We start from the raw sequence: 120,023 nt of genomic DNA, 5'->3' as shown, positions 1-120,023 counted from the left end.
ATTGCTACCTATCTACTGACTTATGCTAAATACCTCTACTTCTCCCCATCAATAGCCAGATCTTGCAGGGGAACCTATAAGAATTTTCAGCAGCCCTATTTATATACTACCATTGGAGAGTCTAGATAGGGCCTCTTCTCCCTTGAAAAGAGGAGACTGAGAGGGAACTTGATCGAAACGTTCAAAATACTGAAGGGAATAGACTTAGTAGATAAAGGCAGACTGTTCACCCTCTCCAAGGTAGGGAGAACGAGAGGGCACTCTCTAAAGTTGAAAGGGGATAGATTCTGTACAAACGCACGGAAATTATTCTTCACCCAGAAAGTGGTGGAAAATTGGAACACTCTTCTGGAGTCTGTCATAGGGGAAAACACCCTCCAGGGATTCAAGACAAAGTTAGACAAGTTCCTGCTGAACTGGAACGTACGCAGGTGAGGCTGGACTCATGTAGAGCACTGGTCTTTGACCTGAGGGCCGCCGCGTGAGCGGACTGCTGGGCAGGATGGACCACTGGTCTGACCCAGCAGCGGCAATTTTTATGTTCTTAGCCATATCTGTAAAGTGGCTGCCTCTATACAGAAACGAGAGGCTGCCGAAAGGTTCTCAGCCCAACCAACCAACTTCCTGCGTTCTGAGCGTTACTTTGCCACTGTAGCTGAAAAGAGTGTTATCTTATTTTGTTAAGTGCCCGTTTGCAGAAACAAAATTCTATGTATTTTGGACATTGCTTCAGATCATTAATTGAGCCATATCCACGTCATTCTCTTCTTGGCTGGGCTGAGACCATTTCAGCAGAAATAAAACTAAAGGGCCCTTTTACTAAAGCTTAGAGTGTGCTAACAGAATCCCATAGGGAGAAAATGAGTTTCTTAGCATTGATTAACCCCCTCCTTTACAAAGCTGCGCTAGTGTTTTTAGTGCCGGCTGCAGCGGTGACAGCTAAGACATTCATAGGAATTCTATGAGCGTTGGAGCTGTTACCATGGTGGCCGGCGCTAAAAACACTAGCGCAGCTTTGTAAAGGAGGGGGTTAATGCATACTGATTCTGTTAGCAAGTGCTAAGTTTTAATAAAATTGCCCCATAGTGACTCCCTTTAAGAGAACAAAAGAATAACCTTACTGGGTCAGCCCAATGGTCCAACAAGCCCAGTAGCCCGTTCTCACGGCGGCCAATCCAGGTCACTAGTACCTGGCCAAAACCCAACGAGTAGCAACAGTCCATGCTACCGATCCAGGGCAAGCAGAGACTTCCCCCATGTCTTAATAACAGACTATGGACTTTTCCTCCAGGAATTTGTCCAAACCTTTCTTAAAACCAGTTACACTATCTGCTTTTACCACAACCTCTAGCAACGTGTTCCAGAGCTTAACTATTCTCTGAGTGAAAAATTAGTTCCTCCAATTGGTTTTAACAGTATTTCTCTGCAATTTCATCGAGTGTCCCCCTAGTCTTTGTAATTTTTGACAGAGTGGAAAAATCTATCCACTTATCCCTGTTCATTGCCTCAAACAAGGCAAGAAGCATCGAAACCTAGACACCACTGCTGGGCTAAAGATAAGTGCACTGGCTTAAACCAATCTAATCATTCAAGGTATTATACATTAGAACAGTGTATTTCACCATAGTCTAACTGACTCGTTCAACTGCCTGCTTTTAAATAATGTCTAACTGACTGGAGGTTTTTCTAGCCGATGAGGTTATTTGCTCTTTCAAGTTGGGTGAGGGTTTCCTTTCCAACGGGGATCTGATGCTTTTACTCCATTACAAACCCTCTGCTCACTCCACACATAACACATACAGCAATTGGCTATGGTTTATAAATAGTGGGGTTCCACAAGAGTCTGTGCTGGGACTGCTGCTTTTTAACATATTTATCAATGATCTAGAAATGGGAATAACTAGCGAGATAATTAAATTTGCCGATGACACACAGTTGTTCAAAGTTGTTAAATTGCAAGAGGACCTTGTGAGACTGGAAGACTGGGCAACAAAATGGCAGATGACTTTTAATGTGAGCAAGTGCAAAGTGATGCATGTGAGAAAGAGGAACCCGAACTATAGTTATGTGATGCTGGGTTCTGTGTTAGGAGTCACTGCCCAGGAAAAGGATCTAGGTGTCATTGTTGAGGATACGTTGAAACCCTCAGCTCAATGTGTGGTGGCTGCTAAGAAAGCAAATAAAATCGTAGGAATTATCAGGAAAATAATGGAAAACAAAGATGAAAATGTTATAATACTTTTTATTGCTCTATGGTATAGCCGCACCGAAGGGAGACAAAATGATAAAAGGGATGGGATGACTTCCTTATGAGGAATAGCTAAAGCAGGTGAGGCTTTTCAGCTTGGAGAAGAGATGGCTCAGGGGTGATATGATAGAGGCCTATAAAAAAATAAGTGGAGTGGAAAAGTAGATATGAATCGCTTGTTCCCTCTTTCCAAAAATACTAGGACTTGGGGACATGCGATGAAGCTACTAAGTAGTAGATTTAAAACAAACTGGAGAAAATATTTCTAAACACAACGTGTAATTAAATTTTGGAATTCGTTGCCAGAGAATGTGGTGAAATCAGTTAGTTTAGCGGGGTTTAAAAAAGGTGTGGATAATTTCCTAAATGAGAAGTTCAGAGGCCATTATTGAGATGGCTTGGGGAAATCCACTGCTTATTCCTAGGATAAACAGCATAGAATCTGTTTTTCTACTTGGGATCTAGCTAGGTGCTTGGGACCTGGGTTGGCCACTACTTGAAACAGGATACTGGGCTTGATGGACCTTCGGTCTGTCTCAGTATGGCAGCTCTTATGTTCTTATATTCTTATGTGGTGCTTTACAAATTGGTAGGGTTGACATAACTACAGGCCAACATTTTTCACAGTTATATCTTTGTGCTCTGAATATCCAGGAATATTCTTGGCATTCTGCCACATTGGTTCGCATGACAGCTGCTGTAAGACAATGTTGTGGATTTACCTTGACATGCATGAGAGGAGGAGGTGGCTGCAGAGGATTAGAAGGCACTTAAGATTGCAGGAAGCCCAGTCACAGCCCCTGGCCTAACACAGGAGATATAGGTGTGTGTAGGGTCCATAGGTGAATTTTCTGCAGCTTACAGAGAATGAGGTTTTTCAGATAACCTGTTTTAATAAGGCCACCGTTGCCGCCCTTTATGAGCTGCTAAAAGAGCATTTTGAAGCTCTGCCTTGCCTATGCATGTGAAGGTCAATGCTATACTCGCTTTCCTTTCTACTGGCAGTTTCCAGTATGTTGTTGGGATAACCATTGGCATCACACAATCTGACACCAGTCATTGCACCGAGTCCTTCCTGCGAACTCTGCTCCGAAGGATGCAGGATTTTCTCATCTTTTTCCATAGCCAAGAGCAGAGAGAGAGAGCAAACTATGAGGGAGTTTTATGGAATTGCTGAGTTTCCTTCAATGTTGGGAGCCCTAAACTGCACACCTTACTTTAAGGCGGTGATTCACTAGGGTTACCAGACATCAGGATTTGCCCAAACATGTTTTCCTTTTCGAGGGCTTGGCCGGGGGTCTGGACAGCTTTTCAAAACCCTGCACTTTGTCCGGGTTTTGAAAAGCTTTCCTGGTAGCAGCAACGTCGGGACGGCATCTGCTCATGCGTGTGACATCACACCTGCACATGCGCAGATGCCCTCCCGACAAGCAACTAGGTTGAGGGGGCGGGGCTGGAGGCGGAACGGGGCATGATTTGGCTGGAATGGGGGCGGGCCCGGGGGCGGTGCCATAGATCCGGATTTTCATTCCCAAACATCTGGTAACCCTACACCAGCCTGCTGTGGGGGAAACCCCAGCCAGTCAGGTTTTCAGGATATCTACAATGAATATTCAGTATGCCAATTTGCATGTACCACCTCCTTGGTGTGTCAGTTGATCTCATGAATATTCATTGTAGATATCCTGAAGATCTGATGGGCTGGGATTCCCCCAGGACAGGCTTGAGAACTCCTGCTCCAAAGCCACCTGGATAGGATTTGAGAGCTTATAGAAACTGCAAGCACTTGCCACTCCATGAACGTGCAGGAAGTGTGCAATGTGAGGCCTCCTCTGGGTCCTGTCGTGATGCCTATCTGCTGTCACAGTCAAGGATGGCTGGACTACTAGGGAATGTTTGGCTGTTCAGTAAGAGCAACAAATGAATATATATATATGTACTCCTCTACCAGAGATATTTATCATATCCCCTCTCTCCCGTCTTTCTTCCAGAACAGTGGCTTTGCGAGGGTGAGTGGCGCCCGGGGAGGTGGGTGCCATCCCCAAACCCTCCCTCCGGTCCCCCCCTGCCGCACACGTGCTCCCCTGTCCCTTCCCCCATGCCTCTTTAATTTTCCCAGGGCAAGCAGTGTGCTGTCTAACTCCTACTATACAGATACAGCTCTTTGCAGTGTTCGGGTCTTTGTGCTGAAAGCAAGGACTCCTCTAAGTTATACTGGGCACTGTAAGAAGTTCCTGGAGGAGAGTGTGGTGCAGTGGTTAGAGCTACCGCCTCAGCACATTAGGTACATTAGATAGTTGTGAGCCCACCCGGGAGAGATAGAGGAATAATGCTTGAAGTACTCATATGTGGTTGTGTAACTACAAGAAGGCGGTATACAAGTCCCAAAATTCAAATTCAACTCAATTCATTCCTGTTCAGCCAACCCCTAATTCTGTAATATTGATGTCACCAGCCAGATTCTGAATTGATTGAACAGTTCTTTAATAAATGAAGCAAACAACTTACAGTCAGAGGGTAGTTCAATGCAGTTCAAGCCTGTTACATGTCTTCTCACTCTGGGAGTGTCCACCCTGTGGAGATGACACCGTTCTCCAGACTTAGAAAATAACCTAAGCTGTGTTAGAGCGTTAGAATTGAAGGGGTGAAAAACCTGGTGGGAGAACACCACCACCCTCAGGCTCTCATCCAGGCATTTGCTCAGCAATATGGCCTCTGCTCTCCTCAGACTGGAGGAGGCGGGCTCATGCTCTGTTATTGGACCGGCTGTCCCGTTGTCCCGACCCACCACTTTGGGACACCGAAATGTCCCATTTTCAGGGACAGCGTCGCGAAGCTGTGGGCTGGGACAACAGGACAGGCCCGGAACTTCCTCTCCGACGTCAGGAAGAAGGCTTCTGGGTGGCAAGAAGAAGGTGCAGCGATGGCGGGTGGACAGGGGTTTGAATCAGCGCTGGAAGAAGGGAAGAAGGGAGGCTGTCAGGTAGTGGTGGCGGCGGTCCGGGGGGGGGGTTTGAATCGGGTGCTGGAGGGAGGCAGGCGCAGCAGGGATGAAGGTAGGCAGGCAGGCTTTGGTGGCTTTGGCAGGGAGGGAGAGAGGTAGGCAGGCAGGCTTTGGTCAGGCAGGTTGGCTTCGAGGGAGGGGGTGGGACAAAAGCTGGAAGGCAGTGAGGGGGACATAGGAAGGAGGCACTGAGGACACTAAGGACATAGGAAGGGGCACCAAGGACATGGGAAGGAGGCAATGGGAGCACTAAGGACATAGGAAGGAAGGAGGGAAGGAATAGAAAAGGATAATTGTTGGGCCTGAGTGCAGAAAGAAAGAAAGGATGCACAGTCAGAAGGAAACGCAACCAGAGTCTCATGAAATCATTAGACAGCAAAGGTAGGAAAAATGATTTTATTTTCAGTTTAGTGATCAAAATGTGTCAGTTTTGAGAATTTATTTCTGCTGTCTATATTTTGCACTATATTTATCTATTTTTCAATAGTTACTGAGGTGACATTGCATATTTTAAAGTCATCTGCCTTGACATCTTTGAAGCCCCCCAAATATAAATGATAATTAACATTTTCTCTGCATATAGTGAGCTTTGTAATTTTTAAAAAATTTTATGGTTACCATTATGAATTAATAAGATATTATGTGTACATGAAAAATGAATGGAAGAAATTAGAGGCGGGTTTGGGGCGGGGTTGACAATTTATAGATGTCTTGTTCTGATGAAAAAAATAAATGGTCACATTACCCATGAGCCCAACTTGTGTCAGCTTTCCCTCTGATGTCACTTCCTAGGCGAGGGACCCGGAAGTGATGTCAGAGAGAGCCGACACCGACGTGGGTAGCAAGTTTGTGATACTGCTCACACTGAGAAAATTAAAAAGGTATGAGGGAAGGGAAGGGGTGCACGTGCACAGCAGGGGGATCGGAAAGGAGCAGGGGGGCAGAGAGGAGGACGGGTGTTGACACCCCCCCCACCAAGTAGCATTTCAATTCAAAAGCAAATTAAAATGCTACTTATTTAAAGATGCTTTCAACCTACAGTAATAGGAGAAGTTTTTTCTTCTTCCTTCTCCTATCTTTCCTCTTTTCCTCTACCATGTTTTTTTTTTACCTTTACCCCCTCTTCTACGAAACTGTGATAGCAGTTTTTAGCGTGGTGAGCCACGCTGAATGGCCCTTGCTGCTCCCAATGCTCATAGAGTTCCTATGAGCATCAGGAGCAGTGAGGGCCATGCAGTGAAATAGAAGAAGGGGTTAGTATTTTCCTTTCCTTTTATGAAAATGTATTTCTCCCCCCTTTCCTCTTGGTTCTTGTAGATTGTTTTATTTTTAACCTGTGATGTTGTCTGTGAGTTTTGTCTATATTATATTTCCCTATTTTTATTTTTTGTACATCGCTTAGGAAATGGATAAGCGATTTATCAAATTTTAAGAAAAACTTGAAACCACTCCCCCCCTTCGTATGCCACTGTTCCAGATTATACATATTAAACTCTCAGTCTGTCCTTGTACAATTTATGACAAAGACCGCTAACCAATTTTGAAGCAGCCCTCTGCACCAATTCTATATTATTTTTATCTTTTTGAAAGTATGGTCTCCAAAATTGTATACAGTATTCCAAATGGGGCCTCAGCAGAGACTTATACAACAGCATTATCACCTCCCTTTTCCTACCTTTGTAAAATTGGGAAACTGGGCATCATGCAATGTGGATGTCTACCCTAAATGCCAATTTTCAGATGCCCAAAACAAGAAAAGAACTTCTAAAATAATCCCCATAGTGTACCAGATTGCTGGAGACATTCCTAAAAGAGGTAATCACACATATTCAATACATACATGCAAAGTTCCCCCTAGGTCCTTCTTATTTAGGATCAGGGACTGCAGTATGAGGAAGCAGCTGTGGTATCATTGCCCTGCTGACAACTATACATGGCTACAAGTTGCATTAACCTAGTGGCTCTTTAGCCACTTGAGTGCAGCTCTGCCAGTAGCCAAAATTTTCCTGCACAGAAGGGCCCTGACACAGCAGCTGTTCTCACAAGTTGCTGGCGGCTGCCCCAAAGTTTTTCCTCTGCTGCAACTTCCCGTTTCTGATGGAGCAGCCGCTGGCAGTTTGTTAGAAAGGCTGCTATCAGGGCCGGATTAAAGGATAAGGTCCAAAATGATCAGAGGGGCCCGCCGGTACGGTGCTTTAGGGCCGTTTGGGCATCTCCCTCACCCTCCCTGGATTCGCAGCAGAGTCATCGCCCCACTCCCCCAGTGTCATCGTCCCGGCCCCTCCCCCTGCATCATCACCCCAGGCCCTCCCTGTCGACCCTCCCACCGTGAGAAGACCGACAAACCTCCCTCCAGCACTCGTCGGCAGCCGCAGCACTCTAAACAGGCTGCTTCGCAGTTCGCGGCCTTCTGCTAGTGATTCCCTCTGCTGCGTCACTGATGACATCACGGGAATCACTTGTAGAAGGCCGCAAACTGCGAAGCAGCCTGTTTAGAGTGCTGTGGCTTCTGATGAGTGCTGGAGAGAGGTTTGTCAGTCGTCTTGCGGTGGGTCAGCGGGGTTCGCATGGGAGGGAGAGCTAAATGTTCCTTTTCAGAGGGGCCCCGGCTACAGGGAGAGAAGCGGTCTGCCCTGGATGCTCCAAGGCCTGGTATCTTTAACTTCTTTGGGCAGCAACAGCGTTTACAATTAGCTGCTGTTGCTGGCTTTGGACCTTCCTCTCTGCTGAGTCCTGCCTACTTCCTGTTTCCATGAAGGCAGGACCCAACAGAGAAGAAGGCCCGAAGCCGGCAACAGCAGCAAATTGTGAAAGCTGCTGCTGCCTGAAGAAGTTCATGATGCCAGGCCATGGAGCACCCGCTTAGGGGCTGCACTGCCGACCAGGGACAGGGTGACAGAAGGAGGAAAGGGAGCAGAGGGGGAGAGAATTGCTGCACCCAACTGGAGGGAAAGGAAGGAATGAAAGGAGATGCCAGGACTTGGAGGGAAGGGAGGGAGGAAGAGATGCCAGGTCATGGAGGGAAGAGAGGGAGGAAGAGATACCAGGGCATGGAGGGAAGAGAGGGAGGAAGAGATACCAGGGCATGGAGGGAAGAGATGCCAGGGCATGGAGGGAAGAAAGGGAGGGAGTAAGAGATGCCAGGGCATGGAGGGAAGAAAGGGAGGGAGTAAGAGATGCCAGGGCATGGGGGAAGAGAGGGAGGGAGATATGCCAAGACATGGAGGGAAGGAGGAAGGTATGTCAGACCAAGGGAAAAGGAAGGAGGAGATGTCAGAGCATGGATGGGGGGGAGAGATGAAAAGAAAGGAGAGAGATGTCAGGGAAGGGAAGGAGACAGATGCCAGACTGTGGGGTGGGAAGGAAAGGAGAAGAGAGAGATGCCAGAGCATAGGGGAGGGGGTGGTGACAGAGAAAAATGGAGAGGTGGCAGAGCTGAAATGAATCATGTACAAAGGAGAGAAGGGGCACAAGATAGACAGTTTATGGAAGGAGCATATGGAACGAGGAGAGGGTGGACAGTGGATGGCAGGGGCCGAGAGAGAGAGGGCAGACATGGAAGGGGCAGATGCTGCATGGAAGACAGAGAGAGGACAGATGCTGGCTAGAAAGAAGTGAGTGAAGACAAGATGATTAAAGCAGAAACGACAAAAGATAGAAAAAGATTTTTTGTCAATAAATAAAATTATTATTATGATATCTGGTTTTATTTAATGTTAGTAGTTAGTTTAAACCAACTCCTAAAAACATGGTTCTTGAAAATAAATTTGGCTCTCAAAAGAAATCTTAATCGTTGTACTGCTGATCTTTGGCTCATTTGACTAATGAGTTTGCCTACCACTGACCTAGGGCAGGGGTAGGCAATTCCGGTCCTCGAGAGCTGGAGCCAGGTCAGGTTTTCAGAATATCCACAATAAATATGCTTGAGATAGATTTGCATCTCAAGGAGGCAGTGCATGCAAATCCATCTCATACATATTCATTGTGGATATCCTGAAAACCTGACCTAGATCCGGCTCTCGAGGACCAGAATTGCCTATCCCTGACGGGGGGTCACAGAGATCCAAGACTGAAGGATGGATTGGATCCTGCAAACTTAGTTGTTGAATGTGATACAGGTTAAGCAACCTATAAGGTAGGGATTAAGCACACAATCTATGTGCTGCATCTCCAAGGCATTGCTCATTATATAGAGTGAAAGGATGCTTGCACAAGGGGGTGTGAGCTTAATTAGCAACCTGACATAGCAACCGGAGGTGTGTTAGTTTCCATAGTCATAACACTTGCCGCAATGATCATTTCAAAAGCCACATGACACAGTTTTTGACACTGATAACACAATTAGTGCTGTCATAACTTCAAAAATTGCATTCCACCGCTACTGCCTGGGCTTTGCTCTGTGCACATATCCACTTTCTGCCATATGCCACATTCGCAGTAATGATACCTGTCAAAGCCCTGATTCTGTTATTACTAAACAGATAACTATTTTCTCTCAGTCTAGGGATGTAATTGCGGACCTTATGCCATTCTCATCCATTCAGACCCCTTCTCAGAGGAACATTTCATACTATGGATATATAGACTACCATTCAGAAAGGACCTGGATATGAAACTCTCCTTTTGTGGAGCATTAGCAAAATGGTGGTTTTAATCATAGTTCAACTTCCATGATCATCCCCATGACAAGCTATTACAGCATGCATTCCATGACAAGTGCCTGAATGTACCTCAGTGAGCCATTGTTAATATTCTGTAGCAAAGGCATTCATTAAGCATATACATTTTGGACATCTTTCATAGCATAGTATGCCACAAGTCCCTTCTAATGCATGCAAGTCTATACAGACCTATCATTTCTACAGGGACACCATTAATTGCTACGTCAGTAATGCTAGGTTGTTAGATGACACTTATGTGGTCATATCAGGAATTGTAAGATTGACAAAGTAATTTTGCAAACACCCTCTTCAGGGTATGGAAAAATGGGCATGGAAAAATGGCACGAGGCGAGATTGCAAACAAAATATGTATTATACAGGGTAAAATCATGAACAAATGTAAAACATAAAATCAAGGCACCTTGCTTAGATAAAAAAATGCATGAGCATGCTGTGAAATTTAACAGTTGCCATACCATGAGATCTGACATTCTACAGTGCAACCACGCTATAGAATTCTGTGATTAAGGGCCTCTTTTATGAAGCCGAATGGCGAAAGCCGCTGCAGTAACTGCCCTGAAGCCTATAGGTATTTAAAAGGCTTTGAGGCTTTTGCCGCTCGGCGATAGCCATCAAACCCACTTTCACTGATTACATTGGAGGAGCTAAGAAGAAGTTTGAATATGTTTTCCTTAATTATTTAGGAGTTTTGCTGCCTAAGTGATATTGATTTTTTTTTTTAACTGAAGAGCTCATTGACAGCATACCTATGTCATAGAGAAAGAGAACCATCAGCATAATCGTAAGATCAAGTAAAAATACTGTACCTTCAAGACTTTGCAGTTGCCATGAAGTTTAACTCAAAGTGTTGCCAATAACTACGGCATATGGGGACAGACTTAAAGATCTCAATCTGTATACTTTGGAGGAAAGGCGGGAGAGGGGAGATATGATAGAGACGTTTAAATACCTATGTGATGTAAACGCGCATGAGTCGAGTCTCTTTCATTTGAAGGGAAGCTCTGGAATGAAAGGGCATAGGATGAAGAGTTGATAGGCTCAGGAGTAATCTAAGGAAATACTTTTTTTCTTTTTTAAATTGACTATTTATCACAATTTTTTAAGGCAATTACAAATGGTTTGTCAATGAAAAATACAATGTTGAGAAAAACAATGATTGAGTAGACAGACAGTCTAACATAGCAAGTAAAACAGCAGAAGCAACGATTATCAAATATCAATATTCAAAAAACATACACCATGAATTGCGGTGGGTGGGGTAAATTTCCCAAACTTTTATATGTACCATCAGGCCTATATACTGCGTCAGGGTATGTATTGGATCCTTCCTGAGCTCATGGAACATCTCCCTGATTGGCTTTACTTAGAATGGCAACTCATGTCTCCAATGCCAGATACGTTAAGGACAATAGTATTTTATTTGACACCTGGAAACTTTGAAATTTATTAACAACTTAACAGATGTTCCAGTAGAGCAGTCTATGTGTCAATGCTTATGGCTAAGCTCCAAGATTCAAATTGGCGAGTCTGGGATCTTCTGGAAGCACTGGATGAAGGCAGGTATACGTATTCTAGATGATGTTTTATCAGATGGGAAAATGTTTGATTTTTCACGACTGCAACAATCATTTGGCATAGCAAAGTCTCAAGTTTGTAAATGGTTGCAGTTGAAGCAAGCCATTCAGAAGGGGTTCCCTGATTGGTGAAATCTAAAACATCAGTATAGCTTGCTGGTCCTGTGCTTCCTGATGGATTTCTTAGGACATCAGTGGTATAAATTAACATCTGGTTATATGAAACTAAGCAAGTAGGCAAAGAACATTAGATCACATTAATTTGGAAGAAACTATTTCGTGGGTTCTCTGAGGAAGTCTGGTCTGGCAAAATGTGTCAGAACCTGGAAGAATCAGCCCTTTAAGATGAGTACATAGCAGTTTTTGCACCATTTAATATTTTGAATAATTAGAGTGTTCACCAATATAAAATGCGAAGTGCAATGATTGAACCCTGAAGACATTGCTTTCGGGGGTTTCACCCCGTTGTGATCATCTTCGTGTTACCACTGTGTGTGGTTCTGAGCACTGCTAACGTGTTTTCACATTTAGTATATAAGAATAAGAAACCAAAAACTAGTCTTAGAGACATTTGGAGCATTGAGATAAAGCAGCAGATTTCTGCATCTCAATGGTCACGAATTTGGACTTGGAGGATGAGATATACGGCGTCAGCATCTATGAGACAAACTTGTTTTTTGTTTTTTTTTTGTTACATAGAAGTTTTTGGAGTAGATAGTTCTAGGTCAAATAGATTCTGGCACTGTCATCTCGATATAGGGACAATGGATCATCTGCTCTTTTTTTTGTCCCTTGATACTTAACTTTTGGCGATCCATTTGGAGTCAAGTCAGTAGAATACTGGAAAATCCAGTGGCATTGACATATGATACTGTGCTATTTGGCACGTTAATGAAGGCTAAAAGCCCAATAACTTCCCATAACAACAAACTTCTCTTTATCATGACAGGAGTTTCCATACAACTTATTTTGAAGAACTGGAAAAACTGGGACTGATTAAATTATAATTTCTGGTGGGAATCTTTATGCCACATTTTTAAACTGGAACGTATAATTGCCATACAACTGGGACATTATAGGAAATTTAAGGAGGTTTGGGAACCATTGACAAAATTCCATAAGGAGTGATTACTGATTTTGCCCTTTGATTATACATGTCCAGGGTGGGGAAATACCTTTAATTTAATTTATTGTTGATTGCAATTTTTGTGTGTATAAAAGGGGGGGGGGAAGACATGTATTTGTTATGAAATATAATTTGATAGAATTTAAGTGCTGTTTAAAGTGTAAAATGTTTGTATAATATGTTGCACTTATTGTTAGCTTTAAAATGAATAAAGATATATATATATATATATGTTTAAGCCCGTTACATTAACAGGTGCTAGAATATATGTCTGTCTGTCTGTCTTTCTTTCTGTCTGTGCTTCTCCCTGCCCCTGTCTCTTTCTTTCTTTCTCTATCCCTCCCACTGTCTGTCTTTCTTTCTGTCTGTCTCTCTCCCTCTGGCCCCCTGTTTGTCTGTCTTTCTTTCTGTCTGTCTCTCTCCCTGTCCACTGTCTTTCTATCTCTCTGTGGCCCCTTGCCTGCCTGCCTTTCTTTGTCTTTCTCTATGGCCCCTTCTTTATCCTCCCCAAAGCAATCCAAGAATGCTCCCTGGCCCCCCAGCACACCCCTCCCACCAAAGCAAAGCACGTTTGCTCCCTGGCCTCCTTTGTCTCCCCCCATTCCTGTGCAGCAGCATCATTTCCTCCAACTCCACTTCCTTGTAAAGCAACATTTACCTACCCCCACCCCACTTCCCTGTGCAGCAGCATACCCTTCCCCTTTATTAAAGGTATAGGCACACTCCTTCTTGCCTCATTCAACCTGTTCAGCCTCAGCATGCTCGTTCTTGTCAGCAGTGTGCACAAAAGACTTAGCCAGCTCTCTATTTTGTACATCGGGCGCCATGGGAGGTGATCGGGGCTGTTGGAAGTAGAGCGGCATGCAGGGCTACTTTTGGGATCGGCCGTTTTTGCAGTGTCGGATCCTTTGCTTTGGCTGGCCGACTTAGGCCTGTGCGTGTCGTCGGCCTGGAGGAGCTGGTCGGGGCGGTGCTCCCATGCGCAGTGGGTGAACGGACGTTTTTCGAGCGTGGGTTCTAAGGAAGGATGGCAGCGGTGGCGGCAAACTTACAGGAAGGGAGGGAATACTATACACTGCAACTTACTTGGTTTTATCCTTCAGACGGCAAGAGCCGCCATGGCCGACAGGCTCCGCACCACCGCGCGCATGCACACTCCTACCTGCGGGTCCCTACAGCTCACGGAAAATGGGAGCACGCAGGTGGGACTGCGCATGCGCGCTTAGGGCTTTATTATATTAGATTTTTTTTTTTTTTAAGGCTGCTTTTATAGCACTGGTAAAAACGGCCTTATCATATGAGAAAGACCCATGTAAGGGCTTAGTAAAAGTGTCCCTGGGTGCATGTGATTAAACTCTGCACAACCACAATGTAAGGTTGACAACTTTTTTGTTTGCAGAGCAGACGAGCTGCATCCAGTACATAGACCTGTGCTGAAACAGATGAAGCCAATTAGTAATTAGAGTCTTGGCTATTAATCATATATCTAAGGCCGTACGTAAATACACATGGCCATGAGCAGCACAAATTATACCTTATGGAGAATAGGGATCATCAGACTGCCAGACGGGTAGCTTAACCCTAACTGGCTGCAATCCTCATTAATCCTGATTATTCTCTATAGTGATATTCTTCTCATTTTCATATTAATGCTTTATAGATTGCTCATAATAAATTAGATAGCTAAAGACTTATCAACCCAACGTGAACCCCGTTTCAATACTTTCATCAGGGGAGAGGTGCAACGATATAGTACACCAACGTTTGCACTTCATGCCGACAAAATGACAACACGCAGCGCTGCTAAATATTTATGAAACAGATGAAGGACATTTCTGTAACTGGGCATCTACAGTTATATGCCCCTTAGGTGCATTAAATTATAGAATGTACGTAAGTGTTGTTCGGTCATGGTGTGTGTAAGTGGCTTAGCATACTGTATAAATGCAAAGGGGGGGGGGGTGCATATGTGGGAGCAGCATGGACAATGGTGGTGGAGGGGCTACTTACAGACTCCTGTATATAATGGGTGCCCCTGCCACATTTATTTATTTATTTAATTTTCTATGCTGTTCTCCAAGGGGAGCTCAGAACAGTTTACATGAATTTATTCAGGGACTCAAGCATTTTTCCCTGTCTGTCCCAGTGGGCTCTATCTAATTTACCTGGCGGAGCTTAAAGAATGGTCTGAAATTTGGCAGCTAAAATTTAATGCTAAGAAATACAAGGTCATGCATTTGGGCTGCAAAAACCAGAGGGAACGGTACAGTTTAGGGGGTGAAGAACTTATATGCACGACGGAAGAGCGGGACTTGGGTGTGATTGTATGTGATGATCTTAAGGTGGCCAAACAGGTTGAAAAGGTGACGACGAAAGCTAGAAGGATGCTAGAGTGCATAGGGAGAGGTACTGCCAGTAGGAAAAAGAGGGTACTGATGCCCCGGTATAAGACTCTGGCAAGACCTCATTTAGAATATTGTGTACGATTCTGGAGGCCGCAACTTCAAAAAGATATAAAAAGGATGGAGTCGGTCCAGAAGAAGGCAACTAAAATGGTCTGTGGTCTTCGTAATAAGACGTAGGGGGACAGACTTAAAGATCTCAATGTGTATACTTTGGAGGAAAGGCGGGAGAGGGGAGATAGGATAGTTGTTGAAATACCTACATAATATCAATGTGCATGAGTTCTTTCATTTGAAAGAAAACTGCAATGAGAGGGCATAGGATGAAGTTAAGAGACGATAGGCTCCGGAGTAATCTGAGGAAATACCTTTTTACAGAAAGGGTGGAACAGTCTCCCGGAAGAAGTGGTGGAGATGGAGAATGTGTCTGAATTCAAAAGGGTCTGGGACAGGCATGTGGGATCTCTCAGAGAAAAAGATAATGGTTACTATGGATGGGCAGACTAGATGGGCCATTTGGCCTTTATCTACTGTCATGTTTCTATGTTTCAATGGCGGGATTAGGTGACTTGCCCATGGTCACAAGGAGCAGGGTGGGTTTGAACCCACAACCTCAGGGTGCTGAGGCTATAGCTTTAACCATTGTGCCATTCTAGAAATCAAATTGAATAGAAGTGAGCCAAGTATAGGACAGTGAAGCCATTGTGACATCACTGATGAGGTTGTCTCTTAGGCATTGGTGGAATGAGGCATTATGATGTCACAGTGGTTATCAAAAGCTGAAACTTTTCACAGTTTTTATTTATTCGGTTTTCTATACCGTTCTCCCAGGGGAGCTCAGAATGGTTTTGACATGAATTTATTCAGGTACTCAAGCATTTTTCCCTGTCTGTCCTGGTGGGCTCACAATCTATCTAATGCACCTAGGGCAATGGGTGAGGGGGGATTAGGTGACTTACCCAGGGTCACAAGGAGCAGCATGGGTTTGAACCCACAACCTCAAGATGCTGAGGCTGTAGCTTTAACGACTGCACCGCACTCTCCTTGCTGCATGTAGATAGGATGTACAGCTGGTATATCTATAGGCATGTAAATGTAAGGCATGCCAATACCTACCTAGCCCTCTCCTCATATGAGCGTCAGATCAGTTATCGCTGCTGCTGACGCTAAAACCTGCGCTATGTGTTAGTAAAGGAGGGGGTAATGTTAGTACTTTATCATGAAATCTGGGTGACCTGATGCTATTATATAATAGGCGTTCACCTTGGGGCATAAGGGCATTTAAATGGAGGTGTCCAGCTTCAGAACTGTCTCCTAAATGCTACTTTTGGCCTACTTATCACTTTCCCTTTATCTTTTCTGTGATTTAAATTGGGGGGAAATAATATACAATAGGCATATTAACATAACATGTTATATACAAAACAGAATAATAATAATTTTATTTTTATATACCGTCTAACCAGCAGTTCATAGCGGTTTACACAGTAGGTACTCAACATACAATAAAATAATAACATCATACATAATAAAATCCTAAGTAACTAATACAATCATTAAAACTAATAAATAAGGATAACACAATATAAACTAAAATTAAGTATCGATCAAAAGATTAAAGGTACATTATAACTACATAATTCCATTTCATCAAGCAATCAAATTATAAACCTTAAATATAAACCAGAAATTAAAGCAGCCTATATACATCATCAAAGGTAGTTTAAAAAAAAAAAAATCAAAGTTTTCAAAACCTTGAGGAAGCCAAAATAACTAGTTAACCCACTAGTAATAGGCAAAAAATTTGATAAAGACGATCCCACATAAGAAAAGGATCTGTTTCCTGTACACATTAATGTCACTGATTTTAAAAGACTGGAGCTGCAACCAACAACGCTGAGAGGAACCCAAAAATCTATTTAATCAATTTGTTAGAGATATTTTGTACTGACAATAGACACCTTGGTTTACTTAATTCATGAGTCAAATATGATGCATTGTTCAGATTTATGCTAATTAACATTGAATAATACAACAGGCGACGGTAGTAGCCACAGCAGCAGCTCTCTCTGTCTCTGGCATGCAGCTTTCAGGATATCACCGGCTGGGATCTTTTTTTTATGTTCTTTTTTAATCCATTGATATCAAATACTTAAGCTGCCAATCTAAACCGATCATTTAGACAATCAGTGTGGGTGGGGATCATGGATGGCCCTTGCTGTTACTGCCAAAAACAAAGCTCATGCAAAGAAAAAAAGGATGGACTGGGAAAACAAATTGATCGGAAGGGAAACAAGTATCGTTCGATCTAAACATGAGAATAGAAACTAATGATTAGAAATCTTAGTTTCATTGTAATGGTACTTGTATGTAATATTGGGATGGAGGGGAGGATTTTCTATTTAATAAGAATAGTTTAAATATTAGGTTTATTACATAATATTCAAAATATTATAGAATATTAATTTGTAATGAAATGTTATACTTAAAGTGTTATATGAGAATTAATCAAGTGTGTATTTATAAGTTCATATGAGTTTGTCTGCTACACTTCTTGTAATGTGCCAAAATGAATAAAGAATTTAAAACAGAAATCTTAGCACCCCCAACAAACTCCTCAGTTTAACATTGTACCTTCATTACTTCAGGAGCTAGAAATCCAAAATGCTCCCCTGAAGTTAAAACTAGGGGAGCTGTCAGCTATTTGAAGCAATTAGCCATTGCACCATATCACTATGAGGCTGTCAGGAAGTGGGCAGGCGGGTCTCCTTTAAGGCTGAGAGATTTGCTGAAGTCATCTGTCCTCTGTGCCGTGTACCACAGAATAGGAAATTCCAGAAATGAAAGATTGCTTTTGGGAGCAAAAATCTTTTCATTCTGACAGGACGCTGCTAGTTGGTTTAAAAAAAAAAAAAAAAATACACAGAATGAGGGAGGGGGAGGGGTGTACGTTTTGGAATTGGTTTAGGGCAGTGGTTCCCAACCCTGTCCTGGAGGACCACCGGGCCACTCGGGTTTTCAGGCTAGCCCTAATGAATATGCATGAGAGAGATTTGCATAGAATGGAGGTGCCAGGCATGCAAATCAGCTCCATGCATATTCATTAGGGCTATCCTGAAAACCCGACTGGCCTGGTGGTCCTCCAGGGCAGGGTTGGGAACCAGTGGTTTAGGGGGTATGTTTTGATTGTTCTTGAAGGTATTTATTGATTGATTAATAGGTGGAAGGATGGGGGAAATAATTTTCTTTTTTAATAAAATTTTGCAAGTTTAATGTGCTTTAATTTTAATAGTCTATGTAAGTGTATTAATTATTCTGTACATCTGTAGTTTAAAAATTGAATAAAGAATTAAAAAAAAAAAAATACACAGAATGCAAATCAAGCAGACAACCTAAATATAAACAGCTAGTATCCTAACCCAAAGCAAGGTTCAATTTAACATGCTCTTAGGAAAAAAAAACACCAAACCCAAGTACTGTATGTTAAACACACACAGAAAAACTAGTGTTATAGTTTTTCACTATAGTCCCATAATTATGTTTGAAGCATTGGGGTTTTTTTTTTGGTTTTTTTTCCTCCTGACCTTGTGTTTCCAAGGACTTAAATGGGGAGCTGCTTGTCTTAAGGGGGGAAACCATTGTGTGCACTGGACTACGTCAATCCCTTCTTAATGCACAAACCGTCGCTTGTGGCTTTTCCTTTCTCTGGCGCTACTGACACATTGGGAGAAATGAAAAGGAAGATGTGGAGAGAGCGATTACAGTTCACGGCGGATGGAGGGGGAGGGGGAGTTGGAGGCGCAGAAGAGTGTTAAGCATCAGTGGCGGACAGAGGAGAGAGAGACAGGTTTCGAGAGGAAAGCTGCAGCCTCCAACCTCTCCGCCAGACACGACAAACCCACGGCAGAGCTGAGGATCGGATTTTTTTTTTTGCCTGGAGGATCGGGGGGGGGGGGGGGTTGGTGGGGGGCGTGCAAACCCCGGGATGAACTGGGCGATCGCGCGCGCCCGGCCCCTCTGAAAGAGCCTCGTGGGCGATCGCGAGGGGGCATGCCCGGCCTCGCGCCCAGGTGAGCCAGCCATGGAGAGCCGGCGCCTGACCACCGCCGCCAGCCTGGCGCTGGGCCTCTGCTCGCTGCTGCTGCTCAGCACCGCGATCTTCACCGACCACTGGTACGCCACGGACACCCGGCGGCACAAGGAGCTGTGCGAGAGCCAGGGCAACGCGGACCCCACCGACCAGAAGAACCGCCTGATGCCCCTCTACCAGCTGCCCCTGCGCGGCCGGGCCGGCGGGCTGGGCTTCCTGTCGCCGGCGCCGGCGGGGGGCGTGCGGGAGCCCGAGGAGCTGCTGGAGAACTGGAGGTCGCTGCTGGGGCTGGGGGTGCTCGAGTCCGACTGCGGCCGCCCCCTCTTCTCCACCTACTCGGGCCTCTGGAGGAGATGCTACCTGATGGGGCTGGACAAGGACATTGACCACCTCATCCGGAAAGGTGGGTGCGGGGCGAGCGCAGCCACCCGAAGGGAAAATGGGGGAGGGGCTGCTCTTCTAGACTGTATATTGGTTTTGCACTCAAGGTTTCTTGGACTGGGGGGGGGGTCTGTTTCATTGCCTAATTACAAGGAGGTATTCCAAATGCTATATAGTACATTTTTGAAATGTCAGATCCTCCCGTTCAGGAGGAGGAACCCTGGCCAGTACCAATAGAAATGTATCACTTCAGAGAGGTTCTAGCACCTGCCATCTACATACATAATGGGTCTTTTTCTTTCTCCTGGGTTTTTTTTTTTTAACATGGGGAGAAGCTACTGTTTCCCTGACCTTGTTATCCCTCCCCCCTGTGCCTAACCATTAAATACCTCTTTTCCAGTTACTAACCTTATTAACCCTATATTTTCCCCAAAATGAAAATGTTGGACAATCAAAGACTAGAAATTGTATTAAACAGGACTCAACTCCATTTATTGTGAACCATTAACACCTGAGCTGAAATAATGATAATTGAAAAATATGTTACGGAACTTGAGCAAACAGTCTGTCACCTGCCGTGACTGCCAGGTAGCTTTGCCACTCCCGCGTGGTGTCCGCTTGATGCCCCACCATTCTAGCTGCGGCTTAAGTATCCTCCTTGCTATTAAGTTGGATCAGGTGACCTTGAAATTACATTTCTAGTTTTCACTGCCAGGAGAAAATGAAGGAGTGCACTTGTTAGCGTTCAAAATTTGCCCAAATAGCTCGGGTGGCTGCTCTGGCATCATAACGCCAAGAACAGTATCACAAATGAAAACAATAGCAATTATAACAAACGGAATTAACAGAGCTAAGGAAAAAGGGGGAAGGGGCAGGAATGCCACCTCTGAGGAACTAGGGAATGACCTCAGACCTCGGGGATTGGCTTTTGTGTGGCTTCTGGTAACTCCTCCTTACCAGTGTGCTGCCCAATCAGAGCACCAAAAACCCAGGGAAGAGTTAAAGTTAAAAAAATGCTGTCCAGCTGTGTGCTCTCTTCTCTCCCAGCAGCCGCTTCCTCTCATTCCATCCCCATAGCCTGTCAGCAGCAAAATGACCTCTCGAGTGAGGACGCAGAGCTGCCCCTGTTAAGGAGTATGCTTGGGACTGGGCCCTTTCCCGTGATTCTTCTATTGGTTCAACAGTGGGCTAGGCACATTCTGACAGTGATGTGCTTCAGTGTGGGGTTGTGCTTAGAGAATGACACAGGGACAAATTTCTCCCCGTAGGAACTCAATTTCCCTGTCCCGTCCACTTGAGTTTTGTTGCTGTCCCTGTCTCTGCCCTATTCCTGTAAACTCTACCTTGACTGCACAAGCCTCGAACACTTATGATTTTAAAAGTGTTTGAGGCGAAAGGGGCAAGGACAGGCAAAGAACTCATGGGGATGGGAAAATGAGTTCCCTTGGGGACAGGGAAAAATGTATCCCTGCATCATTCTCCAGTTGTGCTAAACAGTGACAACCTTTAATGTTAAAGAAGCAAGCTAGGGCCAGGTCTGCTTGAGGAGTCCAAGCAGTTCATAGACAAGTCGGCGAAAGACAAAGGCGTGCGCCGGCAACTGAGCGCAAGACGGAGGCGTGCGCCGAAGAAAATTACAGTTTTTAGGGGCTCCGATGGGGGGTTTTGTTGGGGAGCCCCCCCAGTTTACTTAATAGAGATCGCGCCGGCGTTGTGGGGGGTTTGGGGGGGTTGTAACCCTCCACATTTTACTGTAAACTTAACTTTTTCCCTAAAAACAGGGAAAAAGTGACGTTTTCAGTAAAATGTGGGGGGTTACAACCCCCCACACCCCCCACAACGCTCCCACAACACGGCGCGATCCCCCCACCCCCGTCGGAGACGTAAAAACAGTAATTTTGTCCCGGCGCGATTTTGACCTGACACCGTCCAAGCAGTCTCACTTTTTCAGAGGGTTGCTTGAAGTAACATAACATAACATAACATAGTGAATGACGGCAGATGAGCTTTACAGAATACATGGGTCCCTTTGACCTATAGGCAAGGTCTTAAACACTCATGTACTGGAACATCTTTTTTTTGTTTATTCTTTAAAAAGTATCACAGACAACCAAGCCTCCAGTTTGCTCCCAGACCACCAGTATGTACTGGAATCCCCTAAGGTAGGACAACTAATGCCTTACTATGTATGATCATTGCAAAATAAATATAAACTGAAGAATGTATATTTTTGTGCTTTCCAATCCCTCATCAGCCATTAAGCTATAAAGATGCAGGAAAAAAAGTCATGCATTAACCATAAAAAGGGAATTTTTTAGGAGTACATTTTGAATGGCTGTATTTCAGTCCCTCTAGCAGGGGTGTCCAACCTTTTGGCTTCCCTGGGCCACATTGGCCGAAAAAAATGTTTCTGGGGCCGCACAAATGCGCAAATGCTGCAGCAAGACAGAGGAGGGAGCCGGCAAGATGGTAAACACCCAGGGGCAGCAGAGGAAAACACTGCATCGCCCTCGACCGGGGCTACACAAAATCCTTCACGGGGCCACAGGTTGGACACCCCTGCTCTAAGGTATCTAATTTGGCATCTGAAATTAATTTCAACATGAAATTAAAGCAAGAAATGCTATGTCCCATTTTATGTGCCAACAGGAATGCCAGTTAAAATGTGTTATGATGCATAGCATTGCCCTATTTAGACTAAGGGGGTCTGTGAAAGAGCAAGGGGTTATCTTCCGCTAATGCTACCATTTCACCTCTCTACAGCAGGGGCTGGCAGCCCGAGACTGAGCGGACTACATGTCCCAGACTGCACTGTGTTTTCTAGCTCAATGCTGAGCTACCTTAACCCTGCTGAGTCAGGGAGCGGGGTTCAGCAGGGAGGTGTTTATCTGCAGAGGGAAATCATTGGGGAGAGCAAGCTTCCAAATTTAGAGGCTGATACAAGCCTCTCCAGGAGAGTCCGCTAGCTGTGGGTTAAGGGGAACACTAGGAATTTAAGTCTGGAAAGGACTGTTTGAAGGAGCTGACATTGTGAGACTGTGTTGATACTTGGTTGGCTGAGGTAAGCCCAACTTATTATTTTGAGAACTATGGAATGTGTTCGTGGGTCTGGCTGGGACTGTTTATTTGAATAAGAGAAACTATCAAGCTGCAGTAGGGGTTTAAAGCGTATAATATCGCGCGTTAAACCGCCTGCCGCACTAGCCGCTAACGCCTGCATTGAGCAGGCGTTAGTTTTTTAGCCAGCTGCGGGAGTTAGCGCGTGATGAAATGTCCGACATGCTAACCCCACTAGCGCGGCTTGATAAAAGGACCCCTATGTCCCCAAAGCCTGTGAGAGAACAGGCTCAAAAGAGTGTGTAAATAAAAACTTTTCCTTATACTTTCCATGAGTGACTATGCTGTTTTGAATATATGTGTGCAGGGCTCCAGGAAGGTCTGGACTGCTACATTATGTAGGCACCACTGGGAGTTGTACAGTCTCTGACACAGAGAGACTGGCCCAAGTACAATTAGAGGCTGGAGACCTCAGTACAGAAAGTTCTGCTTTTTGTTTCTGATCCACAAAGGAGACCAGCTCCATGGAAGAGAGGTCCCCATGAGAGAAAAAAGTCTCTGAGGACCAAAGGAGTCCCGGGGAGGGAGAGGTTTCCCCTTTTCTAGCTGTAGGCTGAGGGAGCCTTGGAAAGGTTTGGGACGTATGCAAGAACCTTCAGGGGTAACTGGTCTCTATTGAAACAGGGTAAGCCAAACCCATAAGGAAAATAAATGTGGAAGTGACTTAAAGCTATGAAAACTAAGCAGTTGTTTGTGCCTTTCCTGAGTCTGCGAGGAAACAGACCCAGGTCTCCAGAAAAATAAAAGCTTTCTGGCTTTTGCACCTTTTTGTAGTGGTGGTTTGTGCTGTTTTGAGTGCATGTGGGCAGTGCTCTGGGTGTCTGGACCGGACGCTGCCACAGAGTCCTTTTACTAAGGTATGCTACTGGAATTAACATGCACTAATGATCAGTACCTGCAACGTGCTAAGAAGCCCATGTAATTCTTAGCATTTAGCAGACACTTTAAAAAAAAAATTATTTATAACAAATAACAGTACATAGAAACAGCAGTACATCACAACAGTAATATATGCAGAACTCCATGTCACCCCCTCCCGCAATGCCCCCCCCCCATCCCCCAGCAGACGCTTATTAATAGCACACACTAAATCCATTAGCACATCTTAATAAAAGGATCCCTCAATCTGAAAAATCTGTATATGTTTTACTACTTGGGATCTAGCTAGGTACTTGGGACTTAGGTTAGCCATTGTTGGAAACAGGATATTGGGCTTGATGAACCTTTGGCCTGTCCCAGTATGGCAGTTCTTATGTTCTTTATTCCTTTGGCTGTATATAGTTGACCAATTATTTCTAGATATTTAAAGAGGTCATTTTAGAAGCATCTACACATGGAAATAGGAGTATTTATACAGGCAGATTGCAGACAGTAATTTTAGAAAGCCCTTATTAATATGTCTGAATCCTCTGGGGTGCAGAGGTTTCAAGAGAGTGTGGTATGGGCTGGCTTAAAATTTATAGATGTGTTCCCCAACTGACATTGAGAGTACACAAACATTTAAACAATTTTCAGTGTTTGGTTTTGTACTTCTTCAAAGATGTGAACAGATTCCAGGGGGCATGCAATGACGCTACAAAGTAGTAGATGTAACACAAAATGACAAAAAATATTTCTTCACTCAACGTGTAATTAAACTCTGGAATTAATTGCCAGAGAATGTGGTGAAATCAGTTATCTTAGCAGGGTTTAAAAAAGGGTTTGGATAATTTCCTAAAAGACAAGTCCATGAGCCATTATTAAGATGAATTTGAGAAAGCCCGGTGATTATTTCTAGGATAGGCAGCATAAAATCTGTTTTGCACTTTGCAATCTTGCTAGGTGTTCATTTTTAATTTGATTTCATTTTTGTTATTTTGTTTTTCCCTTTTGGTCTTCTTTTTTGTACTGTTAGTATGTAAGAAATTGTTCATACAGGTGCTTTAGTCAGATTGTGAGACTATGGACCGTTGGGGATATTTTTCTAAGCACCTAATATTTGATTGCTTTATTGTTTGTGAACCGCTGTGAACTTCAAAGAGGTATTGGCAGTATACAAATAAAAATTGTATAGTATTGTACAATACTCCCCCGAAATTCGCAGGGGTTCCATTCCAGGAACCCCCCGCAAATTTCAAAAACCTGCAAATGCAGGTTTTCGCCTTTCAAAAGGCAGGGGAGGCAGGAGAGGGTAGCTGGAGCTGGAGTGAAGAAAATCACTCACGGTCTGCTCTGACCACCTCTTCCTGTAGTAAAGTCGGGCTACACCAATCAGGAGCTGCTTTGACACGCAGCTCCTGATTGGTGTAGCCCGACTTTATTACAGGGAGAGGCAGTCGGAGCAGACATCAAATGAGCGAGTCTGCGATTCGTGAACTGCGAATGAGTGGGGGAACACTGTATTGTACTTGTGACCTGGGTTGGCCATTATTGGAAACAGGATAGTGGACTTGATTGCAACTCTTATGTTCTTACATTCTAGAAAGTGTTATTTTAGGCCAGAGCTTTGCACCAAAGATTAAGGGAGTAATTCTCCTTAATCCCCCATTTCAAAATTTCTGACTCCAAATGATTAACAAAAACCCTTTTATCTTCACTAGTTAATTGGTGTATTGGCATAGGTTTGTAAAATTGCCCCATTACTCTTTGAAGTGCCAGAACCTCTGCATAGAAGCTGGTGAGCTGACGCTGCTTTACTTTCCATGTTTATATTTGCAAAATGGCTGCTTCTGCATTACATACCAGAAAATTCACTTGCGCTGTTGCATATTTTATGAAAGACCCTGCATTGGGTATAGCTTTTTGTGAAGTACAAGTGGGATGAGCATGTCCCAACCTGAAAGTCTCAATCCTGATCTCAAAAACCCATGTAAATTGGGTCTTTATGCATGAAGTTTTTTGATGGCCTAACATCTAGGGTGGCACAAATCTGTGTGTAATGCTAACACCAGCAGTAAAATTTAAGTGACCAGCACAGGGCTTTGCTTAAGGGCTGCCACATCCTGCTTAAGGTCTGCCTACCTTCTCTGAATTTATTGTTTATTAGTACTTTCTGTACCACCTTATCTGGCTGTGGTTCCTGTTGGGTCAGTCAGGAAACAAGAAGTAAGATTACTAGAAATATAAGCCACAGGTAGGTATGGGCTAGCTATAGTAGACTATCATAATTAGATTGTAAGCTCTTTCAAGCAGGAACCATCTCTTGCGTGTTTAATGTACAATGCTGTGTGCATCAGGTAGTGATTTAGAGATAATAAATAGTAGTAGTAGACTTTCGAGGGACTGTCAAGGTTGGTTTGTTTATGATATTGATGAAATTTAAGGACACTGGAAAGAAACCTGTCATTTGGAAGGTTTTCCTGTCCTTTTGGGTTAGATTCACATTTAAAGGCATTATATCAGCTTTTTTATTTAAATAACCGACTCAAGGGCAAATTCTATAAGAAGCGCCCAAAAGTTAGGTGCCAACGATTGAGAGTCATCCAGAATGCTGCCGTCCGTCTCATTTATGGTCTCCAAAAAAATCGGATCATGTAAGCCCTTATTACAAAAAACTACACTGGCTGCCGGTGGAAGCAAGGGTCATCTTCAAGTTTGCCTGCCTCTGCTTCAAAACCATAACAGGTTCATCCCCAGTCTACCTGTCGCACCATTTTGAATTTCCAAGCACCACTTGCACACGTAGTGCCTACCTGTTTGCTTTTCCATCCTTGAAGGGCTGTATCTACAAGACATTCCCTGATAGATCATTATCATTCCAAGCAGGCAAATGGAATAAATGGTTAACCAACTTCATTTCAAATGCACCCTCCTACCAAACTAATCAATTAAAACCTATCTCTTCGATAAATTTCTCTGACTCCTTTCCTGTCTTGTTGTATCTTTGAAATGCTTCCGGATAAATTCTGACTACTCTTGGCTTGCTAATGTACTTCGAAAGTATTTTTTTGTAACATCACTGTCTGTATATAGTCTCTTCCTCTGTAAACTGCTCTGAACTGCTTGTGGTATTGCGGTATACAAAAATAAAGTTATTATTATTGTTGTTATTATTACTTAGGCAAGGTTCAGCGCAATTCAAGTAAAATTGGGTGCTGTTTAGTGAATCGCGCTGAACGGCACCTATTTTGGAGGCGCCCAATAAATAGGCCAGCTCTAGGTACAACTAAAAGATAGGCGCCCATGCGAGCGCTTAAGCACGCTTAAGAGCAGGGCTTCTGTAAGAAGGTGCCTAACACGTAGCCACGCCCACACCTAACATGCATAGCGCCTATTTTTTTGAAGGCCGTCTAAATTTTTAGAGGCGCCTTGTTACAGAATCGCGCTTTCTTGATAGGTGCCTATGTTTCAATCAGTGCTGATTAAAAAGCTTAATTGAGCTTGTTCTTCAATTTAGATAGGTGCCTTATCTAGTTGAGCCTCCGAAATAGGTGCCTAATTTTAGGCGCTGGTTACAGAATTTGGGCCTCAATCTTTCAGTACCTAGCAGCATTTCTATAAATAACCACAAGTCTATTCTAACCCTCTCCCCACCCTCCCACATATGAAATCAGGCCTAGGAGCACACTTAAAACATAGTCCAAAATCAACCATTGAGAATTCGACTTTGTGCTGTGTGTTCCATAAAGATTCCCAAATATTGGTGAGAAGGCGTCCCCCATCTAGACTCTCACTTTTCCAAGTCAAAATGTTCCGTGGGTAGCAAATTTATCACGTGTGAGCGAGCGCCAATGGGAAAGCGTAGGTGGATCGGACTCCAACCATTTGGCCAGGATAGTCTTCATGGGAACAAATATAGTGTAAACCTGGGGAGGGGGGTCACAAAGAGAAGGAAATATAATAGATACCTGGAGGGATTAGAGAAAATAAGGGGAGATGCTGGGGAGAAGGACCTTGAGCCATCCCTGTCGGGCACACAGTGAAAGTTTCAGGTTTATTTGTATTTTGATATACATAGTAAATGACAGAAGATAAAGACTTGAATGGTCCATCCAGTCTGCCCATATGTTATACTCATTAAAAATACATGATTAGATTAACTTGTCTCTTCTTTGATATTTCTGGGCCGTAGACTGTAAAGTCTGGTATTATCCTAGGTTCCAAATGCTGAAGTTGCTGTCCAAGCTCACTCCAGCCTATTTAACCATCCTGTTGTTTGCAGGATATCTACTGTAAAGTCTGGCCAGTAACAGCCTCATGTTCCACATTAGTGGAATTCCCATTGATGCCCTCCCCAGCCCCCTACACCGAATCATCATATATGGGACACAGACCGTGCAGGTCTGTCCAATATCGGCCTTAGTTCTTTAATTTACATCCTTCGTTTTCTAATTAGAGATCCTCTATGTTTATCCCACGCTTTTTAAAATTTCATTACCATTTTCCTCTCCACCATTTCCCTTGGGAGGGCATTCCAGGCATCTACCACCTTCTCCATGAAAAAGAATTTCCTAAGATTGCTCCTGAGTCTTCCTCCCTGCAACATCAATTTATGCCCTCTAGTTTTACATTTTCTCTTCTTTGGAAGAAATTTGTTTCTATATTAATACCTTTCAAGTATTTAAACGTCTGTATTATATCTCCCCTGTCCTCCTCTCCTCTAGAGTATACATATTTAGGTCTTCCAGTCTCTTCTCATACCTCTTTTTGTTCAAACCCTTTACCATTTTGTCTATCAAAATATGTAAGCAGATTCATCTAGGATGTCAGTTACCTTTGGGCTGGCCAGCATAGAAGGGTTGGAAGACAGGAGCAGGTGTCTAGTGGCACCCCCCCTTCAGCTCAACTATGCTGACCGAATCCAACCTTACCCCTCCTCCCTCCTTCCCTCTCTCTTCTAATAAAGAAAAAATTCCCAAGTGGTCTGGTGGCCCCCTCCTGCCTTTACCTCCCTCTTTTCTTCCTGTCCAAAAATGCCCTTGTAGTCCAAGGTGGCCTATCAGAATCCCCCCTCAACATCCCAGACCCCTCCATATCTCCCTAGTAGAAGGCAAGATTAATACACCAATGAGCATCATCATCTTCAAAATGGCGATGCCCACTCCCATCTGGTGCAATGCAGGGCAGGATTAACCAATAGGCCAAGTAGGCACATGCCTAGGCCACGAAATGGTCAGGGGGGCCCGATGAAGGAGGGCATTAACATTCTTTTTTCCAAACGGTGATGGGCCCCTCCAGCATCGATCGGCAACGTGCCCCCCCCCCCCATCGACGGAAAGTAAGACAAGCAAGCAACGCGGGTAAGAAAGGCAATAGGAACTGTAATTGTGCAAGCGGTACTGCATGCCCAAAGCTTCCCTCTGATGCAGCTTCCTGTTTCCGCCTGGGCGCATGGTGGGGTGGGGCAGGGCAGAGGGCCCAGTGTACTTGTGTGCCTAGGGGCCCTTGACAAATTAATCCTGCCCTGGTGCAATGTGAGATACATTGGGAGGGGCCTAAGTACTACCTAGCTTTGATTCTTCTGCAAAAATCAGGTACCGTAGATAAGCAGCTCTGCATGGAAAATCAGGTTAATGGTATGGTTAAGAGATCATTTTTTATGTTGAAGAAACTAAAAAGAATCAGGAAATTCCAGAGTGTACAAAAACTCATATTGGTAGTGCAAGCTCTTATAGTGTCTCAGCTTGACCACTGCTCTAAGTCTTTGCTGAAGAGTCTGCAGACGGTGGAGAATGCCGCTGTTCAAATCATCTGTTCCATCAGAAAATATGATCATATTGACCCCTTTTCTAATCTTTTCATACTGGTTGCCTGTGAAAGACAGGATTCAATTTAAATTATGCATGATAGTATTTAGAATCTATCATGGATTGGCCCCTCAATATCTGATACATTTACTTGTGCCATCTATGCGATCGAATGAATTTGGTCTTAGAAATTATCGGAAATTCCACTGTTCTTCTGTTAAGGATATTAAATCAACCAAAGTTTTTGCATCCTCTTTTGTTTATCAAGCAGCGATAACTTGGAATGATTTGATTTCCCTTTTTTTTGGGGGGGTGAGATGAAGAATGGATTATTAAATCTTTAGAAAGTTGGTAAAATCAGATCTTTTTAGGAAATATCTGTTAGAGGCCAAATGTACTTTTAATTTAAAATTTGTTTATTTCATATATGTAATTTATTTCTGGAGGGTTTGTAGCCTCTTGTGATTTGTTACCTGTATTGAGCTGCTCAGATATTATGTGGGATATAAGAACATAATTGTATTGTATTTTATGTAAGGGAGTTTCTCTCTTATATGGCATTTAGGCCCTACCTAGTGCCACCATTTTAAAGAAATGGTACTTCAATTGATATTTGGTACCTGTGTGGTTTGGTTTGTTAGGAGTGATTAGCTGACAGACACACTCATAGAGTCCTTATTGACATTTTTTGCCTCCTTTTTTGTATCTTTTTAAGCACCATTTTAAAGAAGGCAGCTGGAAGAAGCAGGAATGAATGAGTGTTGCTCCTGCTTCCAACAGATAGGTACCTATGAGTAGTGGGTCAGGTCTAAGGTTACCATATTTGTTAAATCAAAAAAAGAGGACATGAGCCCCGCCCCTGCCTCCTGATAGTCTCTCTCCAGCCCCCCCCGGGTCATCCCGAAGTCAGGTATGGCTCTCTGAGTCTCCCCAGTACCTCCACCGGCACTACAGTTTCAAAAGTTCGGCAGCCGGCAGCGTTAGCAACAGGATACTGCTGCCATTGGCCTGCCTCAGAAGCCTTCACTCTACAGCATTTCCTGTTTCTGCATAGGCAGAACGCTGCAAAGCAAAGGCTTCTGGGGCAGGCCAACGGCAGCAGGATCCTGTTGCTAAAGCTGCCGGCTGCCCATAATTTTGTGAAATTGCAGCACCAGAGAAGGTACTGAGGACAGGGGAGACTCCCAACTCCAGGGTGAGGGCTGGACTGGAGCGAGTGTGTCACAAATGCAGACAAACTTCCTCCAGTCTAGGAAGCTGTCTGGACACCTGGACAGTCCTCTAAAAAGAGAACATGTCCAGGTAAATCTGGATGTCTGGTAATTCTAGTCAACACTAAACCACCAGGCCTTTTTCTGGGGAGGCCAGCCTGGCCTGGTCTAGCTGTGGGGTCACCAGTTGAGACGGGCCTGGCCTGGTCTAGCTAGGGGAGCCTCTGAATGGGCTTGGCCTAGCTAGGTGAGCCTCTGGAAGGGCCAGGCCTTTAGCTGGATTTTATTTTTTTAAAGTACAATTTTGTATATGTTGGACACGTGGACATTCTAGCTATTGTGACATGTAGTATTTACACAGCTAAAGAGCAAGTGAGAGTGTGGATTCTTTTGAGCTTTGAATGGTTTGTTAGGGCTCTTCTCTGCTATTTCCCTATGAACCTTGTTCATTAATCCTCTTACTCTGATGCTCTTCAAAAAATGTTAAAAAAATGTTATAATTGACAATAAATAAAGAATAAAATTTATATATGTGTCTGTAAGGGTGTTGTCCCATGCTATATTATCTTCCACTTTATTGGTTGATCTTTTTGGATGTGCGAGTGAGAGTTGTTTTTATACTCTTATGTTTTTTGTAGACTGACAGAAAAGTTGACATTGGTTGCTGAGCTGCAGATTTGTTGTGATTTAAGCACAACATGAATTTGCATGCTCATTATTTTATAAGCTGAAAAAAAGTCAAGGCCACTCAGCTAAGTACTTAATATGCAAATCTGATATCTGAAAGTACTAATTCAAAAATATATCCAAATACTGGACTCATTCACGCTTTAAAGAGACTGTTTTGCAAACTACTCCATGAATTGTTTATATAAATTTCTATACATTTTTGTATGGATCTTCAGAATGCAATCGGGCACAGCATACTTCTGATTGCCAAGGTCTCCATCGATCCAATTTTTAATGAATTCTTTTGTATTTTTTAATATATTTTTTATAATTCTTCTTTTCATTGTGCAAAATTGCTAATAAAATACCCCCCTCAGTGCTCTATTAATCTTCAATCACACCACCTCATAAGAGTTGCTATACTGGGACTGACCAAAGGTCCATTAAGCCTAGTATCCTGTTTCCAACAGTGGCTAACCCAGGTCACAAATACTGATCCCAGAAAGTCAACCAGATTTGGTGCTGCTTATTCTAGAAATAAGCAATGGATTTCCCCGTATCCATCTTAATAATGACTTACGGACTTTTGTTTATGATCACGTTAGCGTTTAGCGCAGGCTAAAACGGCTAACGCGCCTTAGTAAAAGAACCCCATTCTTTGACAATGAATTCCAGAATTTAATTACAAGTTGAGTGAAGAAATATTTTGTACAGTTTGTTTTAAATCTACGACTTAGGATTAGTGTTGGAGCCCTTCCTTTCAGCTTAATCAAAGGCATTCCCTCCTCTAATAGAGACTTCAAATTAGCAGCTTATGCTGATGATGTTTTACTCTTTCTTAGGAACCCTCTAGTCTCTCTTCCTCACCTTATTCAAATTGTCACTCAATATTCTCTCCTCTCTGGTTATTCTGTTAATTGGGAGAAATCAGAGATCTTCCCTCTGAACGATAATATTCTTCCCTCAGATCTAGCTCACTTTTCCTTCTCATGGTCGCATGAAGCTGTGAAATACTTGGGGATCTTAATACATAAAGATCCGGTATATGCTCAAGATCTTAATATATCCAAAGTCAAAAATATAGTACTAAATACTACATCTCGATGGTCTCCACTTTTTCTATCCTGGTGGGGTAGAATAACAGCCGTCAAAATGACTTTGGCCCCTCAAATCAATTACATTCTCTCTATGCTTCCTCTTCTATGCCGGAAGTCATTTTTTCAATGGCTAAATAGGAAGCTATCTGAATTCATTTGGATCCAGAACCCTCACGAACTTGAAGTTTAACAAATCACCTTGGTCATTCCTAGATACCTATGTATGTTCTGCTTCGTAGACACTCCTGTCTTCCTTTTCTTTAATTTCCTTTTCTTTATTTTTCTTTCATCTTTCTCCCTTTTTTCTGTTGTTCTCCCTCACTTTCTTCTTATATTCTCTTCACATGCAGTTCTAATAGTAGGAACCTTTCTCACTGTTATGTTCCTCTATAGTTAAATATAGATTTATATGCTCTTTATACAGAAAACTTTATTTTGACTTCATGTATTTGAACTGCTTCCTGTATTTTCTAAAAATACTCAATAAAAAACTATTGAACTCAAAAAAAAAAAAAAAAAGGATTAGGGGACATGCAATGAAGTTACTAATACTTTTGGAAAGAGCAAACAAGCGATTCACATCTACCCATTCAGTATCTTATAGACCTCTATTATATCTCCCCAAGCCATCTCTTTTCCAAGCTGAAGAGCCCTAATCGCTTTAGCCTTTTGTCAAAGGGAAGTAGTTCCAAGCCTTTTATCATTTTTGTTGTCCTTCTCTGAATCTGTTTTGAGATGTGGTGACCAGAATTGCACGCACCATGGAGTGATAATAGGGCATTATTAGAACATTTTCATCTTTGCTTTCTATTCCTTTCCTGATAATTCCTAACATTTTATTTGCTTTCTTAGTTGCCACTGCACATTGAGTTGAGGGTTTCAACTTATACTCGACAATCCTTTTCCTGGGCAGCGACTCCTAACATGGAACCCTGCATCACTATAATTAGGGTTCTTCTTTCACACATGCATCACTTTGCTCTTGCTCACATTAAACGTCGCCTGCCATTTCGATGCCTAGTCTCCAAGTCTCACAAGGTCCTTTTGCAATTTTTCAGAATCCTCTTGCGATTTAACAACTTTGAATAACTGTGTGTCATCAGCAAATATACCCCCTCCTTTACAAAGCCACGCTAGCTTTTTTAGCACCAGCCACCGTGGTAATAACTCCAACGCTCATAGAATTCCGATGAGAGTCCAAGCTGTCACCACTGTAAAGGAGGGGGTATATCTTTGTAAAGGAGGGAGTTAAGTATCTCAGTAGTTATTCCCATCTCTAGAACATTGATAAATATGTTTAAAAGCAGCAGTCCCAACATAGACCCTGGAGAACCCCACTATTTACCCTTCTCCATTGAGAATATGGACTATTTAACCCTACTTTCTATTTTCTATCTTTTAACCAGTTCTTGATTCATAATAGGACATTACCTCCTATCCCATGACTTTTTCTAATTTCCTCAGAAGTCTTTCATGAGGCACTTTGTCAAATACCTTTTGAAAATTCAGATACACAATATCGACCAGTTTGCCTTTATCCACCTTTTTATTTACCCCTTCGAAGAAATGTAGTAGATTGGTGAGGCGAGATTTCCCTTGACTAAATCCATGTTGATTTTCTTTCATTAATCCATGTTTATATACATGCTCTGTAATTTTATTCTTTATAACAGTCTCTACTATTTAGCCCAGTACTGACCTCAGATTCACCGGTCTATAATTTCCCAGATCATCTCTGGAACCCTTTTTAAAAATTGGTATTATGTTGGCCACCCTCCAGTCTTCTGGTACCATGCTAGATTTTAAAGATAAATTACAAATTATTAACAATAGGTCTGCAGGTTCATTTTTTGATTTGATCAATAGGATGTATACCATCCAGTCCAGGCGGTTTGCTACTCTTTAATTTGTCAAATTGCCCCATTACATCTTCCAGTGTTAGAGGAACTGAAACAAATCTCTGACTCATCAGCATGAAATACCATTTCTGGCACTAGTATCTCCCCCCACATTTTCCTAAGTAAAGGCCGAAGCAAAGAATTAATTTAATCTCTCTGCTATGGACTTGTCTTCCTTGAGTGCCCCTTTTACCCCTTGGTAATCTAGTAGTCCAACTGATTCTTTTCCTGGCTTCTTGCTTTTATTATATCTAAAAAAAAGATGTGACTGTGTGTTTTTGCCTCCAGTACAATCTTCTTTTCAAGGTCTCTTTTTGTCTTCCTGATCAGTGCCTTGGATTTGACTTGCCATTTCTTATGCTGTTTCCTATTATTTTCAATCAGATCTTTCCTTCAGTTTCTAAAGGATTTCCTTTTTTGGTCTAATAGCTTCTTTCACCTCACTCATTAACCATGCTGGCTTTCATTTGGTCTTCCTTCCTCCTTTTTTAATACATGGAATATATTTGGTCTGGGCTTCCTGGATGGTATTTTTGAATAACTTCCACACATGATGTAACTTACTGATCTTTGCAGCTGCTTTTTTTAATTTATTTATTTATTTATTTTTACCATTCTTCTCATGTTATCATAGTCTCCTTTTTAAAAGTTTAATGCTATTGTTTTGAATTCCTTATGTGCACTTACACCAGAGATTATATCAAATCTAATCTTGTTATGATCACTGTTATCACGTGGCCACAGCACCATTACCTCCTGCAGCAAATTATGCTATCTACTAAGAACTAGGTCTAGAATTGCTTTGTCTTTTGTAGGTTCCTGACCCAGCTCTTCCATAAAGCAGGCCTTGATTTCATGAAAGAATTTGACCTCCCTAGCATGCCTTGATGTTACATTTACCCAGTCGATTTTGGGGTAATTGAAATCACCCATTATTACTGTGTTATCCAGTTCGTTAGCCACCCTAATTTTTGATAACATTTCAGCATCTGTCTGTTCTTCCTGGCCAGGAGGACGTTAGTACACTCCTGTCACTTTCCTTTTCCCCTTTAAACATGGAATTTCTACCCTTAGGGATTCCAAGGTATGTTTTGTTTCATGTAAAATACCGCAGCAGTTTTTCAGTGCTAGATTCGCGGTAGAGTTTCCTTCTCTCTTGAGTCTTTAAGCATCGTGCCCTGATTTGTAATTCAGTAATGCTGCCCAACAGGGGAGCGTCAGCTGTGCACTTGAGCTGATTATCAGATGAAGAACATTGAAATCAGCAGGTAAGACCTTTTGGGGGAAACCTCTACGCAGCAGAGTGTCTATTTAGAAGCAATTCAGGGTGCATGAATTAAAAGATGGATGGTAGTGCAAATTTTCAGCTCTAGCTGGCTAATTTAGCTGTCATTAGGTGCAGTGAAAGCCAGGTAGATTTAAGCCCATTTTCAGCTGGAAACTAGCTGACTGATGGAGCTCTGCAGCATTTTGGATATTGATCTGTTATTGCTTACTTGATGCTTGACCATTATGCATAGCCACAAATTCCAGCATTGCCATTAAAAAAACAAACAAACCCAAGTAGCAAAAATATGTTCTAAGGTAGGCTTTACAGCTTCTAATTCCCCCCAAACAATAAATTATTTAGTGGATGCCTATTTCCTCTCCATCTTCCCTCTCCCCCCCCCCCCTCACACCCTACTTCTTGCAAACCCATTGCTGTAGCCAATCAGGAAAACCCATTCTGTCTGCATTACAATTCAAGCTACCTGGCAGTGTTGACTCTGAAGCAGACTGCTTTTGTAGAATAGATAAGCTTTATTATAGTGAGATAATAATTGCAATTGGACCAAAACAGTTAACATTGTTCTTAGGCCTCTCCTCCTTTCATGTGCCGTCCAAGCATTGAAAAGTTGCCATGGCATCCATCCCAGATATGTCTGTACGGTCTTGGAATGCACAGAACATTGACTTGCTGTGGTGTAGATTATTTTACTGCTCTTTGAATAGGCCACTGCCCTCCTCCTCTGTGTGAAAGGAGGGGTGGAACACCTTACAGAATAGATGGAGCAAGATATTAGTATTTGATGACATCTCCAAATGAAAATAGTTTTCTGGTGCCTGTAAATATCACAGTTTCTCTGATTTGCCTTTGCAGGCTGACTGCCATTGTTACTTGATCTCCATCTGAACACTGCAGGCAGTGAGCTTACAGTACTGGTACAAGAGAGGCGTCTTTGTCTCAGATGCAGGTAACTGTGCATATTTTGGCATTGAGATAGAGATTGTACAAAGAGAGCGCTCTAGTTATGGCTATGCCTTGTTGAAAAAGGAAAGAAACAGGTTCAGGCTAGAAAAAGCTTTAGCCAAACATCTGCACTAGAAGTGGGTCTAAGCACTTTCTCTGATCACAATCTATATAACATTGATATTTAGGGCTCCTTTTACGAAGGTGCACTAGCATTTTTAGCGCATACCGTGCGCTAGCCGAAAAACTACCGCCTGCTCAAGAGGCATGGCATGGCGTGCACTATTTTGTGCGTTAAGGCCCTAACGTGCCTTTTTTAAAAGGAGTCCTTAATGTTTCAGACTCCTGGATTAACATTTCCTGTAGCATTTATTTTGGTCAGCTCAGGGGATCAGTCACAGCATTACAGAATATTTTATCTTCAGGACATCAATTCAGATCCCAGTTTGGGTGGTTTATGTGAGAACATAAGAATTAGCTAGGATTACCAGATTTTACTAGTGTAAAATTTGGACCCATGGCCCCGCCCCCAGGCCTGCCCAGTTCCATCCAGCCCCGTCCCATTCCACCTGAGTCACGCCTCTTTTCCACCCCAGCTTCGCCCTCCTCAATCTGTTCTTGTGCTCGGAGCCCAGTATCCCGTCTTCACAGTGGTCAATCCAGGTTATAAGTATCTGTCAAAAACTTAGATAGTAGTAACATTCCATGCTGCCGATCCAGGGAAACAGATAGTTGTCGCAGTCCAGTTTCAGGGGCCGGGTTCACATGGAGGAGCATTTTCAATATGATATTTAAATCTGATTTTGGATTTTTTTGAGATAAACATTCAAAAATCCAGTAGAGAAAATGACCATTTTCAAACCAGAAAAATGTCTTTTCCCCCAAAATGGCCATTTCCTAGATGTTTGTCCTCAGTGCATCTATTTTTTAGAACCATAAATAAAAAAGTCCAAATAAAAACCCACACAAAAAAACAGCCATTGTGTCTGGCATCGAAAACATGACGGCAGAGCAGTGGGGAACCCCAGGGGGGCACTGCAGTGAACTTAACATAAAAGGTCCCAGGTATACTGTACATCTCACCATAAACCCCCTTACACTGTATGCTAAACCCTCCAAAACTCATCCACAACCAACTCACTATGGGGATACTCCAGATTATATACCACAACTTTTTAAGTTCTCTACTGAGACAGCTTTTAATTTAAGGCAAAACCATCCTTAATTGTAGGATAACCAATTCACAATTTTTGTATTAACTAGTTTGTTTTTTGTAAACCGCTGTGAACGTCTTTGAGGTACTGGCGATATAAATAAAGATTGTATTATATTGTATAAGTCAGTAGATTAGGGTTCACACTTTCCACAAGTGTACTAGTTAGAGTGGGATATGGGCTTTGGTTCCCCATCCACTGCACCGACCACCAGGCTATTCCAGAGAACTGCGTGCTACTCTATTAGGACTGACCATAACATGTGAAGCTATCATATAGCCCATAACTTGTGGAAAGTGTGATGTTTCCTTCACATCTTTAGGAGATGGGAAGGGGTCAGTAACCACTGAGGGAGCAAGGAAGGGCTAAGCCTTCATGTCTCCAGCAGTTATTTGATCAGTTTGGCCACTTTTTTTTTTTTGGCAATTAGTTGTTATTGAAACAGGTCTAGCCTCAAATGTCCAAGTTTTGCCCTGAATTGTTTCTGCAGTGTTACATGATTGCAGAAAAATGTCCAAATCACAAGTCCACCCTAATCCTGCCCAAAACATGCCCCCGACACAGCCCCTTGAGATTTAGATGCACTTCAGACAAACAACATAGAAAACCATTTAAAAAATGGCAATTTGGACGTTTTAGTAAATATGTCCAAATGCCACTTAGAGATTTTTGGGTCATTTTTCTCTTTTGAAAATGAGCCCCATTGTGTCTCTAATCAGATTCCTCTGAAACTGTGAAGTCTGTTGCATTCCTCATCATGACTTGTGACAAGGACACATTGAGAAAGAACAGAAAATGCTTTTGGCCGGGTTAATGCTTTCTTATCGAGTTCATTTGTGGCTTGGGATACATGACCTGTCACCTACTCATCAGTCCTCTGCTCTCTCTATATCTATGAGAACATTTCATTCTCCTTCACAAATGGTTCCTAGCTTCAGCTATGCTTAAAATAATCATAAAAAAAGGTTACTTAAGGCTCTCATGTAGCATTTTTCTGTTTGGGGAAAAGTAATATGATATAAGATTGAGGGTGAGTTTATTTAAACCAATGACAAGGCCAAGAACTGTGAATTATATTTGGATATGAAACTCTGAATTCTTTCATAGATGTGCACTTATTATTTCAGCATTTTGACAGTCTTAGAGCTAGATGTACTAAGCAAAACCTTCTGCAATCTTGACACATGGAAGCTAATTTTATAACAGGTCATCTGTGTGCTGGGTCAGCTCAACCTAGGTGAGGCACTGGCTCAGCGAACCAGTGATAAAGGGCACCAAGATCACTGTTCTCTCTAGGCCCCACCCTCTCTCTTCCCTCTACTCTGCCCATAGTCGCACATCCCCTCTCTCAAATTTCCTCCTTGGTCTACCTTCACCCTCCTTGAGGGTCCCGGCAGTGGCAGTGATTTATACATGTTTTCTGTGGCTGACCAGAGCCTTCCCTCTGCTACATCCCTGCCCCTCTGATGCCACTTTTGCACAAGGCAGAGGGAAGGCTCTGGTGCCTGGCTTAAAGTTTTGAGCGTAACTGCAGACTTATAACAGTTTTTTGGAGTGCAACTGCGCTTAGCATTCAGTTTTATGACATCTAACTTTGAGCAACCTATATAGAATTTATCCCTATATGAATAAATTATGCATTTGAAGTTAGGCCTGCCCAATAGCAGTTCTCTCTTATTTATCTATTTATTTATATACTTATACAAATAAGTACTTGTATATAATATGTAAACCATTTTGATTATAACCACAGAAAAGCAGCATATCAAATCCCATCTGATCCTGTTTCTTTTTCTTCCCATGGGCACCTGGCATACGAGACTCCAACTAGGACCTCCTCCTTCTCCTTTCCGTGGCACTGTGATACCCTCCGACACTGCTGCTACTTTTAAAGAGAGAATCAAGATTCCTAGACACAATTGTGCAGACACAAAAATTGGCCTTTACTATCAACCCCCAGGACAAACGGAGGAGACAGATTCAGAAATGATAGAGGAAATTAAACAAGAATGTAAGACAGGTAATGTAATAATCATGGGAGACTTCAATTTCCCGGGGATAGACTGGAACCTGAGAACCTCAAACTGTGGCAAGGAGGCCAAGTTCCTGGAAGCACTAGGGGACTGCTTCCTGGAACAAATGGTGGGAGAGCCAACAAGAGGAAACGCCACCTTGGACTTGGTCCTAAATGGCATTATGGGACCGACAAAAGGAGTAGAAGTCACGGTCCCACTGGGGACGAGCGATCACAACATGATCAACTTTAAACTTGACATTGGGAAAGGGAAACATACTAAAACCTTAACCACGACCTTAAACTTTAAAAAGGGAAGATACGATAGCATGAGAGCCGTGGTGAACAATGGCTCAAGAAAAAGATGGACGAAATTAAAATGGTAGATCATGCATGGTCCCTACTGAAAAATACTATCACGGAAGCACAAAATCTCAACATTCAGCGGATTTCCAAAGAAAGGAGAACCGTTATGGCTTACTAGAGAGGTGAAGGCAGCCATAAAAGAAAAGAAGGACTGCTTTAAAAAATGGCAACGCACGAAAACAACCGAAGCTTGGAACAAACACAAAGATGATCAGAAGAAATGTCACAAGGTGGTGAGGGATGCCAAAAAGGACTATGAGAAGAAAATAGCACAAGAGGCCAAAAATTTCAAGCCCTTCTTTAGATATGTAAAAGGAAAAAAACCTGCGAAATAGGCGGTGGGACCTCTGGATGACCAGGGAAGAAAAGGGTACATCAAGGAGGACAAACAAATTGCAGACAGACTAAATTCCTTCTTTGCGTCTGTCTTTACGAAGGAGGACACTGCAACAATACCAGAAGCAGTGAAAGTGTTCAAAGGAGTAATAGAGGACAGCCTCACCACAGTAGAAGTGGACTTGGACCAGATATACTACCAGATCGACAATCTTAAAAGCGACAAATCCCCTGGACCTGCACCCGAGAGTCTTAAAAGAACTGAAAGTTGAAATCAGAGAGCTTTTGCAAAAACTTGCCAACCTGTCAATTAGAACTGGACAGATACCGGACGATTGGAAGATAGCGAACGTCACGCCAATTTTCAAAAAAGGATCAAGAGGAGAACTGGGCAACTACAGACCTGTGAGTCTTACGTCTTTCCCTGAAAAGATGATTGAAACACTGATTAAAGATAGCATAGTCTGGCACTTGGATACACACGACCTGATGAGAGCCAGTCAACATGGCTTCAGAAAAGGGAAATCATGTTTGACGAATTTAATTCAATTTTTTGAGACCATGAACAAACAAATTGATAGTGGAGAACCGGTGGACATAATATACTTGGACTTCCAGAAAACGTTCGACAAGGTTCCACATGAAAGACTTCTCAGGAAACTACAAAGCCATGGAATAGAGGGAGATATACTAAGATGGATAGGCAAATGGCTGGAGAACAGAAAGCAGAGAGTGGGCATAAATGGGAAGTTCTCAGACTGGGAGAAAGTGACTAGCGGTGTGCCCCAGGGCTCGGTACTTGGGCCCATCTTATTTAATATTTTCATCAATGACGTAGAAGAAGGAACATCCAGTGAGATCATCAAGTTTGTAGACGACACAAAGTTATGCCGGGCAATCAGATCGCAGAAGGATAGCAAGGAACTCCAGAGTGACTTGTGTCAGTTGGAGAAATGGCAGATGAAGTTTAATGTGGAAAAGTGCAAAGTGATGCATTTAGGCAGAAAGAACAAGGAACACGAGTATAGAATGTCAGGTGCAACTCTGAGTAAGAGTGAACAAGAAAAGGACCTGGGTGTACTGATAGATAGGACCCTGAACCTTCGGCACAATGCGTGGCAGCGGCAAAGAAAGCAAATAGAATGTTAGGCATGATAAAGAAAGGAATCACGAGTAGATCGGAGAAAGTTATAATGCCGCTTTATAGAGCAGTGGTCAGACCACACTTGGAATACTGTGTCCAACATTGGTCTCCCAACCTAAAGAAGGATATAAAACTGCTGGAGAGGGTGCAGAGACGAGCAACGAAGCTAATAAAAGATATGGAGAACTTGGAATACGAGGAACGATTTAAGAGACTGGGATTGTTTTTCCCTGAGAAAAGAAGACTGTGAGGGGATATGATCGAGACTTTCAAAATACTGAAAGGAATCGACAAAATAGAGCAGGAAAAAAATTATTTACAATGTCCAATGTGACACGGACAAGAGGACATGGACTGAAGCTAAGGGGGGACAAGTCCAGGACAAATTTCAGGAAGTTCTGCTTCACGCAACGAGTGGTGGACACCTGGAATGCTCTCCCAGAGGAGGTTATTGCGGAATCCACCATTTTAGGATTTAAAAGCAAACTAGATGCACATCTCCTTATGAGAGGCATAGAGGGATATGGGTGACTAAAATTATGCCAGGTGTACACCTGGCTGGGCCTCCGGGTGTGCAGATCGCCGGACTTGATGGACCGAAGGTCTGATCCGGAGATGGCAGTTCTTATGTTCTCACCAATTTGCTTGACTTCTTTGAAGATGTGAATAAACATGTGGATAAAGGTGAGCTGGTTGATGTAGTATATCTACATTTTCAGAAAGCTTTTGACAAAGTTCCTTATGAGAGGCTCCTGAGAAAATTAAAGAGTCACGGGATGGAAGTTAGTGTTCAGTTGTGGATTAGGAATTGGTTCTCGGATAGAAAATAGAGGGTAAGGGTAAATGGGCATTTTTTTTTTCAATGGAGGAGAGTAAATACTACTACTACTACTACTACTATTAATTATTTGTGTAGCGCTACCAGATGCATGCAGCGCTGTACAGAGTTACAAAGAGTAAGAAAACAGTCTCGTCTCGAAAGAGCTTACAATCTAAATAGGCAAGACAGACAAACAAGATGCCATGGATACAGTTAAGGGGAATGGTTAATCTGCTGGCTGGGTTGGAGGGCAGAGGGAAGAACAGGACAATCAAGCCATTGTGACATCATGGATGAGGTTGGCTCTTATTGGTGAACTGAGGCATTATGACATCACAATCTCGGCTCTGCCTCCCAAAGACAAACAGGATGTCATGGATACAGTTAAGGGGAACGGTTAATCAGCTGTCTGGGTTGGAGGGCAGAGGAGTAGGGTTAAGGATTGAAAGTTATATCAAAAAGGTGGGTTTTCAGTCTACTTTTAAACAAGGAAAGGGAAGGGCCTTGACGGACAAATAGTGGAGTGCCGCAGGGATCTGTATTGGGTCCGGTGCTATTTAACATATTTATGAATGATTTGGAAACTGGAACAATGAGTGAGGTGATAAAATTTGCAGATGACACCAAACTCTTCAAAGTTATTAAAATGCATGCAGATTGTGAATAATTGCAGGCAGGCTTTAGGAAATTGGAAGACTGGGCGTCCATGTGGACAAATTCAAAGTGAAGCACATTGGGAAGAATAACTTAAATCATAGTTTTATTTATTTAAAACATTTATAGACTGCTTAGTATAAGCGGTTTCCAGCAGCAAACATACATAAAATTTACCATAAAACATAGGAACATAAACCCTCCCCCCCCCAAACAATCTCTCTTATCCCATCTTATATGGTGAGCAGTGTATCAAGGCAGTTGATACATCCCCACGAGGACAACCAGAAATCGCAATCTCTTTGCCTATCCAAAAATCACTGATTGCGAATACAGGTCCTTTATGGACAGAACCTTTAAGTTTCAAGCTAGCATACAGCAAATTTGGCTAGGCAATTTCATCAATAGAGCCAGGTTGATCTACGGCACTTTTCGGAAAGAAATTAAGAAAGCTCTGTTCGATAGATTTATCTCCTAGACAGATACCCCCCTACCTTTTTTTAAAAAACTATTTATCTCCTAGACAGATACCCCCCACCTTTTTAAAATCTATTATTCAACATGTTGATATTGCGTATTCTCACTAATTGTTTCCTGTTTTTCACTGACTTTTCAGTGTCAGTTTTCGCCATTTGTATTCTGAAATTCGCTGGCTGACCAGCCCTCTTCCCTGTAACATGCCAATATAATGTTTCTCACTAATTGTACTCTGTAATCACTGTAATTCACTGATTGTACAGCTCTCTTCACTGTAAACCACCTAGAAGTCGCAAGATTGTGGTAGTATAGAAAAAATAAAGTTATTATTATTGATGGAGAAATTAGCTTCATTACAGTTAGGCATCCACAAAGAGTTGTGTCTATAGTAACGTCTTAAAGTTAGCACAGTTCATACACAATCTTAGATGTTCAGGTAGATAGCGCCTTAGAAAAAGATCTAGGTGTTATTGTGGAGAATACGATGAAACCTTCCACCCAATGTGTGGCAGCAGCCTAAATAGCAAACAAGATGCTAGGAATTATTTTAAAAGGAATGGTTAACAAGACTAAGAATGTTATAACTCCATGGTATGATCTCACCTTGAATATTGAATTAAATTCTGATTGCCTTATCTCAAGAAAGATATAGTGGATTTAGAAAAAGTTTGAAGAAGAGTTACCAAAATGGTAAAGGGGATGGAACTCCTCTTGTATGAGGAAAGTCTAAAAGGTTGGGGCTCTTCAGCTTGGAAAAGAGACGGCTGAGAGGAGATATGATTGAAGTCTATAAAATCCTGAGTGGCGTAGAACAGGCACAAGTAGATTGATTTTTACTCTGTCAAAAATTATATACATTAGGGGGACACTTGATGAAGTTACAGGGAAATACTTTTAAAATCAATAGGAGGAAATAGTTAAGCTCTGGAATGCGTTGTCAGAGGTTGTGGTAAGAGTGGTTAATGTTTTAAGAACGTTCGGACAATTTTCTGGAGGAAAAGTTCATAGTCTGTTATTGAGACAGACATGGGGGAAGCCACTGTTTGCCCTGAATTGGTAGCATAGAATGTAGCTACTCTTTGGGGTTTTTCCAGGTACTAGTGACTTGGATTGGCCATCTTGAAAGATGGGCTACTGGGCTAGATGAACCATTGGTCTGACCCAGTAAGGTTAACTAACTTCTGTTTGGAACTTAATTGATTTTAATTGGTTTAATTGGCATGGTAGTTGACTATGCCATTAAAAACAGATTAAAAAACATAATAATGTAAGTTTTGTGCAGAACATTGTGGAGTGGCTAGTGATACCTAAGTCAAGGTGCCTACTGGCACCTGGCACCTACCTGAAAAGTAGATATAGTTAGGGGTGGAGAATAGGCATGATTGACTTAGGTATTTTAGTGATATTTCACGATTATTTGTGACACTCAGCGATACATACAGTCTGATTTTTCCACTGAATTTTGTCCATTGCTATTTTTTGTGACATTTGTTTTTTCCCTTTCTACCATTGACCCCTGATGAAGGTTGTCCGAAACACGGACCGTGTTGGGTCCCCTGTTTGGTAAAAAGGTTTTATATATTTTTTTGTTTGTCACAATAAATTTTGCCTACGTTGTTGTACACGTCTGCAGTTCTGTTTGTTTGTTCCTGCTTAGGTATTTCTAGGCATCTGTATTAGGCGCTGTAAATTAGGTCAGGAAAATTCTACCAGTAGGACGCCATTAAACGTGATTCTATAAATGGTGCCACACAGTTGATTGACAACCACAGTGACCGATGCCTACAAGCTAAGTGCCGTAAGATGCCATTTCTAGAATCAGTCCCTCAATGCCTGTGTAGGATCAATCTGTATTAATCCATCTTGTTTAGTTTTTTAATAGGTTTATTGATATTTTAGTGTGCACACCAATGTTTATGCTACCTTCTTTCCTAAGTAGGTCCTTGTTAGGCGACTCCTGGAAGTTACTGCTTTTATGGTGCGATAGAATTGCTCTGTAGGTCTTGAATGATATTTGTAGTGTTTTTTTATCACTTCACAATATGTGCGGTACTGGATTTTAGATTTGAATTTAGATCGCGCCTTTCTCAGCAGTAGCTCCAGGCGAGTTAAATTCAGGGACAGTAGTTATTTTCCTATCCCTGGAGGGCTTACAATCTAAGGGCTCCTTTTACAAAAGCGGGTTAGGGTTTTAACGCGCGGAATAGCGTGTGCTAGCTGCTACCGCCTCTTCTTGAGCAGGCGGTAGTTTTTCAGCTAGTGCGCGCTAATCCGGTGCGTGCGCTAAAAACGCCAGCGCACCTTCGTAAAAGGGGCCCTAAGTTTCTATCTGAGGCAGTGGAGGGTTAAGTAACTCGGCCAAAATCTCAAGGAGTAGCAGTGGGATTTGAGTCCTGGCTTGCTTGGTTCTCAGCCTGCTGCTCTAGGCATTAGATACAGCTAAGGTGGCTGATACATACTCCAAATATATTTGACAACTAAAGGCCAGGAAATTTGAAGTCTGGTGACCTTTTGGCAACCCACCCCAAAAACTGATAGGCAAATCCATTTTATGGTTGCCAGTAACCACAGGATTTCTGTTACAGTAATGATGAGCAGTACTGTTCCCATGGCCAACAGGAAGATGCTGAACTGGGGAGTCACGAGTTAAAGTATCTGCATGTATTTCCAGAATACAACTTATTAAACAGAACAATATTTGCAGTATTTTGATTTTTTGGCATGATTCCTTGGAGCCTATTCAGTGTGCATAACACAATCAGTAAGAGAAGTATTAGGGGGAGGCAGCTGGTGCATGTGCAGCAGAGATGCCTTGATGAGGTTCTTTCCTGCTGTGTTCAAAAACACCCCCTACTGTCCCTTTTAGAGAATGACAAGGGGACAAATTTTTCTCCGTCCCCAAGGGAACTCATTTTCCCATCCCTGCGAGCTCCGTCCTCATCTGCACAAGCCTCAAACACGAATCTTGTGCGGTTAAGGCAGAGCTTCTAGCAATGGGACAGGGACAGCGACAAAACTCACGGGGATGGGGGCGGGGAAATTGAGTTGCTGCGGGAACGGGGAAAAATTTGTCCCCATGTCATTCTTTAGTCCCTTTAATGATGAGGTAGGTGTTACTTGCTCATCATACTTCATTCCATCCTGTCACAGTCCAACCTTAGTCTCCCCAAACAGTTGAGTCACTAACCATACATCCTCCTGAATACTCATTCAAAAAGATTTACATCAAAGTAATATGCTTTTAATTGTAATTTTATGATATGTTTTATGACATATAAAATTCTAGTCAAAAACATAATAAAATCCCAACAACCAGGAATCCCTCCCATAATCCTTTCAATCAGTAACATCACTGGGGAAATAGCAAAGTATTACAGCTGCTTCCTACAAAACAATAATTTTAGAAACTCTTCATAAAACTTTGGAAAAGCCATTCCATCCCTCCGGGGTATTATCCTTAACACTCTAGAGCTTTGTGTGGTTTTCCTCATCGCCTTAATAGTTGGCACAAGTAACAAATTCCTTTATGAGGAATGCAGATTCCATTCCGGAACATGATGTTATAACCCAGTCCCTTAAATAGCCTGGCCTTTGATTCTGAAGTACTTTAAATTTACCACCTTGAATTTAAATTGAGGTTGCTCTTTGATAGGAAGCCAATAGAATTTTGAGAAAGAGCGTTCTCCCATTTTTATGATCCTGTCAATAACCTAGCAGTGGAATTCTGAATTACCTACAGGTTCTTCCTAAATTTAACCAGCGATCTTACATTTAATACCGTGCAGTTGTCCAATGTGCTAAGCACCTAAAGCCCTTTCTTCTAAATATGGAGGAAGCTGGCATGCCAGTTGAAGCTTAAAATAAGCATTCTTTATCACCCTGATGAGCCATGCTTGTCCTGTTTCTCTGATGTTACACCTAATGTTCATTCATATTGACTCCAGGGAATCGCTGCATCACCAATTTTTGTTTGAAGTCTTAGTTCCTTGCCTTCCAGCTTACCAACACGAGACGAAAAACTCCAAAAACACTGCCACTCACCTATACTAGAAACTACAAAAAAGGCAGGAATAGTCAAAGGTTCAGAGAGTGGTCGCTCAAGGTAGAATACCTGTACACATAACGTACATAAATTCAGTAAAGATGAGGTATAGGGTGCCCTCAGTGTGAGGTGGCAGCGAGGGGAGACCCACAGTGGTTTGACCCATTAAGGCATGTTCTTATAGCATTTTCCTTTGCTGCTTTTGTGTTTTGACCTCAATGGGAACATGATTCTTTTGGGCTACATTGCCATGAGCTGTCATTTGGAGCTCTTTCGTATTTTTATCTGCATGCCTATTTTCTCTTCCATCCAGTCCAGGTATTACAACAATGTCAGTGCTTAGTCAGGGGTGATGGACCAAAGCTGCTTCTAGAATTCAGTCTAAATGCATCCTGGCGTTGCCTTCTTCAAAGGCTGTCAGCATTGCTTCTCCAGTAGGTTCACTTTGGCTTTAATTTGAACTGTTATTATAGGGGAATATGTCATAGCAAGCATTCGTCAACATCAGCTAAATAGGCGCTGTACTATGCTGAATTCTGTCTTTGCCTTTGCCCAAGGCCTGCACATGCTTACAATATGCAGGCCAGATAAAACTGTGTTATTAAGCTAGCAAGCAAACCTCAAAAACACAAGATTCTGCAGAAACAGCAGACACTGTATTACCAAATAAAAAAAAACAAAACAGATTACACAATGGATGAGTCAGTATAAACTTTACAGAAACGTCGGCAGAATAATAATGTGCTCTGATTGACTATTAATGGCCCTTGTCTCGCAAGCAAAAGGCAATGACTGTAAACATCAAAAATGGATAACGTTGATGCATTTAGAAAACAGAAAACAAATGTATTAAAAATGATTCCAACGAGCATGTTTTCTCTAAAATAAAACTGAACCAGACAGGAGAATTCTGTTCATGGAAGGAACAAGGATAGGATTTTCTGACACTTGGAACAGGACGTTTTTAACAAAGGATCTCCCGTATGAGTATCAATCTGTGTTGTTTTGTAGAATTAGGAGCTCCCTGTGGTGACAGCTCTCGACTAGTAGTTCTGGATTGGTCATTGAGAGTGCATTTCACTGCTCCAGTCACTTAAGTATCACAGTTAGCTTTTATTTTTCTCCTATACAACCAATAAATCATCTCTTTTGCTTATGTTTATTAAAATTTAATATGCCACTGAAGCTCACAACTGATCTAAGCAGTTACAATTCCAAACAATGATATAAGGAAAGGAACTCCTTAAAACAGATATCACACAAACTCTTCAGCCATGCCAAAATAATAATTTAAATTCTAAACAAGTGGTGCTTTTTAGAGAACTACCTGTGTCCAGTGGCGTAGTAAAGGTAGGAGGCTTCCTCGCTCCCTCCACTCTGCACCCCCCCTGCGCCCTCACTGCCCCCTCCGGGGAAAGGAATGGAATGTATATGAGAGTGTTCAGGGGATGTTTGATGTCTGTTTGGCTGAAGTATGCCAACTATATTACCTGAACACTATGAAAGCTGGTTAATTGACCAAGGACTAAGAATTGCTGAACTGGATGTGAGATTTTGTTAACTGCCCAAGGAGTAAAGGCTGTTGAACGTTGAGTGAGAGAAGTTAAGAGTGTAGTGTTTATCTTCCTTGAGCCTGTGAAGGAACAGGCTCAGGTCTATGAATGAATAAACACTTTTCATTTTACCTTATCAGAGTGTCCAAGGTGTGTGTATGCCCAAAGTTTTAACCCAGGAACCTGTCTAGTCTCCTACACAGGGATCATCCATTTTTTTACATCACTTTGTCTGTTTCTAGTTTAGCTAAGTCCTTACAAATGCAGTCTTCTGAAAATCATTCAAGGTCACTTCCTTTCATATCTGTGTGTGTTTTCTGCAATCATGCTCCCCGCCCTTCATCTGTGAACACAGAACAGAAATATTTGTTAAGCAATTCTTCAGCTTAAACATATTCCTCCCTTTTGCCCCTAATTCTCACAATGTCACTTTTGCACTTTGTCCTATTGCTAACATATCTAAAAATGGTCTTGTAATTTTACCATATTGGCTATTTTTCTTCTTGCATTCCTGACTACTTTTCAAGGCTTCTATTAGTTTTTCCAGATATGTTGTTTGGCTTCCACTTTCTGTAATTTCTTGTCATTTTTCAAGGCTAATCTCTTTTTCTTACCTTTTCTGCTTCTTCTTTTTAGAATCATTTTTGCTTTAACAAAAGGTTTGTTCTTAAAATATTTCCTTTCAGTTTTACCACTACTTATCCCAGATAGTCCCATCCAGCTAATGATTCCATGAAGTATTCTCACAGCAGTATCCTTTCAGAGAACAATGACTGGATATCATCCATGTGTATATATCCCTTCAATCTTAAAACACAAAATAATTTTCTCAGTGGATACAAACTACCGTACACTTAAAAAAAGGGGAGATAAAGGAAAGCACTTGGGAATGCTTAGATGTACTGGTGCCAAGAAAATACCCCTTACACTCAAGAAGGTAGATTTAAGCGAAAGTATGAGGGTGCCTATTGTAAGATTAATCACCAAAGTCCAACAGTTTTACACCTTATCCACTAGATAAAAGACAAAATACACGTCAACATTTGTTCTCCCTTTTCTCTCCTTCAGACCTCTTCACACACAGAGGCCAAACCAGTCTTTGCAATATGCCCTACACAGAAGTTAGCTTGATACAGGTCAAGACCTCTTGTTTCCTCAAGGAAATCTGTCAGCTGGGGCCTAATTATTCTCTCGGCGAGTTTAGCCAGAAATGGAATGCTGACTTCTGGTTTGTATATCCCCTGGCTATCCAAGCCAACAACTGTGGAGTCAAACATCTGCTGAGCCTACCATTCTCTCTACTATATTTCCACCCAAAAGAAACAAACACAAATTACATGTGGGCCCCAAAGAAAATGACTTTTTACTTGCCGTTCATAAGCAGGAAGTTACAGTACAACATCAGATATTTCAATGTGAATCCAAAGTGTGTAACTAAATATAGTGTTCAGCCTCGTTATCCATATCTCTACCACTGTTTTCTCTCTTAAAGCGGTCATATAAATTGTGCAGAATGTACAGTGAGGTTCACAACCCCACAAAAGTTCCTCTTTTCTCTTGGGAGACCCAGAAGACCTCTTTACTGTCTTTTCCACCTCATCTCTGAGGTCTCCAGGCCTAAGCAATGGTGGAACAATGATCATCTGGGCCACAGTACCAGTTTTTATTTTGGGCCCTCACTCTGTAAACACATACCCATATATATTCATAAATTTAAACTATCAAGGGTGCCCAAATTCCATTATAGAATATTAGCACAAATTGTCATTTGGGCACCAACATTTTTGAGCATCCACTTATGCCAAGTCAATAGCAGGAGTAAATGTGCACTCCTAGGGTTACCGGACATCTGGGAAAACCCAGACATGTCCTCTCTTTAGAGGACTGTCCAGGTGCCTGTACGGACTTTCCAAAACCCAGCACTTCAGGTTTTGGGAAGCCCTGACAAGCTCCGGCCATATCTGGAGGGCCTCTGAGCATGTGTGGATGACGGCGCACACATCTGCGCATGCTCCAGGCCCTCCAGACGCGGCTGGAGCTCGTCAGGGAAGACGAGCGGAGGCTTTGTGGGGGCAGGGCTGGGGCAGAACAGGGCAGGGATGGAGGCTGAACTAGAAGGGGCTAGAGTAGAATGGGGGCGGAGCCAAAGGCAGAACTTGGTGGTGCTGGAGGCGGAACAGGGAGGGGCTAGGTGTCTGAGGTTTTGCGGCCTGAAATATGGTAACCCTAAGCTCACCTAAATGTGACACTTTAGTGTGCAGCTTACAGCAGGGTCGCAGTGAGCTATGTATAGGTGGTACAGCTGCACAGGGTGCAAGGGAACCAGGGGCTCCAAAATGGTGTCCTATTTATTGCCTTCCCTGATTGGCTGCTAGGCACTGGGCATGATAGGAGCACTTGGGAGGCATGTAATATGGAGTGCATTTCCTGCATGGGATTGTCTTGACTTAACAGTGTTCTTTATATTATATGCGTAAATGTTGGACACATTTATGCCTCATAAGTGCTCCTCCCCCAGTAAATTCCCCCTTGCATTTACATACTAAGCGAGATACATACTAAAATGATGGACTCCTGCTTAGCATCCAACTTTGGATTATACATTGTGACAGGGAAGCTCCTGTCACAGTGAAAACTACTGCTAAAACTCCCCAGAATGCAGCACAGGGCTCTGTAAAACCCGGCATGGAGCCAGGACAGCTGGCTCAGCCAAGAGAATGCAAACCCAGGCAGGTCCCAGCACAGCTGAAGAGCCAATTAGGGAAGGCTCTGAAAACTACTAATTTCCCCTATCACTCCTTTCCCCAAGTCAGGGAGAAACCTGAGACCAATTTAGAGAGGGGTGGAGTCCGACCTGGGAGTTTGCCTTATAGGCAAAGTCAGTTTACAGACTGGGAGGAGAGAGAGAAGGAGGACACAGCTGACTCTGATGAGAGAAGCCAAACCACTCAAGGAGGTTCCAGGTCACAGAGGGTGCCTAAGCCCCAGCATGAGTGTATGGCAGGAAGCCAGCACCTAAGGAAAGGTGGTACAGCACTTGGGAGGTACAGTGACTGGCAACTTAAACCCCAGAGAGAAGGGCTGGGAAATTATCCCCAGGGAAAGGCTGCAGGTATTTTGGCAGACTTGCAGAGAGGGGGATGGGAAGCACAGCCTGGGAGAAATGAGGAAACGTTAAGCCAGAGTTCCCATGAGGGTGAATGGGAAATGTGCAGTGTCCTGAGTGATAATATAAGTGAAGGGGACATGGACCTGGGGGAATACAGTATGTGAAAGTCCTCAGCTAATCTCCTGAAGAACGGAAGCCAGAGCATTGCTGGCAAAGCTAATGAGGTGAGAAAGACGTATCAATAAGATAAAGGGAGCTGAGAGAGGAAAAGGCTTGACACAAGCCGTGCTCAGCTATAAAAGCCAGAAGGTGTTAAGGTCCAGAGAGATCAATAAATCCCAGTGGGGATACGAGCCAAGGAAGGCATTGAACTGATATAATATTTTGGATGTTATAGTATTTTTCCTTTTGATAAGGAGGGGCAATCCAGCTCCTCAGTAAAACACCTGAGACTCACCTGGACTAATATAATAGTGTGCAGGATGCACCCAAAGGACTTGAACAAACCAAGGTAAATGTTTTCTTTTTGCTTCTGTTTTCTTTTCTTTGTACTTTGGGACACTAATAAACCTGGTACTGTTTTCCAAGGAATCCGGTATCCGGGTCTTCCTTTCACCACCATATAAAAGGCGTACTAAAATTCTTGCTTGTGGTCCGGGCCGTAGTTTCCCACCTACTCAGGGACGGGCCCGGCCACAACATGTAACGGTAAGCCATGCATGTACATGCTAGTATTCTTTAACTTACGTCTGCAATTCATGCCCATCATCCTTAGGCACCAGGTTATAAAACAGGGGGACAGAGCATGTCTGTAAATGGAGAGAGTGTGGCACAGTGGTTAAAGCTACAGCATCAGCACCCTGAGGTTGTGGGTTCAAACCCACGCTGGGCAAGTCACTTAATCCCGCCATTGCCCTAGGTCAGGGGGAGGCAATTCCGGTCCTCAAGAGCCAGAGCCAGGTCAGGTTTTCAGGATCTCCACCATAAATATGCATGAGATAGATTTGCATCTCAAGGAGGCAGTGCATGCAAATCCATCTCAAACATATTTATTGTGGATATCCTGAAAACCTGACCTGGCTCCGGCTCTCGAGGACCGGAATTGCTTACCCCTGCCCTAGGTACATTAGATAGATTGTGAGCCTACCAGGACAGACAAGGAAAAATGTAAACTGTTCTGAACTCCCTTGGGAGAACGGTATAGAAAATGGAATAAATAAGACAGTTCTTTCCTCAGCAGTGGTTTGAACCAGATGCCATTATATTTATGGAGTGCTGCATTGTTCTCAAACACTGATGATCAATAAACTGCATATCAATGAATGGGATAGAAAACGAATTAAATAAATAAATAGTATTAGCAAGAAGAGGAAGAGAGATGCAGCTCAGCAACAGGAAGAACAGTCATTATAGGGAGCTTATGGCCTAGTGATGAAAAAAGCAGCAATCGGGCCTAGTGATGCTGCTGACTTTGGTTCTATGTGCTGCTCTGGTGGATCAAAGGTGTTCGAGCTGGAACAAGAGAAGCACAGATCCTCTTTCAATTCTGTCAGAACCAGTATGGACCAGGCCCCGACTCCCCCTGACATGCCTTCTTATTTGAAGGCAAAATAAGTGCCAGAATGCCATTCCTTCCTGATCCAGCACAAATTACATCCTGGAATTTATTGCCTTGGGTAGTCTTCGGGTTTGAATTTGGCAAAATATAATAAATAGAAACAAAATGTTTAATGCTGTGGATTTGAACCCACAACCTTAGGGTGCCGAGGCTGTAGCTTCATCCCCTCCCCAGTTACACTAAATAGATTGTTAGCCCACCGGGACAGACAGAGAAAAATGCTTGAGTATCTGAATAAATTAATGTAAACCATTCTGAGCTCCTCTGAATGAATAAATAAAAAAATCTATCAGAGGAGTTGTACCTGAAACAAAATCCAGTATATGAATGAATAAATAAATAAATATGTAAAATGCAATACAAAATAACAACTTTAATTTGAATTGCATTTTATGTTCTTTTCATTTAGTGAAGTCATTGCTATTGTGCTGGTGGTTCAGTCTTTTGGCACATTCATTTTAGTGGACAAAACCTCTAATCCATAGATTCTATCCTGTATTCACAGTTTTGCAAGTAATATATTACTGAGTAACATCTTATAGTTTATTGTTTTTAATAAATTTAATATACCATCTGTCCTGAGAAGATAACAAAGCAGAGAACAATAGACAATAAATCTAAATCTGATTGGAAAGAATGCTAATTGTCAAATGAAAGGAAATAAATTGAAGGAAGGGTAAGAAAAGTATAGTGGTACCTCGGTTTACAAGTGCACTGGTTTGCGAGTGTTTTGCAAAACGAGCAAAACATTTGCAAAATCGGCGCCTCACAAACCAAGCTTGCCTCGATGTACGAGCGCCTCCCCCCGCGATCCGACACCTCCCCCCGCTCACATCGCCCCCCCGCCGCGATCTGACATCCTCCCTGTACCCATCACCCACCCGAACACATCACTTACCCCCCATCTGGCACCCGGCACCGGCACCAACGCATAGGACATGCTGGTGCTGGTACCCAAAAATCTGTCCTCCTGTTCGCTGGGCCTTGAGCATCTGCGCATGCTCAAGGCCTTAGTTCCTGCTCTCTCCAAGATTCTTGAGATCTCCGAGAATCTTGGAGAGAGCAGGAACTAAGGCTTTGAGCATGCGCAGATGCTCAAGGCCCAGCGAACAGGAGGACAGGCCTTAGGGCACCGGCACCTGCATGTCCTGTGCATTGGTGCCGGTGCCGGGTGCCAGATGGGGGGTAAGTGATGTGTTCGGGTGGGTGATGGGTATGGATTGCAGCGGGGGAGGAGGTGACGTGAGCAGGGGAGGGGGGGATGCCAGATCACGCAGGGGGGCCTTCGTGAGTGGGAGGGGAGCAATGCCGGTTCTCAGGGGGGGGGGAAGGTAGAGCAGTGCCACTGGCCTCGGGGGGGGGGGGGAACGAATCAAGCGAGTTTCCCTTACTTTCTGTGGGGAAACTCGCTTTGATATACGAGTAATTTGGTTTACGAGCATGCTTCTGGAATGAATTATGCTCATAAACCAAGATACCACTGTAATAGTAGTAGTAGTAACATTAATATACCCCCTCCCCCCTTTTACAAACCTTCACAAAAGGTTTTTAGCACCGACTGGCGTGCTGAATGAGCATCGGAGCAGCGTTCCGGCCAACGCTATAAACCTTTTGCATGGTTTTGTAAAAGGGAGGATAGTAATATTAGTGGCAACATGATGAAAAGTTTGTCCGATCGAAATCTGAAATTGAAACTAAGGGAGAGTTTAGGAGATGCTTTGTTGCACTCTAATGGGAAAACCAAAAGGAAAAACTTGTTTGAAAATGACTAAAAATTGGTATATAAATATTATACATGTTAACCCCCTTCCTTTACAAAAACCATAGCGCGTTGTTTTTGCACCAGCCGCAGTAGTAAGAGCTCAGACGCTCATATTTATTTATTTTCTTTATTTATTCACTTTTCTTTACTGTTCTCCCAGGAGAGCTCAGAACGGTTTACATGAATTTATTCAGGTACTCAAGCATTTTTCCTTGTCTGTCCTGGTGGGCTCACAATCTATTTAGTGTAACTGGGGCAATGGGGGGAGGGGGACAAAGCTACAGCCTCAGCACCTTGAGGTTGTGGGTTCAAATCCATGCCCAGGGTCACAAGGAGCAGCATGGGTTTGAACCCACAACCCCAGGGTACGGAGGCTGTAGCTCTAACCACTGCGCCACTCTAGAAATCAAATTGAATAGAGGTGAGCCAAGTATAGGACAGTGAAGCCATTGTGACATCACCGATTAGGCTGGCTCTTAGGCATTATGATGTCACAATACCTGCTCTGGTTATCAGAGGCTGAAACTTTTCACAGTATTTATTTATTCAATTTTTTATACTGTTCTCCCAGGAGAGCTCAGAACGGTTTACATGAATTTATTCAGACACTTGAGCATTTTTCCCTGTCTGTCCTGGCAGGCTCACAATCTATCTAATGTATCTGGGGCAATAGGGGGATTAAGTGACTTGCCCAGGGTCACAAAGAGCAGCGTGGGTTTGAACCCACAACCTCGGAGTGCTGAGGCTGTAAGCTTTAACCACTTTACCACACTCTCCCTCATGGGATTTCTATGAGCATTGGAGCCGTTACCATCACGGCTGGCACTAAAAACCATGCTACAGTTTTGTAAAAAGGGGGGTATATCAATAAAATGCATCTTATGACGGTCAGTTCAGAGGATTTCACTGCACATCTTACATAAACAGATTCTGTGAAGTAATTCATACAAAACTCATCTCTTATTGAAAACATACCAAACTTCATACCGTACAGTTTAACAATATTTTCTTTTGAAATATTTTTAAAATTCTACTATTGCTTCTATCTAAAAATCTTAACTGTTGATCTGGCACTACCTCTTCACATTTGCTGGCAGCATTTCTTGAGCAAAGATAGCATTCATTGTGCCAACAATGACTCTAATAAACTATGTTCCGCTTAATTCACCAAAACCAGATAGATTTCATATTACTCAGACAGTGCTTACAATAAAATCTGCACTTTGGAATTAGGTGCGAGGGGAATCTGCTATGGTATAGGCGGCCACAAAGGATTGTTCCCCTAATGCTGGTAAGTGCACAGTACACCATAGCAGGTCCAAATGTAGTGTAATAAGAACATAAGAATCGCCTCTGCTGAGTCAGACCACAGGTCCATCATGCCCAGCAGTCCGCTCCTGTGGCGGCCCCCAAGTCAATGACCTGTAAGTGATCTATTACTCTAAAGCATTTGTACTGTATAGTACCCCTCTAATTATTCCCTTCAACCCCTTTTCCTTCAGGAATTTGTCCAGTCCCATTTTGAAACTCAAAATCGTGTTCTGCTTTACGACCTCCTCCGGAAGCGCATTCCAGGTGTCCACCACCCTCTGAGTGAAGAAGAACTTCCTGGCATTTGTTCTGAATCTGTCTCCCTTCAATTTTTCCCTTCAATTGTTTTTGTTGCCCCTGCCAGTCTGAAGAATCTGTCCCTCTCTACCTTCTCTATACCTTTCATGATCTTGTAAGTTTCTATCATATCCCCTCTAAGCCTCCGCTTCTCCATGGAAAAGAGCCCCAGCCTGTCCAATCTCTCAGCTGTTGCTCTTCTCTGGACCCTCTCCAGTATCGCCATATCCTTCTTAAGGTACGGCGACCAGTATTGAACGTAGTACTCCAGATGCGGTCGCACCATCGCCCTATACAGTGGGAGGATAACCTCCTTGCTTCTGGTAGCAATACCTTTCTTGATAATGCCCAACATTCTGTTCGCCTTTTTCGAGGCCGCAGCGCATTGTGTCGCCGGTTTCATTGTTTTATCCACCATAACCCCCAAGTCCCTTTCTAGGTTGCCCTCCCCCAATGATATCCCCCCCCCCCATTGTGTAATTGTACATCGGGTTTCCTTTCCCCATGTGCATGACTTCACTGGCCTCACAATTAGGGTTGCCAGATTTTACTTTTGTAAAATCTGGACCCCTAGACCCCCCACTCCCCAGGCCCACCCTGTTACGCCCCAGTTCTGGTCAGGCGGGAGGACATGTCTGGGAAAATACAGACATCTGGTAACCCTACTCACAATACACAGGTTAAATACATGGCCTGGAAACTCTCCCGATCTCAACCCAATCGAGAATGCATGGGTGATGATGAAGAGAGCTGTGGCTGACATGCATCCAACATCACTAGAAGATCTGGAGAACAAAATAAAACAGATGTGGACAACTCAGATCACACTGGAATACTGCCAGCAGCTATGCCATTCAGTGCCTGCCCGAATCCCAGCTGTACTGGACAACAAAGGACGACATAAGAACATAAACAATGCCTCTGCTGGGTCAGACCTGAGGTCCATCGTGCCCAGCAGTCCGCTCACGCGGCGGCCCAACAGGTCCAGGACCTGTGCAGTAATCCTATATCTATACCCCTCTATCCCCTTTTCCAGCAGGAAATTGTCCAGTCCTTTCTTGAACCCCAGTACCGTACTCTGCCCTATTACGCTCTCTGGAAGCGCATTCCAGGTATCCACCACACGTTGGGTAAAGAAGAACTTCCTAGCATTCGTTTTAAATCTGTCCCCTTTCAACTTTTCCGAATGGCCTCTTGTTCTTTTATTATTCGAAAGTTTGAAGAATCTGTCCCTCTCTACTCTCTCTATGCCCTTCATGATCTTGTAAGTCTCTATCATATCCCCTCTAAGTCTCCTCTTCTCCAGGGAAAAGAGACCCAGTTTCTCCAATCTCTCAGCGTATGAAAGGTTTTCCATCCCCTTTATCAGACGCGTCACTCTCCTCTGAACCCTCTCGAGTAACGCTATGTCCTTCTTAAGGTACAGTGACCAATATTGGACTCCAGAAGTGGACGCACCATTGCCCGATACAACGGCAGGATAACTTATTTTGTTCTGGTTGTAATACCCTTCTTGATTATGCCTAGCATTCTGTTTGCCTTCTTAGCAGCTGCTGTGCACTGTGCCGTCGGCTTCATTGTCATGTCCACCATTACCCCCAAGTCCCTTTCTTGGGTTCTCTCATTTAATAACATCACTCCCATCGTTCCTCGGGTTTCTGTTTCCCACATGTAATACTTTACATTTCTCAACGTTGAACTTCATCTGCGATCTAGTCGCCCATTCCCCTAGTTTGTTCAAGTCCCTTTGCAATTCATCGCAGCCCTCTTTAGTCCGAGCTCCACTAAATAGTTTGGTGTCTGCAAATTTTATTATTTTGCACTCAAAATACTGAAGAAAGGCTTTTAACAACCACAAACTTTGTATTAATTTTGTATTTGTATTAATTTTGGACTAGTCAACAACAGTATTTTTGTGCATGTACTTCATTTAAAAAAAAAAATGTTTCTTGGATTGTTTGTTTGTACCTCTGAGTGTTTCTTGCACTGAAATTTGCACAGAATAGTGGCCTTCACAAACGTTTGCTCCTTGCTGTATACACAGAACTATAGCAGAACAAGCATGTTGCTCCACTCACCCCTCTGTGGGACTGCTAGGACAGACAGAACATGAAGCACAATTCATAGGCAGAAGCACCGGCAAGAAATTCAAGGATGCATGAGTCATAGCGAGCTGGAAAAGAAACACAGACCCAGAACAGGCACAGAAAGCCAGGAATCGGGCCAGCTGGAATCTCAGGAGAAAGACAAGAACCAGGGAACGGGTGAATCATATAAACGACAAATATCTCTAATCTCAGAGTACATGACCCCGCACTCTCTGGGTCTGTGTTTCTGCGTATCAGTCCCTTAGGGGTCTTTTTACGAAGGCGCGCAAACCGTTTTAGCGTGTGCTAAATATTAGGGTGCGCTAAACGCTAACGCGTCCATTATAGTCTGTAGACGTGTTAGCGATTAGCATGCACTAAAATGGCTAGTGCGCCATAGTAAAAGGACCCCTTAATATTTATATAAAAAAAACAAGTGTAAAAGATGTTTAAATCAATTTCCTGATTATGTTACATGGAATTGCAGTATTGAATTAAAAAAAATATATTTTGTTTTCTGTTCCGAGCAACCATTCATCTGTGTTTCCTGTTCCATATATCTTGAACAATGGATATCACAAACACCCCCCCCCCTATAATTCATAAATTTATGCCAGTGTTACAATCTGAAAATTTTCTTAGTTCATATTTAACTTGTCTAACAATGTATAAGGGGGAAGTTATCAACATAGGCTACTATTAAGTCAGGTTATTTTACCACAGGGTCTCGTTGCATAAAATCAGACTCTGTGCTAAAATAACCCAACTAGTGCTAAAATAATCTGGTTTAACAATAGCCCACATTGATTAGTTCCAAGGGGAGGAGTTATCAACATGGTTCTACTATTAAGATGGGTTATTTTTACTGTTAAGCCCAGTCATTAGTAACTAGAGGGGGCCCTTTTAGTAAAGCAGCACTAAAAAGTGGCCTGTCCTATCCCCCAGGGTGGGTCTTTCCTAGGGTTATCAGATTTCCTTTTTAAACAAGACACCTGGCTCCTCCCTGGTCTGTCCCCCAGCCCCACCCCATTCTACTCCAGCCCCGCCCAGAGCCCCACCCCCACATGAACCTCATGTCTCCTTCCCTGAGTTCAGGGCCGTGTCTGGAGGACCTCCAAACATGCGTGGACGTCAGCGCGATGACATCATGCACGTGATGTCACCACGCTGATGTCCACGCATGCGCAGATGCTGTCCAGACGCAGCTCTGAGCTCAAGGCCTTCCGAAACCCGGACAAACTGCCAGGTTTCAGAAATTCCTCCGGGTACCCGGACAGTCCTCTAAATAGAGGACATGTCTGGATTTTCCTGGAAGTCTGGTAACCATGACTATGCTCCTTAGATTGCGATGTAACATTACAAATAGATCAGTCTCCACACTGATAATAATGCAGACACTGTGCTATCTGATTTCAAAGTAAAGATTTTTATGGTAAGTATTATATGACGTGATGGGCACCACAGGGGGCTGCCATCCCTTTGAGAGAAAATACAGTAGAATCTCAGTTATATGGCACCAATGGGGATTGGTGGATGCTGGATAACTGTAGTTTCTGGTTGATTGAGAGTTACTGTAAAAATAAGTTTGGTCTCCCTTCCCACCTCACTATTTAATCCCCCCAGCCTCACTAGTAGGTCCAACATCTCTTCTTCCTTTCCTTCTCTCCCCCCTTTCTCTTCCCCGTTCTCCCTCCCCTCCCTCCATTCCCTCTAGCCCCTTTTTTCCTCTACAGCAGTGTCCCGCAAACTTTGTCAAGCCACACCACACTAAATGTAGTGGACGCAGCTCGAGGCATCCGGAAGTGGACTAACATTGACGCAATGATATCACACGCATGCGTGACATCATCACATTGGCGCTTACACGAAGGCCCTCCAGACGGGCCCTGAGCTACCGGCAGGGAACATGTGTGGAGAGAATGAGAAGAGCTGGCGCCAGCTGATTGCCTACAGGACGTGCCTCTCGCAGCAAGAGGCGTGTCTTGTAGGCAGTCGGCCAGCGCTGGTGCCTCTCCTCCCCAGCATCTCATGGTGCACCTCAAATCTCAGGAGGCACATTAGTGTGCTGTGGCACACAGATTGCGATACACCGCTCTACAGGACATGTAAGTTCTGAGCTATAAAGGTTTTGATAAAAGTTCCTAAATTCTATGGGAGTCTTTGCTGTTTTGCACCTGCCCTGCTGTAATTTTAGTCACCCATCTCTCTTTATGTTGCTTGTGTAATTGCCATGCTAAAAGTTCCACATTCTGTTTCCATGCTCTATAAATTCCTCTTTTGTGCACCTCATCAGGTGCGTGGACATTTTGAGTGTTATTTCCTTGCCTTTAAATACTTTGTTCAGTGCCATTCTACAGCATATTTCTTCATTACTAGTTGCTTCCATGTTTACGAAGGAACCCAAGAGATGAAAACTCTTTACAACTTCTCTTCTATCGCCTTCAGGTTCAAAATCTTCATCATTTTCCATATTCAAGATCTTTATCTTATGTTCATTTCTGATCCCATTTTATGACTTTCTTCTTACTACTGTCGATGAGTGTTGTGTCATCTGCATAACACAGGTTGTTTATGTTTCATCCATCAGCTTTGAAACCTACACTCTCTTCTTCCAAATTTGCTTTTCTAAAAATGGTTTTGCCGTAAAGGTTAAACAGGTAAGGTGACAACATGCATCTTTGTCTGACACCACGTTTTATTGGAAACCAATTAATGTTGCCATATTCAAGTTCAGGCTGCAGCTTCTTGATTTTCATAGAGGCTCTTTATAAACAAAATTACGTATTTTGGTATTCCCATTTGTACTAGAGTTATATTAATCGAGTTTTTTTTATTCTGCCTTTACCTATTCAGTTCAAGGTCGGATTACATTATAAGAGTTACCCAGGAAGTTACAATGGACAGTTTAGTTTGATATGGATACTCAATAGAGTTGCTAGTACAGGTAGATCAGCACGGTTATTAATAGTTAGGTCATCCATGTAAGTGTTTAGTCAAGTTACAAGTGTTTAGTCAAGTTGAATATGTTTTTTGGGATCCCATTCAATTACAACAATTTTTAGTTGCTCGTGAACAGAAGAAAGTTTAATTAATTTTTCATGTTTCATCGCTAAGAAATAAGAGGAGAAATGAATCCCTATTATTGTAAGGAATGATTCAAGATTTGCGAAGATGAATTGAGAATTATTTCCTTTATCTTTTCTTATACTTTTTTTTGTAATTGTATCACGTCTCCCCTGTTAGTGGGCTTAAAAAAGAATTATGTAAGATTGATTAGGTTGTTTTTTCTTGCTTTGGTGATCCCTTTTTTTCCTTGTATTATTGGATTATGTATTATTCAAATCACAATAAAAAACTTATTGAACATAAAAAAATAGTTAGGTCATAGTTACAAATACATAGTTACAAGTTTAAGTAGGTCATTTTTGGGCTCATCAATGAAGCAAAAATACACGGGCTTTTTATATTCTCTACTCTTCTCCAGTATCCATCTAACATTGGCAATAATATCTCTGGTTCCTCAACTTTTTCTAAACCAGCCTGAACTTCAAGTAATTCTTGCTCCCCATATGGTTGCAACCTTTGTTGTTTTATTTTCAACAATATTTTGCTGGCTTGTGGAATTAATGCAATTGCTCTATAGTTGTTACAGTCTTTGGTGTCACCTTTCTTAGGTATAAGTATAAATAATGATCTTTCCCAGTCAGTTGGCCATGTTTTTATCTCCCAAATTTGTTGATACAGTCAAGTGAGAGCCATAATGGCACCTTCTGAGCCTTTGACTAATTTAAATGGAATACCATCGATACTAGGTGACTTGTTGTTTGATAAAGACTTACGAGTGATGAAAGGTTCTCAGCCCAACCAATTTCCTAAATTCTGAGCATTATTATGCCACTGTAGCTGAAAAAAGTGTTATTTTATTTTTGCAAGATGCCAATTTTCAGAGTTGTAAAACTATGTTTTTGACATTATTTCAGATCAATTATTTTATTTTGCAAAATGCCAATTTGCAAAATCGTAATTCTATGTTGTATTTGACATTATTTCAGATCATTGATTGAGCAACAACAGAAAAATCCAACTGAAGCTGCAGTAAAAAATCACCAAAACGAAAAAACCAACAGAAACTGCAGGCAATGTACAAGATGCAGGCAGGATTTATTGTACCAAATTAAAATGCAGTAATATAAAAACCTTTTTACCAACCAAGGGACCCGACACAGTCCGTGTTTCGGACTGTATACCTTCGTCAGGGGTCCATGGTAAATAAGGTATAAGATATACTTCAAAGAATAAGGGTAACAACAAATGCCTGTGTGTTCAATTCGCTAAGGGTCACTGCCAGAAGTGAAGCGCCTCAAAAAATGAGAAAAAGGTTTTTCTCATTTTTTGAGGCGCTTCACTTCTTCTGGCAGGGACCCTTAGCGAATTGAACACACAGGCATTTGTTGTTACCCTTATTCTTTGCGATATATCTTATACCTTATTTTCTATGGACCCCTGACGAAGGTGTACTGTCCCTTGGTTGGTAAAAAGGTTTTTATATTACTGCATTTTAATTTGGTACAATAAATCCTACCTGCATCTTGTACATTGCCTGCAGTTTCTGTTGTTTTTCCGTATAGATCATTGATTGAACCATGTCAATGATAAGTGTGGAATTTTCAAATGTGGAACTCTGAGTTGTCATGAAGTTCCTATTCATGCATAGGAAAACTCCAAAGGAAATCCATAAATGTATAATGCAAACATTGCGTGACAAATGACCATCATACTCTGCATTGAAGAAATGGTGTGCAAGTTTTCAGTGTGGAGATTTTGAGACCAAAGATGCAGCAAGGTCTGGGAGGCCTCACACATGGTCAACTATTGAAATTTTTGACCATGTCCATGACCTGATTTTGGCAGATCAGAGAATATCAGATAAAACAATTGCTGAGACACTACAGATGGTGATAGGTGTATAATCCACAAGAAGCTGGATATGCAGAAGCTGTTAGCCAAGTGGGTGCCCAAATGTTTGAATGCTGACGAGAAACAACATTGAGTGGACACTTCCAAGTTGATTTTGCAGCATTTTCAGTGAGCTGGTGCAAAGTTTTTGGAACAACTAGTTACTGTCAATGAAACATGGTTACACCACTGTTCTGAGAAAAAAAACAACAATAGTCCATGCAATAGCGGCACCTCAGGTTCTCCAAGGCTAAGGAAATTCAAGACCCAAAAGTCTGTGGGAAAGGTCATGGCCACAATGTTTTAGGTGTTGTAATGACTGACTATCTTCCAAGGGGGCTAAACAGTTAATGCAGAATAATACTGTAACTTGCTGTTCTGATTAAAGGAGGCATTGAAAGAAAAAAGAGAGGAAAGCTTGTGGAAAGAAGTTCTTTTTTTGCAAGACAATGCACCTGTTCACAAGGATGGCAATATGGATGGCAAAGATGGATGTTTTGATACAGTTGGGTTTTCAGTGCACAGACTATCCACCCTACTCACCAGATCTTGTCCCATCTATTTTGTTTCCAAATCTTAAAGTTTGAAAGGGTGACAATTATCGAGTGATTCAGAGGTGATTGCTCCAGTGGAGCAGTATTTCAATGACCAGACATCAGAGTATTTTTTGGAAGGGTTACAGAAACTTCAGACAAGTGAGTTGAACTTAGGGGTGAATATGTAGAATATGTAAAATAGCTTGTAAGTTTCATGGCTCCACATAAGACTCTTCTTGGTTGGGTTGAGAACTTTTCAGCACACCTCATAACTTTAAACGAAGGAGTTGGGAGGAAATAAGGGAGGGTAATATCCTTAAGAGAATCATTAGTAACTACTGATTAGAGGATATATGGAGAGTGTTTAATCCAAATGGTAAATAATTCACTTACTACTCAGGAAGACATTTTACCTAGTCTAGGCTTGACTACCTCATTATAGAAAAGAAAAAATGCAGGATTGTTTCTATCCACCCAATTAATATTTCGGGCCATACACAGTTTTTGGGGGTGAAAGATTTGCAAGAGGAGGAGGAGTAAGACACATTTTTGGGGCTAATGCAGGTTTATTAAACCATTTAGCAACCCAGAAATTATTAAGAGAAATGGAAGGATTATTTGTCCATCAGTGATAACGGGAGAAGGTTCTCTCAGGTTAGTATGGAGACTGGAAAAGTACACATGGACCTCTCTGAATGGCAAGTATTAAAATCAAATTGATTATATTTGTATTGGTCAGAGATGGAAATCTGCAATATTGATGGCACAGGCTAAACCAGGAGCAGATTGTAGAAGTGACCACAAGCTTTTGACAAAACATTTATATCTCCTCCAATAATGATGTCACCTTTCACCTTGTCCTGAATGGTTTGCATTTTGTTCCTCCCCCATCCCCAAAAAATACCTTTGGGGTATATACACATTGAAAAGTGTGGGTATATACACATTGAAAAGTGTGAATTCCCATCTATCAATTCTGAGACCCACAAAAATCTACCCTGATTTCAACCCCTACCCCCCAGTTACATATTCTCAGGCTCATCAGTATGGCTATCCATTTTGATTTAGTACCCTCTGAAGAATATATTTTTCTCCAATTCCTCCCTGGTAGTTTCATAATTTTTTCTAGAGCTAAATTTTAACTCTTGCAGAAGGACTATATTAGTTTGCATATTTTTCAAGTATTTTAATATCCTTTTGCACTTAATCACGTGATTAACTCCTCCCATGTTCCAGGTTGCTATTTTAAGCTTCTTGCTTGCCATGGTTACAGTTATCCTTATCAACCACTTCACATCCAGCTATAGTACCATTTCCCCTCAACTGGTTTTGTAACCGACACTCATAATCCATAAAGCTCCTTCTCCATGTATATCCCCCTGTATTCCTATGTCTCCTTCCCATTTTCCTATTCCCCACTTCTCCACACTACCATTCCCCGCTATCCTCCATATTTCTCTATTCAAATTTGATAAACACTTAAGTACTGCTGTTCATCTTTGTTCTCTATATCGTCTGCCTATCTCCAAATATTCAGCTGTTGGAAATAATGTCCAAATGACACTGCAATTATGGGTTACTCCATAAGGTTTTTCTCCTGTTGTGGTTTCTCTGACTCCACCTCTATCTCCTGATCTAGAAGACCTCATATGGATTCCTGTGGTTTCTGATCTGTAGATTCTTGGTGTTCCTCTAAACCAGATATACAAGAGTCCTCTTCTCTTGAGTCTGAGTGGAAAGACTTCTCTGCTGACTCATGTTCTATCTCAACCAGAGTCTTTTGCGGAAACTATTGTCAGTTTGCTGTGAGCTTAGTATATTGACTCGCCTATTGTATGTGGGGGGTTGAGATATAGAATTCACCCTTATATGACTTCTTAGGTATATGTTTTCTCAAAACCTTGTTTTGTAGCACTGTGGGGGTCCCAAACAGGATCTCCACTTTATTTCTTTGTATAATCCAACAGTTTGATGAAAGACTCTATTTCAGTCTCAAAATCCGGGAAAATAATCAAGCTCACTGGATGCCAAATCCCTGCTTGAATTCCTTTAACCAACAGGGCTTGTTTATATTTCCACAGTTCTCTGTACCTTGTCATTGTTTCAGCACTGACGTCTGGAAAAATCTGCAGGCTCCAATTCACAGAGTTGCAGGTTTTTGTTGTCTAGCCAACTTCAAGATATATTTTATTGTACTTCTTGATACCGCAGTAGTTTAAGAACATTGGGTTTGGCGAAGCACGAAGGTCCTTATGGACCCTCTCCAGTTCATTCATGAGTTGTGTGGGAGATCCCAAGAAACATAGAATATGACGGCAGAAAAGGGCCTACGGCCCATCAAGTCTACCCACTCAAATAACCCTCCCCTCTAAGTTCCTCTTTGAAGTGAACCCATGTGTTGATCCCATTTGATCTTAAAATCAGTCACGTTACTGGCCTCAACTACCTGAAGTGGAAGATTATTCCAACGGTCGACCACCCTTTCGGTGAAGAAGTACTTCCTAGTGTCACCATGGAATCCCCCTGATTTTCAGCGGATGCCCCCTTGTTGCCGTAAATTTGTATAAATTGCGCCGAGTGTGATCCTTCTGCCAGTGGCGTACCTAGCATGTGTGACACCCGGGGCCCATCATTTTTTGGCACCCCCCCCATCTGTATGAAAAAACATGATTTTTAGTAACAAGCCACACATCACATATGAGTACCTAGGAAAAGGCAGCATCTTACATACTGCAGTGAGAAGTACAACAGCAATACACCCATTGTAAAACTAAACAAGCCAGACTAGTACAGATCAATCCTGCAGTCAATCCTAACAGAAAACCATGTCTTTCGAACACACAGAACACAGAAAACACCTTCGCCTAGTATGGAATGTCATCACAAACTAACCCCTCCCCCTTTTACAAAACTGTAGTGTGGATTTTAGCCACGGTGGTAACAGCTCTGATGCTCATAGAATTCATCAGTGATGCTTCACCGGCAGGAGAAAGCCGTGAAGCAACCTGTTTAGCGCTGCGGTTGCCGATGCTACTGGAGGGAGGTTTGCTGCTCTCGCTGGGAGGGTCGGAAGGGTTCACACGCTGGTCACCTTAAGTAAGGAGGGAGGGAGCGTGATAGAGACTGGGACGGCTGTGCACCCCCCCTAAGGCTGCACCCGGGGTGGACCCCCCCCCTTGGTACACCACTGCCTTCTGCACCCTCCAGGATGCCAAATATTTGAAGATTAGAAATTTGCTCCAATTCTCAACATTTTCTGTTCTTTTGCAATGATCCAGTGATGTATCTGGAATCCAGTGGATTACAAGACCCGAGGCAGGTCTTGTCAGACAAATCTGATCAAATTCTTTTACTGGGCCTCTTCTCCCTTAAAAAGTGGAGACTGAGAGGGGACATGATTGAAACCTTCAAGGTAATGAAGGGAATTGACTTAGTAGATAAAGACAGGTTGTTCACCCTCTCCAAGGTAGGGAGAACGAGATTGCACTCTCTAAAGTTAAAAGGGGATAGATTCCGTACAAACGTAAGGAAGTTCTTTTTCACCCAGAGAGTAGTGGAAAACTGGAACGCTCTTCCGGAGGCCGTCGTAGGGGAAAACACCCTCCAGGGATTCAAGACAAAGTTAGACAAGTTCCTGCGGAACTAGAACGTACGCAGGTAGGGCTGGTCTCGGTTACGGCACTGATCTTTGACCTGGGGGCCACCGTGGGAGCAAACTGCTGGGCATGATGGACCACTAGTCTGACCCAGCAGGAGCAATTCTTATGTTCTTATGTGATGAGAAAATTGGATAGAGGGAATGTGCTAGATGTAGTGCAGTGGCCTCAAACTCAAACACTTTGCAGGGCCACATTTTGGATTTGTAAGTACTTGGAGGGCCTCAATTTTGTATGAGGTAAAACTCTTTATAGTTTATAAATCTTTCCTTTTGACTAAGTCTTAATAATAATATTGTAATTTATAGCTAAAGAGACATAAGATCAAAAAACCTTTAGTTTACTTTTGTGATTATGATAAACATACTGAGGGCCTCAAAATAGTACCTGATGGGCCACATATGGCTCCCAGGTCACGAATTTGAGACCACTGATGTAGTGTATCTTTAGATTTTGGTAAAGCCTTTGACAGTGGTCCACACAGGTGCCTAATAAATAAACTTGAGTTCCCTCAGTATGAGCACCAAAGTGATAGATTGGGTCAGGAACTGGTTAAGTGGAAGGCGACAAAGGATAGTAGTCAATGGAGATTGCTCTGAGAAAGAAATGTTACTAGTGCATCAGGGGTTAGTAAAACGAAAAAAAAACCAACAACAAAACAGAAAATCATTATCATAATAAAACAGATACTGTATGTTAAAACATATCATCAATATAAAAGCTACATGTCAATAAAGAACATAGGGACTACAAGAAACACCTATATGTAAAAAAATATATACATAAATGCAGGTGATTGTTATGCCATACAAACAAAGGCTTTATCCAGAATGTAAATAATAGAATACAGCAGACCCTCAATATTTGTGTGGGTTAGGGGTAGAGCCGGCCCGCAAATATTGAAATATCACAGATAACTTTCAGGGCCGGCTCTGACCCACCCCCGTGTTCTGGACCTTCCCCAGACCTCACCTGGTGGTCTAGCGGCGACACGGGACAAGAGTGATCTTCCTATGCTCCTGCCCGTGCAGAGCCGACATCAAAATGGCTGCCATGAGTTCCCGTTGCAGACTACAACGGGAACTCATGGCAGCCATTTTGATGACGGCTCTGCATGGGGCAGAAGCGTAGGAAGATCGTTTCAAAAAAAAAAAAAAAAAAAAATCGCAAATAACTGAATCCGTGGGTACTGAAACTGCGGATTTGGAGGGGGTACTGTACTGACAAAGGTAAAAGTCCATTTTAGAGGAACCAAGCATAACAGCATATAAAACAATTACAAAGCCAAACCAGCCATTGAAAAATGAGAGTACATTCCTAGATGGTCTATAAAAACAAACACCATCAGCTGAAACCTAAAAAGGAATTAAACAAGAATTGTACAACTAAAAGCAGAGGCTAAAACACTAATAAAACCTCTACAACAAAGAGAGAGTATAAAAAGTCATCCTTACCAACAAAGCAAAAGGTAACAATTCTCAAAAGTGTGTGTCTGTGAAAACGAGCAACATAATTAAGTGCCTGCTAACAACTGCAGGTACTTTCATAGTTTTATTAACCCCTGAAACAGCCCTTAATGTTTCCCTCGAAACTGTGCTGCACGAGAAAAACATCAATTTGATGGCTTGGACTGAAGAATGACAACAGACTGGCCTCTGAGTGTCAGTCACTCTCAACTTTTTTACTTCCTGGTTTGGTGGTCGTAGTGGGGGGGATCAGGCTTTGCAAGGGCTCAGCAGACAGGCCCTGAGCCAAATAGCTTTGCTGTCCTGCATCAGACTTGGTATGGAGTCAGACTGGTGAGCTGCCTACAGGCACACCCGATTCACTGCTCCTCTTTCCTCCTGCATTGCACATATTCTGACTGAGTGAGCTTTCAGCTTTGTCTTTAAAATATTATTTGTGATATGATTATGAATTTGTTTGCTTCAATACTGACTTCCATCTTGTTTCTATGTTTCTATTGAATTCATAAGGGCCTGGGATAGGCACGTGGGATCTCTGAGAGAGAAAAAGATAATGGTTACTGCAGATGGACAGACTAGATGGGCCATTTGGCCTTTATCTGCCATCATATTTCTATGACTTGGGGACTGAGGATGAAGTCACTTGGGTGGAAGGTAGGGAAGGAGTGGGATATGAGTGGGGGTGGGGTGTGTGCTAGGACTCAGGAGGGCATAGCCTTTGAGATGGAGCAAGCTCATGGTTTTGAGATGGGTATAAAAGGGGGGGCTGAAGGATGGAGAGTGGGTCTAAACAGGGCTATGGAGGTTTGGGGGTAAGGAAAGTTGATGGAAAAGGGGGTTTGTGCTGGGGCTGGATAGGAAATAGGAAAGCAGAAGAGGAGGGAAGGGAAAAGAGCACAGATTGGTGAGAGGAGGCGAGGTACTGGGCACAGGAAGGTAGAGCTCAGGCTGGAGAAGAGACGGCTCAGGGGAGATATGATAGAGGTCTATAAAATACTGAGTGTAGTAGAACTGGTAGATGTGAATCGCTTGTTTACTCTTTCCAAAAATACTAGGAGGCATACAATGAAGCTCCTAAGTAGTAGATTTAAAACAAGCTAGAGAAAATATTTCTTTACTTAGCATGCAAGTAAACTCTGGAATTTGTTGCCTGAGAATGTGGTGAAAGCAGTTAGCTTACCAAGGTTTAAAAAAGGTTTGGATAATTTCCTAAAATGGAAGTCTATAAGCCATTAAAATGGCTTGGGGAAATCCATGGCTTATTCCTAGGATAAGCAGCTCAAAAATCTGTTTTTCATCCTTTGGATCGTGCCTGGTACTTGTGACCTGTATTGGCCAATGTTGGAAAGAGGATACTGGGCTTGATGAAACTTCAGTCTGTCTCAGTAAGGTAATTCTTATATTCTTAAGGATGGGATCAGATGAGAAGAGACTAGGGAATGGTGAGAGAGAATAAGTAACTGTGGATGGAGTGGAAGATGGTAGATAAGTAAACAAGTCACAACTAAACTGTGAAAGAGGGTGACAAAACTGAAGGGTGAAGAGACTCACAAGTGAGATACGAAGACTGAAGAGAGACAAGAATCAAGATAGAGAAAAAAAATCAGTATCACTGGTATAGGGAAGGAAGTGGAGAAGATAGGAGTAATCAAGAAATGATAAATGGGCAAGAGAGCTTGGAGAAGCAGGTTAGATGATGGACAGCAGAACTAATCTTGTGTTTTGATGTTGGGTCTAAATGTATCAAGGGATACAATTGTATATAACAAAAGTAATCTAATTCAAAACGTATTGCAGATTATGTTTAGTAGAAGTGTTTCATTCATACCACATAAGAGAAAATATATTGACAGAACACAAATAGCCATTGAGAGGAGTCAGTTCCACGGCCATTGTTTTGTAAGAAGCGTGGAGAAGCTCTACATTAAATGGATCCCCTGAAGTAGCCAATTCAGGCAAAACAGAAAGACTTTTCTGTCGGGATGAGAAGCCAGATATCAGATGAGAGTTTTTTTGATTATAACACCTTCAGATGAGTGCTATCTGACATAACTGCTCTTGGTTCCACGTTCGTTAAAACTGTTTGAATTTTTGAAGCTGAAGCTGAGCTGTTGCCCTCATTAATGTTTTAGATAGTTTGGGCTCTCTTTCACCACTTTTGACACATGAAGTTAACAGAATGTTGAAAATAGAAATTTTGTTGCATATGAATGAAATGAAATGAATGAAAGCAATAGTATATATATTTGTACAGAGTTTTTTTACAAATCAGTGATGATGCAAATGGCTTAGGGTACTTGTGTAGTCTCGGCTGCTTGCAATTGAGGTTTGTTTTTCTCCGTTCTTTGTAACTATTGTTTTATACACTATTTGTGTTCTGTCAATATATTTTCTCTTATGTGGCATGAATGAAACCCTTCTACTAAACATAATCTGCAATACGTTTTGAATTAGATTACTTTTGATGTTGGGTCTTCCATGATTTTGTGAACTAATCAGAAAAATTTATGTTTTCCTTTCAATAGATAGTCTTGTTTAATTTGAAAAAATGTATAATTAATGTTCAGACAAGAAGAATAGATACAAAGCCTTTTTATTTTGATTTTTTTGGATTGTAATTGTAATTTGTCACCTGTGGGAATATGCATCTCTTCTCATATTTTACATAGAGGAAATGCATTTCTATTTTCTATTGTCCAATGTTCTACTGCATAAAAAGTTTGTCTTCGTGGGGTTCAGGTTTTCTCTGCATGTTTGTATTTCTAATTTTTATTTACTTATTCTGTATTTGTTGAGAACTTGTTTTAGTAGCAGTACAGCTTATGCTGTTTTCCCGATAGGAAGTGACGGTGTATTGTATTCTAGATCTCAGTATGATAATTATTGAAGTGCTGCCTCTTCATAGATAGGGTTTCTGTTTGAGCTCTTTCAGTTCCATAATAGCATAACAAGCTTGATTTATAGGTTCTAAGAGTGTTTTTGCAGGATACCGTGGCTGTTAGCATAAGAGCTTGCTGCTTCTCAGTGCATTGGATTTTTGTGGTATCATCCCAGTTTGAGGTAAGCTCTCCTCCCCTTCAAAAATATATAAACAGGATGGAGTTGGTCCAGAGGGCAGCTACTAAAATGGTCAGTAGTCTTCATCATAAATGTCTCAGTATGTATACTTTGGAAGAAAGGCTGCAAATGAAAGATATAATAGACATTTAAATTCCTCTGTCATAAATGCACAGGAGTTGAGTCTCTTTCAATTGAAAGGATGCTCTGGAAAGAGTGGGCATAGGATGAAGATGAAAGGGGACAGATTCAGAAGTAACCTGAGAAAATACTTCTTCATGGAAAGGGTGGTGAATTCGTGGAATGACCTCTCAGTGGAGATAAAAACTGTATCTGAATTTAAGAAAGCTTGGGACAAGTATATAGGCTCTCTAAAGGAGTGAAAGTAGATGGCATGGATGAGTAGATTGGATAGGCTGGTGTCAGGTCAAAAGCGCGCCCAGACAATTGAGCGCAGCGCGGAGGTGCGCGCTGCTCAAAATTACTGTTTTTAGGGCTCCGACGGGGGTGTGTGTGGGGGGAACCCCCCACTTTACTTAATAGACATTGCGCCGCGTTGTGGGGGCGTTGTGGGGGTGTGTGGGGGGTTCTAACCCCCCACATTTTACTGAAAACTTAACTTTTTCCCTAAAAACAGGGAAAAAGTTAAGTTTACAGTAAAATGTGGAGGGTTACAACCCCCCATAACGCTGGCGCGATGTCTATTAAGTAAAGTGGGGGGGGTTCCCCAACAAAAACCCCCGTCGGAGCCCTAAAAACAGTAATTTTGAGCGGCACACGCCTCCGCACTGCACTCAATTGTCTGGGTGCGCCTTTGTCTTTTGCGCCGTTGTCTATGAACCGGATAGGCTTACCTTTATGCTGTGTGTTAACTAGACAAGCAGAAAAAAAGTGAGGATGAAAGGATAGTCCTTCCTTAGGAACACTCAGTCTTTATTGGAGAATCACATAAAATGGATTACAGCTCAGCTCGACACAGCCAGTGTTCGACGCTTAAACAACATGTCTTCATCAAGAGTCTACAAATTAAAATGTAATACATCAATTTCTTACAAATATACACGTATACCAGCATATATAAATATGTAAAAATATCTTGAATATAAAACATACCATTAATACTGTACTCAGATCAATAAGCAAATACACAGTCACTTGTTAAACTAATATCTATCTAAAACAGTGTGTACCATAACAGAAACCTTGAAGAGGCTATCTAACAACGTGTAATAAAAAAAAAACCATATTAGTAGCTAAGGACTAAAAATGCACACCAAAACAAGCATAGCTCAGCTTTCAATGAAAATGGCTTAGAAGTAAACTAGAAGAGGTAGAGCAAGAATGGTGAAAAAAACAGGGAGATCCTATCGTTGCATGAGATTGACAAATAGTAGGCACTTAATCCACAAATTGAAGAAAAAGGAACAATATAAGTTCCACTACAAAGATAGTAAAAATAACAAGGTCCAAACCCAGATAAGAAGAAAGAATCATGGACTTGCATGAACGATTCATCAAAGCAACAGGATGCAAAAATTACTTCTAAATGTGCAAATGAAAGAAACAGAACCCACAAACATTTGGTCCTAATAAAGACACCTGTGTAAGTCAAAAAGAGGCTTGGAAGCACATGATGCAGGCACAGAGATTCAATAAGAGGCTTGGAACCTAAGAATCAAAGAGAGGCTTGGACCGCGACTAGGTCAGGCAGTGAAATACAAAGAGAGGCTTGGAAAACCAAAAGAGACAAAAACAAAATTAATCGGCAACAGTACTGAATGTCATACTATGAAACTTTTCTGGACTATCACCCTATGCCCCCTTCACATTGCTCATCCTGGGGCAGGTGAGCTTTATTTTGGTAGTGTTAAGCAATTGGAGACTTGTGCCATTGCATTTTGTTTCCTCCAGTCACAGAAATACCCATTGCAGCACAGTCTTAAACTAAGTGCAGATTGGACTTGATTCTGGAAAACTGTGCCACAGTTCTAAAATGGATAATATTTATAATTCAGATCACAGCAGAAAAAGAAATGGAATATAATGCACCTCCTGCATCTGGAGTTAATCAAAATACCACTAAATAGTTTGGTGTCGTCTGCAAATTTTATTATCTCACACTTCGTCCCTGTTTCTAGATCTTAGCAAACTGCTGAAGATTTGGATGAAGATGAGAGACCCCAGCACTAGTAGTGGTGCAAAAAACAAAAACAAAAAAAAACGCCAATTTCAAGAGGAATGGAAATCAGATTTCAGCTGCTGGCTCATGTACTGCAAGATAAAAGAAGGAATTTTGCAAGACTTGCCAAGAAGCAAAACTTATAGGTTTAATACAATTTGCTGCAAAAGCTGAGTCTTCGTTCACTGACAATGGATTTGATGCATGGCATCATGCACTGGAAAGATTCCATAAGCATGAAAAATCAGACTGCCACTGGGAAGCAACAAGCAAATTAGCGAGTACACAAAATGTATTTATCAAGATGAGTAAAGCCAAGAAAAATGAAATGCAGATTGCCTGACTGGTGTTGACAAAAGAAGATTTCACATCGCTAAGATATCTTGCTCAACAAGGCCAGGCTATATGTGAGATCAAATTTTTTTAATTTATTGACGTTAGGGGTTGAAGATGAAATAAATAAATTTCAGATGGTTATCACATGTAAATTCTTTATTCATTTTTTAAAAACTTACAATAAGTGTGATAAGATAAAAACCATTTTACACTTTAACATCACTTAGGGCTCCTTTTATCAAGCCGCGCTAGCGGTTTAATGCGCGTAATAGCGTGCATTAAACCACCGGCCGCGCTAGCCGCTATCGCCTCCTCTTGAGCAGGTGGTAGTTTTCGGCCAGCGCGGGGGTTAGTGCGTGATGAAATGTGCCCGTTAACCCCGCTAGTGCGGCTTGATAAAAGGAGCCCTTAATATTCCATCAAAGTTTCATTCAGATCAAATATCCCTCCCTCTTACATCCCCATCAACTGTCTTTAAATATAAGAAAACATAAAGTACCCCTCCCCCCCCCCCCCCGACTTGGATGTGTATGTTCAAAAAGAAAAAAACAATATTCATTCTTTACAATATTTTGTTAATGGCTCCAAAACATCCTGAAATTTCTTAAAATTCCCTTGTTGTATGACTATTACCCGCTCCATTTTAAAGATGTGACATAAAGAATTCCACCAAAAACTGTAATTCAGCGGGTCCCAATTTTTCCAGTTTTTCATAATATGCTGTATGGCAACCCCTGTCATAATGAGCAAAAGTATGAAGTGACTAATGAAATACTTATGATCATGTATCAGGATATGTTAAGAAAAGCGCTTGTGAACATTCAAAATTGTGAGTTTTTTTTCATATCTTGATTGATGAAACAACTGATGTAATAATAATAATAGCTTTATTTACATCCCATCATACCTTTCAGTTCAAAAGGGTTTGCAATGAGTCTGCATGAAAGCAGCAAAGTTACAACATGAGCATTAAGTAGGAGGAAACAAACAGGCATGTAATGTAATTATAGATAACAGGAGGTAGGAGCATGCCGGAAAATGTAGAGGAAATCGTTTAAGTAAGTTTAAACAAATTTGTCAAATAAATGGGTGTCCACGAACAAGTTTCAGTTTGCATTCGCTGGGTTGGTAAAAGTTAGAGGTTATGGGGCTCATAATCGAAAGAGAAAAACGTCCAAAAACCAGCCTAAGTTGGCACTTGGACGATCATAAACGAAAGACGTCCAAGTGCCGATAATCGAAACGGGCTTTGGACGTGTTTACAAATGACTTAGGCCTTCCCAGTGCCGCTGAACGACCAGAGCTAAACAGGGCATTTCAGGAGGAGTGTCGAGGATGGGATTTGGGCAGGCCTTGGGCCGTGCTAGACTTAGTCGTACTGAATGTATAACCAAAAGTTTTACAACACAGCCTAGACGGAATTTGGACGTTGTGACTTAGGCCATTTAAAACATGGTCTAAGTCACAAAAACCTATATAAAATGACCAGATAAGCACTGCAAACACATAGTACAGACCCCCACACACTACCCCAGTGATCACCGACCCCCCCCCATAATAATCATAATCACAACTTTAAATATCTGCCTCCAGAATATCAGCTCCTGGCAGCCTGCCATAGGAAAGCCTAGTAGAGCTGCACAGAGGCGGCTTAAGTCATCTTGGGGATGGGTTAGGGACCCATGGAGAGGAGGACCCAGGTTCATAAGCCACTGTAATCATTGCATTCATGGTGAAACATGTGCACTCCCCAAAACCCTTTTGTACTGCCATATAAGTGGCTCCTGCAGCCATAAGGGCTATTGGGGTTGTAGACAGGTGGGTATAGTACGTTTTGGGGGTGTTTTTTGGGGGGGCTTGCCATGACCTATAAGGGAGCTGTAGTGAGATGTTTATGGGGCACCCTTTTTGTGAAGTTCACAGCAGTGTCCTGTAAGGTAGTCCATTATTCAGGTGCCATGTCTGGGTGCCCAGTCTATGACTTTGCTGACCCCTCCCACGTCCAACAGGGCTTATTCTAGGCATTTATGACTTGGACAAATATTTGGATGAAAATTTTGTATAAAGATGGACGATTTAGCAGTTTGGACAATCAGACGGCTGGACGTATAGTTAGATGATCTTCGAAAAAAAATATATTTTGGATGTATTTTTTGAAAATGCGTCTTAAGCTGTGTCTGACTTTGGATGACTTGCGACTTAGGCGAAAACGGACTTTTGATTATGCCCCTCCACATGTGGAAGAACATTATTTTTCAATCTGTGTGGGGTGATAGTTTTGCGGACAGTGGAGTTTTTTTGAGACCAATGACTATATTATAAGCCCCAATTTGCACAATTTAATGTGCTTTGTGTTATGGGGGTAATTTTCTGAGGTTTCTTTTTCTCCGCAGTTTTGAATTTTATTTATTTATTTAGCCCATCCTCCCAAAGGAGCCCAGAACGGGTTACAGGAGTACATTCATAGTATGGGTAGGACAAACTTTTGTGAGAAATACAGACTTTACAGCATTTACAGTATAGACAAGGGGGTTTAGGTTACAACATTTACAGTAAAGACATAACATACAGACTTAGGGTGGATTAAATTGCAACATTTACAGTGTAGGTATAACATGGAGGTAACATAGCTTTCCTAGCGATGGGTGTATCTTTTTTTGTTGGAGAATGTGGTGGTAATTCAGGTTATGTTTGCGGTGGCCAGCGAGTTTAGTAGGCATAGGGTGGATTAAACCAAGATTGTTGCCTACCAGCTTGAAATGCTAGGGTCCTATCTAAAATGTCCACTGTTAGGGCAGGGCCAGGTGGTTACAGAATATTTGGAGGAGCCATAAGTGTGTTGAGAGACTGTGGCTCAATGGGGATGAAGAGTTCAGCCTCTTGTACTTCCCCGAGTTCTCAACATGGTCTGCAGCCACTGAAGCTTACACTGCTACTACCTAGGGTTACCAGATTTTACATATGTAAAATCTGGGCCCCCTCGGCCTGCCCCCCAGGCCCGCTCAGTTCCACCCAGCCCCGCCCTGTTACGCCCACGTCACAACCCAGCCTCGCCCCCTAGCCCTGCTCCCCTCAGCCTGCTTGTCCTAGTCGGAAGGGCATGCGCAGATGCGACGCAATGACGTCAGGAGAACACGCGCTTGCATGTGACATCACCGCATGCATCTGCGCATAAACGGATGCCCCTCCCGACGCGATCTGCTTTTCAAAACCCAGACAAAGTGCTGGGTTTTGACAAGCCACCCGGACATGCCCTCTAAAAAGTTGATACGTCTGGGTAAATCCAGACAACCGGTAACCCTAGCTACTACCCTCATTGAAGTGGGGTATGGGTGCATCAGGTGGCAATTCCAGTGGTGCCCCTTCTAGGCACAAGAAATCAGTGTAGTTTAGTCTTTACCCAGCTGACACGAGAAACTGAAGTTGATGGTCAGACTGTCTGAGGAGAGAAAGAAAAGGGAATTAATACAGAATTGGTACAGCATGGTGCATTTTGACAGCACTATAAGATGATTATGCTTGACACCAATGATATTAGCTGACTGTGCTTCTTGGACAGCAGTACAGATTCATGTTCCAAGGCACATCTTGTAGCTTGCATTTATCTCTTTGAAAACATTTTTCATATTTCTGGGCAACATCTTGAAAGTTCCCATTCAGAACATTAATCTGAACACTTTGAACACACACTGGTTTTTTTTTTAATCATTCCATTTATTTGTGACGCTGTAAAAATTCCTACTTATGAACAATGTGTTGCAAGTCAAAATAAAGCATTACTTGAAACCTTTGTGGTTTCACTTGGAGTGCGGCATATAAAGAGGAGAAACTGAGTACGGAAGGGTAGAGATAGACGGTAATACAGTTCTCTTAGGGTTTCCACAGCTGGCATCGTGCTTGTTGCAGGTTTCTGGGTCTCGCTGCGTCTTGTCAGGTAGAAACCGACATTTCAGCCCCCTTGCTGTGGCTTTCTTCAGGGTATGCTGTGAGGTCTGCAGTTTATCATTATAAATAGTGGGTTCACTGACCTGACTGGGAACAAGGCAGTCCAGTGGTCACTAATTTGAATTTTGGTGGGAAAGTCGGTTGGTCACCAATTTGAATTTTGGTGGGAAAGTCGGTTGGTCACAAATTTGAATTTTGGTGGGGAAATCAGTTGGCAAAAGTCTCTGGTGAGTTTAAAGATGATCTCCCCGTGAAGCTGGGTTATTTGACCAGTGAACTGCTCTGTTCCCAGTCAGGTCAGTGGACCCACTATTTACAAAGACAAACTGCAGACCTCACAGCATACCCTGAAGAAAGCCACAGCATGGTGGCTGAAACGTCGGTTTCTACCTGACAAGAGCAGCGCAACCCAAAAACCTGCAACAAGATATAGTACAGGTTTGACAGGAGGCATGTGGCATGTGCACTAGAGTCATGTTCTGGACCTTACCAGTATTTTTCTGCATAGGGTTACCAGATTTTACTTTAGTAAAATCTGGACCCCTAGACCCGCCCTCCAGGCCCGCCCTGTTTCACCCATCCTCGACCTGTTACACCCCAGTCCTGCCCTCAATCTCACCCTAGCCCCGCCCCAATCCCTGCTGCCTGCCTGTCATGACTTAGAGGAAGCTTTTCAAAACCTGGATAAAGTGCCGGGTTTTGAAAAGCCATCCAGATCCCCGGACATGTCCTTGAAAAGGAGGAGATGTCCAGTGAAATCCGGACATCTGGTGCCACCCTATTTCTGCAACACTGACAGACGGAAGGGGACCTTTATAACAGGATGTCTATGTGAGACAGGTCCAAAAGGCACCTAATTTAGAAAGACCACCTGGGTTTTTGGGGAGAGCTTTGGCATCAACACAACTCAGTAACATTTCCTCTTTACTTTCCCCCTTAACCTCTCCCTCTACTGTTTCCTGACCTTCCCTGCCCCATTCCTCTCCTACCTATCCCCTCTTCATTATCTCCTCTCTTTCCCTGTCCACTGTAATTTGTAAACTGTATAAAAGCTATTGCTATAGCCCACTGTGGTATATCAAAAGCCGTTAAAAAATAACCTTTATAAAATAGTTTCCCCAAACTATTCTGAACAGCACGCATATGGCCATAATGAAATTTACATCTGCTCTGAAAAAGTCGTATCTTCTACGCGAGTATGTGGTTGCAAAATGGTACGAAAGCCCTTTTCTCTTTGCCTCCAGAATGGCACCTTAGCAGCGTTTAAAATGAAAACAGCTGGAGCCAGTGTGTGCCTGATAGGGAAAGGAATGAACAGCATGAAAAATCTGTAAATCACAAGACAAAACATGCAGCAGACAAGAGAAATACTTGCATACCAGCCAGTTTATTATTTTTCTAGGGGAAGGCGCAGATACTGTGGTAAATCTGAGAATTTGCAAAAGTTTTTATAACGAGGTATGTGGAAAATGATGCAACTTGTCCTCAAAGAAATGCAACCTGACAAGTTTAAGGTTTGTTTTAAAAGTCATCAGTCAGGTGATAGATTGAACTGCGGAAAAAAGCACTTGATAGCACGAATGGTCAGGACCACTCTGGCAATACTGAATGATGTTAGAATAAAGTTTGGAATAATTGTAAACATTACAAAGCATGGATTCACAATAGGACAACATTTTATTTGCACTTACACATTGCTTCACAGGGATCAATTCAATATCTTGCTCCATCTAAACTACCCAGAGAAATTGACAGGATTTTAGGGCTTCTTGCATCCTTCCAGTTCAACTTCCTAATAGTTTCTCATGGGCACTTCTCACCTCTCGCTGGGCTGAAAGAGAATCCTTTTGCTTCCAAAGTTATTCTAAAATAGCTCAAGCCTCAGTCTTGTTTCACTGCAAGGAAAAACTCTGTTGAGCTTTGCACTCCTCCTGTGAGCTACAGCATCACCAGGACGTTTTTGCTCATCTCTAGGCCTCAAACACACCGAGTTCCCTGCTCCTTCAGCATGCTGCCTCTCAGCATATCACCTCACCCCAGCGCAGTGGTTAGAGCTAAGCCTCAGCACCCTGAGGCTGCAGATTCAAATCCCACACTGTTCCTTGTGACCCTGGGCAAGTCACTTAATCCAAAAAAACCCAAGTACAGGAATGAGAAAGAAGACAATCAAATTCTAGGTCCAATACCTCTCTCAGAATCGTTTCAAATTCTTGTCAAAGACACAAATCCATTGAATATTGAGCAGGTATGAGGGGGATAAAGAACCGGTGAAGAATTATTCCCTTTCCAATGCGGTTGAAACCATCATCAACGCACGGAGACCTGAGGCTCTCCCCTTTATACAATTTGTAGTACAAGTTATAACAATATCATTATTGCAAGAAATGTTCAATGGATTTGTGTCTTTGACAAGAATTTGAAACGATTCTGAGAGAGGTATTGGACCTAGAACAAGTCACTTAATCCCCAGTTGCCCTAGGTACATTAGATACAGTGTGAGCCCACCAGGACAGACAAGGAAAAATGCTTAAGTGCCTGAATGTAAACCACTTAGGCTATAATAATAATAATAATTTTATTTTTATATACCGCCAAAGCCATCGTAGTTCGAGGCGGTTTACAACAAGAAGAGCTGGACAGTCAGCGAAAAAAAAAATAACAATGAAGACTTTGGTTACATAAAGTCACAATGTAGGGAAATCAAGAATATGTGATAAGAGTACAGTGGAAGGTTTAAGAGTTCTTGGTTACAAATCGGTTAAACAGGTTGGTTTTAACTAGTTTTCTGAAGTTAAGGTAGGATGAGGAGTGCTTGATGATGTTGCCTAGCCAGCTGTTTTGTTGACTTGCTTGGAAGGCTAGCGTTCTGTTAAGGAATCTTTTGTATTGGCAGGTTTTTATTGAAGGGTGGCTGAACATATGTATTCTATGTGTGGGCCTGGTGGAACAATCCAATTTAAAATGGGAGACCAGGTATAAGGGGGCCATGCCAAGAATATATTTGAAACAAAGACAGGCAAATTTGAACAGCACTCTTGCTTCTAGTGGCAGCCAATGGAGTTTTTGGTAGTAGAGGGTTATGTGGTCCCATTTTTTTATGCCGAAAATCAGTCGCACTGCAGAATTTTGCATGATTCGGAGTCTTTGAATGGTTTTCTTGAGGGACCCCAGATAGATGATATTACAGTAGTCGAGCAGGCTCAAGATGGAGGATTGTACCAGTAGGTGAAAGGATGCTGCGTCAAAATACTTTCTGATGGTTCTAAATTTCCATAGTGTTGAGAAGCCTTTTTTGATCAGTGACTCTTTGTGAATATCTAGAGTGAGGTAACGGTCTAGCGTCACACCCAGGATTTTTTATGGAATCAACGATAGGGAAGGTCTGTACGTTCAGGGAAATTGAAGTGTCTTTGATTTTGTCATTTGGGCTCACCAGGAAGAATTTGTTTTTTCAGAGTCGAGTTTCAATTTGAACTCGGTCATCCATGACTCAATATGGTTCAATGTTGATGCTAGTTGGTTCTTCATTTCGGGTGTCAGGTTTGTTAGAGCATGGACTATGGTGATGTCATCAGCATAGATGTAAAATTTGATTTTTAATTTTTGTAGTAGGGTCGCCAGTGAGGCAAGGTAAATGTTGAACAAGGTGGAAGATAGGGGGAGCCCTGTGGGACTCCGCATGGGTTTACCCAGCAGGAGGATTGATTGTTATTGATATGGACTTGGTACGATCGTTTAGTCAGGAAACCTTGGAACCATTTCAATACATTGCCGGTGAGTCCAATTGACTCCAAGCAGTCAGTTAGGATGGCATGATTGACTAAATCGAAGGCACTACTCAAGTCTAGCTGAAGGATTAGTGCACTAGAGCCTTGGCTGAATAGATTCAGGAGGGAATCCAGCAATGAAGCAATAACTGTTTCCGTGCTGAACCTGGAATGAAAACCTGATTGGTTGTCATGAAGTATGCTGAATTTGTCCAGGTACGATACTAAATCCTGGTTTACCAGGCCTTCCATCAGCTTTACAAAAAGGGGAATGTTTGCAATGGGCCTGTAATTTGAGGACAACTTAATAGATTCCTTGGGATTTTTTATAATCGGTGTGATTAGCATCTTACCTAACTCCTTGGGAAACGTACCAGACAGCAATAGAGAGGAGAGCCAATCGTGTAGCTTGACTTTGAAGGTGACTGGAGCGGCTTTCATGATGTTAGGTGGGCAATTGTCTAATCTGCAGTACGAATCGGCATATTTCGAGTAGAATTTGCAGAATTGGTTCTAGGTGGGGATAGAGAAATCGCTACAGAGCATGTCTAACCTGGGTTCGTCAATGTGTTGGGCGACTGGGTAGTTCAAGTGGTTGGTTGTGGAGGTCGGTAGGTTGGATCTTAGGTTATTGATTTTGTAGTTGAAGAATTCAGCCAAAGCATTGGCCGATGGTGGGGAGTCTGTTATGATGCGGGAAAAAGCCTGTATATCATAAAGATTATTAACTAGTTTAAATAGAGTCTTAGTGTTGGTATTGGGAAAGTTTATTTTTTGTGCGTAAAAACTTGTGAGTTTTGTAGTTATAAGTTTTTTGTATTCTTTTAATTTTAGTCTCCAAGTTGTTCTTCCTTTGTTATCTCCTGATTTTAGCCATTGTCTTTCCAGTTTTCGTAATTCTCGTTTCGCTGTTCCTAGTTCAGCGTCAAACCAGCCATCTAAGTTTTTATTTCTCATTTTTCTTAATTTGATGGGTGCCATTTTGTTTAGAATTTGCATGCTCGTATTGGTCCGGGAGTCTACAGAGAGGGAGTCCGAGTCCATCGAGACCTCATAATGTGACCAGAATTCAGCTGGGTTTACCAAGCCTCTGAAAGCTGTCATTTTCCTAGTTCTTTTTGTCCCTTTGGGCTTGGTAGGGGAATGTTTGGCTTGCCAGTTGAATTGGAAATTGCATAGGCAGTGGTCTGACCAGAGGGTGTCAGTCCAGGTGGTTTGGTGCCAGAGCATTTTTGGGTAGACTAGGTCTTTGGAAGAAAAGGTATATAAATAATTATTCCTGCTTCCTGCTTTATCATCTTCTATACGCACTTTTGCTGGCCTCTAGACTGGAGGAAAGGAGGTAGTGATGCCCCTGGTGGACTCTGGTGAGACCTCATTTAGAATATTGTGTACAATTCTGTAGGCCGCACCTTCAAAAAGATATAAAAAGGATGGAGTCGGTCCAGAGGAAGGCTATTAAAATGGTATGTGGTCTTCGTCATAAGGCATATGGGGACAGACTTAAAGATCTTAATCTGTATAATTTGGAGGAAAGGTGGGAGAGGGGAGATATGATAGACATTTAAATGCTTACGTGGTGTAAATGTGCTTGAGTCAACTCTCTTCCGTTTGAAAGGAAGTTCTGAAATGAGAGGGCATAGGATGAAGTTAAGAAGTGATAGGTTCAGGAGTAATCTAAGGAAATACTTTTTTTACAGAAAGGGTGGTAGATGTGTGGAACAGTCTCCCGGAAGAGGTGATGGAGACGGAGACTGTGTCTGAATTCAAGAAAGTCTGGGATAAGCACGTGGAATCTCTTATGGAGCACTGGGCATAATTTGAGGTTGCAGGGAGGAAGACTCAGGAGCAATGTTAGGAAATTATTTTTCACGAAGAGGGTGGTAGATGCCTGAAATGCCCTCCCAAGGAAAGTGGAGGAGAGGAAAACGGTACTAGAATTCAAAAAAGCGTGGGATAAACATAGAGGATCTCCTAATTAGAAAACAAAGAATGTAAATTAAAGAGCGAAGGCCGGTACTGGACAGACTTGCAAGGTCTGTGTCCAATATGTGGTGATTTGGTGTAGGATTGGGCTGGGGAGAGCATCGTCAATGTGAACTCCGCTAACTTGGAACATGAGGATGTTACTGGCAAGACTCTATGGTAGCTATCCTGCAAACAGGATGGTTGGATAGGCTGGCGAGAGCTTGGACAGCAACTTCAGCATTTGAAACCTAGGACAATACCAGGTGGACTTTACAGTCTATGATTCAGAAATATCAAAGAAGAGACAAGTTAATTTAATCATGTATTTGTAATAACTAATGGGCAGAGTGGATGGACCGTTCAGGTCTTTATCTGCTGTCATTTACTATGTTACCTGGCAGAAACCCAGTGAGTAGCAACATTCCAGAGCTGAGATTGTGATGTCATAATGTCTCATTCCACCAATGCCTAAGAGCCAACCTCAGCAGTGATGTCACAAAGGCTTGATTAGATGGTAACTTCAGCAGCTGGAACCTAGGACAATACCAGGTGGACTTTACAGTCTATTTTCCAGAAATATCAAAGAAGAGACAAGTTAGTTTAATCATATATTTTTATTGGGTATAACCGTTTAGGTCAGGGGTGTCCAACCTGCATCCCGAGGGCCGCATGCCCAGCCCCGTGAAGTATTTTATGCGGCCCCAGTCGAGGGCAATGCAGTGTTTTCCTCTGTTGCCCCGGGTGTTTACCGTCTTGCCAACTTCATCGTTTGTGTGACCCCAGAAAAAAATTTTTTTCGGTCATTGAGGCCCAGGGAAACCAAAAGGTTGGACACCCCTGGTTTAGGTCTTTATCTGTCGTCATTTACTATGTAATATAAAAGGAGCCCTCCATGGTTCACCCCGCAGAGGAAAAGCGGCAGAGAAAGAAGCAAGTAAGAAGCACAGCTCACTGACCCTGCCTGTCAGCTGTTGGATAATGCATGGAGCTTGGGGACAATAGACAGATCTCTTCAGGCAGTGTTGGCTCTGGTCCCCGCTCTCCCCACACTCTTCTTTCTGTTAACAGCTGACTTACTTATTAGGGCAAGATTTGCCTTGGGAGCCATTGAATTAGCACATCTCACAGGACCATCTTCTAAACGTTTTTGCCTGAGTCAAGTGCCAAGTTCTCCTGTGCTTTCATTGTTTCATGATCATAGTGTTTAGAAAACTACAATTAATTTGAAAAGAGACTCACTCAGTGTTACGCACAGTATTACATCCCTCCTAGGCACGGGAAAGCTGAAACTTACATGACAATTTTTATTAAAACCCTGCTGCCGTTTCTAATTATTAGATGTTTGAGATTTTATCTGCTTCCCAAGACATGGTTTTATCTCACCGGAAACATATGAATTTCTACTTCTCAACGATGCATAAATAGTGTAGCATTTGCAAGTGGGATAAGCTGTTGTAGAAAGAGAAATCCAGAATATGATGGGGATGGAACTCACTTCCAGATTTCATCCGTTTTGATTTCTTTCTTTCTTTTTTTTAATCTTTATTAATTTTCAAAACTAATACAAAGTGCCAGGAATTATACAGACATTAATAAACAAAATAAGCACTTAAATTCTACCAGTAACAATGCAGAAGAAAAATGTCCCTCCTCTCCCATCCAACAATTTAATCAAGAAATAAACCAGAAAAATATCCCCCCCCACCCACCCACTCCGTCCTGGATATGTATAAAAATAACAAAAAATTTATATAAACATCCGTTTGATTTCTGATTTTCTGGCATTTCAAAAAAGTCTGAAAGCCTACTTCTTTCGACTTGCCTTTTCAAATTAGGCCATTTTGTAATTGCTTGGTTTTAATTATTTTAAGGTATAGATTTAAGGTTGTTTACTGTATGCTGTTATTTTATAATGATCTGCCATGTTCTGTTTGTTGATGTATATCATGTTTTGTTTTAATTATGTATGTATTGTTGTTATCTGCATAAATGTCTGATATGCGGGCTATATGTATAACAAATTAATAACTAAATAAAAAATAAAAACTTGCAAGGTCCATGTAGCCTGCACTTTTTTCTCTTTCTGTTTAATAATGCAGAATCTTAGATCTTCAGCATGACCCTGTTTATTCCAGAACGGGTTTATACATTCGGCATCTTCACTGGGAAAACTTCCATGCATCTGCATATTTCCATATGCAGTTCCTTAGGAGGGGAAAATGTAAATGGCGTTTAAAAAGATCTCTCTTGCCAGTCACAATTAGGTACCTATTACAAAAGCACTTCTAATTTAAAGCTTAGGCCAGGGTTTTAAAGGCCTAGATTATAGGCACCTAAGTCCTTTAAAGAATTTTATATTTGTTTATTTAAAAGGCTTGCTAGATCGCCTTTTCATTGGTCAAGGTGGTGTATATGCTAAGACAAAATTAAAAAGTTAGAAAAGGAACTCCATAAAATCAAAGATAAGTCTCATTCATGCAAACAAAGAAGCATAGCATCTTTGTGTTCAAAGGACTCATAGATCCCACCGAGCCCACCCAGTGAAACCTGAAAATAGTAAGTTTTAAGTGCTTGTTTAAAAGCAGGGAATGATGCCAAGTTTTTGATGGTATTGGGAAGAACATTCCAAAGTTTAGGGCATAGATGGTAAAAGGCAGACATTGGTGGATTCATCATAAGTTTCAAGTTTATTTATAGTTCGGTATACTGACCATCACAGGTTTACAATATTAAAAATTTTTTAAATGGTTAAAAAAATATATACGGTATATACAGTGAAACCTTGGTTTGCGAGCATGATTCATTCCAGAAGCATGCTTGTAATCCAAAGCACTCATATCAAAGCAAATTTTCCCATAGGAAATAATGGAAACTCAGACGATTCATTCCACAACCCAAAAACCTTAATACAAAATGCTATGCGTACTTATATTGCAAGACCTCACTCATTTAGAACAGTCACTACACTCCCGCAGCATCAGAGAGAGAAGAACCATCGCTCAGTTGTGATGTGTGTATACTGTAAGTACTTGTATTGCAAGACATTGCTTGTATATCAAGTTAAAATTTAATAAAATGTTTTGCTTGTCTTGCAAACCAAGTTACTTGCAATCCAAGGTTTTACTGTATATATTTATATGTAAAATAGAAATAAAAATGGGACAAGTAGAGGCCAAGACAAGGACAAAATTTAGACAGGTTAGAGATGAAAGGAGCATGGAGGAAGGGAGATTTAAATTACATTAAGAAAATAAAAATAAAAGGAAGGGAAGAGGGAGAGGGTAAAACAGGAGGAAGAAAAGGAGGGGGTCGCTTCTTAAAAGCGGTTCTCTATTTGGTTTTTATTTTCCCTTGATCAAGAGGGCAGAAGAATGGTTAAATGGTGAGCATCTAGGGAATGGAGGGATCTTGTGGGAGTATAAGCTCATTAAATTGGAAAGGTACCGGCGCCCGAGTCCTTTTCCGCCCCTAAACATGCCTACTTTGGAGTTAGGTGACTTTAGGCACGCCTATCTTTTGTAGAATCATGCCAGTTAATTTTTACTTTTTTACAATTATGAGCTTGTTAAAATTCATAATCGAAGCCATTTTACTAAGCCACAATAGAGGTTTCTACCATGCCCAGGGCGCTAAATACTCTGATACTGCTCCGATGTTCTTAGAATTCCTGTGAGTATCAGAGCAGCATCGGAGCATTTACTGCAGCTTAGTAAAAAGGGTGGGGGAGGGTAAGTTAGGTGCTTAGCTTCAGGCACCTCTTATAGAATTTCCTCCTGAGTGTGCTATAGAGTAGAGAATGACACGGGGACACATTTTTCCCATCCCCGCAGGAACTCATTTTCCCATCCTGCCCCACGAGTTCTTTTCCTAGTAACATAGTAGATGATGGCAGATAAAGACCCGAATAGACCATCTACTCTGCCCAACCTGATTCAATCTAAAAATTTGTTGGGTTTTTTTCTTCTTCTTCTTAACTATTTCTGGGCAAGAATCCAAAGTTCTGCCCGGTACTGTTCTTAGGTTCCAACTACTGAAGTCTCTGTCAAAGTTCACTCCAGTCCATCTACACCAGGGCTGCCCAAGTCCAGTCCTCAGGTTTTCAGGATATCCACAATGAATGTGCATGAGAAAGATTTTCCTGCATTACCTTCTTGGTATGCAAATATCTCTTATGCATATTCATTGTGGATATCCTGAAAACCTGGCCTGCCAGTAGATCTCGAGGACCGGACTTGGGCAGCCCTGATCTACACCATCCCAGCCATTGAAGCCCTCCCCAGCCCATCCTCCCCTAAACGGCCATATTCAGACACAGACCGTGCAAGTCTGCCCAGTATTGGCTTTAGTTCTTCAATATTTACTATTATTTTCTGATTCTAGATCCTCTGTGTTCATCCCATGCTTTTTTGCCCCATTCCTGCAAGCTCCATCCTCACCTGCGCAAGCCTCACTTTAAAATCCTAAGTGTTCGAGGCTTGTGCGGTTAAGGCAGAGCTTACAGGAATGTGGCAGGAACAGCGACAAAACTCGCGGGAACGGGACGGGGAAATTGCATTCCTGCGGGGACAGGGAAACATTTGTCCCCCCCCCCCCGTGTCATTCTCTACTCTAGAGCAGTAGTTTTCAATCCTGTTTTCAGGATACCCACAATGAATATGCATGAGAGAGATTTGCATGCTAAGAAGGCAGTGCACGTGTCTCTCTCAGGCATATTCATTGTGGATATCCTAAAAACTCAACTGGCCAGGAGGTCCCTGAGGACTGGGGTTGAAAACCACTGGCGTTGTCCAGCACAGAGTGTTGAGCAATGTTGGTAATGGAATATGACTCAGCCGGAGCGAGTTTTCCTAAATGGAGCCGCGACAGATTTACAGAGCAGATGGCATTAGTGTGGAAGTCCGTCTCCTACTGAAGCTTAGAGCTCCTGGGAGGAGTATGGAATCATGTCCGTAGGACTGTCTGAACAAATTAGGCTATACTAGGGCTGCCCAAGTCCAGTCTTCGAGATCTACTGGCAGGCCAGGTTTTATGGATATCCACAATGAATATGCATGAGAGAGATTTGCATACCAAGAAGGCAGTGCAGGCAAATCTCTCTCATGCATATTCATTATGGATATCCAGAAAACCTGGCCTGCCAGTAGATCTCGAGGACCGGACTTGGGCAGCCATGGGCTATACCTTCCCTAGCCATGATGCCTATAGCTGGGAGTCGAGGCCCTGATTTGCTTGATCATCGATTCTGTTCCTTTTTTTTTTTTATTGTTGTATTTTATTTTCTGCTTTGTTCTCCTTTTTTAGGCTGCTAACTACACTCTGTTATTGTAACCATGATTTTAATGTTTATTTAAAAATTTATATACCGCATAAAAACTATGCAGTTTACAAAATTTACATGCATACATATTTAAGAAATGCTAAACATGTTTCAACAAGACATTAACTAACGGTGTCATTATTAAAATCTCCTTTTAAATTTATCCTATAAGATGGAAACACAAAATCCCCATAAAATCATTTACAGGACAGGAAGGCATTGACAAATAATTGTGTTTTCAACATTTTCTTAAAAGTTCGGTGTCCCATCACAGAATCGCAGAATATTAATTGTAAACTGCCCTGTTGACCTGGCCACAGAACAGTGAGCAAAAATAACCCTCCCAATGTACATTCTAAGGATATGCGATACCATATTTTATGGTATCTGTCCAAACCGGAATCATTCTGTACTAAATGCCTCAGGAGGACAGGATTTTGCATTAATTCATTACTTTTTTTTTTTTTTTCCCAGTTTTAGCTCAAGGCAAATTGCATTCTGGTATAGTGTGTATTTTTCCTGTTTCCGGAGAGCTCACAGTCTGAGCTTGTACCTGGGGTAATAGAGAGTTAAGTGACTTGCCCGTTTGCAATCAGCCACACTAGGGGCCCCCGTTTTACTAAGCTGTGCTATGTTAGCGTGTGGGTTTCCTGTACGCCGAGGCCACTTTTTAACATGGCTCTAAAATGGCCACAGTTTCCGTTTTCTTATTAATGGCCACGTGCTAATTTCAAATTTAGTCAATGGTTGTTTGGCCTGTGAGCCCTTTACTATCACCTATCTACTAGACAGTAGGGTAGGGTTGCCAGATTTCCTCTATATAAAAAAAAAAAGAAGACACCTGGTTCCTCACCGTTCTGCCCCAGTCCCGCCCTGTTCGACTGTCGACATCCAGCTTCACCCTGTTCTGTCCCCAGACCCACCCCCACCCAGCTCGGGATTGCATTTGCGCATGCACGGACGTCGACCCAATGATGTCACAAGCCGGGTTTTGGAAATCCCTCTGGGCACCTGGCACAATCCCCTAAAAAGAGGACATGTCTGGGTTTCCCCGGATGTCTGGTAATCCTACGGTAGGGGCTGCTGTAATGTGCAATGTGTAATGTGCACAGGGCCAAGCCTACTCTCTGCATCCAAACATGCTGTGCTAAAAAATAAAATCTCCAGAGAGAAGGCCTCCTGGGCAGGCCGATGGCAGCAGGCTCACCTCGATGCTGCTTTTGGCCGGCCTGGAGGCAGAGGTAGGTGGGGGACAGAGAAGAAAACCCTGGACAGAGGAGAAAGCTGTCTAGACACCCAGAGGATGCTCTAAAAAGAGGACCTGTCTGGGTAAATCCAGACGTCTGGTAACCCTATCTCTTCAGAACCTGAAAAATGCACACTGTACCTAAATGTACTTCAGGCTTGTAGGTGTCTTATATCTTTAGGTATAGTAAGTATTTTTCTGTTCCTGGAAGGAACCCCAGGACAATGGTTTGCTACTTTGAAGTGATGTAGTAAAAGGGGGGGTGAGGCGGTGGTCAGCCCCGGACACCATGTTGGTGGGGGCGCCGGCATCCCTCTTCCTCTCCGCCCCCTTCGCCTATTCCCACACCTCCCCTCACCATGCACACCCTCTCCCCGCCTTCCCCTGTGCCTCTAGTTGTTCACTGCCATGAGCAACTTCGACGTGTTCCTTGCGATCACATCGGCTCTCCCGCTGACGTCACTTCCGGGTGCCGCGCATAGGAAGTGATGTCAGAGGGAGAGCCACCGGGGTCGCAAGGAGCACGTTGAAGTTGTTACTCGTCGCGGTGAAGACTGGAGGTATGGAGGGAAGGGAAGGGGGGAGGCAAGCACGGCAGGGGAGATCGGGGAAGGAGCAGGGGGGTGCAGATGAGTTTCTTTATTTCGGTATATCGTTTACCATTGGAGTATCTAAATGGTTAACAATAATAGCTGCAGCTGACACAGAGTAGAGAACGACACAGGGACAAATTTTTTTCCCCGTCCCCGTGGGAAACTCATTTTCCCATCCCGTCCCGGTGAGTTCCCGGGGAAATTGAGTTCCAACAGGGATGGGGACAAATTTGTCCCCGTGTCATTCTCTAGCACAGAGTCTAGTTTTCCTTTTCAGTTTCACTTTTAGGGCAGATAGAGGGGGATAGCAGCCAATGGAGGATTAAAGACGGGTCAGGCCTTAACCCCTCCAGTGATCAGCTGCTTGATCGGAGCACCTTTTTGTAACTTGGACACGATTGAAACGGATCTAGATAAAAACATGCTTCTTTTCACACATGGATGTTTTCTTCTCATTGGACATCCAGCTATTGAGCTCTCTCCCAGTCTCACCCAAAACACACTCATGCTATATGGGCGAACTGCAGTGTGAAACGTCCAGATTCTGACTTTCCAAAATCAGGATTTGGACATTTTTAGCAGATGGGTGGGGTTTTTTTCAGGCATTGTAAAGCATCCAATTGCTTTGAAAATGGGCACCATAGGGGTAAATATTCAGCCTTTGGTGGTCAGCATTTTTTTTTTTTGGGGGGGGACCATCATTAGACTTAGGTGACGAACGACGGTGGAGGATGTGCTGGGGAGGGCTTCAATGGCTGGGAGGGTGTAGATGGGCTGGAGTAGGTTTTAACTGAGATTTCAGCAGTAGGAACCCAAGCACAGTACCGGGAAGAGCTTTGGATTCTTGCCCAGAAATAGCTAAGAAGAAAAAATTTAAATTGAATCAGGTTGGGCAGAGTGGATGGACCATTCGGGTCTTTATCTGCCGTCATCTACTATGTTACGATGTCCTTCTCCGATGATCTTTCTCTTCTAACAGTATGACCAAAATAAGGTAGTCGTTAATCCATCATTTGGACTTCTAGTGACATGGCTGTTTTATCTCTTCCAGAATCGATTTGCTAGTTCCTTCTGGCAGTCCACAGCATGCATAAAATCCAGTATTCACATTTTTTTATTTCTAGAATTTCTGATTGTATAGAAATAAGCCTTGACAATTAAATAAATATTTTGAAATTTCAGGAAATCTGGAAGCCTGTAACTGCAATCTTTTTTTGTTGTACATATCTTTGGATACACAGTGCTTTGTAATATGATAGTAACATAGTAAATGACGGCAGATAAAGGCCCGAATGGCCCATCCAGTCTGCCTAACCAATATTCTCTCAGATGAATTAGAGTGATGTTTACTAAATGGAATTTGTGTATTAGTGACTTCAGTAAAAATATTTTGTTGAGAAATTAACTATCCCCCTCTTTTATGAAGGCACGCTAGCCGATTAAGCGCGTGCTAAACCCTAAAGCGTCCATACAATATAATGGATGCGTTAGCACTTAGCACGTGCTACATCGGCTAGCACGCCTTAGTAAAAGGACCCCCTATGTTCCATATATTGAAAAATCTTTCAAATTAATACTTTCCCCCAGCACTTTGTTTCCCCCCCCCGTCTGCATGACTTCAGGCTTAAAAGGAATTATGTTCCTGTCCTCTCTCCACTGAGAATTCTGTTGTAGTTCCAGCATGCACCAGGCTGTTTGACAATGTTGGGTTCTGTTTTTTTCTCGAAGGTATTGCTCAGAGATGCACAGCTATCAAGTACCACTTCTCCCAGCCTATCCGCTTGCGAAATATACCTTTCAATTTGACTAGGACAATTCAGCAGGATGAATGGCATTTGCTTCGTAAGTACTCAAAATGCAGGGTTAAAAGGCAAGTCTAGAAACAGAAATGCATTAAATTTGTTCAAACCATTAGGGTATCCTGCTAGGGACTGTGGTAGTCCACAAAGCGTACCATATATACTCGAATATAAACCTATTCGAGTATAAACAGGGGACAGCTGTTAACTCAAATGTAAACCAACGACAGTCATTTCCTACACACACCCACCCACCTTGCAGTTACTGCCATTTCGTCCTTCACATCCCCTGCCCCGCCCCAGCTTGCCAGAAATTTGCATGCAGTTCTTACCTCCTTCGACGGATGCTAATAAACAAAGCTATGTGCTAAGCAAGTGTAGGGCTTGCGCTTTCATGCATGCTCAAGACCTGCCGGCTTCCGCCCTCTCTGAGAGCCTTGGATAGGGTGGAAGCCAGCAGGCCTTGAGAATGCACAGACACTCAAGGCCGTGGACTTAGTGCATAGCTTTGTTAATCAGTATAAGCCAAAGGAGGTAAGAACTGCAAACAAAATCCTAGGAACCATGGAGGGTGCAGGAGGAGGGGGTAGGGAGGAGGGAAACTCGAATATGAACCAAAATTTTGGTTTATATTAGAATATATAATGTACATCTTCAAACATATAAATGGGAATTCTATAACTTGAGGAGGGGCAGACTGACCGTGGGAGTAACTGGGCAGTCCCTGAGGTCTCAGAGCAGTTGGGGGAATAAGCACTCTCCACCAGCTGTCTGCCACTAAGCATCCCCTCCGGCATAACTTCCTACTTTGGCTAGTGGGGGATGCAGCAAAGAGCATGCCGCGAGCTTGGCGGCAGTCAGCTAAAGGGAATTGCTGCTGCTGCCTTATGCTACAGGAACAGGTATTGGAAGGAGGAGCCTTATTGCCCAGGGGCTCAGATCCCTGTCAGTCCGCCCCTGTACTTGAGCGCAAAAGTATACAGAATGGCAGGAAAGTGACAGGAAAGTGTATACTTACATGCAAAAGCACGTAGTAACATAACAGCTAAGCGCTTTTCTGTATAGTGTGTGAATGCAGAGGAGCGTCATGAGCGGGACTGCCACTTACAGAATGCAGTAAGTTACTTGCACCCTCACTGCACCCATGTCTAGTATAACTGCGGGCACCTAAATGCTGATACTGGGTTACGCTAGTATTCTATAATGGCTTCTAGGTACCCAGGTGCCATTAGAGAATAGACTCATCACCGCACAGCACTGGTACACCTACAAGGAGGCACCTACTTATACAATTACCCCCACATTAGACTAGAAAAATGAACAGTGCAATGCAACTGCTTTTGGAGTTTTCTTCTAGCACAGTATGAGGGGGTGCTGAAAAGTTCTCAGCCCAACCAACCAACGTCCTAAATTCAGAGCGCTATTTTGCCACTCTAGCTGAAAAGTGCTATCTTATTTCGATGTGTCAATTTGCAGAAACTAAATTCTATGTTTTTGACATTGTTTCAGATCATTGATTGAACCATATCCACATCATTCTCTTCTTGGTTGGGCTGAGAACTTTTTAGCATCCCCTCAAAGCAACATTCCAGAGCTGAGATTGTGATGTCATAATGCCACATTCCACCAATGTCTAAGAGCCAAACTCATCAGTGATGTCACAATGGCTTGATTCTCCTATACTCGGCTCACATAAGACTAGCCATACTGGGTCAGACCAATGATCCATCTAGCCCAGTATCCTGTCTCTAACCATGACCAATCCAGGTTACAAGTACCTGGCAGAAACCCAAATAGTATGGAGGGGTGCTGAAAGTTCTCAGCCCAACCAACCAACGTCCTAAATTCTGAGCATTGTTTTGCCACTCTAGCTGAAAAGTGCTATCTTATTTCTTTGTGTCAATTTGCAGAAACTAAATTCTATGTTTTTGACATTTTCAGATCATTGATTGAACCATTATCCACGTCATTCTCTTCTTGGTTGAGCTGAGAACTTTTTGACACACCCCCCCTCGTATTATGGTACCTTTCTGCTGCATATAAAAGTGCAATTCTCACCCACCGATTTAGTAGTAGTGAAGAAATGGAGGCAGGAGGGCAGCCATCTTGGATTCCAATTGAAGATGATGCTATTCTATTTGGAAAGGACTGAGTATAAGCAGAAGTCAGTCATGGAAGCAAAAGGTATGGGATGCATTTTATCTTGCTACAGGAATGAGTCTACATAAGGTTACTATACATCCGGGAAAATCCAGACATGTCCTCTTTTTAGAGCACAGTTCTTCAACCGCCGGTCCGTAGAAAATTTCTGCCGGTCTGCGCAGGGCTGGCGAGATCAAGTCGGCAGTTAAATTTCCTGCCGACTGCGGTTCCTCCCGACTGCGGTTCCTGCTGACTAATGTTCCTCCCAGCCTCAGGCGATCAAGATAGGCTGCCAACGTCGGGGCCTTCCCCCTGTGAGTCTCGCCTGTTCGGAAACAGGAAGTTGAAACAAAATAGGCGGGACTCAGAGAGTGAAGGTCCCGACGTCGGCAGCCTGTCTTGATTGCCGCCCCTGCCGAGTTGCTGAAGAGGGCTGCTGGGAAGTTGCGATTAGAATGGAGAGAGCTACAGATTCAGGTGCAGGTGGAGGGAGATGGTCAGCGTGTGCGAGCAAGATCCTGGGGAGCCTTCACAGTGGCTGTCTCCCCTCCCACCAGCTCTCCTATTTGTCAGGGCAGTGATTTACCGGCAACTTCCTGCAGGCAAGTACTGAGAGCTGCTGGAAGGGGAGGAAGCCACTGTAGGAGGCTGGGAAGGTGCTGGATAAAGGGAGAGCTGTTACTGGACTTGAAGGGAGTTAGAAGGAGAGATGCTGCTGGGAGGGGAGGAGAGAAAGGGATGGGAAGAGAGTTAATGTTGGATAGAGGGAGGAGGGAAGGGAGAAGAAGAAGATTCTGCTGGAAGGGGAGGAGGGAAAGGGATGGGAAGAGAGTTAATGTTGGATAGAGGGAGGAGGGAAGGGAGAAGAAGGAGAGATGCTGCTGGGAGGGGAGGAGGGAAAGGGATGGGAAGAGAGTTAATGTTGGATAGAGGGAGGAGGGAAGGGAGAAGGAAAAGAAGGAGGGTAGGGAGAAAGAAAAAAGGAAGGAAACAGCTGGCAGGGAGATTACAGGAGGGGAAGGGGGTCAGGGTGGAATGGAGAGATCAGATGAGGGAAAGGGGAGAGAGAGGAATGAGAAAGTAGAGAGACATTGATGCTGGAAAGGGGGTCAGCAGAGAAATGAGAGAGGGATAAAGATGCTAGATCTGGTGTAGGAGAGATAAAAATGAAGAAGGCAGTGAAGCTGGAATGAATGATGTAAAAAGGAGAGAGGAGGAACAGGCTAGATGGACAGGGAAGACGGGCATAGAAAGAAGTCAGATATATATGGAAGGGGGAGAGGGCAGACATTGGATGGAACGGGCAGATGCTGGAAGGAAAAGAGTGAAAAGAAGATGAAAGCAGAAACCAGAGACAACAAAAGCTAGAAAAAAATAATTTTATTTCTATTTTGTCATTAGAATATATCAGATTTGAAATATATATCCTGCTAGAGACATAACTGGGGACTGCAGTATTCTGTTAGCATGATATTTCTATGTAGCATTCTATAATAACTTGGCTTGTTCAGTTTTCTTGATCGTAGAGGGGATATATGTGAAGGGGAGGGGAGACGGAGTTTTGTTGGTCCGTGCTCTGTATATTTGTATTTATAAAATCACAATTGTTCAGAATATTGTTTCTTTTTATACTTTAATAAAATACGTTCAAAATAAAATCATAATTGCGGCTTGTGCAGATGGGATCAGATGGTTTGCGGGGACCGAGCTCGCGGAGATGGGGCGTAAACGGGGTTTTTAAATTTTAGTCCTAGTAGTTTGCCAGTCCACAAAATAATTCTTTTATTTCTGTCGGTCCACGGGTGTAAAAAGGTTGAAGAACACTGTTTTAGAGGACTGTTCAGGCGCCCAGAGGGATTTCCAAAACCCGGCAGTTTGTCCGGGTTTTGAAAATACTGAGCTTGGAGGCTGCATCTAGAAGCCTTTGCGCAGCCATGCATGTGACATCATTGCATCAACGTCCGCTTATATGTGAAGGCTTCCAAATGCGGCCTTCAGGCTCAGGGATGTTCGGGTGGGGGTGGGGAATGGAATAGAACGGGCATCTTAAAAAAAATCCCCAATGTATTTGTGAGATGCTGCTTTTCACTTTTCATGTGTCCAAATTTCAGTAAAACAGTGAAAGAATATTATTGGATTAGGTATACTATAGGGCCATGTCATGAATTGTGTTGCACATATGAAATTAGAGAAGGTTAAATGGATCTGGACATAGACTTTTCTTTAGGTTTCATTTAGAAGATCCCAATGTATCAATGTGGCACTCATTCCTCTGAAATAGCCACCTAGGACTTTCTCTCCTTTATTTCTGGTCTTAGTATTTTTTAAATTCATTTTAAGTTCCCTCCCTCCAGAATAGCTGTTATCATATATTTTAATGAAATTAACCACCAGCCTTCAATTTGGAAACAGACAATCAAAGCAGATGAACTTCTTTATACGTTGTTCAGTTTGCTGTTGTCTTATTACATATGTGTTTGGGGAGACTACAGTGGGTGGGGCTGGGGCAGGGACGTGTCCTTAATTGTCTGAAAATATGCAGAAAGATCAGCAAAATAGTTGCAGATAATACAAATCTTAATATTTAAATTTAATAACAGGTATGAAATGTCAAAGAATAAAGTGTAAACTTTAGTAAATATATATAGGTTCCTTAGGCACCTAAATTACAGTACTCCCCTGAAATTCACGGGGGTTCCGTTCCAGGAACCCCTGCGAATTTCAAAAAAAATGCAAATGCGTTTTTTGCCTGTCAAAAGGCAGGAGAGGGCAGCTGGAGGGTGAAGACACACAGCTCCTGATTGGTGTAGCCCGACTTTACTACAGGAAGAGGCAGTTGGAGCAGACCACGAATGAGCGAGTCCGCGATTTGCGAACCACGAATTCACGGGGGAACACTGTATAGCGAATTAAAAAAGTGTCTGTAGATGACAGTTATGCTTCTATAGAGGCCTGCAGTCAGTCAGCTTCCTCCTCTCTCACCTCTCCCACTTACCTACAGCCCATCTGCCCCTTTCATACAGCCCATCCATCTGCTCCTCTCTCTCATACGTATCTTTCTCCCTCCAACCCTCAGAGGGCTGTTGATTTTTCTGGCTCATGAGATTGGGAATTATAAGGTGAGCAGGTTCTTCATGAACCTCAGGTTGCTCTAACAGTTTGAGAGCTCCTTGGCTGCACAGTATAATTGGAAGGCACAGGGAAGGGGGCAGAGAGGGTAAGGAAAACTGGGCATGGGAGTAGTAAAGGGAAGGAATATGCTGGACCAGAGCGCAGATATGCCAAGAGTGACATGTATTACCCCATTAAGTGAAATTGAAGGTCAGTGAGTGAGGCTTTTCTTGCAGTTCATTGACAAGTAAAGTCTTAATGACCCATCATGGAGAGTGTGGCACAGTGGTTAAAGCTACAGCCTCAAGCACCCTGAGGTTGTGGGTTCAAACCCATGCTGCTTCTTCTGACCCTGGGCAAGTCACTTAAAGCAGGAAGAATAGTTGTAACCGATTAAGGTCATTCTGGTCTCCCATCAACATTGTGCACACAAGAGCACATTGACAGGATGGATGCCTGGATTAGAGAAATCCAAAGGATAACAGTGTCTCAATTGACTGGAAATTTGGATATCTGCTATGGATCTGCATTTGCCATAATGCATGATGACTTGGGATACAGGAAAGTGCCTGCACAAGGGGTTCCCAAACATCTTACTGATTTGCACAAGCAACAGCGTGCGGTGGTTGTGACCCAGTTCCTGGGACAGTATGAAGAAGATCCGGGTATTCTGGAGAGAATTGTCACCAGAGACCCAGAGATTTATTCACACATCTTCTTTCACCTCAGATAAGTGTTGGAATTTTTTTTGAAGGAATTTGAAAAGTTTTGGACAGTGCAAATATAAGACAACAAAATAATACCGTATTTTCACGCATATAACGCGTGCGTTATACACGATTTTACAAACCGTGCATAACCATGCGCGTTATACGCGTGAGCGCATTTTATAACTTTTTTTTTACATAGTTCCCCCCCCGACGTCCGATTCACCCCGCGGGACCGCTCGCACCCCCACCCGAAGGACCGCTCGCACGCACCCGCACCCCCACCCCGAAGGACCGCTCGCACCCCCACACCTCCCGACTCCGAGTGAAAAAATATTTCCTCCTATTGGTTTTAAGAGTATTTCCCTGTAACTTCATCGAGTGTCCCCTAGCCTTTGTAATTTTTGACAGAGCGAAAAATCGATCCACTTGTACCCGTTTTACTCCATTCAGGATTTTGTAGACTTCAATCATAACTCCCCCTCAACCATCTCTTTTCCAAGCTGAAGAGTCCTAACCTTTTTAGTCTTTCCTCATACGAGAGGAGTTCCATCCCCTTTATCATCTTGGTCATTCTTCTCTGAACTTTTTCTAGTGCTGCTATATCTGGATACTCTGGCTCGGCCCAAAATTTGAACACCTGCCCACACTTTTCACACTACCCACAGGCGATACACTACAGCTCGAGTTCTCATGCAAGGTCCTTGGTATCACTATCGATTCCTCTCTCTCCCTCAATGACCACCTCAACTCCTTGGCAAAATCATGCTTTTTCAGCCTTCACATGCTGAGGAAAGCTAGATCCTACTTCAGCCAACAACACTTTGCCATCCATGTCCAATCCATCATCCTCTCCAAACTAGATTACTGCAACGCCATCTACTTAAATCTATCAAAAAAAAGTATTCTAAGACTCCAGCTAATCCAGAATACTGCAGCCAAACTGATCTTCTCAAAACGCAAGTCTGACCATGCCTCCCCACTCCTTGCCAAACTTCATTGGCTCCCAATAATCTCCAGAATCCATTTCAAATGTTCCTGCCTGGCTTTCAAGATCATTCACGGAATCCTGCCTCCTCTTATCCCACTGTCTTTCAACTCCTCCAGTCCCGACTCCTCCAGAACTGCCCAAAGGCTTAAACTAGCCTTCCCCTCTCCACGCGGCATCCACTATTCAGGCAAACTGGGAAAATCCCTTCTCTTCAAAATCACAGGTCTTTGGAACGACCTCACCACCCCGCTGCGGAACCTGAGCTCCCTTCAGTTATTCCGCAAACAACTGAAAACCTGGCTTTTCAGCAAATTGTAGCTTTATCCTTCCCCCCTTTCTCTCCCCCCTTCTACACATAAGTTCATGTAAAACTTTTTCTTCTTCTCTACCCACTATTTTAAGTTCTTGTAAACCGTGTCGAGCTCCATTCTTATGGAGATGATGCGGTATATAAACTTAAGGTTTAGATTAGATTAGATTAGATAAGTTCTTGTAAGTATTGGACCATCAGAGGTAAACTTCCCTCACTGTTTTTATTTCTTATTATTCTATAATATTACAATTGTTAATTTTCTTTTTTTGTAATATTTCACAATCCATATATTTAAAGTTTTATTTAACTTTATTTAAGTACAATAGGGGATTCTTTGCCTAAATTCATGTTTTGCCTATCACTGTCTCAAGGCTCTGTCCCCTAGAAAAAAAAAATGATTGTTATTAACTCACTGAAGACATTTGTATACTTTATAACATATTTCTAATAAATTTGGTTAATTCCTTCATTAAGTCTACCCTTGGTACACATACCTTTACTTCCACATAAATTAACTAATTTTAGTATTAACCTCAAAAAGGGCCATGGTGTCTTTTCGTTGCTTCTACCACATTATAAAAATGAAAAAAATAAGAAAATGAGCAATTGTGATATTATAGAATGATAAGCAATTAAAAAGCACCGATGATGGTATAAGGTGAAAAGACAACCCATCTAAAAGTGAGGGAAGTTTACCTCTAATGGTCCAATATTTAAGAAAACTATATTAAATATATACAATATGCAACAGTGACCTGAAGAGAGATTTCAATGTAGGATGTCACCCCTGTTTTGAAGAAATTGCTTAAAACAGCCTGTAGATAACTTTGGAAGTTGCCATTGGTGCAAGGCCATTAATACAAAAAAAAAATAGAAAAATCAGTCATTTTATGGCTGCTGTACAAATGGCAGGAAAAACTTGCGCAAGGGCATGTTATGGCCACTTTTTTACCATTGCTTAGTAAATGGACCCCTTAGAGCAATATAAAACTACCATATTTTTTGGTCTATAAGACTCACCCGGCCATAAGACGCACCCCCATGTAGAGGAGGAAAACCAAGGAAAAACAATTGGTTCAGAAATTTTTTTTTCTTGGTTTTTCCTCCTCTACACGTAGGTGCGTCTTGTGCATGTAGTGCTGGGAAGCCCACAGCCTCCCTGGTACCTTTTTTAATTGGCGGTGGCCCAGCACAATCTCCTGCTGGACAGCTGCCTTTCTATTGCAGAGCGGTGAACAATGCAGGAGTACGACCTTTGAGCTTCCTGCCTGGTCCCACGCCACTCCGTGATTGGCTGAGGTCGCGAGAACTGACCTCAGCCAATCACAGAGCAGCGCGGGACCAGGTAGGAAGCACAAAGGTCATGTTCCTGCGTTGTGCGCCACTCTGCAACAGAAAGGCAGTCATCCAGTAGGAGACCGTGCTGGACCACCGCCAGTTAAAAAAGTGGCGGGGGGGGGGGGGGGTGTATTCGTTCCATAAGACGCACCCACTTTAAAGTGCATCTTATGGCGTGAAAAATACGGTGTATAAAAAAAGGCAGAAAACGACCTCAGCTTGTAATGAGTTGCTCTAAGAACGGCAGAGCTTTCTAGGTTCCGTAGGCATTGATACTATATTCAAAACCTGGCTCCTAAGCAATTTAATTACAACAAAATAAACAGCTGTGTTTAAAACCCAGCTAAGGCTGTAGTGATACCAAGGTACCAAACAGAACTCAGTAAATAAATCAGTACCATCATCAGCAGTGTAAAGACTTGGAACATAAGGGAATTTTTCTTTTTTTAGGAACGCCGGCAGTAGTGGTAGCACATTAATTTTGTCAGCAGTGCTAGCAGTCGCGTTTGGAGTGCAATGAGAGCAATGGTGGCAGTGGGAGCAGTTACAGTAACTTTAGTTTGAGCAGATGTTGATCTATGCCTCCTCTTCCTCTCTCCTTCAGAGGTGTGCAAGGAGCATCACAAACTGCAGGTCCTTTCCCAAAAGAATTTATGATACCCTTTGTTTAATTTGTAGTTATATTTTTTGACTTCCTGAGCTATTATTTAAAAAAAAAAAAATAAAAATAATTGCAGTGATTTGTCAGCAATGGATTTCAGTTTGGCTCTGTGGAAATAGTCATTATAGGTATCAACTTCTCTTTTGCCAGGACTCTTAAGTAAGGGGGGAGGGGGAGTACAAAACTCATCTGATCTGCCGGGATTTATAGGGCGCTCGCATCAACAAATCTGAATCAATACCAAAGAGGCAAAAGCAGATAATAGCCCTTCAAAGAGAGCCCATAGGAGGAGACAAAGACCATATCTGTAGAGAATTCGACCATTTTCTTGTCTGAAATGTACCTCAGTTAACCAAGGCAGAAGAAGGAAATTGTTGGGAGCCTGTTTGTCATCTTGAGGAGCTGCTGGCATGAGGGAAAGTGAGGACACCTTCCTAGAGGTTCCTAAATTGTCTTGCACACTTGGAGGACTTGTGTGTACAAGAGTGATGTCAGTTGTCGGTGCCACCAGAGCAGCATAAATCCTAGCGGCACCTGTGAGCTCATTGGAGCGTGTTCGTCACCAAGAGGAGCTGCTGGTTTGTCTTCAGCATTTTATAAAAATATCCCTGGACTTATACAAACCCATTTGCCCACTCAAACCATTGAAAAGCTTGACGCCCACAATGGAGAACATTGACAACCCTACTACTTATCATTTCTATAGCATTACTAGATATATGCAGCATTGTAAATCCCTCTGGGCGCCTGAACAGTCCTCTAAAAAGAGGACATGTCTGGGTTGTCCCGGATGTATAGTAACCTTATGTAGACTCAAAACATAGAAGAGACAGTCCCTGCTCAAAAGAGCTTACAATCTAATCAAGACTAGAGTGCCACTTGGGAGTGCCTTGGAGCATCAAGGAACAACTTTGACATCATGGGGGAAAACCAGAAGGCTCGGCTTAAGGCAGCAGTAACTGTGAGCACTCCTCTTCGAGGTCCTATGGCTAAAAATCTTGTACCTGCTGAAAGCCAAGTGACTTTACCCTCCTCTCCTGAAGAAGCTTCTATTAACTCGAGTTGAAAAGACAGGAGTACAGTATAACCTCTGCAGAACAAACAGATAAAACATCAGCAAAGGTGGTCCAAGGAAAGAACAACCAGTAGCACACAAACAAGTTTATTGAAGAAAGACCCAACTTGGTCACATTTCAGCAACTGCTTGCATCAGGGGTCATCAGATTCTTCAAGAAAAGCTTAAATAATCACATAAACAGAACCAATCACTCCTTCTTTTCCTAAGGAACTGACACTGTGAGAACACAGTTCAAAGTTTATTAGCTCACCAGAGAGGAAATCCCCCCAATGCTGAGCACATTGATTTCTCTGATCAGTAGTCCAATTTCAGATGGGGATTGAAATGACTGTGCCCGATAATCTGATCTTGGGCTCTTCTTCTGGAGTACTTATGCCCATGTCAGTTTTTTTGTGGGGGTTGAAGATATTCCTCTCCTCAAATCTGGACAAAATATTATTACACAAAATATTAGACTGTGGTGACTAGGACTGAGTGCATGATAAGATCTCAGGTTCAACAGTTATGTATCTTCACTCATGAGACGTTTGAAAAGCTAGAAGCAGAGATGTAGTTGGGGAGGGGTGAGAGAGGGTGCCAGGGGAGCAGCTGATCCCCCAAACAGTTTCAAAGAAAATGGCATTGATGCGGTTTTATAAACCTACTCCTGCTGGTGCCTATTTTTTTTTTTATACTATCTGTACCCCAGTGCTAATTCCTGGCTATGCTTCTGGCTAGAAGATATGGATGTTAAATTTTCATCAATGGATAAGAGAGACTGCAAGGACTGGCACCTAAGATATCTACTCTTCCGGTTTCAAGAGCTTCAGTGATTTTAGATAGTCTCACGTTGTGTTTTGCGATGGAGAGGCTAGAAAATTTGCTCCATTTCAAAAACCCGAGATGAGTTTTCTTCAAACAAGATTGCTTTCATCTGAGATTCTCTTGGATAAATATTTTATGGAGATGCTAAAAATTTCAACTTCTCAAGAACTAGCAGTTGTTCATTGCTATTATATTTATCAGTTCTTTCGTGCAGTAAAACCTATTCAGGGTGGCATTGACTCCTTGGGGGAGCTGGTTTTGATTTGTCTAATTTCCTTGAAAGTTCTAATGATGATATTAAAACTAGGGCTACCCTCTTTGTCACATCCTCCGTAGAGAAGCATAAATTTATGGTTCTTAAAGCTTACTTTAAAAATGAAAATTCTTTGTTTTGCGGTAAATAATTCAGATCTTTCCTGATGTGGCTAGATCCAGTCAACTGAGAAGAAAGCAATTCTTGGAATTAAAAGTTCGTACACTTGCTTTGGAGGCTACTTTTTTGCAGTTCCCATACAAGTGTTTAGTTGGTTGGCAGTGGAGGGATTGTCTTCTTTTATCCTACACAACTTGAGACTATTCTGAAGAACAATAAAAGTTCCTAGGGTGTGTGTACTGTTGGGAGAGGTTGGGATCTCTGATAATTAATACTCATTTAGAATGATCCAGCTGTGGGATGGGATTAATTCTATGTTTGCTTTCTTATCATCATTATTATTATAAGTTATTTATATACAACCTATCAATGGAGGTTCTAAGTTGTTTACATTCAGGTACTCAAGCATTTTTCCCTAACTGTCCTGGCGGGCTCACAATCTGTCTAATATACCTGGGGCAATGGATAATTGAGTGACTTGCCCTGGACTAGAGAGTTGCGCAGGGACAGAAATCCCACCCATCCCCGCGAAAGTCTCACCCGTCCCCGTGAGGATTCCCACCCATCCCCGCGAGGAATCCCTCTGTCCCCGCCCATCCCCGCGAGGAATCCCCTACGTCCACGCCCGTCCCTATAAACTACAGAAATAGATATTTCATTTAATTATGCTACTGAATTAAAGGCTCTGGTAGAAACCCATTTAAAAATAAGCAAAAAGACTTTATTAATTTGGAAATATTAATTGGGAAGAATACATACTTTGTAAACGGGTTTCTACCAGAGCCTCTAATGTTTAAAAATTTTTATCAACACAACTAATATACTACTTTATCCTGAAGCAAAAAAAAAAAAAAAAAGATTTTTTTTCCTACCTTTGTTGCCTGGTTTCTGCTTTTCTCATGTTCTCATTCAATTCCTTCCATCCACTGTCTCTCTTCTCTCTGCGTCTTCCATTTGCTCTGTTACTGTGCCTCTCCCTTTCTCCCCCCTCCCAAATTGGTCTGGCACCCATCTTCTTCCCTCCACTCCCCCCATAGTCTGGCATCTCTGTCTTCTTCCCTGCCAGCGTCTTCTCCCCACTCTCTCTTCCCCATGTCCTTTCAGCGTCCTTCTCCCCCCTCTCTCTTCCCCATGTCCTTTCAGCGTCCTTCTCCCCCCCCTCTGTCTTCCCATGTCCTTTCAGCGTCCTTCTCCCCCCCTCTGTCTTCCCCATGTCCTTTCAGCGTCCTCCTCCACCCCTTTGTCTTCCCCATGTGCTTTCAGCATCCTTCTCCCCCCCCTCCCGTCTTCCCCATGTCCTTTCAGCGTCCTTCTCCACCCCTTTGTCTTCCCCAGTGCTTTCAGCGGCCTTCTCCCCCCTCAGTTTTACCCATTTCCCTTAAGCATCTTTTCTTCTCCACTTCACCTTTCCTCCCTTTCTCCCTCACTGCCCCTTACCTTTGTGGCGCTTCCCCACCCGACCGACAACAGAACAGGCCCGGTCAGACAAACCTCCCTGCCCTGTAGCCGCGAATCTAAATTACCTTCTTACAGCAGCTGGAGTATTGAAGCTGCTGTAAGAAGGTAATTTAGATTTGCGGCTACAGGGCAGGGAGGTTTGTCGGTCGGTCGGGGGAAGCGCCACAAAGGTAAGGGGACCTGACCAGCTGTGCACACTCCCCCTCATGGCTGCAACCGAGGCGGAACCCCCCCTTTTTTGGTACGCCATTGCCTTCTCCCTACCTGCCCTGCCGCACACAGCCGACCGGAAGTCTTCCCGATGTCAGCGCTGATGTCGAAGGAAGGGAGGGCTTTACTTAAGCCCTCCCTCCGACGTTAGCGCTGACATCTGGAAGACTTCCGTTCGGCTGTGTGCTGCGGCAGGGCAGGTAAGGAGAAGGAAACTAGCCTCGCGGCTCGAGTGCCATCCAACCCTGCAGGAACCCCGCGACCCTCGGAGGCGTCCCCACGGGATCCCCACGACCCTCGGGGGCGTCCCCACGGGATCCCAGTGACCCAAAGGGGGAACCCGCGGGATCCCCGCGGGATTCTCGTCGTCCCCGTTCCCGTGCAGCTCTCTACCCTGGACCTGATCTAACTTTTCCAAATTTCTAAATGTTTTTGAGTTCTTGAATTTTTTTTCTACAGTCTATATTATATTTCCTACATTGGCTCTTAAAAAATCATTAAACAGGATTAAATCTCGTTTTTAAGTAGCTCTTTCATAGAGGAGCCAGCTCATTTAATGTCTGAGTCGTTACCAACTCCTAGGACTGTAATAATGAAGTAAAATTACCATTAAAATCAATCTTATCCTCAATATTTCTCCAGAACTACTCTTCATTCACCTTAGAACATCTTTCAGTACTTTTCAGTTCAGCATTAGCATTTTTCTTATTAGAGCTAAAAAGTTTGAAATATAAACTACTTAAAAATGGTCAGTCCAAGGTATAGGTTCCCATGATTGATGATCAGGAGTCATGATCTTGTAAATGTACAACCATATGATATTAATGGAGAGTACAAACAAGCACAGATCTTTATGGCTGCAGTATCGGTCACTGCTTCTTCTTCATGACTCCTGATGCAGGCTTTTGAGTGCTAAACACTACCCTGTATTGAGTCATATCCTCTTGGTGGGCATTGAGAGCTCTTTATATTGGTTATTCAATAACACTGGTGTTTGAATTTCTACTGACCTACTTTTTGAAAGGTATGAACTAATGTGCACACAGGTGATTATAACACACACCTTCTAACACTTCTCAGTGCTCAGAGAACCGATTTTAGCTTATGAGACTGCTGGGTGAAGCAAAATTTTAGCCCACTACTGATAGCCCAATTCTTAATCATTGCACTGGTCCCTGTAGTATGTTTAAGTATAATACTCTCTCACTTTTTTACTTTTTTTAAATTTTTTAAAAATACCTTTTGTCTTTTTAAATGCTCAACTTCAAAACAAACTTAGCTTTTAATGCAGGGGTTCAACGGGTTCTGACGCGTTTCGCCATGCTGCCTCAGAGAACCTGCATCAACACGAACTTAATTCTGCCCCCAGCTTGTCTGTTTTTGCTTCAACCACTCTTGCTAAGCAAAAACAGACATGGTGGGGGCAGAATTAAGTTCATGTTGATGCGGGTTCTCTGAGGCAGCATAGCGAAACGCGTCAGAACCCGTTGAACCCCTGCATTAAAAGCTAAGTCTGTTTTGAAGTTGAGCATTTAAAAAGACTCTTCCTACTCTGAACAGCTGAGCGGCAGGAGGCTGTTTCGGGCTTTCCCTGCCAGCTCTGCACATGTGAACTTTCCTTGCTGGCTCTGCGTGTGTGTCAGTCACTTTCTCCAAGAACTGATTGGTTGGGAATTTCTTAAACCTCCAGGCCCTCATTTGCATGCAAGATTTTTGGAGCATTGTTCGCTGTTTTGAAATCAGACATTTTAAAATTTTTTAAATTTACATTTTACATTGTAAACCACTGAGATTTTTTTTTTTTTTTAAATAAAAATCTTTATTCATTTTAAAACTTACAATAAGTGTGACAGTAAGTTGAAACATTTTAACATTAAATATAACACTTGATAATCAGCAATAATTCAAATCATATAACATTATTTCCCTCCCTTCCCACCCTTTCATAACAAATATAAATACCATATGATAAAATTTATTTTTCCCCTATCATCCTATATAATAATACCCTTAGCACGCATGCACGCTTCAATTTTCGTGGCTCCGTGCATCCTTAGCTCCGTGGCTGGCAGAGAAATTGTAAAGCATGCGTACGTTCGGCGCGCATGACGATTTACTTCGAGTGGCGGTTTAATCTAATCCAGCAGCGGTTACTGTGTGCCGGTTGCCCTTCTCAACACAACGCGTGATTAAAAAAAAGGTAGGATGGGGCACGATTATTGACAGGGAGAGAGATTGAAAGAAAAAAAAAAACATTGACAGACTGACACACTGAAAGACAGGTAGGTGGGAGTAAAAGACACACACAGAAGGACAGGGGGCCAGGGAGAGAGATTGAAAGAAAAAACAGACAGCAGACAAGGAGAGAGAGACACACAGAAAAAAAGACAGACAGACATACAGCGGCCAAGGAGAGAGACAGTAAAAAAAGAAAGACAGACAGCGGCCAAGGAGAAGAGAGAGAGAGAGAGAAAGAAAGAATGACAAACAGACAGACAGAAAGCGGCCAAGGAGAGAGAGAGACAGAAAGACAGACACACACATCTATTCTAGCACCCGTTAATGTAACGGGCTTAAAGACTAGTTCCTATATATTAGATGATAGACTAAAAAATTACCCCCTCCCCGAATATTGAACTTATAAATTTTCTTGAAACTTCCTTAAATACCCCTGCTGTGTAGCTATTGCTCTTTCCGTTTTATATATATGGCACGAGTTCCACCAAAAATTATAATTCATTCTATTCCAGTTCTTCCAATTACATGTAATTTGTTGCATGGCAACCCCTGTCATTATAAGCAAAAGCTTGTTGTTATTTGAAGATATCTGACTCTTTGCCCTCATTAACACTGAGATTTTAATCTCCATTTTATATTTGTGGTTTATCAAATAAATTGAACTTGAACTGGCACCACAGTGACCTACAGGATTTTAATGGCGATTTTAGAGCATTTGACCTTGAGGGCCAGATCCTATAAAGGAGGCCTATGTTAGGCGCTGCTAAGTTCCCTAATCATGGATACCTAGTGACGCCTAACTCAGTGGTCCCCAACACTGTCCTGGAGGCCCACCAGACCAATTGGGTTTTCAGGATAGCCCTAATGAATATGCATGGAGCAGATTTGCATGCCTGTCACTTCCATTATATGCAAATCTTTCTCATGCATATTCATTAGGGCTAGCCTGAAAACCCGATTAGCTCCCGATTGGTGCATGAAGAGGCGGTCGGAGCATACTGCGAGTGATTTCCTTCACTCACCGGCGCTCCGGCTGCTCTCTTCTGCCTCTCCGGCTGCCCTCTCCTGTCTCCCCGCTAAAAAAAACGTATTCGCGGTTTTTCAAGATTCGCGGGGGTTCCTGGAATGGAACCCCTGTGAATATCGGGGGAGTACTGTACTTCCATTGAAAGCAATGGAAGTAAAAATTGGATGTCTCAATCCAGCCTCCTTTTTCTGGAGCCAAATGGTAACCCTACCAAAGACAGCATAAGTTCAGATAATAATTAGACCATATATCGGACTTGATTTATTTAGATTGAGAAAAAGATGTTGCATGGCAGCCCAAGCGCAGTGGTCTTTACAGAAGAAATGGTTGGGCACTGTAGAATTCATCAAAGCCCTAACCTGTAAATCTTAGAATGCAAAAACAAAAAGCCCCAGCAATTCCTTTTCATGTCTATTTTTTGACTCTGTGCTATTCTCGTTGCCTCTTGTAACCCAAGCTATTAGTAATGTCACACACAATGGGTAGAGACAGATTGCAAATGGAGCGTTCATTTATAGCGCAGTACTGTCGTGCTGAGAGATCTGTAGGCTGTGTTTATGATATTTATTCATAGACAACTATGATTGATGTCATTCCCTTACAATTCAAACCATCCTGAATTAATTGAAATAAAAAGGAAAAGTAATTGCTAGACAAGGGATTAAAAAAAATAGCATTTCATAAAATCAGCCTGGTATTCCCTGGGGTTATAGCTTCCTATATATATTTTTTGAAGGGTTTGGATTCTTTTCCTCACCAGCTCTCATGCAGTTTAGACACTGGAGCTACATTCTCATGCACAGAGCTTTCGTCTTAATTTCTTTTTATGTTTGCAGCCGTTACTTTCCTCCAGGCAAAGTCTCCAAATCGCTTGGATTTGCTAGTACTGTATATACTTGAATATAAACCCATCCGAATATAAACCGAGGGAACCTTTGTCCCCTCAAAAAGGGGTGAAAAAGGTTGACTTGAATATAAATCAAACTCACAACAGTCTTTCGAGGTTAGTGTGGAGTGGAAGGGTGGCCTAGTGGTTAGAGTTGCTGCTCCATTGCCCCCGATACCAAAGTTAGATTGGGAGCCTGCCAGGATACTTAAGAGTACCTGATTGCTATTCAATGTACTGTAAATCACTTCAGGTGAATCTCTTCATTAAAAAGCAGGTAACGCGAATTAAAATCGCCAGCGAAGGTGAAGGGAAGTAGGGAGACGCCTCGATGAGGGGAAGAGATGCCCAGATCGCAGCGATCGAGAGAGAGGGGACTACTGTACCGCACGATCACAAGGGCTGCTGACCGGGAGGGGTGAGAAGTGAGGCAACGCACGCAAGATGCTTAACTGCGGGTACAAGGCAATTCACCACTCCACGGGGCGGTGAATGGCCTTGTCCCCGTACCCGTGACAACCAGTTGTTTTTTTCCTTCCCATTCTGGCAGGTTACCTGTGGCTACTCGCAGCTATCTGTGGCTTAACAGTCACCATTATCATTCTCTAATTAATAAATAAACTTGCTTCAGCCTTTTGGAGTAAGGAAACTGCATAAGAGGATCGTTCTTGCCCTGGCTCATCACTGGACCAGCAAGGGAGGCTTGGGCACAGGCCTGGAATTGGTCCAAGAGGGGGAGGACTTGAACATAAACCCCCATTTTTGGATCATTTCTTTGGCCCAAAACTCTAGGTTTATATTTAAGTATACACTGCCCTAGCAACAACATTGTGGCAAAGACGGCTTCCTTTTGAAATTCATAGCATGTAATGTAAATAAAGCCGATCCTGCTGGACCATTTATAAATCTCAATTTTTTTTCTCCTATTTGAACTAGCCAAAGCCTCCAATTCATGGTACTGTATATAATAAAAATATCCTTAACAATAGTAACTTCTCTGTTGGAGACTTTTTTTTACTGTATTTGAGAGATACTGTTTCAAATCTCCTATGTCAACCTGAATTTCACCTATGTCAACCTCTACTGTTGAACAATCATCTCCATTTACTGCCAAACAGTTCCCATATGGCCAAGAAAGGACTGTTTCAAACTTAAAATGCCCTCCCATAACGTTTTAGAGGTAAAGGTTTTAGGTTTCACCAGTGACGAAGTCAAGGGATCCTGTGTTCCTGATGCTGCTGTTGCCAAGAAGAAAATGATATCCCTGTAGCCTCTTCCTTTCTCGAGGCAGTGCCCCTGTTGTTTGTGAAATCTCCTGCCACCAAGATCTCTGCCTACAAAAGCCACTCCCTCGGCTTTGGGTCAAACAGAATCTTCTTCCCTGCAGTTCTCGACTCGCTTGTGGCATAGTTGGGGGTAAACCGCTTGGGAAGAGAGACACTTCCAGCTCTAAGGGTGTCAATGGCCCCCTTCCTATCACCGAGATCCTCTGCAAGCTGCCCAGAGTTGAAACAGCCACCTTGGCTCGGTGAACAAAACTGTCCATCAGGCTGGACATCGCTGGTGCAGGAGACTCCATAAGAATAGCCTTACTGGGTCAGACCAATTGTCCATCAAGCCCAGTAACCTGTTCTCACGGAGGCCAATCCAGGTCACTAGTACCTGGCCAAAACCCAAGAAGTAGCAATATTCCATACTACCAATCCAGAGTAAGCAGTGACTTCCCCCTTTCTTTGTCAATAACAGACTATGGACTTTTCCTCCAGGAAATTGTCCAAACCTTTCTTAAAACCAGCTACACTACCCACTCTTACCATAACCTCTGGCAAATGCGTTCCAGAGCTTAACTAACTAAACTAAACTAAACCTTGGGTTTATATACCGCACCATCTCCACGAATGCGGAGCTCGGCACGGTTTACAGGAAGAAGGATGAGAGAGGAACTACAGTGGAGAGATTAAAGAGTTAGGTGTAAAGGGGAAGGTGAGAGGCCTAAGAGGGGGGAAGTGTTACAGTTTTGAGAATAGCCAGGTTTTTAGGTGTTTGCGGAAGAGTTGGAGGGAGCTTGAGGTTCGGAGTGGGGAGGTGAGGTTATTCCAGATCTCAGTGATTCTAAAGGGGAGGGATGACCCAAGTTTGCCTGCATGGGAAATACCTTTTATGGAAGGGAAGGATAGTTTAAAAATTTGGGAGGATCTGGAGGAAGTAGGGGTTGGGGAGTTCCAGGATAGAGGGATAACGGCAGGAAGGATGCCATGTAGGATCTTGTAGGCCAGACACGCACATTTGAAGTGGATCCTGGGGATTACTGGGAGCCAATGGAGCTTAGACAGGAGTGGTGAGACGCGATCAAATTAACTATTCTCTGAATGAAAAAAAATTTCTTCCTATTGGTTTTAAAGTATTTCCCTGTAACTTCAAGTGTCCCCTAATCTCTGCAATTTTTGACGGAGTGAAAAATCGATCCACTTGTACCCGTTCTACTCCACTCAGGATTTTGTAGACTTCAATCATATCTCGCCTCAGCTGTCTCTTTTCCAAGCTGTTTTAGTCTTTCCTCATACGACAGAAGTTCCATCCCCTTTACCATCTTGGTCGCTTTTCTTTGAACCTTTTCTAGCGCCACTATATCTTTCGTTAGATAAGGAGACCAGAATTGAATGCAATACTGTAGATGAGGTTGCACCATGGAGCGATTCAGGGGCATTATAACATTCTTAGACTTGTTAACCATCCCTTTTTAAAAATAATCTCAAGAGCTGTGGTACTTCCTTACGTCTCTTATTCATGCAGTAAGTTTAATAGGCAAAAGTATTTCATTAGAGGAAATAACAGTGCTGTGGAGCTCTGCACTATACGTTGGCATTGTGGATCTTCATGCTCTTTTTTGATGCAGTTTGATGAGCATAGCAAATGCCTTAGTGAACTGGGATCCAAGCTTTCCTCCATGAACTGGGCCTCTTTGCAGAGCATGTAAAAGCTGAAGGCCAGATCTGTCTGCAAAATACAGATTTTGGTTTCCAGGGAGCAGAAGGAAAGATTTACATACTGAATAAAGCAGAGTATCTTTAGATCTTCCCGTACCTTCTAGTTGCTTAAATAAGATGATTGACAGGCAAAAATGATGACATCTGGAAAACTGGTCTTTATATTAATGAGCTATTAAATTCAACATATGCAAATATGGGATAAAATGGCGACTAATTTAAAAAGAAGGGTGCTTTTCTGCATATGGAAACCTGATCATTTCCTCGTGTGGTTTTATTATTCTGGTGGGGAGAAATGGAAAGAAATAGGAGGTTACGTTATTCTTGGAAGTTGATCTTGTGTCTCTGCCTTCTTCCTTCTGTTATCCTGCAGATCTAAGAAGAATCACAGCTGGGTTTCTGGGCATGGCAGCCGCTGTACTTCTCTGCGGATGCATTGTAGCGATGGTCAGTTTCTTCTGGGAGGAAAGCCTCACACAGCATGTGGCCGGACTTCTTTTCCTTATGGCAGGTACGGTATCATCAAGAAATGTTTGAGCTATGGAAATTTCAGATTCACAGTTGATGGTCTTGCGCTGTGAACTATGAATTTGAAATATTATGACCCAGCCGTAACGTGGGAACATCGGCTGAGCCATTTTCACAGTTTTCCAATATAGCCCAAAGAAATTGCCAGCACCATTGTCTCAACAGTGCTTCACGAGCTAAGTACCATAAGCTTTTTTTGATAAGTAAGTTTCGATAAACAATCAGCGGTACTGTTTTGAGAGGTAGCTGACGGATTTCTATCACTGCAACTATAAAGTGTAATATTCTAAAAACAAAAGTTAACAAATATAAAAAGAGCGTTTAAAATAAAGGCAATTAAGACCAGTGATAGTTCACGAGTGGCCTTCTGGGCAGGTTTATTTTCAAACGCAGACAGCTGTGAATACTTGAGGTCTTTCAGCCTGAAAACACATTAAACCTCATATTATTATATATGTAGGTTTTTGGTTAAAGAACTCTCTTTATATACATCTATTTTTAAGGGATTTTTGTCATGTGCTTTATATATAGCCACTAAAAATACTCCATAAGTTAAATAAAAAAGAATAAATAAAGTGCAAAAAATGCTGTTAAAGTGCCAATGATTACTAATAAATATTAATAAAGTGATCAGTATGTGACCAGTATGTGCAAAACGTACTAATAAAAGTACAAGTGCCAGATGTAAACAGGGACCATCATAGCACTGGCACCAAGTCCCTTAACCTTCCATACACAGACGTTTATAATCAGTGAAATAGAGTTGAAAAAAAATCACTTAGCTTTTGATATAAATGAGGAAGGCCGTAGAATCTAATATCCTGCACTTGTATGGAAATTCTCAATCTCCCTTATGAACCCCCGTGCTCAAAACTCAAATAGCCTCTCTTCGACTTGAGTTTCGCGTTAGCATCGTCAGTAAGGGGGCATTAGCTTTATATGTAGCCACCAACCAATGAGATGGTGTAACTTCCAACTGCCCAAATATGGCAAGTTACTGTAGTCTGTTTTTTGGAAATGAGTCAAAAGAGCATTATTCCAGGAATATTATGGTCATCTAGGTTATTTCAACAGTCTGTCAGGCTGTTTTTATGTTTAACTTTGATAACTGCTGTTATTGTATGATCTGACTAGAGATTCTTATGTATTACATAATTCTATTTACTGCCTAATGCTTCTGTAAATGGCGGTGTATCAAATCAAATCAATCCAATCAGGAATAATTTGGAGATATTTTGGTTTGTAGGATTGTTCTATGCCCTTACTTGTGCTTAATCATATTTATAACTTGCCATCAGTGGCGTAGTAAGGGAGGGGGGGAGGGAGTCCGCCCCAGGCGCCATGTTGGCGGGGCTGCTGCCACTCTTCCTCCTCTCTGCCCCGCCTCTTCCCACTCCTCCCCTCATCACGCGCGCGCCCCTTCCCTTCCCCCGTACCTCTAGGTGTTCACCGTCGCTAGCGACAACTTTAACGTGCTCATCGTGATTGCGTCTTCTCTCCTGCTGATGTCATTTCTGGATGTCAATCATAAGAAGTTACATCAGCAGGCGAGATGACGGAGTCGCAAAGAGTTCTTGTTACTTGTGGCGGTGAACAACTAGAGGTAAAGAGGACGGGAAGGGGTGCCTCTTACCCTCACTACCCCATTGCTTGCCATGCAAGATAGTTTTCGACTTAATTATACTTTCTGCTGAGCAAACTTGTGTTCTAGTTATAAATATGAAAGAATGAACGCTGAAATTTCAGGTTATAGTAAAGTATTTAACATGGTGTGGAGCCCATTGGCATCATTTATTGAGTCACAATAGATGTCATGTACCTTTTCTTTTTATCTGACCTCCTTACACATCCAGGGTGGGAGGGAGGGTGGTGGGAAATGTATTATTGTTTGTTATTCCTATTTTATTTAATGTATGGAAATTATAAATGTATATCTACTTTTATTAGTTAAGGGGGGGAAGGGGGGAGAAAATGAGTGTTTTTCAAATTATTTGCATATTTAAAGTGCGTTTCTTGATTTGTTTATGTTTAAATTCATTGTATTGCACTATTTATATTTTTTTAAAAGATTTACAAAAAAAAAAGGAAATAAGCTGTACGTAGCTGTGGCAAATTCATGTGGCAAAATCGGATGTCACCTTGACATATCTCTCCTTCCTGCCATGACATAATTTATGAATATTAATATGACTGCATGACTGCCCTAAAATAAGCGAGTGTGACTTTATTTCCCAGCAGTTTGAGCATTTCTATTAACTGTCACCGTATGATTGTTTTGTTTGCAGGAATATTTTGCACCATTTCCCTGTGCACTTACGCAGCCAGTATATCGTATGATCTGAATCGACTGCCAAAATTCATTTACGGTCTTCCTAGTGATGTGGAGCATGGATACAGCTGGTCTATGTTTTGTGCCTGGGGCAGTCTAGGCCTGATCATTGCCGCAGGATGCCTCTGTACCATTTTTCCTTTCCTCAGCCGAACAAAGATTCTGCTGCTAACATCTGCCAGAGACTCCTGCGTATGACTGCCTGGCTGAAAGACGCAGCCCTTTAATTCCTTCTTTCTGTAAGCCGATTTTTCTGACACACTTTATGGGCAGGACAAAGAAGTGCTTCGTGGACTAATGAGAAAAAAAATGGCGTGAAAGCGAAGATCCGCACTTCAAGCACAAAAATTATATGGGACAAGCAAACCGAAACTAATCTGTGAGCGTACATGAGCGCATCAAGCGCTGTAATTAACTATTATTTCTGCAACTAAGTTGCATGCGACTCTAAGACCAATCTCTGGAAAAAAAAAAAGCCTTCGTGGTAAAACGAATCCCTGCAAGGGTTTTAAGACTTAAAACTTTTCATCCCTGGTTTCTCTGTGCAGTTATGCTATTTGGAAAAAAGAGCTACCACTGGGGGGGGTGGGATAGGGGAAAAAAGAGTCACACTTATAATGAATGTGCTTGTTCTTGTCACAACTTCATGCTTGGTAAACTTTGATGCGTATGCTTTTCTCGAACTGGAAATGCTTCCTGCTCCAGTGGAAGCTGGAAACTGTATTTCAGTGGCTGGCGTGATTCTGTGAGATGTGCCATGTCTGCCATGCCATGTTCTGCTGCTCACTCGTATATGGCAATTAAGGCACGGAAGGATTTTGTTTAGACCATTTTCTGCCTGATATGTTACTAGATATTCCGTCTAAGTGATCGTCCAAACAAGTTGATTCTCATCTGTTCCTGGAGTCCTTTTTGCGTAATTTGTGCCTAAACCAAAATAACATTAAAAAAAACAAAACATCGGTATGGAACATGCTCAATGGTTCTATGCAGCACTTTTTACAATCACGCCTTGGTGAAATCTCAGCCTCTTTCTGTTAACAGGATTTCAGTATTAAAATATTCCCATTTCTTCTTTCTGTTTGTGTCTTGTGTCTGCACGTGCAGTAAGGGATGATGTTCGTTCCTTTTTATTTTCATTCTGCTGCCTGGAGTGGCAAAAGTCTGGCACATTTCCTTTTTCACAGCTCTTTTGTCCTCACCCAGATCACTGTCCATTCTAACCTTCCATCGCCCATCTTCTGATATAAATATAATATTAAATAAAATGAATTAAATATTAAATTTCACACTTGGGAGGCATGCTAAATAAGTTCAAACTCTCCTCTCAACTCCTTCCATCTACCCTCACATCCCCAGGGGCAGTGGAGCACCTTTTTTGTTTGGGGTGGGGGGATCCAAGCTCTTCCCCTAGCGCCACCGCCAGTTCCTGCAGAGAGTTACATTCAGTCAATTTTATGTAAATCATATACCCCCTAATTCTATAATGGGTTTCCTAAAGTTAGGTGCCATTTCTGGGTGTGTTATAGAATTACTAGCACTTTTACACAGTGGCGTAGCGAGGTAGGAGGTGCCAGGGATGGTGGCACCTCCACGCCATCTTGCCCCCTTGCTCCTTCTGTGCCCCCCAATCCTTCCCTGCCATTCTTGCGTCCTCTCTTTCCCCCTGTGACCAGGAAGTGGTTTCAGAGGGGAGCCAGGCCAGCACAAACAGCAGGCCAGAGAAGTTGCTTGCGCTGGCAAAGATTTAAAGAGGGGAGGGGAGGGCAGAGAGGTGTCGGCGCCCCCCCACCAAGACGGAACCTGGGATGGTCTGCCCCCCCCCACACCACTGCTTCTACACATAAGTATGCATTATTCCCCGGTATTCTATACATGGCGCCCAAAGCTACATTCTTTAAATTTGGGCGTGTGCCCATGTTGTGCCCTTTACTAAAAAAAATTGGGTAATAATCAATTATTTCAGTTAATCCTCATCAATTATAATTTGCACATGGCTGCATGCTATTCTATAAGGCTCAGCATCTAACTCTCCAAGCGCAAATCTGAAAAGGGGGCATTTCAAAAGGTTGCATGTGGAATTACAGAATTAGGTGCCTGAAGTGCACCTAAGTTGGCATAAGTATGAAATCGAAAAGTTAGGCACCAGAACCACGCAGAACACTATTATACAAAGGGCATCCTTCCTTTTAGAGTGCTCAGATTTTTCTTCTGAAAATTTTCAAAGTAAATACACAGGTTAGCACCTGAATTTGAAAAGACAATTACAGTAAAACTTTGGAATGCAAGTAACTTGGTTTGCAAGACAAGCAAAACATTTGATTAAATTTTGACTTGATATACAAGCAATGTCTTGCAATACAAGTATATACAGTATACACACATCACAACTGAGCCGATGGTTCTTGTCTCTCTGACGCTGCGGGAGTGTAGTGACTATTCTAAATGAGCAAGGTCTTGCAATACAAGTACGTATAGTATTTTGTATTAAAGTTTTTGTGTTGTGAAATGAATTGTCTGAGTTTCTATTATTTCCTATGGGGAAATTTGCTTTGATATACGAGTGCTTTGGATTACAAGCATGCTTCTGGAACTAATTATGCTCTTATTCCAAAGTTTTACTGTATATCACTATTACATTATTGTTTTCACAGGAAACCAAGATAATCATTCAGGAAATTAAAATTAGCAATATATGTCTGAGGCCACAATTAAGGGGACAAGAAATGGCATGAAAAAGAGAAGAATAAAATCCTCTCTTCATATAAAGGAAAAAAAAAATTAAAAAACGTGAAAGAAAGATTATGGCCAATATATCTAGCG

The 120,023-nt window shown here is 42.5% G+C and overlaps 1 protein-coding gene and 1 long non-coding RNA gene across 7 annotated transcripts; one reads left to right on the top strand and one right to left on the bottom strand.

Annotated features, from left to right (window-relative positions):
- The first annotated feature begins 18,749 nt into the window (after positions 1-18,749).
- TMEM178A (transmembrane protein 178A) lies at positions 18,750-119,042 on the top strand. Of its 5 annotated transcripts, XM_033939187.1 has the most exons (5): positions 74,568-74,715; positions 75,008-75,455; positions 93,949-94,062; positions 114,717-114,854; positions 117,157-119,042. In XM_033939187.1, the coding sequence occupies exons 4-5, from the start codon at positions 114,749-114,751 to the stop codon at positions 117,396-117,398; spliced, it is 348 nt and encodes a 115-aa protein (XP_033795078.1). In that variant the 5' UTR covers positions 74,568-74,715; positions 75,008-75,455; positions 93,949-94,062; positions 114,717-114,748; the 3' UTR covers positions 117,399-119,042. The 5 variants fall into 5 exon arrangements, with proteins under 5 accessions (XP_033795077.1, XP_033795082.1, XP_033795081.1 ...); XM_033939186.1 differs by lacking the exons at positions 74,568-74,715; positions 75,008-75,455 and adding an exon at positions 18,750-19,529; XM_033939191.1 differs by lacking the exons at positions 74,568-74,715; positions 75,008-75,455 and adding an exon at positions 21,651-21,669.
- On the bottom strand, positions 46,813-74,471 carry LOC117357921. Of its 2 annotated transcripts, none has more exons than XR_004538899.1 (3): positions 74,342-74,471; positions 73,724-73,888; positions 46,813-49,357 (listed from the first exon to the last, which is right to left on the bottom strand). It is a non-coding gene; the product is annotated as an uncharacterized LOC117357921 (long non-coding RNA). The 2 variants fall into 2 exon arrangements; XR_004538898.1 differs by lacking the exon at positions 46,813-49,357 and adding an exon at positions 71,063-72,992.
- Positions 119,043-120,023: the final 981 nt, after the last annotated feature.

Source organism: Geotrypetes seraphini, chromosome 3 (assembly GCF_902459505.1).
Source record: "Geotrypetes seraphini chromosome 3, aGeoSer1.1, whole genome shotgun sequence".
NCBI classification, from domain to species: Eukaryota; Metazoa; Chordata; class Amphibia; order Gymnophiona; family Dermophiidae; genus Geotrypetes; species Geotrypetes seraphini.
This window is presented reverse-complemented; position numbering and strand designations above follow the sequence as displayed.

Excerpts from the sequence above, each read along its gene's own strand:
- TMEM178A (XM_033939186.1), top strand. The coding sequence starts at position 19,118 with ATGGAGAGCCGGCGCCTGACCACCGCCGCCAGCCTGGCGCTGGGCCTC. Across the intron at positions 19,530-93,948 it reads TGACCACCTCATCCGGAAAG|GTATTGCTCAGAGATGCACA; the intron begins GTGGGTGCGGGG and ends TTTTTCTCGAAG. Across the intron at positions 114,855-117,156 it reads ACTTCTTTTCCTTATGGCAG|GAATATTTTGCACCATTTCC; the intron begins GTACGGTATCAT and ends TTTTGTTTGCAG.